This window comes from Colias eurytheme, chromosome 21 (genome assembly GCF_061535395.1).
Source record: "Colias eurytheme isolate Ceu_HAF_F1 chromosome 21, ilColEury1 Martin Lab GWU primary, whole genome shotgun sequence".
NCBI lineage: Eukaryota > Metazoa > Arthropoda > Insecta > Lepidoptera > Pieridae > Colias > Colias eurytheme.
The window spans coordinates 2,688,322-2,809,753 of record NC_143000.1 but is presented as its reverse complement, the minus strand read 5'-3'; the positions used below and the strand labels follow the sequence as shown (position 1 = coordinate 2,809,753).

Sequence of the window (121,432 nt, the reverse complement as noted above, 5' to 3'; positions counted from 1 at the left end):
TTTGCTACTTAAATAGGGTCTGTTAATTCTACTCAACGAGTTTATAATAATAAACGTGAAAGTTTGTGAGCTTGGATAGATGTTTGTTATTCTTTCACGAAAAACTACTGAACCGATTGCAATGAAATTTGGTATACCCAAAACCTTTTTTTAACCCGGAAATCCCAAAGGAACGAAACTGCGGTTTTTCTTGGAATACGAGGGCGAAGCAATGGGTTGGAAATCTTGTAAATTATAAAAGGGACATGAATGAAATAAATACAATTTCAACTAGTTAGTTGTTAATTTGGAAACCAAAAAATGGCACACGATTTACGAATAGGTAGGTACTATTTAGCTATTAGATTTTTAGAAATTTGCAATTTTGTATCACTGGATTACACGTGTAGACCACGCGACTACTGTAGGGGTAAATGCTGATTTGAATTGAGTAGAAATAAAGAGGAACTATATTATAGACTAACTCAATGAACCCTTGAATAAAATTACATAGACACGTTTATAAATTATAGAATATCTATTTACCATAAGGATTCGGAACATTAGGTTAATAACAAGAAAAACTCATTTACTCTGGTGAAATATCGGGACGCAGCTTAATAACTAATAAAATGTTGAATATAATTTTCGAATAAACTCATCTTCCAATTTCATTTATGACTGCCCAATGCAGTCGGGTGCAGGAGCATTCAATAATTGCGAAAGTTTCCATCGGCCCATCGATTTTGTGCGACCCGTGGAAATTCACAAGCGCTGACACTGTTCAATGAACCGGCTTAATTGCACGAGTACCTAGGGCATGGACATACTGTGCACTTTTGTTTGGTATAAACTGTTTTTAGATGTGGGTAGGTATGTTCTTTGACACAGAGTAAATTTGAAATGGTATTTCTATTTATTTTTTTAAAAAGAAACAAGAAGGAATGTCTAATTAAACATAGACACAGCAATTATGGTACCTGACAAGCTTAATAATAGAATCTACGTATTTTTAACCGAAATAGGGTTTACCCGATGAGCGCAATAAAGATCCTACAGGTAAATTAGCTTGGAGAAATTTTTGCATATGTAGTGGTGTGTATATTACTCAGATCTTAGAGCGCGTTTCCACTATATCGTTCTGGCCTATACAAAAATGTTTCGATATCCTAACATTACTATTTAATTTTATACTTATTCCTAGCAACACTTTTGTTTTCAATAAAAACAAGTTTTTATTTGAAAGAAAATGGTTTTGACTTTATAAAAAAAAATATATCATTCAATTTTACGTCCTTGAGCAAACGACAAGGCGACTACCGTGAAACAATAAAATATCGTGTCCATAATAATTTGTTTCATAATTAATATTTGACCATAATAATTACGAAACAAAACAAATAAATAAATCGTCACTTGATAGTGGAAAGTGGAAACACGCACAAAACCAGAATAAACCAGTTTACGCTGTCCGCAGGTGCCACGTGCAGTCGTTTGGTACCGTTAGAACATAAAGCACATTTCATTCAAAAATTATAATTATTATGTACGTAGTTTAATTGATAAATTTTGTATTTCTTGATTGTTGTTATTATTTGTTATTATTGTTATAATATTTGTTGAAGTGAATTACATGTCCCGCAGCCGGAGGCCCCAAATGAAAACTCAGATGTACTTAAAAACTACATTTAATAGCTAAAATGAGACTTTTACACCCATGTCTGCACGATTCAGACCGGAGTTAAAGAATGAATTTATACAGTTTAATAATTATAAAGACGTAAGCTTGGATGCTAACTAAGGGAAATCGCATCCACATTCTATTCCCGTGCGAACTGCGTATTCAGCAGTTTTGTATGAAGGCAGGGCCATAACTAGTTTTTAATTTGTGTGTAAGTGTTGTAACTTTATATTGTTAATTCAATATGGCTCCAGTGTTAAAACATGGTCGAGGCAAGCCTTTGACTTCTCAAACTAAAGAATTAAACTTTAAATGTCGTTTCTTTTTCAGGTTAGTAAATTTTTCATTTTAGTAACATTGTTAATGTAAAAGTTATATGTATGTTAAATGTGCAAATATTAAAATAAAGTCTCATCTTTTTCAGAGGAGAAACACATATAGTTTAATTTAAAATCCCTTATATATACAGGGTTACTTGTAAAACACCGGCAACCTCGCAGGACAAGATAGCTAACATCATAAGTAACAACATTTGTTCTACGACTTTTGATAATTTGTTAGATTTTATTTTCATACAAAAATAAATATTCATTTAATTTTCCGTCTGAATATTATAAACTCTACGCCTCCCAAAAATTACGTAAACAAAAAGCGAACGAGAGGGGGAAGGGGGCGTCGCGTCGTCCATCCGATAATTAATAGAACATAGACTTACAAATGTAAGGAGAGTACAATAAAAGTTTAAAAAATCATTTAAAAATAATTTATTGCGTTATGCCAAAAGTCGTAGAACAAATGTTGTTACTTATGATGTTAGCTATCTTGTCCTGCGAGGTTGCTGGTGTTTTACAAGTAACCCTGTATAAAATAAAAACTAAAAATAAAATGTTGTTTTATTTTATTTGCTGACCATACACTACTACAAACGCAAAAATTTCTCCAAGCTAATTTACCTGTACACACTTATTAAACTCTCATGTACCTAGGTAATACATAAATAAGTAGGAAGAAGATCTGAAAGTCCTTTTAATAATGTGCACAGCCTTATTTCTCAAGCCATCTGAATGAACGAAAGAGCAGCGAGATAGTAAAGTTACTCAAGTTTAAACACACTTTTTATTTTTTATAAAATTGACAGCAAATTAACTCTACGCCGACCTTACAATAATGATTGCAATTCAAACATTCGATATGCACCTATTTGACTGAGGTGATACAGAATAATTGTAAAAGGTTGATTGGTTTTGTCGAAAATGTAATGTCTAATCTGGCGGAACTTCCGGTTGAGTAGTTTTATTACGATAACAATCTAAACGATCATCAATTATTATTAGTTTAAACTTATTCTATTTTTTTATTTCTTTTTTTTTTCTAAAATTGACCGAAGTTTATCAAGTATAGTTATTAATTACTCATTATTAATTATAAGCAAGAGACCCCACAAGCTCCTTTGTCCTTGTATAGTTATTCTTAATCTGACTTCTTGCCATTTATTCCACCCTGGTAAGTTTCCAAAGTAAGATTTTATAAATTACTTACTCTGCACTCGATTTCAAAGGTTATTTACCCCCAAATTGACCTGCGCTCCCATAAAACCTTTTAAAGCCTTATCGTATAAATGATGCGCAGCAATAAAAGAAATTTAAATTACATTTTCGTGTGATAACGTTGAAAACAGCCATGAAAATATGATAAGCCCATAATGTTTAAGTGTAAAGAGAAATGAACGAAATCTTATTAAAAACTGAGTATTATTTTAACTCTGTTTCTTTATTGTTCCTTTTCATTAAAGTACTTTTGAAAAATTCGTCTAAATTAGTCCTGTAGAATTGAATCTGTGCGTAGATATTATAAAAAACAGCATCCAAATAAGTATTTTCCTACATACTATTGCAGAAAAAAATCAGGATAACTCTTACTGTTAACCTTTATAGACTCTACATAGTAAGTAATTAGAAATTATATGATTCTTTAACCATACCGTAATTTCAACTATTTTATGAGTTGATACTAAAGTATCAAATCCCCTAAACATTAATTATCTCATATCTATGATATGAAAAGTATGTAAAAGGATTAAAATTAACCCAATTTGCTTCCGGGTGAACATCCTCACGGAATACCGCGCGAAATTCAAAATTTTGCCAAAACATTTGAACAATGGACCTAAGCAAATAACTCCAAAACAATATTTGGGATGCCCTAATCTGGGTTCAAGTGGGCCCTTTGGCCTATTTAACCGGTTAAGTGCCGATGAACCAAAGGATCAAGGGATTTTTGGGGTATGTTTGACCCATTTCATAGAAGGTACCGGTTAAAAGGGTGAACGGCCGTGTGCATGGGGGCTAGGAATTAGGCATTTTCTTGCAGGGATTACTGTTATCTTTAGAATGAAAGAATGAAAGAAAACGTTAATTCAATGGCACATAGCCTCACGAAAACAATATAAACAATACTTAAGTATATTATGGTAATAAAAATACACATTTAAGTCACTCGGTCGTTTTTTTCGTCGTCTTAGATGTATGAATCTTAATTAGAGTGCGATTATACTGGTTGTAGCCTAGTAGTTACTCCGAGAAAAATCTGGCAATACACATAAGGTACTTATTTGCCTGTAAACAAATTGATCAGTGAATGTTCAATGCATAAAACGGTTCCCTAATTCTTCCCTTGTTTCAATACCTCCGAGTTTTATTTTTAGGTAGTATAAAGTCTTCCTATATCTTATGACAACGTTTCATCTATCATCTATTAGAATATATCCAATATCCCTTCAGTTAAAAGCGAAACAAATGATGACCTACCTTTTGCGCAACAAAAAAAGATTCAATAATAGGATATGATACTTACATATTCTGTTGTTGAATCCTAGTTCCTACCTACCTAAAGAAGATACAATTAACACAACAACTTTGTTTCAGGTTGAAGAATTTGAGAAGAAAGTATTTTGTAAGATTTTATACCATGTTGCATATTGTTTTAAGTGTGATTTTGTTAAAAGGAAAATATACTCGACATTAAAAAATTTGTTGTTTTATTTTTAGACGTTCCGTTTCCCCATAACCCATTATTGTACAAGGGATACCAGGGAATGTGTTTAGTGTGGAAGAACGAAAGCGATATGATTCTGAAAAATTGTTTGGTTTTTTAACAACTATTTACATTATAATTTTTAATAAGTAATATTAATTAAAAATAAGTGATTGATAGAATTCTGAACAAACAATCAACTTTATATGGTTGAAACTAAATCAAGTAAATATTATCTTACTATAATATAATTTCGTGTTTCAGAAGCTACCTAGTTATCAGGCTATTTTACGTTATAAATACATAAAATTTCTTGTCTCTACTCTCTAGTTAAATTAACTATGATGATGACCCCATTTGATCCAGAAAGCTCGATTAGTTTACGATGTAATAAATGTTAGTGTGTCAATTAGTGGCCCTATTTGGATCAAATTTAGGAAAATATTAATAAATACAGGTCAACGATGTTCATAGTAACTTTATAAATTTACTCTATTAATTGTGTTGTGGTTTTCTCTATACATTTCTTGGTGATTAATTTTAAGATAAACCTAAATAATCGAGCCGATTAACAAAAAATCGACTTCCCTTAGTAGTTAATTAATATTTTACTTTTTTTTAATCGTGTATTGTGCTTATGATCTTTTAAATTTTACTTAAGAAAAATCACAAAGAAATTAGCCCTGGCGCCCTAGAGCCATTGTTTCACTGAGTCTGAGTCAATGTTTGTAAATTAACATTTTTCGTTTATTTTTATATATGATTGAAACAGATTGAAACCTTCACAGAATCAATCAAATTTGAGAATCAAATAATTTATTGACATTGAAAATTGAATTATAAACGGAAATAGATACGGAAATATAGAGCTAATTGAGCGGAAGTACGACGACCATTTTCAATTTACTTTTTAACGTGAAATGGAAATCTATCAATTTATTATCACGTAGCTGTAGGTACAAAAAGTAGCAATTTTGGGATGAAACTCTTTGTAAGACAGTTAATTAAAACACGTTCTACTTACTATAAAAGGCATAAATATGTTATAAATAAAAAACAATCTGATATGTAAAATAAGCTCACCTTTTTTCCATTCATTCATGCTTCAGTGGAGGTTTGTAGGTAGAAAAGAGACGCAAAGATTCCAATACTACGGGAATTCACACCTGGCGAGTACCCTCGTATACCCTGTATCAATAGGCATAGCGTATCGGCGTATCGAACTGATCGATAGAATTCCTCCTGCGTTATGGAAACCTAGTACTTTCCAATACATTCTCCATCATTGGCGATTGCCGATATTTTCCCAATAGGGTAGAGGCAATCGATTCCTTCGGAAAGAATATATCGTGATATTTCACAAACAAATTGTATGTAAGTAACTAATTTTAATTAATATCATAACAATAAAATTTAAGAATTTCCAGAAAAACCTATAACTAATTAGAGTATTTAGATATCATATTATTCAGATATTTATTATTTGATACGTCATCGACTCAAGCCATTATTTTCAAGTTAAGCTACATCAGAATAGGTTTTTTTTAAGACAAGGGGTCGTAATACTTCACAAATCTTATATCTTATACAATCCTAGTAGCAGTGAAGAAATTTGTCTCCGAATTTCTCACGCTCCAATCCCATTTTTTTACAGTACCTATACGCCTTACGAAATTTTGAACCTTTTCCAGTACGAGGTAAGGTAGAAAATAATAGAGTCATAATTTTGTCGAATTTTATGCATCCCGTCTGTTTCTCAGGGGATAGAATAATGCCAAGTAATTTTCAGCTCTATTTTCTCCTTGTTATAATTCATTTATACAATTTTGGTACTAAAAAGAGATGGAACCATTATCCCATATCTGTTTCAGTCTAGTACGTTGACCTGGGAACATAATGCACGAATGGATATTGAGTATCAGGGTGAACATAGGAATGCGGATGCTCAGAACTTCTGCTATCTTGGTACTTGTGGGGGCTTAAAGTCATTGGAATATCTCAAACAAAAAAAAACAATTTACCAACTGTAGTTAACTTACTTTAAAGTGCTAACTTTAAAAGCAACAACAACGTTAATTACCAAAAAAAATAACAAAATGATGCGAGAATTAAAAAAAATACAGATAATATTATGTATTATCAGTTATCACCATACCCAATTATGTACGATCAATCTATCAAGTCTATTAGAAATAGTGCAATGTAAGTAATAACCATTAATGTGCATTTAGATCAAACGACGATTCATACTCATTCTAACTCCACTGTGTCAAATTCTTTTAGTGTAAACAGGTGTAGAGCATTCTTTCGTTATTCTGCGTTCGAAAAGATTCTAAGCAATGTTAAAAATTAAAATACTGAACAACACTGAATAGACCGTACGAATTTTCGTTTACACTAAAAGATCACAAAAGAATGCTCTTGCTCTAGCTCCTAGCTCTAGGCTCTATGTTCGTTTTGTCAAAATGCACCGTAGTATTTAGGTATTTATATCGATACTATTATTTTATTATTAAAAGTTTTATGTAATATAATATTATGATATAATATGTATAAGTACATATAGGTTCGTAAAAGAACCAAAAATATTTGATATTTAATTTTATAGCATCGCTATATAAAAGATGTAAAGCATTTGAATGCGATAAAAGATTAGTCATATATTGCACTGTTTCCCAATACATATAATATTCAGAACACAGCGCAGAACTTGCGAGAAATTCATCAACTTCAATGTTCAAAGTCAATACCTAAAAGCTTACGCAAATGAAAACCATTTGTCATTCCTAGTTATGTAAGCAGTAAAGTGTTTCAATTTAATTTCCCATTACAGTACCTGTGCCAGAACTATCGTAGGGCTTCTATATTATTTGCGAGAAATTTCTGAATGAACTCTATCTAAAGTTTGGGTACACTGAAAGCGTGTAATACAGTTTATATATTATGCATGATATTATATAAACCGAGAATGTGCTCTGGTTGTACGATGTTCGAGTGCTCTACTTGTAGGTATCATGTTTTGAAAGATAAAAATTAGCTTTCCAAATTTTGCATATATTAGTGTATTTTTAAGTTTTACTGTTTGTTAATAATATTGGTAAATACAGTTGCTAACTTAGATTGAAAACTATATTATCATAAATTATGGTAGGCTTATAGCAACGGTATAGCTTTCAGTAGATGCTTAACCTAATCAGTCAATCGACCTTAACGAATGACATTTTGTTACCAATTTACCATTTCCAGAATTTTCATAAAAGTCTACCAAGGAATAAAATATTACTTAGAAAATTAATTAAAATTTTGAGCAATTTTTAAGTAAGCTCCTTTATTAGCAACGAGTAATTTTTTCTTGGACCTGTCATATTATAATTAATTAATTATGATTGATTAACCACTTGTTATATGTTCATTTAATCATGTCAATCCTTTTTGTATCCCGAGTGGATAAAACATTTTTCTTCGATATTGGAACGGTATCGGCAATCGTCAATAATAGACAACCGATCGGAAAGTACTAGGAGATCATGGTCCCGGAAGAGCGCTTCCGATCAATATTCAATATTCCTTTACACACAGGTGAACACCGCACACACACATCGATGCGTTTCCATAAATTGGGAATCGAGAGGGGCGATTCCCGTAAACGGCGCCCATAAAGCGATAGACGCACAATCGAGATTCAATTTTCATGTACTTTTTCTCTTTCTCTCTAAAAATTATCTATGCTTTGTAGTTAACAGTCGGATTAGAATTTATAAATTAAAGTTTTAAAAAAAAACATTGAGCAAAAGGATTGTATGTATGGTTTGATAAAAATATATGAATATGACTTTTTCATAATCCGATTCTGTATATTTTTTATAAAAATAATATAGTCTAAAGTAATAAAAAATCTTATAGAAATATGACTAACGACTGATAATAAATACGTCGTTTCAAGACAGAACACAAAAAAGCTCCCTCTCGCTAGTCTGAAAATGAAAACCTGAATAAAATTCATAACGCATTCAAATTGTGAAAATTTCTATGAACAACTTACCTACGTACTACGCCTACGTGGCTACAAAGGTACTACTAATACGTGACAAATAAATCTTGTATTATTCTTAATTAAGTTTTCTTGCTTATTTTAGCACATTAGTTTCAACATTTTTTGTTTGCAAATTTATGTACAGTAGCTTTATTTTAAGATCTTAAATTTGTTTGCCTTTGACGTTGTATGAATTTAAAAAAGTATGTGGCGTAAGAATATAAAACTCAAACTTACATTAGTAGTTGCATAGGTACTTGTATAAATGCGTAAGTTTATAAGAGTTGATGAATGTATAGTAAAGCTGCAAATACGAATGACGATTAGTCGTTTCGCGATGATTGAAATTGAGGTGGACTATAATAATATGTACTAATATTATAAATTCGAAAGTTTGGGTATCGTGGATGTATTGTACATATTATATTATGTCTTTTCACGCAAAGACTACTGAACCGATTAAAATGAAATTTCGCACAATATATAGAGGGTAACTTGGATTAACACATATTAGGATAGGTTTTATTCCGGAAATCGCACGGGAACGGGAAATATGCGGGTTTTTCTTTGAAAACGCGGGCGAAGCCGCCCGTGGAAAGCTAGTCTATTATAAGTCTACGTACAAAGTAGTCTAGTAAGTCTGTATGTGCATACTTCATCCGTATAATACGTAAATGAAATGGCAAATCGAAGCTACATTGTTATCAAAGCCACACTAATAATTATTATTTGAAAAAAAAATAACCAGCACGCTCTGACAAGGATCCTGAAAAGTGATTGAACTTCACAAAAATATTATTAGCATTGAAACAAATAAAAGTATTTTTGAACATTTAATGTAAATTTATTGAATATTCATATATTTCAATGTGGCTCGCCAAGCATAAAATCTATGTATTTATTTCTTCTTCTTTCAAGATTACTAGAATACAATATTCCAATTCTGTTTTCGCTTTTCACGGAATTTCATTGGTACTTATAAATAAGCGTAATTAATTGGTTTATTAAGTTTAAAGGTAAGCATGTTTAAATACATCTCAATTACAAGCAAATCTGAGGTCAACAAACTGAATATTCGTTACGACTTACGAGTCTATCGCCCCTATACTAATTAATCAGGAATTCAGGAACCAAATCTTAACCCAAATTAATTTGAGAGCACTTTATCTAGTTATGTGCCCTTATGAGTAATATTGGATTATAATTCAGATGGGAATCTATTAAAATATTAGAACAACTTAGAGGTTTTGTAGGGCCTATGAACGTATGAAAGTTTTGTAAGTAGAGTCAAACAAAAATAAATAATCGCCGAAAATATAATATTTTTATATATGAATCAAAGTCTTATCTTATATTATATATTCTTCTTCTTATATATAAAAATGAATCGCAAAATGTGTTGGTAAGCGCATAACTCGAGAACGGCTGAACCGATTTCGATAATTCTTTTTTTATTATATTCCTTGAAGTACGAGGATGGTTCTTATGTAGAGAAAACGTAAATATTATGTACCACGGGCGAAGCCGGGGCGGACCGCTAGTTGTGTATAATTTTATACAGACTGGAAAAAATTGGCACGTCTAAATTATTAATTTATTAAAACCGAGCTAGAGTGGAATAAATCCATTTCAGATTTCAGCTACAATAATTAATATCAAGAAGCCTATAAATTTCTGTGTTCTAATTAAAATTTTTACACATTTAAATAATAGAGTAGCAGATCGATGCATGTACCTAATATAATTGTATTTGATAGAGCCATTAAAAATACGTAACGCACATAATTGGCGAGATCTAGGAGAGGCCTACATGATACGTCCAACAGTGGAAGGGTAAAGGCTGATATTATCATGTCATGATGATGTGAGGAAAAAAAAATTTTTTTTATAAAAATTGCTTGAAATCAGCGCAAATTTCATTGCTCATGCAAATTCATTTCTCTTTTCTTCAGCCTCTGGGTCATAGTCATAGAGACATCAAGTTTCCATATTTATAATATTTATTTTTGAGGGTTCATTTTATAAAATTAATGCCATTAGCCATTAAAGATTTTATAAAATTTTCAAAGAACCATTTTTAACCACATTTTTATATTCAATCTCTTTGTATGTTTGCGTGGGTTTCAAATTCCAGTTTTTAAGTAAAAATTTCCCCGCGCCATGGCCTCCATCACTAGGGTTGCAAAGGTGTACGGAAGTGTCGGAATTTTAATGTGGTCCCTTCGCACTAACTGGTAGATACGCGTTGCCATAACAACGTGGTTGTTTTTTATTTACTAGAGCATCGTAATAAATATTTATTTCTTGTTTTAATAGTAAATGCATAAGTAAGTTATAGTAACTGAAAAAATAAGGATAAAGTTCTTTAAACAAATTTATGTATTCCAATAGAGTTAAATAATATACTTTCTCCATCCAGTTTATAGGACAGAATCCTCTGAAAGAAAGTGAATGTGGGCGTGGTTTACCGGGGTTGAAATTTTGCGCAGAAGTTCATTGCGCATATTACGAGCAGGACAAGAAATTTCAGTGTAGCTATTCGCTCTACTTTTGTATCTTTACCAGTTTCATGTTATCCTAATACCGTTTGTTTTGGTTTTTGGCCGTATATGGAAGGGGCGACAAAATTTTCTACGAAAGAAGTTTCAATAGTAACCATACCGTAATGTGTGTACTGTGTATATTAAAATGTATTTTGTACTTTTTCCTTTGGTATGATCAATAAATTCATTCATCCATTGTAAAATCGCACATAAGTTATTAATTTTCTATTCATTTGAAATATTAAAATTAATACCTATATTAATAACTAGATTTCCGCCCGCGGCTTCGCCCGCGTTTTCAAAGGAAAACCCGCATAGTTCCCGTTCCCGTGGGATTTCTGGGATAAAACCTATCCTATGTGTTAATCCAAGTTACCCTCTATATGTGTGCTAAATTTCATTGTAATCGGTTCAGTAGTTTTTACGTGAAAGAGTAACAAACATCCATACATCCATACATCCATACATCCATACATCCATACATCCTTACAAACTTTCGCCTTTATAATAGTATTGAGATTAAATTTTAATATTTCAAATGAAGTGGAATCCAATTTTATCTATCTTCAACAAATACTCAAAAGTCATATTACGAAAACTTCAGAATTTTTGAATTCATAATTTTTCTTAGTATCTTCTTCCATGAAAGATTGGACAGGAAAATACTTGGAAAATATTGGACATGTTATGTAGACCTAATTTAAAAGTTTCGAATGTTTTGTTGAAAGTTTTTAGGATGGACCTAGGTGTTTTCATTTTATTTTATTTAAATTGCGTCACCGCTGCATTATTTATGAATTATTAAAACCACAAAACATTGATGCAAACCACAGAATACATAATAGTAGCTAAACGCTAATGCAAACAACAATGTGCTAAGTGCTGTTGTGTTATTTAAGTTTTTACTTACCAGAGCTACATAAATAACTTTATAAATCAAAACATTACATACTAGGTTACCATAACTATAAAAGAGAAATTAGAAGAAATTATACTTACATATTTTAAAGTTAAACGAAATACATAATAGATATTTTTATAGTTTACATTTAAATACGTGACTGACGATAATTTCTTGACACATACGAATACGGAACGTGTTGCGTGTACATTTTTTTTTAATTAACTTGAATAATAAAGAAAACGTGGTCTAGGTATTATAAAATGATATTCATTGATATAGTTTCGCGCGTTTATCTATCAAAGCCTCTTCATACTTCATATGATCCTGGTAACAGATGTTTTGGTTTACCGGTTGTTACGTCATGACCGTGACGATAATACAAAGAAAGAATGGCAGGTATGTATTGTTCGTCCTATGCATTCCGGGTTGAGAAAATTTACCTGCATTTTTTTATAATTTATTTGTTTTCCATTACCTTACTTCCAATTAAAATTCATTAAACAGGACTAACAAAACTTCAGTTTGCAACAAATTCAACAAAGTAAACAAAGTGAAAAGTTGGTCTAGAAATGTCACTTTGCAATTAAGAAGAAATGTAAAAAGAATGTCTTAAGACATAAAAGCAAGTGACATAAAGTACTCGTGCGGTTAGCTTCACCTGAAATTTCGTTTACTTTTATTGCCTCCACGTGTAAGCTGAAACATAAAGAATACTATAGTTATTCTTTGTCGAGTTGTAATGAAATTTAACAACAGACATAAAATGTAGCCCAAGACACGTGCACATGCCACTTTCATCCTAATAAGGGTTACTGAAATCGTAAATTTAAGGATGGTAGAGTTCCTAGCTCTATATTTTGAAGTGAAACTTCTTTTTCACGTTGAGAGTAAAATTTCAAGGTCACGTCATGGCAACAGCGTCACGTCATGGAGTAAGGCGACGATTTTCGTATCTTTGAATCTTGCCAAAGAAGTTTCACTTCTGACACGTGTGCTCGGAAAACACGCTCTTTTTTTAGTTATAAATCTTCAGTAATGTAACTTTTGCATTTTTAAGATATACTATCAATAATAATTACAGAATATTAATTATTGATAGTATAAAGTATAAGTACGTAAGTTAGTACGTAAGTTAAGGATTTGGCACATTTTCTACCAAATCTAGTCTGAAAAAGGTATTATGTACCATATTATTGAAAAAAAAAATGTTTTAGCAGCTCATTAATTTATTAATTATATTTTTATTTCAATTATAAAATGTTTTATTATTTAATTAATACTGATCAGGGTCGTACTTTTAATACAACCTAAATTAATTGTCAAACCGTTGTTTTATAGCCAAATTTAACAATGAGTGAGTGGACAGTGGACGTAACGGTTCGTAAATCAAAACAAGCGTTACCAGGGCCGCATACCAAAGTTGGAGCTTTAAAGCTCAATACTACAAAACTTTACTGAAACCACTTAAATATACAAAATAAATTTATTAATACGATATATGGGTTTTAAGTTTGTTTTTTATTTAATGCAATTCTCTAGTATGTATCGATTTCATTACAGAACAAAAAAGCATCAAATTTCAAACTTATCATGAGTATGCAATGATTAAAAGTGCAATAAATGGATGTTCCAAGTGGTTTTATTTAAATGAAAATTTTAAGCATTTTTGGTGAAATTTAAGATATCATGAACCCTCGGAGGTCAACAGCTTTCAAAGAACTAGGGTCAAATCAGGACATCGAAGTAGACAAGCCCCGAACTATTGGTTCTGATTGCCAATTGTAAAATTTATTGCCTTGTAATGACAAGGCACTTTAAAATTTAAATTACCTTCAACAATAGCCCTTAGCTTGCGGGCTGCGACTATTTCATTTGGAGACTTTTAATTATGTGCTGAGTACCTGATAAATTATTCGTTATAAAATTTTAGGTCAAGCCTATATTATACTGACCAATCCTGGTCCCCTGGTCATTAATTAAAATTTTATTATGCACTATGCAGGTAGACACGTTTGAAACAACAAAATAATGTTTTTTTTATCTGTTACCTACGTAACTAATTAATTAAACTCTGTGCAAATTGCTTGTTTTGAATGCAAGTCGCATTCATAACTTGGTCAATAGCCATCAATTTTCTAGAAGTTGTAAGATATTAGACACTTCAGGGAAGAGTGTAAGAATATATAGCAAATTAAAATTCGAAGTACTCATTTTCATACGTACACTGGGCTTGTACGACATGAACTAATGTACTACTAATACAATTACACGATTCTAAGAAAGCTCTACACGTTGTTTGTTCCCATTGATAGATACGTCACGATTTATTGGTAGTATCCCGTGTTAAAGAGAAAACGAATTAATATTTTCTTATAATATTTTAGTTTCGCCGTAAAAAAAATAATGTATAATAATTGAGATAGAGAATAAAAATGCAATACATCCATCCATTATATATGTATTTTTTCAGTAACGAATAATAAGTCACAGTGGGTTCGAGTTTTCGCAATGCACTAGGATGCTCTAGAAATACGATCATACAAAAAATAAAATAAATTTAATATCTACAGAATGATTTCGAAAATAGTCATTGAATTTTAAATAACATTTGGAAAAAACTATGAAATTCATTATTTAAAATCGTAACATACATCATACATCCTAATATAAAATTCTCTCTACTACTACTCTATTTCAGTTGATTTTGACATACATTAATCACGTCTTCAATCAAATTCTTTAGATCCAAGTGTATCAGTCTAAAAAATACACCAATAATCCACTAAAAGCAAAACCAATCACTGTCCAATGGAAACGTATCCACATTAAGTGATATTAACGAACACATCCATTGATCAAGTTTATACGGAACCGCCCACACTGTGTCAAGGACATGCCATAAACAACTGTGTTGTTGGTTCATTGTTTTCTAGTGTGGGCTGGAAAACTCTCTATTTAATTTAAAGTATGTATGGCGTTTCTTTAGCAATGTTGTATGAAGTTAATGTTAATGAAGTGTTAATTGTCAATAATGTGAAGTACCTTTTTTGATGCTTCTATTATGCAATGTAATGAAAAAAGTTTTTTTTTAATGGGTAAGATAACACAAAATTTATATTAATTCATGATAAGTTAACTTCTTCATATAAGTATATAGTTTGGCAGTCACGTGTTGTCCAACTGTTTTTCGTTTAAAAATGAGAAAATCGAAAGGTGCAATGAAAAAATCTTTTCAATCAATCGCTTGAAAACCTTATTATTCGTAGTACGATAAAATACTTCAAAAAAGCATACTGATGCAAATAAGCTTAATAAAATTAGCATTTTATTGCTCACAATTTCCACTGCAACAGAAACAAACTTCAATAATACCCACATACGAGTGAATATATTCACAATGCCTTCATCAGAACTTGTTTTACATGTGTAAGCCCTATTTGTGAATGAATGGCAAATTAGTGTTGTGCTCGACAAGTTCAACTTGTTAGGATCGTGCTATATTTTGAAGCTACATATCTATTATATAAAATTTGCAAATACATAATTTAATTTACGACTTGCTTGCTCAAGGTAAGTAGAAACAATCGTCTTTTCTACTATTGTATTGTATTTCATGAATTTTCAGGTTGAGTGTGTGCATAGTAACTTGTTTTTTAGGCTAATATAGAAAGAAATCATGTGAATGTTATAAATATCTTAATCTTATAGCTTAATATTTGACTGTGGCTTAAAACAAGAAGCACGTGTCGGGAGTCACAAATTTTAGTTATTAAAATAATATAATCCAGGAAATAGGCCTATTTCACATTTGATTCAATTTAAATGAACATCAAAATTATATTAAATTTACTTGTCCTAAAAAGATTTAAAATTTAATCAGTTCATTGACTTTTCTTTATTAGTTTGTTTTAGTACCTATCTTAAGTTAATAAAAAAAACAAATTTAATCTTAACAAAAAAAAATTGCTATGTCACAAAAATTATTATTTATTTGTGTAAATGACTCATAATCCAATAGAAATTTGATCATCTCCTTTTAACAACTTTCTCTTTATTAAAACCACAGCCTCGTCTATAGGCGTAATGAAGCATACATCTGATAAATCTCCATTGTAATGCAAAAAAAAACAATATCATATTATTATATAGATAATATTATGCATATAGCTATGAACTCAATGGAAAAGCAAAAACTTAAATTTGTATCAGTAGATAAGGACGATTAATATAAAGATTCTTACAAACATAAAAAAAAAACATTTCAGTCCTTATTTTCTTCTTTTTCGTAAAATCCATGATTAATAAAGTTTTTAAAATTATTGAACTAGCTAAGCTCACAGGTTTTTTTCGTGTCTAAAAGGCAACCCCACAAAACTCTAACTTGGTATACCTAATTTAATTATGTGATATAAATACCTATTATGTGATTTTCTGTGTAGTTCATAATTATGTACATATCCGACTTCTGGATCTAAACTTTATAAATGTATTATTCATTATTTATCTTACTAAGTAACTACGACTAATAAAACTTCGCGCTCCGGAATATATAAACCGCATATGAAAATAGAATTTATGGATCCAATACATTTCCACTTATCATAACAAGATCGATTGTTTTGCTATCCAATCATGAATTATTTACAGACTAATAGTTCAACTTCTTTCAACAAATTCAAGTACTTTTATCTTAATATATTTATATAAATCTCGTGTCACAATGTTTGTCCTCAATGGACTCCTAAACCACTTAACCGATTATAATAAAATTCGCACACCATGTGCAGTTCAATCCAACTTGAGAGATAGGATAGTTAAAACATGTAGGTACCACGGGCGAAGCCAGGGCGGACCGCTAGTATATTATAATTCGGTTGCTTGGAAGATATTGCTTTTTAGCAATTAGGTTGCTTTAAAAAAAGGCGAATTTACAAACATTCACCTTTCATTTCTATAGATTTATTTTTATTATCTCATGCTGTTTACAATCTGAAATCCTATAATATGTAAAAAGGAACCTACTAGAACTTAAGAGGAAGGTTTATTTTGGTTTCCGTTTTTGGGACTCGACCAAAGTAAGTTTCGAAAATAAAAAAATTAAATTTACATATGCGAAACAACAACAACTTTTCATTTCTCTAGAAACGGGTTCGAATCTCGTCCATTGCTCATCGCGGGGTCATTGGGCCATTGGTTGGGACAATACATATTTAAATATTGAGGATATTGGTTCCGTATATTCGTTTTTTTGTCTGATTTTTTTTACAGTCTAATCCCTACTTATTAATTAATACGTCTAAGGAAATCTCAGAAAAATGTGTAAATTAGAGACAACCATAGTGGAAAGCAAAATTTTTAAAACCTTCTTAATAATAATTAATCATCGACTTTTGATAGAATAGTAATTTTACCTTTCTAAAATATTTTTTAATCGTTTTACAAAAGCTTTGCTTCTACGGTGCATTGCATAGAGCAGCGCTACAGATCTGTTAGGTTTTAGCTCGGGGTTTTAGCCATACAGTTTAATAATAGTATATCAGAATTATGAAAGATGTGAATAGTGTTCCATAATATGAAAAATATTTGAAAAATATGATCCCAAATCTATTCTCACATATTTGCAAAAGGAAAAGAATAGATATCAAAGAAATGGGTGAACTTTCACAAACGAAAACAGTATTTTTACCTGTTTGATGAAAAGAAGACATGTTTGATATTTGAATACAAACAAAATAAAATGTATATCAATTTTCGCTTATCTCTCTTTGTACGGAACTCTAATAGTGCGTAGGACTACCATTATCGAATTGTACCTACATCTTTATAATGATCACAACATATTCAATACAATAAAGCTCATAATTGCGTGTAATAAATCTTATCTTTCATCTTAAATATAGTCAAACATTTCCTAGTAGTGTTTAGAAAATTGGAACATAAAAGCTTTCTAAACAAGTTAACTAATTAGTCATTGTTTTTATTTATTATGACTCTAACGGGTTCCTTTTATTTTGTTATGGAAGACGTATTCACAAGCTGCTGTTGGTGTATTTTTTAATATAAAATATATTTCGGCCTTCTAGAATATTTTTTCAGACTCTACAAAATTCCTATCAACAGATATGTGTCACTACAGGCTCCCATACAATTTAGGAGTTAGGCATTCGACTCTAATCTAGTGATGAACTAGGTATATCTAAGTAGATATACATATATAGTGATATTTTTGTTTCTGGTTACCTTTTACCGTGGTTGCCTGCTAGAGATCACTATTAAGTGATAAGGCCGCCAAATTAGTTGTACTCTGTTCTTTCTGTAAGTAGTTCTAAGGTTTCCTATTTGTACAACTATTAAAGTGTACAATCAATTAATAAATAAATATTGCCCTTATATTGTAGACGTGTACACGTTCATAGAAAACAAACTCCAATGAGGATTATGATGATTCCGTGTTGTTGCAAATATTATGTTGCGTGACTAGTTACCATTACGAAGCATTCCAATGTCGATTATTATTAATGAACATGGAAGTTCAACAAACCCTTTACATTCCATGCTATCCTGGTACATTGTTTTGACTTTTCACCTTGTTTTATAAACATGTGCATTGCAATATAAATAAATATACAACAACCGGAACGCAGAAAATGTGCGCAGAACTGAAACGGAAACACGTATTTAACTTATGTTTGTTGAAGCACTTCCTAAACTAGTATTAGAAATTGAATATACCCTATGTATTTTTACTTTATAAATGTATGATATTATTATGTAGACAATTGAAAATATTGTTGTAAGTATGTACTTATACCGGTATAGGTAGTATTATTTTATCTGTGAATTAAAAAAAACCGTTAGGTACCTAAGTGGTATGAAATGCTGTATTTTTATAAGAGATGAATAAGTAAATATTGTTAATTGTAAATAAAGTAGTTATAAAAAAGTGAAAACTAAACACGTCTGATATACAAAGCTGCGTTTCAGACTTTCAGCCAACCTCACTCAGTATGAATGTATTGGTCTAGACATAGAATACTTCGATTCTGTGCTGCCCTAGTACCTGTTGTTTTGGTTTGCAGGCTGTGTATCGAACAAAAAAACATCACAAACAAAACATACACCATCTACTATAAAAGGAGAAAGCATATTGCGGTATTAACTTAATATTTATGACTCCAACAGCATCTTTTTCCTTATCAAATGACTATCAAAATATTTGGGGATGATGTCTCGAAGGCCACCCTTGATCCTAGCATTGGCGGCTCGAGGCCACTCTAATAAGGCTCGAGATGTTATTACCAATATTGTATGTATTCCCTTTTGATGCGACCTTGGTCTGCGAAAATGCTTTCTGAACCACGTATCCCTTGCAAAAAGGGATATATTATTATAATGACATTATTTGTGAAATTAAAATGTATACTCGTTTTTTTGCGATCTTTATGTATCGCATTGACATTTACAGAGATTCCGGGGGCTGAGGGATTAATTCGATAGAGCCGGCTGCACGCACGAAAAAACATGACTTATGCGGCGTTACCTCGCTCTGAGGCGTTCCATGTAAGGCTTGAAGTGCAAGCGAGAGCGCGGAACGAGTGACAAAGAAGCACAATCGGACGTTGTCACGTTCAACTATCGTCAGTAAACCGACTTTACAGACAACCAATTTTTTTACCTATAAGCTTTTGCTCAATATTTCTATCGTTCATTGTAATTTTCTCAATAATATTTACAAATAATAAATACCTATGTAGACGCTACGGAAAATTGTTTTATGTGCATCCTATTTCCCTTTGGTAAATGGTAAAATAAAGCAATATAAAACTAAGAAAATGGCTTTTAAAATATGTATTTTTAGTTTTTAACTCAGTTGACAATTGACACTACCTTCTGTCTGTGTCTTATCTATTTTCTGGCTGCAGTTACATCGTAGGCGATGATATATGACGTTGATTTAAAGAAGCTTTCAAAAAAGCTTTCCTTATTTTAAGCTTTCGCTACCAATTATACCTATTTTAAGTGTTCAGATGTGAATATTGTCTAAAGGAATTTTAATATTATTTGTTATTAAAACGTTTAAACATAATTTATAATTAACCCTAGGTACTAAGGTAAAAAATAGATTTTTTTTTGGGGAACCAAGTTTTTAAATTGGTCGAGTTAATAAATTGGTCGAGTTAATTTCATAAACTTATTAGCAAAACGCATTAAATCGTAACAACAATCATAACACTAAATCTTTATAATATTAGGTTAAAAACTTCTGGGTATTTAAAAAATTCAAAGAACCGAAGGACCAACATCTACTAGAACCTCCAAAACAGTCTGACAATAGTCGGATCTCATTACGGTAGGACCGTAAAAAATTCAATACTATTACCCGTACAGTCACCTTCTTCAGACTGTTTCCAAGATATTTGATACTGCATATTATTATCACTGGTGTAATAAAACTAAATGCTCTCTTTTCGAAGTTCATTGCTTCAGCTTTATAGCTCTTATACATTTATGATACTCTGATAAAATAGAATTATAGTGATAATTTCTTCACACTTTTTGAAACCACAAGAACATGAAGAAGCAGCAAAAATACTAAAATTTCAACTCGATTATAGCTTAGCTTCGCTAAATAATTTAATTTGCATATTTAACCCCTTATTGCATGAATTATTAAGGAGATGAAATAAAAAATATTTTTTTGCAAAAAAGTGTTTATTAGACCTTACATTATGAGATCAATTTGAGGAAAAAATTATTTACTTGTATTATAGAAAATATGAAACAACAATATGGAATCAACCAAAGCTAATAATATTATTACATTGATCACATAACATAACTTTTAGGTAGAACTCACACTGTTGACCCCTTGAACCTTGAACCCTTTAAATAAAAACGAAAAATACAACAAATTAGGTACGCATAGCTGAAACAGTATTTGACTCAAGTCTCCATAATACAATACTTATTTTATTCTGTCTAGGTATTTCGTGTACATCTATTTGAAGCTTTTTATTATCTCATCATAAAAATGACACTAAGCATAGACTATAAATTTCCACCCAAGTAGACATCAGACAAGGGTTAATTTTATCTTCATTTTCTCGCATTTACACTCATGGGATATAATAACAAATTCAGAAAGGTCATTGCCATTTTATACTTTCTTAGGAAACCTAACAAAGTGGTTATTCATTTCTTTGGTACATAAAAGAAAGAAATGCTTGGGAAATCTTATAATTTTAATGTTGCGTATAATCAAGTTTCACATTCAAAATGTGTAATAGGATTTCAAAGGATAATATTTCTACGCAGTAAATCAGAATAATTTTTATATGAAAGGACGTATTTGCAATTCTTTTAAAAATAAACATCGTAGATATTGTAATTATATGTCGATAGGCATAATATGTACATACATATTATTTCCAGCTTTTTTTGTAGGTTGCTACCTTTTTGCACATCGGACTCATTGTGAAAATAAAACGTAATAATCACGAGGATTTTTATGAAAATAATAATAGATTAAAAAAACTAAAAAACACGCTTTTAGTTCGGTTTTCTATAAAACGCGTGTTTTTTATTCTTTTTTAACTATTTTTTATTTTATCAAATTAGTGTATTGTCATCGGTCCTAAATAAATCTACAAAGTTTGAACGAAATTTGGCCGTTTAAAGTGGGTCAAAATCGCGCCCAAAGAAGTCGGTTACAAACTTACAAACATACAGGTGAAGCTAATATAAAGCGTGTAAATGAGTTTTTCGCAAAAAGCTGATATCGACCGTGACAGGACTCGAACCTGCAATCTTCGGATCCGAAGTCCGACGCCTTATCCATTAGGCCACACGGTCTTGTTTGGGATGTTCTAAAAATAGATGCAATTTTAACACCTAGTGCCTAAGAATTTTCTACCTTACATAGTATGGGAAATATCAAATACCTGTAAAAAATATAGGTTATATTAAAACACAATGTGTACTTATTTATTTATATAATAACTTCCGATAGAAACTTTATAATTAACACGAGCAAATAAAAATAATTTTCACTCAACTAATAGCGATGTTTAATGAATAATTATTCTGTGATCGAGAAAGTAAAAATTATAAAATTTAAAACGTAAGTACCATTGTAACAAAAAGTAAATAAGTGTATTAATTATGATCTTTTGAGTATTATTATTCATTATTCAAAGTAACAATCAAATGAATCAATGTCCTAGTTTTGAAGCCCAGTAACTAACTAGCTTTCTGCTGTAGTTGCTTAAATTAATATTATTTTAGGACGAAGGTTAGGACCAAAATCCAAAGTCTTGTATTTTTTGTGGTGTTTTGAATATTGAGATAGCAAAATTACCATAATTCGTTGTCAAGAAAAAGAAATACAATAATAATAAAAAACGAAAAATAAAAAAAGGGCCTGAGAAAGTACATTTGGCACAAAACCAAAACAATGGGGACTAGGAGAGCATGACCAGCGAGAAGGTGGGACACCCCGAATACGTTGGAAAGAGGGTGCAATGTCGAGCCCCTGTTTCCATTAATACTAAAATATGAACTTTAGGCTCTTAGCATGAAGATTCAGATTGAACTACTGACAAAAACTTTCGTAGCCTGCAAACAATATTGCTTTTTCATTCCCGCATATTCTACACCAGGGTGCATTTTCGTACATTGACATCAGCTGCTACAAATGTAGGCCATTAATTTTATTTCTTAATAGAAAATATAAAATCCTTAAATAATAATTAATTAATAAACATTTTAAAGGTTAGTTTCAAGAGAAATGATTATTAACTGTTTATATTTTAATCTCATTACACCTCTACGTAGTACCGTAAAATTATGGTCTAGTCAAAAAGTTTATGTGAATACATCCCTAATTGAAGAAAGTATACACCGACTTGCACAACGGACTACAAACTATTGACTACAATATCTTGAGCCTATTGTTTCCATATATATTATATTGATATATAAAATAAACTAGATAGGAATGTATTTAAAAAAATATGTAAGAAAATAGAAAAGAATTTCACTCTTATTGGCAATTTTGTTGCAAAAAATATAGATTAGGTACATTAATTTTATAAATTAAATTGAATTTATGAAACAGTAGTAATCAATTATTAAGCACGTGGTATTTCCATTGTATTAACGCGATTTTCAAAACAAAATAGAAAAAAGAATTTCCCGACCGTGACAGGACTCGAACCTGCAATCTTCGGATCCGAAGTCCGACGCCTTATCCATTAGGCCACACGGTCGATGTCTGAGGTGCTAAAATGTCGTTATAAAGATAAATACATTAAAATGAGAATACCCGAAATTTTGGGAAAGAGCTGTTGACTTTGGGAAGTGATTTTAAAAGTAAAAGCGAAAGTTTGCCACCAAAAAAAGGTGTGAATCAAATTAAAACAGACCAGTATTTATCGAAATACGGTTTAAATAAAGATACTTTAAAACCTGTAATTTAGTAGTTAGTAAGTATTATTGTGTAAAACTTTCATATTCTTGTTTTCACGAAAAACTAATGTTTATAAACAAAAAAATATTTCTTCTTTAATTGCCTTTATCTCGATTAAATACAAACCATAGTTATTCCTACTATCTAATTATACTAGAGATTGTTAATACATGTACAAATATAACTGTACAAAAATTATATTTTATAGATAAGAACAATAAATACCAAATTACATGTATTTTAAGACCTACAAATACTCAAACCTCAAAAGAAGTAAGCAGAGCAATTTCGATTGCACCATATTTTTCAATAACCAAAATTATTTTTAAATTGACCTTAGAAGGTGGATTTTGAATATGCGAATATGTATTTGTATTGCATAACGTTTGTTGCTAATTCCTTTTTATTATTTTTTGATATATCTTCGTTTTTACTAAATATTTATAAAACAAAGTCGCTTTCTCTGTCCCTATAATATGTCCCTTTGTATGCTTAAATCTTTAAAACTACGCAACGAATTTTGATGCGGATTTTTTTAATAGATAGAGTAATTTAAGAGGAAGGTTTTAGTATATCATTTATTAGGTTTTTGAAATAGCGGGCGAAGCCGCGGGCGGTAAGCTAGTATGCAATATTTCAAAGTTATGTAATTTAAGTATCATTCTTAATAGATTAATGCCCATAAATATAATGATTTAAATTTATAAACAACCAAGAAGTTTCAAAAATTCATAACAACTAGATACATATAAAATATAACTATCTAACTTATTTTATTGATTTGATTTTTATTGAAAAAAGTGTATTGATAAAAAAAATAACACAAATTAATAAACACAATAAAACTTAACTATATTGTAGTAAGTAATTTTAATGTTATTTCATCAACGGTTAGAAATTGATTATTATCAATTTCTAACAAGACAAGAAATATCATAATTCTTTTGATCTTTAATTAATTTCTTTATTTTTGCTACCGCTTGCATTCTGTAATCTCAAAACTACGAAATAGTTATGATGATCTCAGAAATTTCATAAAATACCTATATATTATGTAATTTTTCCTCAAAACAATTGAAAGTTATATTTTCACGTAGACATTCAATTTGATGCTAAAATATAGGCTTGCAAAACAAATGTATAAAATAAATAATAAAACAAATTACACTATCGCTATAGTACCTGATTATCTTCTTTCTTTTATTTATGTAGACTGCATCTACGCATTTCTGTATTCCCTCGAACTGCATCCTTGATACCAGGACCTTTTTATTACACATTTAACCTTCTTATTAAGGTATGATCTTAGATCATTAAGTAATGGATGGAGCACGCTGGCAAATGTTCTAACTAAAAGGCTTATTACACTACCCGATATGAAGGGCCCTGCATCTAGGGTGGGCGTGTTCCCTAGTTAGTGTGGCGCTTATTACACTTCTCTGCGAATTGGGCCCTAACTCAGTTTATACGCGAATGTCTAGAGAGATAAACGTATTGTTGCATTTTACATTATGCCGCCGTCAGTATCGAAACTTCAAAAAGTTGCTGTAGCAGTGGCAACCGTTGACGCAATAACAAATATTAAAAAAGAAGAGAAAGATCTGGGTGAAAGAGTATTTGCGGTTACGTGAAAAGCTTTCAAATATGCAAATACTAAGCGTGCTTGAACCGGGAGTTTTAATGAATTAATTAGAGTAGGTGCAGAACAATTTGAACACTTGTTGAGTTTTAAAACAATTAAATAAACAATTGATTTAAACAATTTATTTATTTGTTAACATGGCGGTGTGATCACAAACATTTGGAACTTCCCTTTTAAGTTATATAAACCTGTAGTAGGGAAGTTTGGTGACACCTTACATACAAAAGCAGCCACTCCACGCAACAGTCGCGCGGCAACTGAGCTCCCTAACCGCCCTAAACGTTATTACATCACCCAATCTGCAGGGCGCTTAGGGAGCTAGGCAGATCGGGCAGACCCGATCGCCCTAAATCGGGACACTAACTCCCTAAGTCTTATTACACCACTCTTAGTTAGGGTTAGGGTCCCTAAAAATTGGGTGGTCTAATAAGCCTTTTTACTTTCTGCCGATTTTGGTGCGGGGAGGGTAACTCACACTTTGAAAAACAATCACACATTCACAAAAATAATTTGTGTCTTTACAAACTCAAACTAATACAAAATTGGCAGACTAGCATGTTTTTGCACACATACATCGATTACACAGAAAAATCTCTGTACATATACGTAATAATACAATCGCTCTAAAGGGATGTAACCATATCGATATTACAAAAATAATAATTTTGTTGAAATTAAAAATAACATTAATATTATATTCATAAAAAATACTACATAGGTCATTTTTAACGTTTTCATCATTATTATATGCATACGAAAAAACAATAAAACGCCATTTTATTTGTATTTGAATATGTATTTATTCAACACATCACATATTATATTCAATAAAATAAATATCGGTACAGAAATTTTTATTGAAGTGAATACTTCTTTAGCGGCGTTGGGTATAAAATCTTAAACTCGCGTCAGGTGACGACAGACTTTTTTTTAGCCCTTATATTCCCAGCGTAAGACGGATACCATTCCAAAATATCAAACATGCTGAACGTTAATAATCAAGTTTTCACTTCTGCCGGCACTCCCGGAGTGCAACCTGTCTTTTTTTTGAAGTGAAAACTTCTTTAGCGGCGTTGGGTATAAAATCTTAAACTCGCGTCAGGACACGTGACCTGATCGAAAAAGCGTAAGACGGATGGATATCAAACATGCTCAACGTTAATAATCAAGTTTTCACTTCTCCCGGCACTCCCGGAGTGCAACCCGTCTTTTTTTATTTCTGTACCAAGGTGTCGCTACAGATATAATAAAAATTGTAATTCGATTTTTTGTAAATCTGAAATATACGCAATATTAATACATACATATAAACAAATTACATAATAGAAAGGTTACAAGATTAACATTACAAAAAAACGGCTAAGTGCGAGTCGGACTCGCGCACGAAGGGTTCCGTACGATTAAAATGTTCTGCCAGTTAAAAGTAGCCGAGCGTAAATTTTAATAAATATATACAAGATTTACAAAATAAACATTATACTCCTTTTTATGCAGTTGTGTAAAATTGTAATATAATAAAGATTAATTCTCATCTCATTTCAAATTATACTTAGAAAAATATTTTTTTATCGACGTTCAAGTTAAAAGCAGTCCGTCACTAAGAAAGTCGTAAAAATTTACGACCTTTTCAGCGACGATTTTTTAAATTCAACTCTATCACTAAGTTCATAAAGATTAAATTTGAATTTCTCTTCAAGATAGTCTCGCTACATCAGTTTATAGTCTCGTGGGGAGTGCGGTTCAATATCGCGTTCTAAATTCAACTTTATCGCTTAGTTCATAAAGATTAAATTTGTATATTTTTTCTTCAAGATAGTCTCGCTACATCACTTTATAGTCTCGTGGGGAATGCGGTTCAATATCGCGTTTTAAATTCAACTTTATCTCTTAGTTCATAAAGATTAAATTTGTATATTTTCTTTCCATGATAGTCTCGTGAAGCCGCATCAATGATCGAGTAAACACATGACTCGATTATTTGTCTTGATCATATCGCTAAACGATACATCGACGATTATTAGAAATTGCATTTAATTAGAAATGTACGTTAAAAAAATAAAAAAATATACACAAATGAAAGGTTATTCCATCTTTTTTAATATTCGACATGTTTGAATTGCTTCTGCAAGACATGACAGTGCAAAACGGCATTTTTAGCGGAGCACTCGCAGACGTCCTTTCGATGTTTTACGAATACGCAGAGTGTTCGTAATCGATTACGCAAGTAGTTTTTATGAAAGCATAAGATTTTTCGATTCGAATAATCTTATACCTCGGCAAAAGGGGAAACGCCTGCGTGTGTTATCCATTACTTAATGATCTAAGGGTATGATATACCTATGTGTAGATAATCTCAAACCATGATGTAATTAATCTTGCGATAAGTTATAACTATTGTAGTGACCTCATTTGTGAAGAAAAAGGATCTTACATAGATACCATTCTGAGGTTGGTATTTTTGAAACTATTAAAGAATTTTGTAATAAAATATAAAGAAAAAACCAAAGAGGTTTTCATAAGAAATAAATTACCTAATGCTTACAGCTTATGAGGGCTGGTTCTTACCTTATGTTATCCAATATTCACCTTCTTAAGCTAATTTAGTTTACTTAATAATATATTATATATTTATTATGACCGAGTCAACAAACCATCACCGATTAATATTTTAAAATAATACTGCGTGTTGTATACAATTACCACAGTTAGGGGGCGTCCATAAATTACGTAAGGTATTTTTTTTTTCAATTTTTTGAACGCCCCCTTATAAGTACCTTTCTCTACCAAGCCACACGAGGAGATAAAGGATTAATCATGTGACCACACGTGATCCTTACTGTGGTATGTTTATAAAACTAATGCTAATAATAATAAAATTCAATGAGTAATTACATATTTAAGTGCCTCTAAATAAGGTGCAAATTATTAAATGTCATATTTATCTAGTGATTTTATCATCAATTATTGATCAACACAAATCCTATGCAAAAAGTGAAGTTGTGTATAAAGTCTGTTAGAAAGAGCATAGCATTTTGAATTTACTAAAGAAGAAGGTACCTGAATAATTGTCTAAAATTAAGGAAAAAATTGATCTTATTCGACCGTGACAGGACTCGAACCTGCAATCTTCGGATCCGAAGTCCGACGCCTTATCCATTAGGCCACACGGTCGTTGTGCTTTAAGACGAAATAGGGCATCGTTTTCCACAGACCGAGCCTCCCGCTGTGACGTCATGCCACGTCACGAGGTTATTCGCCTAGCGACCTTGCTAGGCGCAGTACCGCACATTGCATGATGTGTGAACATCCGTCAACACGATAAATGCCTATTGTACACATCCAGCGAACTCATGTCGTCCTAGTAGAGGAAATATCGTTCCTTTGTCCCTAACAATTGCCGTAAAACCGCAAAGTGGGGTGGCGCTGGTTGTTTCATTGTACAATTGGTAGTGTCAAATTGATTCGATAACGACATAACGATGATATTTTTTTTTATCATCATAATATATTAAACTCGATAAAACGCATTGACTTTGTAACGTTTTTGAAAAATTTACATTTTAAACTTCATAAATGTTTAAATCTAATGTAAACAAAACGGCTGATATATTTTCTTATTTTTGCTCTACTTTCTTAGAAAAGTTGAAAAAGTTAAGTCAGTTTAAAACAGATGAAAAATAAATTGTTTGAAAATTGACTTATCATCAAAAAAAATGTAGAGAAATTTTACAGAATTTTTTTTACTTAACTAAACTTTTTTAAGATTATTTTTGTTTTCTGTCACGAAAATATTTTCAGATTTCGAGATGAAATTAACGCAGACACAATTGATACAATCTATTTTGCAAAAAGCTGGATGAATAAAAACGGGGAACAATGATCGAACACGTCCCCCAACTAGTTTCATACTTATACCAGGAATACATAAAATACTGGAGAGTACGTAAAGTAGACAAAATCTGCAAACGTAGCCTTTATATGGAGTTGTTAAAGTTGAAATTTGTTTGACTATTGCCTACCACAATAAAGATAATATAGTTAACATAGCGCAGCGTCACGGTTGCTATGGTAACCGTTCCCAAGACTACGCACGAATACAAAAATTTCTACGCACCATATTGCATTGGAACAAGGTCTATGTTCGAGCGCAAATTGTACGACGGAGACAAAAGGTTCGGAATGCCATGAGCCATCTCTATTGTTAACCTCTCACTGCACTCTGTGTTCCTAGTAAAATTGTTACGTCATCATTGCAAAGTTGTTCACAACGCAGTGGAACTTTTTTGGGCAAAGCTTTCGTTTCTTTTTTGTTTTGGGCATTTTTGGTTAGGTATTTTATATTTCCTTTCAGAGTTGTTAAGGTAAAGCCAATTTCGCTACATTTGGATAAGATACTTATAATTTGTTCAGTTTATCTGTTAGTTAAAATTACAAGAAATGAATGAAAATAAGTAAAAAAGTGTTAATATGCTAATTGCTATCAGCTATTAGATGGCTAACACCGTCAGTACCAAACTTTAGTAGTGATCGGGAGTTTCAAAAAAAGAAAGGTGACTTTATTAGCAAGTCTTGAAACTATCTTTCAAACTTTAACAACATTCTTTTGCCAAATAATTAAATTTTGCTTTTAGTTAAGATCATGTTTAAGATTTATAACATTGTTGTAATCAAATTACTTATCTATTTCTAACGATTATAATAACAAGATTAACAAGACTGTTTGTACAGGGGTTTTTGGATCTCCATTACTTGGCCAAATATGTCATCAACCCTGGGTATCACAAATTTGGGGCGTCACAGATTAGGTGTACGGACCCCACGCTCCTAATTCTCTCTATCAGCAGGATAGGGTTATTTGAAACCGCAACTTCAAACATTTGTATTGGACCTGCAGTCAATCCATATAGGTATTTTTGAACTTTACACAGAAACTATAATTTCAACTACCTACTAAAAATTGTATTTTGATTACATACAAAAGTATATAGCAGTAAATAATAATTTAATCCTTTTATGTACTTACTATACTCGTGGAGGATCATAATGCGATAAAATTAAAGTTAACGGTTAATATTAAAATGATAATTATTATTTTAACGATTAGGTATTAATTACTTTCTCACGAAAAATGGAATAAGTAGATAGAATTTTATACAATATACATGGCAGTAACTCAGTAATTCTGTTAGCACGAATAATCCATACTAATACTAATATACTAATACATATTATAAATGCGAAAGTAACTCTGTCTGTCTGTCTGTCTGTTACTCAATCACGCCTTAACTACTGAACCAATTTGCATGAAATTTGGTATAGAGATATTTTGATACCCGAGAAAGGACATAGGATAGGTTTTATCCCGGAAATCCTACGGGAACGGGTTTTTCTTTGAAAACGCGGGCGAAGCCGCGGGCGGAAAGCTAGTATAATATAAGATAGTATATTTAAATTTTAAATGTAGTTTGCATTTTTTTGTAAATTATCACTTATAATACCACAAGAGCTTCAAAATTATCGGGTATTTTCCGATAGGTTCGTTGCAACTTGCAAACAAATGAAGGAGTCAAGTTTTTAGTCAAGTTTAAAAAATCACGAGCACGAAGCGCGAGTGATTTTTCCTGAAAAACTTGACGACTTTGTTTGTTTGCAGGGAACCTTGAGGGAAATGCCAGATAATTTTGAAGCTCGTGTGGTATTCGGGAGATTATTTTTCCGTCCCAAATGTCGGCCAATAATTTCACAATTGAATTCAACCTGTCAGTTTGACGTCAACGACCAGAGAAAATTTTCAAAAAATTATCAGTATAATACCATGTAGGTTGTACCACGTGACGTCGAATGGTGCAATTCTATTGGTCGATATTTGGGTCGGAAAAATAATCACATTAAAAAAGTTAGGTAAGTTATTTCCGATGAAAGGGTGGTGCAATGATTTTGAAGAATGACCAAATTGAAATTTCTAATACATATTTATAATCCTGAAATCTATAAATAAACAAAACAAACAAATCTAATAAAATACTATTTATTTTAATACACAAATCACGAGAATCATTAAACTCGTATAAAAGCAATTGTTATTATTTCTGTTATGAATACTTAGAATTTCAATTATTAATCCGAATTGTGAATATTAATTATTCAAACGACCCAATATCACAAAGGTTAGGGAACGGACCAATTTCGGGGATTAAGTTTCATAAGCTGAGCTCAAAATTCGTAGTTAATTTAAACTGTAACCTAAATATTATTCGATGCTTGTAAATTCATTGTTTGAGATATTTAAGATAATTCAAGCAATTATTTTAATTGCAGATAAGATAAATATTAAATAACATAAATAACATTTGTGTTGTATTTAAGTTCCCAAATAATATTGTTAATGGAAGAGCAGATTTTATGGTAAAAAATATTTTTATTTCAATTTGGTAAACATCTTTTGGCAAGTAAAGGCAAGAAATAATGTTTATTTACTCGGTTGTAAGTATGTATAAGATAAACATATAACTACGCATATGTAATCTTCTTATATATAAAAATGAATCGCAAAATGTGTTGGTAAGCGCATAACTCGGGAACGGCTGAACCGATTTCGATAATTCTTTTTTTATTATATTCCTTGAAGTACGAGGATGGTTATTATGTAGAGAAAACGTAAATGTGTACCACGGGCGAAGCCGGGGCGGACCGCTAGTAATTAATATAATCAGTAACCCGAATAGAAATTCAACCAAACATGTAACTTTTTCATTGACGTCATTTCTTTAAGTTTGTTTATAAACACTTAAACCTGATAATATTATGTCCCTCCATAATTCAATAAAAACTAAAGACGTGTGACCATTTCACGTGCGAAAACCCATTAATTTTATTCACGTTTTAGTATAATTTAATGCAAACAAGTATGTAATTGAAGGAAAAAAACAAAACTCTGACATGTGTGATTTTCCCCGGGTATCATGATTAATAAAATGGTGTAAATAACTTCTACCTACTTATTTTTGAATATTCATATAAAAATACCTAATTTTAAGATTTTTTTTCTCTGTGTTGCTCTCGCATCGTTATACATACCTACATAATCAAAATCTCTTTTACTTAACTATTCATATAATAACTTGATGAATTGAACATTGTGCGTAAAACACATTTTCAGTATTTGATGGCCTTGCTTCATTTTACGAGATTAAGGGTCCATTTGCCAAATTATTTATTCAACAAAAGCCTCAAGCATCTTATGTTTCCCTAAGAGCTCAGAAATAGTACCAGGAAGTAAGGCCAGCGCGAAGGTTAACCGTTAGTTTGAGAAGAATGGATTGAGATCGTCCTTGGGCCTCGGAGGTCACGTCTCTGTGTCAACATCGCTGACGGCTAGTCGAAATTCGTTTCATTTTTACGATGAATTGCGGGTATTTGTAAGGGATATAGTCACAGACATGTCTGTGGATATAGTATTGTTAATTTGATTATCTTGTTTGTTTATAGGAAGAATGAACTTTATGAGCCTTTGTAAAGTAACAAACTATTAGTTAATTTACAATAAGTGTGTGTTATTTTTGTAACATAGATTATATTGTGTAGGTATTTAACATTTTCAATAAAAATGTTTACTAAGAGCAATAAGGCAGCCGTTTTCCTATCCTCGCAGAAATCATCAAATGCGCGAGAATAAAATAATTATCAAAAAAAGGTTTTTTCAATTTTCGCTACCATTTTCTCAATTGTTCATTCAGTTAAAACTTTCTGCAATATTATTTAAACACAAATTGAAATCGGTAAATGTCTTATGCCCTTAAGGCCAAATGAATTGGTAAACTTTTTTCCAACTCGGTCAAAGACTATCGTTAAAACTGTAACATAAGAACTCGTATAAAACAAACAGTGTAAGCCATATCCATTATCTATTGTCCAAGGGGGTGTGACAGGGCGACGGGGTTTACTAGCAAACTGTCAGATAGTGCACTGTGCAAGCCATTTCATTATAATACCTTGACATTATTGCACCTGGGTCGCATTGTTATTTTTAACCTACTTTTAATGGATTTGTTTTAAAGTCTCTTAAATCATAGATACTATTAATCGAACAGCTTTTATGTTTTTGGAGAAGGGACGCGACGCGACAATAATGTTAAACCGTTGTTGTATGATACAAGCATAGCATTCTTTTCATAGAGTTTCTGTGATCTGTGATTCTTTTCAAGAAAATCAAAAAATGTTTTTCCAGTATTAAGAAATACATATATGTTGTACGGGAACTTATGTTTTATAAACAAATTGTTTAAAAACTTTCGTACTGTTTACATTAATAACAATAAAGAAAACACTTTTTATAGAGCGTCTCTTTCCTATCAGGTTCACAACAAGCGTGCGCCACCTGTAATCAAAACATTGGGTACTAGGGCAGCATAAACGGTTAGCAAATATTATGTTCTTTAAAACCTCAATGTGTTCCCGGCTGTGTAGCGGACACGGTACTTGCACAGTACTGTATAGTTATCATTAGACATCGGATTATATGCATTTGCATATTTGCATATGCAAATGCATAAAACTCTCTAATTACGGCGTTAGTGCATATTATAGCCTTTTTCCCCAATCGTGCATATTTCGTTAAGTAGCGGGAGTTTTGATTGGTCGACTAACCTTTATTAGCCAATCAGAACGCTCAGCGAGTAAACCAACCCTATTTTGGCATGGTAAAATGGCAAAAAATTACAAAATGGGCTCCATTTTAAGTAATTTTTGAGCCATTCAAAATAGGGCTAGATTACTCTTTTGGGGCTAAAAACTTAAAACACGGGTTGAATTCCAAAAAAGGGCTAGATTTAGCCCGGAAAGATCTAAGGTGGCAACACAGGGCTCGCGGGTGACAAAAGTCACAAATTTGCGATCGAAAATTTGGTTAAAATGCTAAATTGTATATTGGCACAAAAACTATACTTAATTTCAAGAAAATTTCACTGGTTTTGTGCAATCTTTGATTTAAATTTAAAATTAATAAAGGATTTTTTATTTTGTATTGTGCATATTTTAGGCATATCAGTCGTTTTTAGTGCATATTTCGGCCTTTTTTAGTGCATATTTGCATGCATATTTTGGCATTTTGTTAGTGCATATAATCCGATGTCTAGTTATCATACTCCAATGATATTGAATTACATAAATTTAACCTTATGGAAGAATACTTCCTAATCAATTCTATATAATATAGATGCAGGGGCGTGCACAGAGTTTTTGGACAGGGTAGGCAGAAATATTGCAATGATAATAAGTCATAAAAACTAATATTTCATATTGCAGTACTTGATTATTATATTACAGTATTTGATTGGAGATACATAGTATTTCCGCAAAATAATGGAAAACATATCACGAACATAGGTCATATTATCTATAAAATAATTGTCAAAGTAGGTATGATATCCTAACTAGTATTCTATATTATGTAATTAATGATTAACTTTACCTTTGTGTATTACAAATTCCGGTATAGATCCATTTATAGATCGGCCTTTTTCCTATCACTCTCTGTTTGATAAAAGTTTATTCATAAAACAAAAATAAGAATTTTTCGTTAAATTAGGTATGCCTTATTATCTTACAAAATACACTGATGATATACATAATCTATTTAGTTACTCTCAAAACACTTCACTTGCAAATTGTCGTAGTAAACATTATTAATTTTCTGAAAAAACAAATTTAACCTCAAAGTAAACGTTTGTTATTTCCAAAACAAAACAAACGAATAATGATACTATTTGCAGAATATGGTCTTTACCGCTACAAAATTGTATACATTATCACACTTCTTAAATTGGTCGCATATTCAACTTCAGTTTCGACTTTCGATGTAGTTCTGAATTCGGTTCGTACCTAAAGGCCGCTGCATACGTGACGGGAAAATACCTCGGACGGGACGTGAGCGGGACGGGCACGTGATTGCCTCGTTCACAACGGGAACGTGGTGCAAACGCATACGCACCGTGACGTGATTCTGATCTAACGTGCTAGTGTTGTGAACAACGAAAGATGGATTTATAATAGTTTAATTAATAATATATTTAAGATTATTTATAATATTTAAATTTATAATAGCTGCTATAATTTTGTAATGGGATCTAGTTTTGTGTAATATAAAATTATTTATTGTAATTTACAATATATTTGCATGCTCAATTACGAGCCAGAATGTTTAAGAGTCTATGTAATATGTACCTGCCTAACATCTTTGTAATCTACATTCTGCAAATAAAATTATTTTGGCATTTTAAACATAAAATACGTAATTCAGAACACGATGAAGTGTCACAGGAATCATCATAGGTAAAAAGGACTATAGTTAGGAATACCACAATATTATATTCATTAAAATAACACTAACCGTTTTCACTGAATGATAATTCCACAGCAACTTTACGCCATAAATAATTTTTATATTTTGTGTCTAAATATTGTGGGTTCGCTATACTATACAACGCTGGATATGAGCGAACACATTCGATTAGTTTTTCGTCGTCCATTTTCGATACTTGGAAGGCGTCACTACTAATCTTTCCGGCACGAACGGAGCGACTGTGCATACGTAGCGAAATCACGGACGGGACGGGGCACGTGCGGGACGGGACGTGCTAAACATCGTCGGCGACGATATTTTTCCCGTCCACGTTCCCGTCCCGTCGATGTTCCCGTGACATATGCGTATTTGGATACATTTTGTATGCAACGATGTTTCCAAAACTTCCCGTCACGTCCCGTCCGGGTAAAATCCCGTCACGTATGCAGCGGCCTTTATTCGTATATCTTCGTAAAAAGACACTGCCTACCTTGTGTGTTTGTGTGCGTGGTTTTAATACATCAGTGTGCCGTGTTTATAGGCACGCACACATATAACATATGCGTAGACACGCAGAGCACACATATAAAAACTTAGACACGGATAGTTTGTGTCTTTGCCGTCCCGTGACGTACTGGGTCCTGTGGCGGCGCTAGTGCAGCGCATGAATAGTGACTTGAGCCGAGCCGGTGTTATAGAAATTAGATAATAATGCTACCAAAATACCGATAGATGGATCTAAAATATATTGCACGCCTCATAAGCGAAGCGTTGAGGTGGGTACTACTGTCGCTTCGCGCAAAACATCTGATTTTTCAAACTTAAAATGTCTTTATGTATCATACATTGCACTTGTAAGATAATACATACACACACATATTAAGAAAAAACACTATTTTTAACGTTCATGATATTTTTGATGTCATTTTTGTTATTTAAACTAGTTAAAAAACAGTTTAAAAAAGTTCTGTCTTGGACGTCCGTGTGTCTGTATGTGCGGATCCTTTTTCTTGTTAACACGATAGCGACCGAAATACTTTACTAATCGAGTCTTTTTTTTTCTCTTACGCTTGAGTATGCTCAGGAATAGAACCCTTTCATTTTTCAGGGTCTGATTCGATGTGGTTTAATTGTTATTAAATAAACAAAAATAATAATTAATAAATATTTATTAAAAAAAATTATGAGGCGTGCACTTTTGGATTTTCCAAATTTATTTGAAATATATTTTTATTTCATAACTACATTGCGCAATTAATAAAATTTAATGACGCTGTGAATTTCATTTATGCATTTTAAATATTGATCAGAGTTTGGTAAATGGTAGGGTAGGCAGTGTCTTTATGTCTTTATGGAATGCACGCCACTGTATAGATGTACGCATTGGGTTGTCTCAAGTGCATGAGTACGTATTCCGATGATACATTAATCAATGTTTTCGTAAAAAAGTGCATATTATATTGTGATGTGATTGTGTATTTGTCAAGTATCAATCACGATACGTGCAGTGAGACCCGTAGCTCGAATTTCGACCACCGTGCGATCCTAGTATTTCTTACAAGTCAATTTGAGATTGAAACATAATATCCGTAGATTACACAGGTCCATATTATTGAACCTTTATTTATATAGTATTTACCTGAATGGTCGCTATTAAAAATGTTGTGGGAACCATAAAAACGAACCCTTTTACATCATGCCCTTCAGCATGTATATTACGTTCCCTTCCAGGGTTTACAGCTTCATCAGAGCCCCAATTAATCATTGATGGATCTGAATACCTTGACACGATTGCCTATGTTCAGGTCGGGGGCTATTTGTGTAACCTACTTTCAAATAGATTGAAATATGTATGCATAATCGAATCGCTTTGACTGGGACGCATAAAATGTTGGTTTTCACACTTTTTATTATGTTGTCGACAATGAATATAAAGCATCATACTAAGTATTATTTTTCACGGATATATTTATTTATTATTTATTTTACTCTTTAATACAACTAAACAGTCTTAAATACAAAAATACAAAAAGCAAGAAGCAATATACAAAAAGCAAGAAGCAATTTAGTGTATTTGGCGGCTTAGCGTGAGTTGCCTGGAAGAGATCACTACCTGTAGTGATCTCTTCCAGGTAGTGATCTCTTCCAGGCAACCGAACAGGACAGAAGATAATCAACTCAATTAAGTTTAAATGTAATAGTTTTTTAGCGGGTTTTTTACGCAATTTTTTCGTTCGGTTAACTATCAAGATATTTAGAAAACTTTACAGCAAGCGTTGTGTAGACTGTAGTTTCTAAGCTAGTTCCTACTAGCCATAATAATTATTTTTCAGATTTATAAAGTGAAGTACAATAATTATGTCTTGTGTTGATACAGTGTGCAAGTATTAACTATTAAATTAATAATATACTCTTAATAGCTCTAATATTTACTCGTAGTGCAGTGGGAAACCACGTGTATGTATTCGCGGTAATGATAGCGCATTTGAATCTTAATTTTTATCAAGATATTATTCTATTCTTATATTTTAACGCAATTAAATATAAGCATATTGTTATAATTATCTTAACAAACTAAAACGAAACGTCACGTAAGGAAAATTTTAAAACACATACAAGATTTGAGACATTGGTACATTACGCTAAACCACTGCATATGTAATAATATAACAAATATCAAAATATTACATACCTACTTATCAATGCTTATAAATTATAATACACATAATTTGTAGCAAATGTTTCATTAGAAGAAAGTATATTGAGAACTTTAGTGCGTAAATTGTACACTATTAACAGTATTTAAATAAGACAAAAAAGTATCTTGCAATTATTATACACTTAACTTACATAAAACATTCTAACACCAAGTTACCAAAAATATACCACTTTCATGACCGATAAGACAACTCAAAGCGCAAATTACACAAATAGAAACATTTTTGTCTCAAATACATTGTCATTAATGAGAATGACAAGGCCACACCATTCACCGTTCATCGCTCTTTGACCTTACTCAATTTATTATTAGTATAATTAGTCAAATAAAAGTAATTTATCGTTTTTATTTACGATTGAATGATAGATTTTAAATGTTTTTGCTGATTGAATTATTGTTTATTACATTACGTTCTATTACTATAAATACTTAATTAATTATAATCCATACTAATATTATAAATGCGAAAGTAACTCTGTCTGTCTATCTGTTACTCAATCACGCCTAAACTACTGAACCAATTTGCATGAAATTTGGTATGGAGATATTTTGATACCCGAGAAAGGACATAGGCTACCTTTTATTGCGAAATATGTACCACGGGCGAAGCCGGGGCAGACCTCTAGTTAAGTATAAATAAAAAGTATGTTATGCTTCAGAAATATTAATGTTTTGATTGAGGACTTCCTGAAAAACAATCCTATCATATTTTTCTAATATAATCTCTCCTTATTCTAATAAAGAACATGTTGATTCGTACACAGCCTACTTCTTTACTTATGTCATACTAGATTTCCGCCCGCGGCTTCGCCCGCGTTTGCAAAGGAAAACCCGCATAGTTCCCGTTCCCGTGGGATTTCCGGGATAAAAACTATCCTATGTGTTAATCCAAGTTACCCTCTATATGTGTGCTAAATTTCATTGTAATCAGTTCAGTAGTTTTTACGTGAAAGAGTAACAAACATCCATAGATCCATACATCCATACATCCATACATCCATACAAACTTTCGCCTTTATAATAGTATTAAGATTAAGATATTATAAAGCTGGAGAGTTTGTTTGTTTGTTCGAAGGCGCTAATCTCAGGGACTACTGGTCCAATTTGAAGAACTCTTTCAGTGTTATATTATAGCCTATTTATCGAGAAGGGGTGGCTATACATCATCACGCTAAGACCAACAAGAGCGAATCAATGCGGGTAAAACCACGGAGCTCAGCATGTAATAAAGTAGCTTTCAGCTGATGAAATAATTTTGCAAGTCCTTTCAGTATTTTCGGAGCCTATTTACTAAGTAGTTCGCCTTTACATCACATAAATTTAAATATTTATACTATGTTGATAAAAGTAATTGATGAAGTTTTTTTATTTATAGTGTAATAACTAATAATCATTTTTAAAACTTTATGTTTAAACGACAGGTGAAATTAGGAGACACCCAGGAACCCAGACACCTTGTATAAACTAACCACCACATAACTAACACTTTAACATAGATACATTTATCTCGATGCACTTTAAGCTAATATTCATTTTCCATTAATTCTAAGAAAATTAATTATAATATTACGTATTACTAACTTAGATATTAATTTCCAGGCGTTTGTTTATATTACATGAATATTGCTTATTAAAAAATCCCGTTATATAACATTCCATCCCAATTAATGAAATGCCAAAATATTTAGAATTGCGCATACTTTTGTAGCAATGTGGCAATTAAATCTTTCTTTGTTTATTTCTTTACAAAAACTTGGCGAAGAAACACAATAAGTGTGGAAATAATTTACATTGTGTTTGAAAATAACCTTTTTTTATATGTGTTTGAAATTTAAATTTTTTTTATATGTGTTTGAAATTTGATAATTTTTTTTTATGTGTTTGAAAATACCTTTTCCCTTCTTGCACAATCCTATCAACGTTAAACCTTTATTATTAAATTAAAAATTTTTAAATCTAAATTAGAATTACATATCTCATAATTAGCAATATAATAATTTCAAAATTTAAAATATACTGAGAAAAAAGACATCCTAATTACCATTTAATATTACATATAATATGTACCTATTACTATTTAACATCAAGTTTGGAGCAATTGTTGTTTGTTGGTAAGTCACAATCTACGGAATTGCTATAGCATATAGCTATTCAATCGATGAGTACTTAGTTTAGATTATATATATGTAGTAACCTCCTTGCAATCACCTATTTGCCACTAGATGTTCATTAACTCTTATTATGTTAAACTATCTAGTTATTTGAATATACGTCCACGTTTGAATGACCGCCACACCTCATCCTATTAAAAATGAATCATTAAAATAGTTTATGGCATCATTATGTTTATAAAACACTCAATATTATTAATAGCCAATTCCCAGATGTTACAAGCTAATAACCGTTAATTTAAGATGTAGTATTGAATACTAATTTGAAACACGTTTATTTATCACGTTGTTTCGCATGTAACTGCTAGGAAACTTTGTTTAAGGATGTAATTTTTGAACTCGTATAAATTTTAAATAAATAAATTGTAATTTGCCGATTTTTATGGGAAATATTATGGGGAGGTACACATTTGTTATACAGGTCGATTTCATAACGGGTAATTACGTGATGAGCTTTTTGTGCCCTGTCTGAATGATGCAACAGGTCTCAAAAATTGTAACACGAGTATTTTTTTATGTTTAGTATTAAAAATACATAAAATAAAAAAAAGTAAGCAGATTTTTAATGTAATATCTACATTAACACACATAAACATTTATATGTTTGCACATAACTATGTATGTATTTAGAAATCTGTGGTTTACCTCTGAAATAAATAAATATCCTGGGTCCTGGTACACTAGGAAAAGGACTTCACTTTATTTATGCAAATGCAATGCCAACTTATCATTGCCTTAATAAACCCCACTAGTTATTGTAACATACAAACAATATAGAAATTTTCCATTTATCAATTACTTGTACCGCGAAATAAATAAAATTAGTCATTACCAGGTCCGTACTTCGTAACCTAACCTTAGGATGAGACCTAAGGTTAGGGTGGTGATTAGAGGCCCTAATATATGTGTTAATTATACCTAATAGTAAGTAGCTTCAATTCGCAGTTTCTTTCGTGTGCCTAGTAGACGTTGTGTTGTAAATTTGTAATCCAGTCTATAATTATTTTTATTGATGAGATAACCGAAAGTCGAAACACTTTTTTACGGATACAACTATTAAACATTTCTAAGGCATTTTGGTTTCGGGACTATTAGAGTTTAGACTAACATAAAGTTTAGAAATTAAAGATTTTTAACGGATTTTAACCGCGGTTCATTAATTATATATTATTTTCCCGACGTTTCGCATACTTAGCATCGAGCGTGTTCACGGGGAGACAGTGATCGTGGTCAGTCTTAAAATCCGTTAAATTCTTTAATTTATAAATGTATAATACTCGCGTAAAACAAACACTAATCCTAAAGTAAGTCCTATAAATTCATAGAATAGAATTGTTGATATATGGGGGGACGGCGCGTACGCAGTCCCCACTACCAAAAATTACGCGTCCGAGTTATCCACATTAGGGATAATCACAGAGGTCAACCCCGCCGCAGTGCAATGGAGGGGCCTCACTCTGGGGGAACCGCCTTCCTGATCACGGTGTCCCCTACGCCAGGTAAGTATGATTTCGCCAAGTACCTAAGACTACTTACGCGTTTCAAATAACATTTCAATAGCGCGAGTTAAAGTACTACTGGCGCCATCTATGATTTTAACACGGCTATATTAGCTTCATAATATTATGTATGTTTGTATAACTCTTTTGTAACTCTTACCGGACAGATTTAATTCTAAATGTGTACCCTATTATGGACCGGTGAAAATGGAATAATTTCGAGTTTATCTTATTAAGTTATTACTTATTAGTATGAATAATAAAAATAAACACTGTTTTAAATAAATTAAACGATGACACTTTAGTATGATTAATAAATCATTTTATTAATTAATATTCCGGGCCTTTTTTGTCCTAATCCGGACCTGATTGTTTCCAATTACGTGTATCAATCATTAATGCACTAGTAAATAAAATTATAAGGTTGATGTAACGTGATTTTTCTATTCATTATGGAAAATAAGCAAACTAAACGATACCTAATGGTATACGTAGTAATTGGTATAGTATTTATGTAATTTGCTAACTAACAATGTAATAAAATATGATGTACAAATGAGGTTTAAAAAAATTGCATACTTATATCTAACTCTTTGTAAAAAATAAAATTCAAGTTGGTATTCAAATTTTTAGATTCAAGTTGATTTATTATTACGCTGCAAAACTCAGAAAGTTCGAATGAGCTCGATATTTGTTTTCTATGTCGACGGCGCTGGCGCGCGGTAAATCTCTAAAGAGATTATGTTTAATTTAATTTATAATGAATTGTATTATTGCAGTAGTAAATATAAATATAAATAAATATATATTTAACAAAATATAGGTGACTAGCTTCAGCCCGCGGCTTCGCCCGCGTGGTGTTTTTTCGCAATTAAAACTAGCCTATGTTCTTTCTCAGGGTCTAAGGATTGTCTGTGCAAAATTTCATCAAAATTACACAGTAACAGACAGATAGACAGAGTTACTTTCGCATTTATAATGTTAGTAGGGATTTATAGTTTTTTTCTTTTTTTTGTATTTTTCATAATTTCCTAACCATATTCTATCCATCGAAGCTCTAGTTATATTAGTATGAAGTCCTAATTGCCAATTTAATACATGTATATCGTACATAGTATGTGAATATATTGTTGCAATAACTAACAATCGTGCCAGATTAATAACCCCCTGTACAGTTGAAAATCACTACATCCGGTTTCTTGTAATTATCTCTATATTACTGTAATAAATAAGTTTTTTTTCTCCACGTTGAAAATCTTAGCAACACCGATGCATATGACACCACATGTAAGGAGAATGATTATAGGCAATACATTTTAATTATTTTTTAAAGATTTAATTTGAAACAATTGATTTATAATAATCGATATTCTTACTAATAAATCGATCATAAAAATAAAATTTTAATTCTTTTAACACAAAAAAAAAACACTTGTAGGTATATAATTAGACACGAGAAAATATGACATACTAATTTATTTTCTCGCCTAACTCATTTATTTTATTTTTCTTGGTATCTAATTATATTCTCCATATAAATAAATAGTAATAACTGTTCGTTTGTAGCTGCATTATATGATAGCACTAATTTTGCTAATATTAGTCTAAATTCTAAAATATTCTAAGTAAAAATTAAACAAATTGCCAATTCCCATTAATCCAATAAAATGTAATATAATATTATATAACGAAACATAACCCCTTAGGCGCCGTCACTGCTTACCACGCGTCTAGATCACAAGAAGCAGGTGCTGGGCCAGTGACTAACCTCATATCTGTGTTACACGAGTCTATTATTGCTTATCGGGGAATTTGTATTTCGTTTGTAAGCAAATATATGTCTAAACGTGTAACTGTTGCTAAGTGAGATCTTTGTTAAGATCCCTGTTGATTAGTCAAATGTATTTTTAAAATCGTAAAATTTTTTTGTTCATTATGTATAAGTTGCCCAACTGTTTTTGTATAAAAATCTAAACGAATCGTAAACAGTATTACTACACTGTATGCAATTTTAACAATTATGGTATTTTTACATCATGTTAAAATATTTTTTTTATAACAATAAGATATTAATAACTACATAATTTTCCAAAATCCAAGATTGTCGTAGTAAATTTCAGATCAAGTGAACCGCTTTTGCATGATGGAGAGACAAATATCACACTTCACAAAACTTCTTGCTTGTAACGTGCGTTTTTTTTAAAGTTTCAGTTATACAAAAAATCTTCTAAGTACCTAAGCCTAAGCGAAGAAAGCTCTCACTTATACTCTAATAAATAATCAAAAGACCTTGAACAAGTGAATAACTCTTCGCAACTTTTAAAAAGCTCTACCTTTTTAATACTAAAATACAGTTTACATAAAATAAGCCCCTGTGAGAAGAGTATGTGACAATACTGCTAATGTACAAACTTCTTTATAATTATAAAGCAACACAGACACCCAATTAATATGAAATTATATTTATAGATATCTTATTTAGCATTTATCTATTTTAAGACATTTAATTGCACTAACGCAATTGGTCTTAAAACCTAAAAACGCATTATATTATGTAATTGAAAAGATCCACGTGTGACCAAAGATGAAAATTTATCTGACTTGTGCTTTTAAAAATCACTTATTTGTATATAAATTGAGCAATTAGGTTTATTTATAAACAATAAACATTTTGGATACTTCTGTATATTATTAGTTAATTATTTTACTTTGGTGCATGCTCTTATAAGAGCAAACACAGATTGCTAACAAAGCAAGGTAGGTAGTAAGTTAAAGATGTGCTATAGAAATTAGTTGACATATTATTATTATCAAAAAAGATACACAGAGAGTAGATTTAAACATTGGACAATATAAAAATGCATAAATATAATTTGTGAGTTTTAATTTTATAATAAGTAGGTTCACCTGAAGAAATGGTTTCACGAGACTATATCTATTTACGACTTCAAACTTCGCACCACATCGCTTTTTTTATAATTTGCTTTTAGACAAAAACATATCAAATAAAAATTTCAATTATTGAATACCAACATTGCTCACAAGTGCGGTTTACTTAGAGGTAAGATTTTAAGTAAAACCAAGAAATAACATTAAGTATAACAAACTTTAGTAAAATTTTGCATGTATATATTTGTAATATAATCTGAATATACTTAACTACTAGAAACAATATTAAATTACAGTGTGTGCGCTACCGCGTGACCCCTTGAGCGTGGTAGAACATGTGCCTTCATTATTTATTGATGAAAAGTATTCATATTATAACGTGATATTGCAGTATTCCAGTATTTGCTAATCGATTTAATTTGCCAATACTTTATATTTATAATGTTTAAAAATATACATTATTTTTGTAAGTTCAAAGAGTGCCTAGGGAATCTGCCATTTATGTTTGGTAATATCTACTGAATCTACAACTCTTCTGAAACTCTTTAAAATATAATAACTTTGGATAGGACGTAGATTTCATAAATCTACATAAGTCTGATGAAATCTTTTAAATAGGTGCGTCAATTATAAAGTCTATGCTTATGTCATACTAGCTTTCCACCCGCGGCTTCGCCCGCACAGTCAAAGAAAAACCCGCATAGTTCCCGTTCGCGTGGGATTTCCGGGATAAAACCTATCCTATGTCCCGGGGTAAAAAGTAGCCTATGTCCTTTCTGTCCGGTATCAAAATATCTCTATACCAAATTTCATGCAAATTAGTTCAGTAGTTAAGGCGTGATTGAGTAACAGACAGACAGACAGAGTTACTTTCGCATTTATAATATTAGTATGGATTGTGTCATTGTGAATTTTTTTATCATAAAAACTGCACTAGTCATAGTAATAAAGATACAAATATCACACAAATAAATACTGATTGTACTTAACAAAATATCTAAACATACTAAATAATCTTTATTTTCCTTTCCAAAGTACACCATCTACAAACACGTACAGAAGACATGGTTAGTATAAAATGGAAAACAAGCCAAATTAGTAATTAATAAGTATTTAATGTTAAATCGCTGCCTTAATTACGTACATGGAAATTTACACATACAATTACGTACGTTATATGGTTTCACCGTTCACGCATTGGGCCATTTACACAATGGGCAGCGTTGGCCCAGCAAATAATCGCCGATATTTGCCGCCATTACAGCGATTATAAATAAACATCTACAATGACGGCCGATCATAGACATTTAGGCACAATCTATCGTGATTGCCTCTACTCGCCCAACGCTGCCCATTGTGTAGAAGACCCATAAAGATTATTATTAATTTGTACCTATACTTGGTGTCAAATGTCACTGATCTGCAATACACCTGTTAGTTACACGAGGCAAGGGGAATGACTGAAGGAATGTGACTAATGTACGTGAGAATGCCGTTCTTCAGGTAATATAAGACACAAGACTCATCTTTTTCAGTAGAACTGAAGATATAAGAAATTATAAGTCGTAGAATTGCTACGTGAGATATTATAAGCATGAGCATCTCTGTTTTATTTTTGTTTAGAGCTACGGAATACTAAAAAAGTTCTGAAATAGTATTTATCCATGGAATGTGAGGATATGTGCCGTTACATAAAAGTTTACTTTCTTTATAAAATATATCGTGTACACTGTACAGTACATAATACCATTATTAACCATAGCTGGTTCTTGCGATCATAATATAAATTTGCCAGTTAGTTCAATTCACTGCGTAATCTGTCTGGAAATAAGAGGACATAATACGGCCCCAGTTCTTTTTTCATTACTTTATGATTTACATATTACTTGTAGTCGAATCGGTCATATTGTGTCATTTTGAATAGGATGTTATGGGCAATTAAACTGATTGTAGAATTGATGGGCTATGGTTTATAGTTATTGATGAGATTTTAAATACCGAGAAAACTATATAGTCCGGGATACATCGCCCATTTTTGCAAGTGATTACTATCAAGCTAATTTTTCGTGAGTAGCTTTATTTTGATGAGATGCCCAATAATTTCATGTACGAAACCCTCGATTGTGGTAGCTTACAGAATTAACAAGGATAAAAATTTTTGAGTTGACGGTTCTCAAATATTTATTACGCAATTTGTAGGACAATATGTCTGTTGAATTATATAAGTATTAAATAAGTGAAAATAAAAAAATCAGCTGGTTAGTAATCATTTATGATGACTTCGTTATCGATACACATTGGAAAGGGGGACTCTTTGATCAAACCATAGATTTTGTAGGACAAATATTTTTTCGAATAATTTAGATAATTATCTTGAGATTGAACAAAAAAAAACATTCAGTTAGTAATTAATATTTGAGAACCATCAAATCAAAATATTTTATCCTTGTTTCCTCTGGTAGCTACCACAATCGAGAGTTTTATACATGAAATTATTGGGCATCTCATCAAAATAAAGCTACTCACGAAAAATTAGCTTGATAGTAATCACTTGCAAAAATGGGCGATGTATCCCGGACTAATAATATAGATAAGCAACAAAGAATAATGAAGTAAATTTATTTTTGTAAAGGGAATACATCTGCTTACATATTTTTCTCAGCGATTTTTTACCAAGCTCACAAAATATAAGACATAATATAATTTAAATATTTTGGTTCACAAGGATAACATAATATGGATATTAAAAATGTGAGATAGTGGGCTATGAATAGCTTTTTAATTAAAATATATTAATATGACTTTTTATGAAACAAAAATGCAATAATATTATGCTAATTAGTAATTACTTATTCATAAAATATAAGTTGTTGCCTAATATATTATGAAATACAGAACAATAAGAATTAGCATATTTCCTTCTAGAAGCATCTTAAAGGAAAAAACATGAAATTCGACTACATCATAATGCTGATGATACGTTATAATAATTTATACAGGGTGTTACACTATTGGTATACTATATAAGCGCGATGGGACTTGTAGTTTTGCATACACTGCAACAATATCACGAATACGTGGCACAACTAAAATTTTACCGATACCAACATTTATTCATTCATTAAATTTTAATGTTCATAAAATTTTCTTAATTAAGCTAAATTTATATTTTCTTCTGTGCCCCTTGTTTCACTAGAGGTAGAAGGAAGGTACTGAGTTACCAAGGATGGTGATTCATAAGAACTTCTCGAGTGTGAGGATGTTGTAGGATATGCTCTTTGAATATTCTTGTTACAAAAATTGTCACATATATCAGTATCGTCTGTTAGTTTTTTTAATAACCCTCTGCGTAAAACATTATTTATTATAGATTCCGCATAAATGGCCTGTAACGGATCCATTTTGGCTAATTTTTTGGCCATATTTATTCCAGCAACATCAAACTCCGAAAGTTCAGAGCAGACTTTATAGAACTCTGCCTGGTAGCTGGTTGTAGCCTTCCTTTTATTTCTTTGAGGTGTCGCCGCTTCAGTTGGAGTAGCTTCAGCCTAAAAAAATATAAAATTTAATTGTTTCACTTTTTAGATGCCGTCTACGAAGGAAGAATGGATTAAGATAGCAAAGGAATTTGAAACGAAATAGCAATTTATCAATTGCGGGGGAGCCATGGATGGCAAACACATACACATTGTGCCGTTACCGTATTCCGGAGCCGTTCACTATAATTACAAAAACTTTTATAGCATCGTATTGCTGGCCTTAGTTTTTCCTATTTATGAGTTCATTTATGTCGATGTGGGTAAAAATGGAAGAATGTCCGATGGTGGAGTATTAGAGTATACAGATTGTTATCGTAAATTGAAATCAGGTGAACTAAATTTTCCAGAAAATAATGAAACTATTAACAACTTAAACTTCGTCGTTTTGGGCGATGAAGCGTTTGGATTAGAATCAAATTTTCTTAAAAACTACTTGTTAAAAACCATATTACACCTCTGCCCACTCCTGCGGGCTACAACGGGCGTGGTGATAAAAAAGTAAGATGTTTGACTTGTAATGTTACTAGAGTGTACTATACATACTTTACTATAAATAAAAATGATAAAGTTCACTTACGAATTTATTTTGTTGCTCATTTCCGCCATCAGTATTTTCTTCTTCCTGAGGCGAAAGAACATCGTGATGAAGATTTTCGTCACTTATAATCTCATTCTTTAGATCTTCATCAATATTTGATATGCTATTGGTAGGTACTTCTTGGTCCTTAGTAAAAAGCATATAGTCAAAGTACCAGAGGGAAGATTTGTACAAGTCCTCTGTTCCTCTTCCACTACGCTGGCTGTCTATAACTTTTTTCAATTCCTTTCGGAACGAGCCCCTTAAACTTTGCATTTTTTTTACAACAAAATCACGATTGGCGTCAATAAAACCTTTTTCTTTACAAAAGTCGATAAGTTTTTTATATGCTTGGTCTTTTAAATTCTTGTTTTTGTACTCCACCGATTTAACTTTCCAGAGACATGGGAAAGATCTATATAAAGTAATAAGCTCCAATACTAATTCCTTGCTCCACGTGCGTATGTCCGCCATCTTATTCGTGCGCGAAAGAATTTATGTGTAAAGGCAACCACAGTACAATCGTGAGTGCGATTGCGCGCATGACTGATGACTGATGAGCGCGGCATGTGGTCTATCCACCCTTTATACGCGCGCTCTTTCACGCACGATTGCTGATTCATGCGCGTACACTCTATAGTGTGCGTATAAAGGCCGCTATTGCCACGGTACTAGCCACTCTACTCTACTAAATTTTAGTACTCTACTCTAACAATGGTGTCTACAGTAAGTACGATAGTTAGTACTCTATCGCTCTACTCTACCGTTTACTCTACCTGTGTACAGCGGCCATAAGAAACAGGGGCAAGGGGTTAAAATTCGATTCGATTTCGTTATTAATTGTGTGTGTGTATATAGTATGATGTATTTGCTATAGAATTTTACTTCCTTAAATAGTGTTTTACATTCTTAATTAATTAAAATTTATTATGTAACTAATGTTTAATTCGTTTATAGGTAGATATCTTAACATACCTACTAATATTATCATTTATAAATGCTAAAGTTTGATGATGGAGGTATGTATGTTTGCTACTCTTTCACGGGAAAACTACTGAACCGATTTTGATAATATTTGGCAGTGACGTAGTTTATGTATCAGAATAACACATGAGGTATAGAAAAATTAGATTTTTCACGCGGGTTCGTTGGCACAGCTAGTAATTATATAAACTTAAAGCATTAAAATAACTTTCTTGGAAAAAAATTGTTATTTCTTGCTTAAAGTTCAATAACCCCTTATTTAATTACGTTGAATTTACATTGTGCAAAGAAACTCCGTAAATTGTGTTGACTTTGTAGAATTTCAGATTTACCTATCTTGAATACTGAACATCTCTATTATTTGATGGAAGGAACTTTTATATTAGCATCAGGAAATTATTAAAAATATAAAGATCGTTTTAACGTCATCACAATTAACAAAATATACAATTAACAAAGATAGCAAATCCTCTTTCTCTCTTCAGTGTCTACTTTAAACAATGCAAAAAATGCAAAAGCATTACTTACTTGCAACTTAAAAATATTAAATAATGCAAAATGTAATAAAGCGGTTGCTTTATATTTTTAATTAATTTGCTTGAATATATTCTATGTTGCTACATATATTACTAATGATACCTACTATTATATGGAATGATATAATAGTCCATTGATCGATTAAAGTATTAAAAGTTTATCGATTACACAAATAAATTAAATACATTGGTTTAAGTATATGAATATGAAAACATATCTTTCATTTTCACACAGAAACTGGTAAATTCGCAAAACAAATTGTTTTTTTTTATCACTATTATACTTATTTGTTCATATATCTTTCTGAGGTTTACAGCTATTATAGTCTTATTATAGTGCATGTAATTTAGCATATTTACATTGCTGTTTTGGAAGATGACAAAGCAGTAATTTTCAATAAGGATATTAGTAACAGCGACTAGCAAAAACTTAATAACATGCATAAAGTTAAACATGTACTTCTCGTAGGTACATAAGTCAATCGTATTTTGCATTAAGGTACATGTCTGACTTAGGAATTAATACCAAATGATACTCAATCAACGTTTAGTAAAATATAAGTCTTATTTATTGACTAGCTTTCCGCGTGCGGCTTCGCTCGTGTGGGCTACAAAATTTTGGACGAAGATTTTTGAATCTGGGGCAGTATACTGTATAAGTATTGATACGACTTTTGCATATATCTCGGCAACTGTTTATTAAAGTTAATACTATTAATTATATTAGTTTAATTGTCCTCAATCAATTTCTTATATGTATTTAATTAGATAGACGTAGTGGTAGAGTTAAATCTTATAATATATAATATATAAATTAATATCATAACTAGGTATTCCTATACAGGGTGTCCCACTATTGGTATACTAGGCTCAAAGGAGGTTATAGTTTTGCATACGCTGAGTACGTAAAAAATTCTTATAAAATACCAGACGCATTTTTTTTTCAAATAGATGAATTCTTAAAACTCTATGTGTACACTGTACACCCATAACAAGCAACCCGCCCAACTTTGCCACCAGCACGTGAGCTATCGTTTAAAATTATGTTTTCATAGACAAAATGCTCACATTAGAGAAGCGGTATATGCCGGCTGCGCGAAGCTAGAGAAGAAAACATGGATTTTCAGGAAAATATTATCAAAAAAATAATATCCAAACTACAAGTCCCTTCGCGCTTAGTATACCAATAGTGGGACACCCTGTATAATTGTTAAATATGTTTATACTGTTTAAATTTTTATTTCTATTTAAATAGATTTTATTTTATGTCTCAATATTTATTATTAAAATTTTGTATAATTATTATTTGAATCTGACACCTGACATTACGCGCTTACTTTTGGTTCTTATTACCATAAAACGTGTTATTTGACTCTTAACATAATGACGAATAATGTTTAGAATCTTATTGCAATTTATTTATACTGAAAGGCTATTGAAATAATTTTCTAAATTCTGCATTTATCTCCAAGGTTAAGTACAGGGGGACACGACATTAATCATCAAAATAAACTGTCATAGATTATAATTTAACAGACGTGATAAATATTATTAATATAGTATTTTGTGTAATCCTTCCTAATCCTATTAATATTATAAATGTGAAAGTTTGTATGTATGGATGTATGGATGTTTGTTACTCTTTCACGCAAAAACTACTGAACCGATTACATTGAATTTTAGCACACATATAGAGGGTAACTTGGATTAACATATAGGATAGGTTTTATCCCGGAAATCCCACGGGAACGGGAACTATGTGGGCTTATCTTTAAAAATGTGGGCGAAGCCGCTGGCGGAAAGCTAGTATTTCATAACATTCAAAATAAATCGACAAGTTTTCCTTAATCTTCATTGATTTTTAAATGACCAAAAAGAAGCTGGTAATTTTGTAGGATATTAGTTACTATATAATTCGTGAAAATGGTAGATGATTAGGCTATGCCTACGGCCTAAATAGTTTTGTGAGAAGTGAATAAGTAAGTAGTTGCTTTTATTTCTCGATTTTTTTTTTATAGAGGCATTATCCACGACCCCGCCATTGATTGCAGATCTACTTAGCATAGTAGAGTTTAGGGGTAGTCGTTATCAATGAGAGTATGAATGTATGATATCAGCCAGGGTCCTATTCAGGGAACATAGACTTCCTCGAAACATAATATAGTTTACAATAGCACTTAATTTGAAATTTTCTATTCGAACAAATGGTTTCTTTGATTAGCTCAATCAAATAATCCATAATCAAAGAAATGCTCTTCAGTTTGACAATCTTAGTTCAGATGATTATTTCTCCATAAATTGCATTTTGAATTTGGAAAACAACTTTGGTCGATACATTTATTTAGACTGCTTGAAATTTATCCTCAACGTTTGATCGTAGATAACAATTTAACGAGAATACTATACACGAAAACAGACAGTAAAAAATATACGAATTGACAGATAGAATGTGAAAGTTCAAAGTTTATTATTATCTATAAATAGGCGGGAATCAGCTGTCACTTGTCAATTTGTCAATAGCACAGATAAAACAGACGCGCGTTTAGCATAGTCTGTGCTCGCCACACCCACCTGTGACTCACAATGTCAGTGACCTTAGTATTTACGATTTTTCCAAATGACCCACTCGCTCTGATTCTTAATTGTTAGTGAAACCTAATGAGGGTTTGGGGTAATAATAGGCCTTTGTTATGGGGGCTAGTATATTTCCTTATTATGAATATGATAATGTATTGTAAGTAGGGGCTTTCAATTAATATTATGAATAGGTTTTCCGGGGTGAAGGATATTATTGACCAGTTAGCCTTTATGTTCATCTATGTTTTAGTTTTTACATGTACCTAAATAGATATTGAATAAATTTTTAGTAGCCCTTTTTTGTCATTGATTGAAGAAACAATAATGTATTATTTTAACACTATCTGCAGAGTCTTGCATATTAGTTTTTTCCTAATTAATTCCGAAAAAATGCCTGGATATTGATACTTGGATACAATTTATTACATAGACACAATGCTGCGATTATTAAGAAACTTAGGTTAAAGAGAAAGAATACTGTATACAACCTTAAAATATTTTAAAACAAGCCTGTCTAATAGGTATTATATTTCATATATTTCGAACACACTTCTTTACACGTTATTCCTTGTAATAAAAAGTTTGTGGGCTTTATTACATCACAGTTTTAAGTTTTTTATTGAAGCATTATTTATCATAAGAAACCTAAATTGTTTCACCACCAGTCATCGTACCCAAACATGATCTTTATATGCTTTTTCTTCCTTTCGTTATAATTGAGTTAGCTAATATACAGATTTTTTTTTCATTTCTAATTATTATTTAAGAGAATACTTAGTTTCTTTTTGCTTTCAACATGATTAATTTCATATTTCACATCACTACTACATATAACATGTATTTCACTTAAAAAATGATGATATATACCTATATGTATATATATGAGATGTTAAATATATGTATATCTTTATTGTATATAATATCAATATACCTACTTGATTCCCATAAAATAAATTTATCTATTTAGTACCTAATGAAAACTTCATTTTCCCGTGCTACCACCGGTAATATAATACTATTATTTATACTATGTAGAGCCCATCGGGAATTAAATAATACACAGCTTTCATAATAAAATGATTTATTATTATTAAATACTAAAGTGTTGCAATTCGAGTGCCATATAAAGCGCGTCACACACGGTGAAGATACTATAATATTTTATCTTAAGATACTTTAATATTTTCTATTACAGTATCTTAAGGTATCCGGTATCAGCGTTCTGACCATCATTTTTCTTTTTGTCATTGCGTACTAAGACCCCTGTAGAACCACCATCCTGTTACAATTTACAAATGACCCGAAATTTTGTGTCAGTGTTTCGGGTATCTTAAGATAAAATATTATAGTATCTTCACCGTGTGTGACGCGCTTTAGAGCGATAGATAGATACAAAATATCCAATAATTAATATAATCTCACGTTAAAAAAGTATTGACCAAAGTACGATTAGTAATTAATGCAATAAGCTAAAAACTATTGTATGTAAAAATTTATACGGAAATAAAGTGTTATAATGTTAATTGTATGTTAGTCCGGTGCATTAGTTGACCTCATTGCATAGTTCTTAGACGATTCATTAGCTATTATTATCACTATTAAGTATATAACATTATAATGGTATAAATAATTTAACTTTTTTAAAGTTATTAATCGTATACTTTCCACACATAAATTATTACTCCCATGAGCAAGAGCAGTGGCTCAGTAGACTGCAGTCTACGATAAAGTCTGTGCTTCGAGACTAGAAAAAAAAAAGACGGGTTGCACTCCGGGAGTGCTGGCAGAAGTGAAAACTTGATTATTAACGTTGAGCATGTTTGATATCCATCCGTCTTACGCTTTTTCGATCAGGTCACTTGCATTAAAGACTTTTGAAATGAGATTGAAATTAAAGACTTTGGCAGACTTTTATTTCTAATCGTGAGGGATTTGGAGTACTTACATCAGCAATCTGCTACATCGTAGCCCGTAGAGAGTAGCATAGTAGTGTCCTATCCTATGTATTAGAAAATAGGGGTCGAAAGAAAAATCAAATTTGATGTTTTATATGGTTATATACCTATTAAAGAAATAAGATATTTTTCAAAGTTCATGGGCATAGCCGATTATGATCAGTGATCACTAACCATCAGGCGAACCACCTGTTCCGCTGCCCGCTCCATCATAAAAACAGACATCATGCGACTATGTCATATGTACGACAGAAGAGGGTCAGAAAGCTATTTAAGCGTATATTATAATCTTAAACGCATGAATATAAATTATTTTACACCGATTTTCAGTAACAAAACCACCTTATTTTTCCTTGTCACTAAACCGACCAAAACATATGATTCTCCAACAAACAAGGAAACACATCATAAACAAAAACAGGACATCACATAGTTCTACAATTATTCTGCCTAGTAATGCTCCATTCAAAGATTTTTCTACGCGACTGTCCACATGTTCGCCAACCACAAAACCATAATGACGTCATAGCTACATTCAAGGCATAAATAGTACTAATCTTTATCCCTAACATGGTACAATCAATGACGTTCAAGTAAACGAAAAACGTTAAGGAAAACTAAATTTTGTCAAATGGTTTTGTTACATTACAGATTACATCACCCTGCTTATGCAAAAACCTGTTTTGAATACAATAATATCTAATTAGTATTACAAGAAAGGGTACTCCCGCAAAAAACTTAACGTATTTCGGTAAAATCCCCTCAAAGTAGTGCAATTTATTTATCCTCTAAATTCTTATATAATATACAGCCTTCTGTCTTTACTATAGAATTGCGTTGCGTTTTACAAATGATGTTGTTCTTTCTCCCATTTTCCTGAAACCTTCTATTTAATAATTTTTGCGTATTAAATTTTAAAATGGTGGTAATAAAAAAAAACGTTTATCTGCGGCTCAGCTATGAGCACGATCGAGGAAAATCGATAGAAGGAAACTAACAAATCGAAAAACAGTACTTAAAGCAATATTTAATACTAAATCGCGAATCCATACTAATATTATTAATGCGAAAGTAACTCTGTCTGTCTGTCTGTTACTCAATCACGCCTTAACTACTGAACCAATTTGCATGAAATTTGGTATAGAGATATTTTGATACCCGAGAAAGGACATAGGATAGGTTTTATCCCGGAAATCCTAAGGGAACGGGTTTTTCTTTGAAAACGTGGGCGAAGCCGTGGGCGGAAAGCTAGTGACTTATAAATCAGTATGTGTACCAGAAAATGTTACCATATTAATTATATTTTCGATGTTCAAATTGTGTTTAGGTATTAAAGATCTGGTAACAAACGTAACGTACGTACTTAAAGTATTATTATCTTAATTACAAGTAAAACAGTTTTGTTTAAGTATCTTACTATATATTTAATATTCTGTTACATTTTAGGTAATAATAATTTACGACCCAGATGCATTATTTATTAAGCAGGAATGCTTTATAAGGATTGTGATAAAGTACGTGTCACAAAGCAAGTTTTTAACATTTTTCTACAAATATATCAAGTAAGTATATTACAATATACAGATCCTAAGATAGCTTAGAAAGATCTATCTATCCTATATTTATTTTTATATAAAAACAAACACTACTAATTTTTAAATGTTCATGGGGTGTTTTTATGTCAGATCAGCTGACGAGTCTATTTCCTCCCAACCATTAAAAGTGAACTTTTCTTCAAGATATGAATCATTTACGGCTCGTGTAAAAAAACAAATAAAACTCAACGTTTAAGAACGTGGAACCGCAAGCATGTACCAAGAGATCATAAAACCTAGCAACTATTCCCGAACATAAAAATATTATCACGTAATTAAAGACCGTGCTGATGATATTGCCAGGAGGCACGGTTATGTTCCCATTAAAATTATATTTCGGGATTTTATTATCATAGCAAAAAGTCACGTCAGATTTTGAGTTGTATCATTAAAGAAACCCTTGAACCTCCTACGTACGTAACTGCAAAGCCGATAATAATTGGAATAATCTTAACAGGTTATATTGAAGGAATTGCCGCAATTTATATTTTAAGAATGATATATAATAGAATGAATTAATTATTGATATCACTTTATTTGAATAAAAATACAAAAGAAGCAAACACAAAGGCACAAACACACGCACAAAAAGCATCCTTATCCCTAAATCAGCGATCTTTTCCAGACTTTACATCGAGGTCCTACAAAATTATGTTAATAAATGGTGTTTGGCAAAAATATTTCAATTCATTCAAAAATTGTTCCATTCCAATAATAATAACAAGTTGAAGAATAGCAATAGCTCATAAAGATGTGAAATCAAGGCTGTTGCTACTATTTCTAAGTCTACTGACATATTTTGCTCAATTAGAGAAGGCTCGAATTGATTACTTCAATTCGATAAGACCGCCTGTTATGCTCAACTGTGTCTTTTGTTTTATTTATTTTTTTCTTTACCTCTGTTAAACATTTTGGTGCACAATAAAGTATTTTTGTTTTGTTTGTTTGTTTGACTTCACTAATGAACTAAGGTATTTAATCATCGTTTTAATCATTATTAATTTCTATCATATCTCAATACTGAGCAAAGACAAAACCCTCCACAAGCGTTCCTTGCTCTCAATTTGTTGGAATAGGTATAAATTATTATGCATCATTTCGCAGTATCACAATATGTTTTCGCTTATAAATATGTACTAGGAATATTCCGATCTCAAGCCACGTCTCAGTTGATAAACCTCATTAATGCTAACTTCGATAAACAACTTGACATTCTGTTGGTAATTTGATTTTAAACATTTTACGATATAAAGCTATTAATTTATGATTTTATTGTTCACTAAGGTTGCTTTTTATTGTTCCCGTTCTATTTCATTAGTTATAATTCAATCATAAACTAAATTATTGAGTAACAACTCAATTAGAATGGACAATATGTCGATACTCTATGTATTTGAAGGATTAAATGATGTAGTCTACGTATCCCTAAAATAAAGTAATAGGTCACCATATTATAAATTATATTCTCAACCATCATGACTAACTACTAACCAGAAACTAGAAAATATTAAACACAATATTCTTCCTTATCTGGAGACCGTACCACCCTCCGATGAGTCCGACCCAAATTATAATTCACACCTACATCTGTTTTGCTATTATAGTTATTCACATAGCAATAATACAACATACATGTTATTATAAAGACCCGTTTTTTGCGTATGAACTTATTATTACGTTCCTTGACCGATCATATACAATAAAATACATAATAAGTGTAAACATACATGCATACGTTTACATATTGTCAATGAAATGACGCGGGACCGCGCCTCCGGTTATCGCAGCAATGTAGGTCTGAGATAAGTGCTACCATGTGCTTAGTGTTAAAAATACATTTATCAAAACGTATATAAACAATATAATTGAGAATAATAATTGTGATTGTGTGCTGTTATCGGACATTTAAAGACGCGTCATACTTACTTGTGCGGAAAGTTCCTCGCATTGATTTAAACGCAGATTTTTATGTTTACGTTATGTTTCGATTACCATTTTATACTATTTAGTATCTTATTTATTTATTATTGCAATAGTTATTTATGTTAAGAAATCTACGTCTTTATGTATATCTTTTTCTTAATTTTTTAAGCAAGAAACTATATTGTTCTAATATAAAATTCCCGTGTCACAATGTTAGTTAACATACTCCTCCTAAACGGATCGATTCTCATGAAATTTTCTGTGCATATCGGGTAGGTCTGAGAATCGGTCAACATCTATTTTTCATACTCCCTCTTCTCGTTTACCGAGACAGCTAGTCATAATATTATAAAGCCAAAGTTTTTATAAAAAGTAAATTTTGTCAAACCAAACAAAAGTTCATTTTGTTTTGGGATGTAGTTAAATAATCTTATGAAGCAAACACGATTACGATAAGGAAACTTCAAAAACATCAGACAGCACACAGTTGCTCAAGAAAGGGATCAGTTAGGTCAATGTCGTAAAGGTGAAGCCCCGGGCACTGTAGTTCAAATGGTTTAACTATTTGTGTTTATTTTTTTTTCCTTATATTATAGCATGCAGTTTGTACCATATAGTAACCGTTAAGTAGTGTTATTGTAATAAATAATGTGACAAATGTGTTATAATAAGAATCAATCAATTTAAATTTTAATGAAAGCCACTGTCTAATGTCTTCTAAGGCCTACTTCAGAAGGTAGAGCAATGTCGATAAAAAAAACTCGCTTGCTTATATACATTTTATTTTTATTTAATGTCATGTTCCAGCTTCTTCATTAATCTTGATGAAGATATATACGATATCATTTTGAAATGTTGTCCAACGTCAAATAGAGCTTCCGATGTCGTACTCTGAAACATAAAAATAACAAAACAATTTCATTTAGCTTCTATTAATTTTTCTGTGTTGTATTTAAATTCAAACGAACTTGATTGGTGTCCGGGCGTGGTGGAAAACCCTGAGGGAGGCCTTTCTCCAGCAGTGGACGTCCCACGGCTGACACGAGAAACGAACTTGATTTTTTTAACGCGAATATCATAGAAACAGAAATATTACAATGTAATACAATAATCTTAATTGAGGTTATAATAAGCCTCTATCCATTAAAGTAAGGTGTTTATTTATATCATTTTCCCATAATTATAACAGTTATTATGCGGGAAAAAATCTCAATTTTCCAGATTAAAACACAATAGTTTATAATGAAGAGGGCAATAATCCTTAGTTTCAAACAGAACCTCGGACATTATTCTACGCACACAAGGCGTGGAAAAAATATTTAAAGATCTAACGAATATTATAATGATTGTTAATTTACCTCACAAGTTGCTCTACCTTGATTTAAAGTTATCATAGATGTTTAACATGGAATTTACGCTTATTCTGAAAACTGTACATAGGATTATAATTTATAATGTAGACTCTACGTTATAATTGAAAATTGTGTGTGAGACAACAAAATACTTGAGATGGAATCGGGAATTGCTAAAATAAGAATCTTTGTATTAGGTACCTACTGGCGGTCCGCCCCGGCTTCGCCCTTACGTGGTTTCGTGGCACATGTCTACGTTTTCTCTCCATAAGAACCATCCTCATACTTTAAGCAATATAATAAAAAAACGAAATCGGTTCAGCCGTTATCGAGTTTTGCGTATACCAACACATTTGGTGATTCATTTTTATTATATAAGATAATATAGACAAAGTAAAAGATCGTTGGATGTATGTGACCCCTATTTATGAAAAACCATGTCAATTCGTGCATGCGTGCACGATTTAGTTTAGACTCACACGTAGAGTTGACAAAACTATCGTATTACATCCTAACTAAACTTAACCGATTTAGATGAAATTTGGTACAGAGATAACTTGAGACCTAAGAAAGGACGTAAGATAGATTTATCCTGTAAATGTCACAGGAACGGGGGATTTTGCAGGGCTTTCTTTGTATGGCGAAGCCACGGGCGGAAAGCTAGACAATTTATAAGTTAACAAATGTTTTTGTACTAGTTTCTAAAACGAATATAGCTATTACTCTTTGTTTACTGCATTTTGACTGCAAATGATGGAATAAATTACGCTTTTTTAACGTTTGTCTTATTTGCAACTAAAAAATGCATAACCGTTAAATTTTAATTTTAGTTTGAATCACGTAATGTAAATTTTAATTATTTATTAATAAGATAAGCTATTTATATGTGAATAACGCCCACGCTTTTTCAATAAAAACATAATAATATTATGAAAGGTCTGTGTGAGTTCATTGAACTAAGATAATATTACGAATACGTTCATATCAAAACATTTTCCCGAAACAAGATAATCCGTGAAGCCTTAAGACAAATACAGATTATTTGCTTAAACTATTTACTAACTATATATTTATTAACCGTACTAGCTTTCCGCCTGCAGCTTCGCCCGTGTAGTCAAAGAAAAACCCACATAGTTCCCGTTCCCGAGAGATTTACGGGATAAAACCTTTCCTATATCCTTCCTCAGGTCTCAAGCTATCTTTGTACCAAATTTGAAGTAAATTCATGCAGTACTTTTTGAGATTAGTCCGGGCATACATACAGACAAACAGACAAAAATTCTAGTAACTATATTTTTGGCTTCACGCACGCATCACACGCCAAGTGTTCTTTTAAAAAAATATTAAATGTACCTACAGTTTTCAATTTCCTACGATTTTATTATATGTATATTGTATAGATAGATAAACTTACGCAATGATAATTAATTTTAAACGTCCTACTATTCATGGCGCCCTGATAACCTATAGCTCCTGTTTAATTTATCTGACACATTTATGTGTGATGTAGGAATTTTTCCATTTATAGATAGATATTTACAGATAGACTGTATTATCTGTTTGTCTGTAGCTTGCATTCACATGTTATTTATAGCCTATACGACTAGAAGTAAGGCTTAGAAATAGCTATATAGTACATATATACCTATGCTAGATAACTAGCGATAATTTTCAATTACATATAACAATTATAATGACTATAATATTTTTGTTTCGATCGAAGGGTCTATCAAGAACCCATTGATTAGTAATAAGGAAATAACTTAGGACGATAAATTTTGCTCGTAATTTAGTACAAGTTTTGACAACAAGTTAGGTAAATAATGTTAATTCCATTTTTTATAGTTTTCTTATCAATAAAAAAATAAATACAAACAATTGCTCTACCTCGCATAACAAGTGTGTATCTTATTATTTACACGAAATAATACAAATAAATAAAAAATATAATATAAATAAAAAACAATAGCAAAATAATATTTGCATTGTAATAACTGACCTCCTCATTACATATCGTATTAACTGTATCTTTAATGCGATTAAACGATTTAAACTATTAAAGTTATCACAACGCATTATTTACAGTTAAGGCTGCAGTCTAGCAAAATTGCGTTTTCAACAAGTTATTTGACAATTTTTTCCCGGCTAATGAAATGATAAACTGATTTTTTTTTTCTTGTTTATCAATTAGTGTTATATACGCAATGCGCGTGAATTTTTTCACATTTATAAAGTTACTTTATGTTACCTTAATCAGGCCTTCAAGATAAGTCTCTTTCCCCCAAAGACATTTCGAGCTAAGTTTGTGCACTCACTACGTTGCAACCGATTACAATTTACACAATCTGATCAGCGCATTATTATCCTTATATAGTCGTTATTCAAAACTGCTGAATACAATTGCCGAAAAACTTATGATTTTCTTAATTAGAACGTTATAAATTCATTAAATTTCCCATTTTTTGCCTTACAAAATCTATTGATAAATACTGCTAAAAGTTATTTTTTCCATTAATTTATTCGAGTTGGTTGAAGACCAATGAGCATTAATCCTTTAAAAATTTTTTTTTTGAATTTTGATAATTCTTTAAATATTAAAAAAATATTTAAAATAATTAGGAAAAATCCTAGCGAATTTCTTTAGTCGCGCTCCTTGGGCCGGAGCGTTCTGACGTGTGCTCTACGCTCGATTTTCCTTCATACCGAAGTGAAAGTTGCTCTACTTCATTAAATTTAATATTTTTGTTAATTGATTATTTTTATCTTAGTTTTGTGCAAATATTCGTATTTTTAAACATTTGATTTCGATATGGAAAATAAACGAAAAAAATACGCGTGTAACTACTAGAAAAAAAATTATCTTCGAACATAAAGTTAATGAAACCAAATAGATTGCAAAGGTGATTGGCAACAATTTCTTTATTTTACGGGGTGTCAGTAAAGTGATGTATATTTCTTTAAAACTAAAGTAAGCTCATAAATTTTCTTATAATATAATTTTTTTGAAGTTCCAAAAATGTTTATTTTTCGTTTGAGAAATACGAAATATAATATAAACTTGTATTGAGAACTTGAACTTCCCAAGTTCATCCGGGGAAATCCCCATATGGGGAAAATGATTTGTTTACTCCAAAATTGATCCGAGGTGTTTTAATTTTTTCTTCTAGTCATTTTCAACGTAGTGGCATGTTGTTTGATTATTAATTTTGTAACTTAAATACAGGATGTTGGTTTTATATTCTGATCTTACAGACGCGCTGACAAATTTAGTCCGCCATTTCTAGTTTAGTCTACCAACTCTAAGTACCAATATTAAAACGAATGGATTATCATCACATCATCAAAACTCAGATGTAATGGAAGATCACAATAACATAGAAAATTCAGTGGGTGTTGAGAACTAAACAAACAGAAGTAACAGAGACGCGAAGAATAAAAAAAGAGGACGAAAACGATAATTCGTTGATGCTTTCCCTTTTCGACGTATTGTTAGGGTACATCACCAATCTGCAAAAAACAAAACTGATGATTCCCAATTGCTGATTAAAAATGAAAAACAAATAATCGACAACAGTGGTGAAAATTTGCTGATCACAATGAAACATCCTTCAGTGGTAGCAGATTTACTCATTTAAAATGTATCGGTGAACAGCGTAAAGGAGAGGAGGACAGGAAAACATTATGAATGTGAATGGTGGATTGTATACAGGGTGTAATCGATAAGTATGTGCAGGCGATTATGACGTTATTATTGCAGGTATCAAAAAACTTAAAACTGATATCGAAATTACTTTACCTAATGAGCAAAATGACAATAATATTTTTTTAAAAGTATAACGAGAAATATCTAAAAAATTTATTTTAGGTATACACTCCCATATCAAAAAGGGAAAATGGGACTAGTAGAAGTTAAATGTCTAATTCCGGCAAAAGACATGAATGCGGAAGATGCGGTTAAAAAAAAAATTAATATTTGAAATACAATGCAAAAAATAACACTTTGGTCATAGATAAGAATCATGACTATTTTTTCCAAATTCAGGGACAACTAAACGTTGCAGAAGCAGAAGTCTGCTTATTTGCTGTTTGGACTGGAGTGAATCATTCGTTAAAAATAGAATATATAAAAAAGTATGTAACGTTTAGGCAAAATAAAATGATGGACCATTATCAAGATTTTACATAAATTTCCTACTGTCAGAATTGATTGATTCGAGACTTCAGCATTCGATGCCCATCAAGGACCCATCCTATATCATTCAAGCGATTGAAAAAAAAGAGATAAATCCAGTGCAACCGATAAAGCATCAGAATGCTAGCAAAAGATTTATTAGGTTTATCAATATAAATCTATATATTATACATCTATACTTATAATAAATCTGTAGAGAGGCCAATTCTGTACATGAAATATATTAAAAAAAAAACTATGAAGGGGTGATAAGGGATCGCTACTGATGCCAAAAATGCAATCAGTAAAATTTTTGTCTGTCTGTCTGTCTGTCTGTCTGTCTGTATATTCGTTATAGAAACAAAAACTACCCGACGGATTTTAACCAAATTTGGCACAATTATTCTTCATACTCCTGGGCAGGTTATAGTAAAAGAATCATGTAAATCGGTGTAGAAACACCAAAGTTATACATGAAATACGCTATAAGTCATCGCGCGTGAATACAGAATCATGCAGCCATAAGGATTATTTTTGTGTATCAGTTGCCGCGTTCGACGCGCTTCGCGGCGGGAGCTATAAAAAGGCGGCGGGTCTGCACCCGTTTCGCGTTGTCATGGCATCACGTGTGAACGGCTGAACCGATTTCGATAATTCTTTTCTATTATATTCCTTGAAGTACGAGGATGGTTTTTATGTAGAGAAAACGTAAATATGTACCACGGGCGAAGCCGGGGCGGACCGCTAGTAATATAATAAATCTGTAGAAGACGCGAAGACTGACATCCGCGCGGACGGAGTCGCGGGCGGAAGCTAGTCAGAAATAAATATCTTTTGTTTTTATTTGCGTATTTTTCTATTTTATAATTTTTTAACACAAACATTACATTTTTTTTATTATATACAAAATTTGTTTATCCGTTTTATTAGTTAAACTGAACAACTTTCACTAAGAAACTTAGGTCGAAAAAATTAGAGTTATGCATTTTGTATGGAAAGCTTATTTTTTTTTATATTTCGTCCAAATTTCTTTGTAAAAGTTGATCAGTTATATAAACATGAAGTTGAAGATATCAATAGAAAGTATTCGCAAATTTTGTGTACTTACTGATAAAAAAAAATCACCCGGTGTAATTTTCACGAAAATTGTTTCAAATTGTCATTTTTGGTACTTATTACGAATATTAAATTATACGAATGATTTAATTTTTAAAAATTAAGTGGAGCAACTTTCCCTTAGTACATTTGTATTATTTACATATAGGATGACAGGATGCATTTGTTTGCACTACTAGACCAAGCCCTTAATAGTAAAATATAATAAACAATAATTAGAATCAAGAAGTATATTGATTAAATAAATATTGGATTGAAGTTATTATTAGCTTCATTCTTTACATATTCAAGCACCGATTTTATTTCCTTGTCTTTTTAATTTATTTTTGGTACAGTCGCCTGGAAATCGTCATTGATAGAAATTAACCTCTTGCACTTTTTTAATTAATTCTAATACAAAATGTAGTGGTAAAATTAAATTTGGGACACCTTTTTAAACCAGACTAAGACTAAGACAGAAAAATCTCATGTATATTTTTATAGTAGAAAAAATAACTATAAAGGTCAAGTTTTCAAGTTCTGCTCAAGGCGATATTGCTGTATCTTTTCCCGCCAATGCAAAGTGATAAAAGAAAAACATTGAAGGCAACTCGCCACCATGATTGCAAAAAATATTCTTGTTATTCAATGTTAATATTTATATTATTTTTCAAGGATTTTCATACATTGTAATGCAAAAATATGACAGAAATATTTTGTTGATTTATATTTTGATTTCTATTACTGACTGTTACCATGCAATAATTATGTTTCAAATTAAATTAAGATGAAACTCTATATCAAAGGGTCTTTCCTTTCATTTTGTAACACGGCTTACAGTATCGTTCTACTTTCTTGGTATTATTATAATAAAACACAGCCAACTGATAAGTTCCTACCAACACTATGTTAGTCATTGTATTGACATAATATTTAAACCAGCCTTTATTAAAAAACAGGTTATAAACGTGTGTAAATTACTAATTAGATTTTTGTTAGGTAATTACAATCACAATTTACTAAACTAAGGCGGATACAGTCAACCTTTTTGAACGTGTTATTTAGATAATAATTAACCGGTCCTTTAAAAATCACGTTATTTGTGAAAAACCTTATTTTACAAATTAAAAACAATAACTAATGACTCGTTTTATAAGATGGAACCCAAACGATATTTGATAGATAATTAAGAAACAAATAAAATTGCCAGTAGGTATTTTACGCGGAAACAAAACTTGATCATGATAAATCAAAATGTTTAAAATAAATAATTATATATTTGTTATCACTACCGCATACTAGAATAAGTCTTTGATAACTCTTCTTCTTATAAAAGAGTAATTAAATGAAATCTAGTTGACTATCTGATATTATAACAAAATAAATAAACAATGAGGATGGGAAATATAGGTACCTTAGATAGTATGTACTATGTAATGTACTTGTAGTTGTACACATACCTACAAATGAATAAATGTTTGTGCCTGTTTGCAATGACAAAGTATTTTTTTTTTTTTAATATGAATGTTTTCACTCCATTCATACTAAATTTGTTCAACTGTTTTATTCGTTTCCATTGAACGACGAAAACGATGCACCTATTTTAAACGAACAATCGTGCAAGTTTCACCAAAATCAGTCAGTAATTAAAATTTTTTATAATTGCTTTGTAATATATAAATTCCCAGGAGCTAGAGCCATTGTAATATTACTTATGTATTTGTTTGTTTTCTTACACCACAAAATAATATTAAATGTATGTAAACACGGAACCTGGATAGCAAATGCTCAAATTTTCTTATTCACACCAGTTAGATAATGTCGTAAGCGCCACAAAAAGTCCCATTATTTTAATGTGATTAGTTATTATATTCGCGTGTACCATTAATAATATTTTCGCACGCATCCAATCCAAGCGTATTACCGTGAGTGTGACCATCAACAATGAGCATTGTTCTTCGTTTTGAGTCCGATGTTTACATAATACCACGAAAGTGTTCTAATTGTATAATTGAGCGTCTCGTAATCATATACATTTGTATATGGTGTGTAAAAACCGCCCTCTTATGTTTCTTGAGCAAATTAAAAACCAGATTATACAGATCTGCCTTTGTTTGATGCGCATACGCAGCAAAGACCATGCTGTAAATAATTAAAATATTCGTAAAAATCGTCACCTTCACATAAATATGTCTAAGTAATCTATCGTTTTCTATAATTTATGTTATAGATACAAAGTGTGTTGGTATTTCTTTCACATCGCAACGGAGTGATTTTATGAAATGATTTTTTTGTGTAGAGATATTTATAAGGCTAAAGAGTTACAAAGGCTTTTTACTGCGATGAAGCATGATGTTATTCCAATAGGAGTTTCCTTCAACGAGGTACTCAAATGAAAGCGCAGTCGGAATACTAGTATTCTATGATATTTAAAGTCTATAATACACTTTATTACCTTACAATTATTATTTAAACTACATAATAATTGTACTGGGAATTGAATCCAAAACCTCGTTCAGTTCCACTCCGTCAATCTGGGTAATGCTGACATTACCCTGACATTTAAATGATGTTATTATAATTCGTCCCGTTTTGCTTAAATCTTTTATGTATTAAAAACATCGTCAAAACAGGATATATATCAGTCCCATGAATTATTCAATATTTTCAAAAGCGAGCAGTCTGGCAGTTTTTGTTTTATTTTACTTTTTATAGAGTTGGGAAAATACAATATTATACCTACTTTGTTCTTTAAATCTATGTAGATTATATTATGTAATAAAAATATAAAATAAAATAAATTTAAGTTCTCGAACTAAACGTACATTTTTAATGCAACTAGAATGGGTAATTAGGAATAATACTTCTAAGATAAAATAAGTAGGTATAAGATTTTGCTCTACCAATAGTTCTCAAAGAAATACATCCTTATTACTATATAGGTTTATGAAAAGTTTTAATCCATAATATCTTTTGTCGAAAATATCATACAAAGAACTACATTTAGATTTTGTAAACAATAAAGTACCTAATCGATATTTACTAGGTACTATTTAAAGTTTGTAAACGATAAAGTAATCGATATTTACTACAATGTTTCGATCGACTGAAAATAATCGATTTTATGTTCCTTGTTATCAATTTCGTAACAGCTTACATAACATTTGATAATCTTCACAAAATTGTATAAATTGTGAATGGACACGTTCGTTTTGTAATTACAGCTTCCTTGTGTAAATAATTGATAAAATATCTTTTGTTTGTTTTTATTGTCAAATCATATTGTAATGTTTTATGTGATTGCGTCTTAATATTGTAAAGGTGTGTATATATTTTATTACATTGTTACCTATTTCAGGAAGTGTGACATCTTTTTTACAATTAATGTCTTACTAAACATAATGTCTAGTGGTTTTCTCTAGCTTCACCCAGTTTCACCCAGAGCAAGAAAAAATAACAAATAACAATAGCCCTTCTTAGTCAGTATTTATTAGTAGTCGAGTATTTTTAAGATCTATCCAACCAACCAAATACCTATACAAATAAAATCATAATTCTTCTTCTTCATATAATTAGTTTTTATTTTTAAGTAATTAACCAATAACCATATTGTGATTGCTTATTACTGTTTAGATATGTAAATATTTATTACAATGTTACTTCTCGATATAACTGCAACATCCTTCCACAATTTGTTACAAAATGTTCGCTAGTCCTTCTTACTATTGTGAAATGAAAATAAGCGATCGTTACTAGGACCACTGATAATATAATACTATAGCCCAGACTAGGTAAGCCTTATTATGCGCTCCAGACTATAGGTAAACTATCTAAGTAACAGAAATATAGAGTTAACCTTACTTTTTAAAAACTACCTACACAACAGACAGACAACTTAAATATTATGTGACTATTCCTCCTTCAATAAAGTTCGTGAAAACGTGAGAAAACGTGCAATTTTTCTTTTGATCGTACTAGGTCAGGGATCATCTAGGACAATCTATGAATTAAATACATAACATATCTGTAGTCTTTAAAAAATTGCCAGAATCAAGTTGTTGTATGTATCTAATCAAATATCAACTCATTTATGGATTGAGTATATGTGTAGGTATTGTGTGTTCAATAGTATCTGCGTGAAGTGTAGTTAACTTTCAATAACACTCGTTGTAAAAAGGAGACAAAGAAACAATGAATTTAACCTATAAGTCCTCTAAGCAACTGGCTTTAATGTATTATTCAATACACAACACAATTCTGAAAATTTTCCGTCAATTATGTAATCGATTATGACATAAAATATCTGATATGGATATCAAGCTCACGATTATCATGACCAGACTCAAGAAACGTCAAATATCTTAGTTATGTTGAATACCTACTATGTGCTATGTATCATTAGTATTTAATAACTAGCTTTCCACCCGCAGCTTCGCCCGCGGAGTCAAAGAAAAACCCGCATAGTTCCCGTTCCCGTGGGATTTCCGGGATAAAACCTATCCTATTTCCCGGGGTAAAAAGTAGCCTATGTCCTTTCTCGGGTATCAAAATATCGCTATACCAAATTTCATGCAAATTGGTTCAATAGTTATGGCGTGATTGAGTAACAGACAGACAGACGAAAATACTTTCGCATTTATCATATTAGTATGGATTATAGTAAGGACTATAAGGCCTATAATATGTGCTAAAGGGATGTCATTTATGTTTTTCAGTAGGTTGAGAAAAGTAATTTTCGAAATAAATGCGTTTAAAATTGACCCAAAGTTGTATGCTTTAAGATAGAAAAACTTTTAGCAATGACATTATATTTTTCTAAAAAAAACGTAGTCTCGTTTTATAGAAGCTTTTCTTTACAGTATTGACCCAGAAAATAGGTAATTTTAATAAACTAAATGCAATTAATTGTTCTCAATTTTGCATAAATGATACCTTTGCTTCAATAATAATTTCTACACTTGTTATTTATTGTATGTAAACAAAATCTACATTTAGAGCCTCATATTTTTATATTCATATAATTTAATTACTAAAGATTTGTATACTCTACTAATATTATAGAATTATTCTTTATACTTATGAATGAAAAGCTTTGGTTCAATAAAAAATACTAGCTTTGCAACCAAGACTTCACTTGAAAGTCGTTCTCTATATTTTTATTTCATTTCATAATTTTTACCTCTTCTTAGAGATTGTCTTTTGAAAAAGATATTACCACCATTCATAATGAGCAGAAATTGGTTTAGGAGTTTCAGACACATTTTATATTTATAACCTTTAGTTTGATTTTAAATTTAAATAACTAGGTACTAATATTTAAATGTATAGCAAAATATTGCACGCCTCATAAGCGAAGCGTTGAGGTGGGTACTACTGTCACTTCGCGAAAAACATCTGATTTTTCAAACTTAAAATGTCTTTATGTATCATACATTGCACTTGTAAGATGATACATACACACACATATTAAGAAAAAACACTATTTTTAACGTTCATGATATTTTTGATGTCATTTTTGTTATTTAAACTAGTTAAAAAACAGTTTAAAAAAGTTCTGTCTTGGACGTCCGTGTGTCTGTATGTGCGGATCCTTTTTCTTGTTAACACGATAGCGACCGAAATACTTTACTAATCGAGTCTTTTTTTTTCTCTTACGCTTGAGTATGCTCAGGAATAGAACCCTTTCATTTTTCAGGGTCTGATTCGATGTGGTTTAATTGTTATTAAATAAACAAAAATAATAATTAATAAATATTTATTTAAAAAAAATTATGAGGCGTGCACTTTTGGATTTTCCAAATTATCTTAATTTGCTATCATGATTATAGTTCATATTATTATATCATTATGGTTGTGTCTGTGTATTATTGGTTAGGATTAGTACTCTAATATAATATAATAGGTGGGTAATATGTATTTTGTGTCATTACTGTAAATTCTATAATGAGTATTGAATAAAATAACTAAATTTCTACCATTAAAACATTGTGTTGCTCTGGCATTATTGAAACTCAGATTATGTAGTAGAGCGATAAGAGCTGCGTAAGATGCAAACATAAAACTATCAGGTGGCAAGTATTTAACAGGATTATATAATATTGATATATACAAACTTGAGCGCAATCCAGTAACATTAGGAAAACTGTGTGCAAGAAACGTGAAATAGCAATTTTCGCAACACAGTGTTTTACTGACAACCTTCACTATTTCTGGTTTATGAATATACATATGTAATTTTGCGGTTATACGCAGTGTACTGGGTTGGTGAAATCAAACAGGGCATCATTTCAAATCGAATTTAATATTCTCTATTACATTTATCAGTATCAGGTAGAAATGCTCCGCTCAGCGGAAAGGTACATGGACACATTAATAAATTAACTTATACTAAATCAGTCTAACGGTCGCGCCGAGCGCGGGGCGTCTTAACCTAGTATCACAGATGAGTAGAGCGGTGGGGCGCAAAGAGAAGCGGACCCGCGGGGCGCGCGGGTCGGGGGGCGGCGGTCACTCGTCCGACGCCGACGACAGCTGCGTGCTGCCGCCGGAGCTGAAGGAGCTGCGGCACGCGCCCGCCTCCGAGCCGTTTCCCGAAACCGACGTGCGGTTCTCTCCATTGTCTCTCCCGTCGCTGCTCGGGGTCAGCGTCCGCAGCAGCTCGAGAGCGGCCCGCGCACGCTGGCCGTCCGCCGCCGCCGCCGAGGCAGCCCCAGACGCTCTATCCCACGCGCTCTTCTCGGGAAGCAAAAGCCGCCGCGCTTCACGCTGCACACGGCGCGATCGCAACGCAAATAGGAATGGCGATAACGCTGAAGCGAGCAACAGTAACGCTAACGCAGGAGTCCGTACACAAGCTGCGAGGCCCGGCGCGGCGGCCGATACGACCGCGGCCGCCGCGTGCGGCACATGCAACATCACTAATGCACCCGTTAATAGTCCAACTCGGGCTGCACGAGATTCTTCTCTATATCTAAACAAAGAAGCGTTCGATATTCGACACCGGATAGACGTTATTCTCGATCCATTGTTAGAAGGAGCGGGCGTCCGCGGTTGCACAGACAATAGAGGTGCGGCAAGAGATGGCGCCGAGCTAACCGCTGGCAAGCCTTTCCTTAAATCTTCATTCGATTTTCCCTCTCTTCGCGCGTTTCTGAGACTCGCGACAGAAGGGCAGCGGACAGGCCGCTCCGGCGGTAATAGGAACGGACCGAACTTGCGATCGGTCTCTCCATTTTCTGGCACATCAATTTTCAAAGTTAATCCTTCACCTTCTTCGATCAAGTCTGGCAAGTTGATTTGAGGTTCATGCAACTGCAGAGCGCTGGCTCCGTGCGCGCGCGCTCGGAGACCGGACGATCTCGCCGCGCGGTATATTCTCGCATACATGATGCAAACCACGGCTACCGGAACGACGACTCCAGCTATTAAGTACACGACGTAATACGCTAGCTCGACTGCCTGAACGGCCGGTTTGAGGGGGTAGTAGTGTCTGAAGACGGCGATGGCTGCACGAGTGGAGGCCGCTCCGGCTGCGATGAGCCACGTGGCCGCACAGAGGGCGGCAGGGCGGCGCTGGAGGAGCCTCGTGTGACAACGGAGCGGGTCGGTGACTGCGTGGTGCTGGTCCACGGCGATGAGCATAACGGCTAGCAGTGCCGCCAAGCTACACGCCGAGGCGGCGGCGTCTCCTGCCTCCACCCAACCCGCTGCCTCCCTCGCCGAGTGCTCGCCGAACAGCGCGGGCGCGAGCAGGGAGGTAGTCACGAGATTCGTCGCCAGAAGATTGATGACAAATCTGTAACAATAAGAAACCTCATTGAGCACATGATTCATATACAACAGTTTGAAAACAATGGAATAAAGAACACGCATGTTTTCATTTGTTTGACGCAAACCAAAACTATTCGTGTTTAAAAACATGTCCCTACATCATATGGCAATTGGCAATATACCGAAATAGAGTGTGAGCACGTAGAAGTTAGAACAGACCAGAATGCACTTGTCCTTCGACAATTGCGGGCCTGAGGTTTTTACCGAGATTAATATCTAGTTACGTAAGCGTTTTCATTGTCCTGTTGATACGTTTCGAAACAACAAATGTATCTACTTGACGCTAGAACCGAGAACTATTTCGTAAAGCGTCTATGTGATTATATCTGTTACACGTTGTTATGATTGAATTAGTCATTAAAGTGTATTAATTTCGATAGCTATTAGAGCCTTAGGTAATGACCGTACTCATTTTGTAAGCTTCAGATATAAAACATACAGTCGTTGTTAATTATACAACGTCCATATTTATGTTTTAGCATATTTGGTTTTTAAGAATTAACATTTAGCGTAAATTCAAGGGCGTGTGTAAAATATTTGACAATATTACGACACGTTTGTAAATAAGATAAACCTGTTCACATAAATAATTAAAATTTTATCGTGATTTATGCGATATACGTATAATAACGTCTATTATAACATTTATTTGATAAACCTGAGCGTTTATTTTTGTTGACTTTCTATAACACGCTCCAAGGAAAGGTTGTTTCTCGAATTAAATAACCTTAGGAGATGTAGATAGACACATAACATGTGAATAAAGTTATTTAGACAAGCAATTTATTGTTTTATTTTATTTTAGATAACATTTCAACAAATTTAAAATATCTTTAACGTTTAAGATGTTCTTGAAATAAGAAATTATGAATCATAAAGTTTTATTACCTGCTTTTTATTTTAATTAATGGTATATATTAAATTTAAAGGGTTCTTGTTATTAATAACTAAGCATACGAAACTTCGAAGACGATTTTTTATACAGATTCATAATCTTTAATGTTAATCAATGCAATTAGTAATATTATTCTCAGTCAAGGTGACTATTAAGTGAATTAACAAAGTTAAAAAATAAATAATAATAATCCTAGTTCACACGTAATATTATATTCAGATGCATACATACATAAAATTAAATAAGTACAAACAAATATAATTGAAACACATTATATTATTTTACCGCGATTGTTACTTCAGGTGTTCCCATTAGAAATTGAATTACCATAGACACAAGCCACATGGCAACATAATAATGTTAATAAACATCCAGAAAGTTCCTTATTACATATGCAGGAGTGCCCTTGCTGCAATGACATTGGGCCAGCTGGACCTTCTACCATGGTTAATTTGAAAAACAAATGTATGCATTATGAATATATCAGGGATGTAGGCGGAATCATTTTTTAGAATTAATGTATCTGGCATCACTAACTGGGCATGAATATTGTTTATGCCCATTGAGCAGTCGATGGTTTTAGAATGACCTTTTATAAAATTATTGTGTGAATTAATCACGTTAAAAGCTTGTCGAGTTTAGACAAATGTATCGTCGATAAGAATCGTTTTAAAAATAAAACTAACTACCTATGTGGAATTAATGTGTTACAATGTTTTTCGAAATTAGTTGTCGGACGTTACAGAAAAACAAAACATAACTCATAAATAAGAGTTGATGAATTTCCTACGTTTATACAACATAAATAGATTTATAAAAATTCAGTGTTTAAGTATCTAATTAACTAGGAGAATAGCCAAAAGTTAATCAAACAAGGCCATCACACCAGTCATACATCAGATGATAATATTTTCCTGAGCTGATATAATCATTAAAATAGAAATCACTTATCTCTATCTGAACTTGCCATATATTTTATATAACACACTAGCTGTACCCTGCGGTTTAACCCGCATTGCTTCGCTCCTCTAGGTCTTGACGTGATAATATATAGCCTAGTCTTCCTCGATAAAATAGGCTATCTAACACCGAAAGAATTTTTCAAATCGGACCAGTAGTTTCTAAGATTAGCGCGTTCAAACAAACAAACAAACTCAGCATAATATTAAGTATAGATTGTAATACAATATTTAGGAATGATTGCTGTATTTGAGCAGTCTCATATTTACGAGTAACTAAGTACTTCTAAAAGTCAAAATTATTCTGTTTTGCGTAATTGTTGAAATAATATATTACATACTAGACATAGAAATAAAGGAAATGGTACGATTCATATTGCAAGACGGTAAATTATGCCGAGGTCAGCAAATACGTGATTTTATATACAGTATTATATTATGTTTCGTTTTACGTGATTATAACAAAATTAATAATGGACAAGTTAATGCTAGAGTTGGATATTTAATATTTTCATGTCAAGGTATAGAAACTAGACACAATGTGTTAGGAATTCATGATTTATTAATAATAGAATGTAATAATTAATAGTTATTATGTACCTACAATTATATCATAGAATATATACTCTAACGCGACGTTTTATTGGAATCTATGATATTGTTTCTAACAACTAGTACACATTTTATTCACATTTAATCAGTATTAAAACAATTGATACGCTTTTCTAAAGAGACTGCATTTTAAACCGATGGTTAATTGTTACATAACAACGATTTAAAAGCTCATCTAAAAGCTTTTATGGGAAATGTTTATAGCAGTCATTAAAACTTTAATTCCTGGAGAAAACATTTTTCTTCTGTCTTTACGTAAATATGTTTTGTTGTCGAAGAGAAACATACCTACAGCTACGTTACCTATATAATATAAATTCTTGGAAAAACTTCTGAAGGAAAATATATATTATTTTCATGTTTACAGAAATAAAATTATTGAGCACACCTTGAAACTAAAATTTGCGTCAGTTAAGAGGAACTAGAGGAAATTTATAAAGTGTGTCAAATAATCATCATTTGATCGAGTCGTTCCGCTTCTTAGCAATAAATTTCTTTTACGATCGCCATAATCATCAAAATATTCAACCAATGCCACATTCATTGCAATTTTAATATAAAACCTGTGATAAAACTGTGACGTCTGTTTTTTCAAGTTTTTTAGTTTGTTTTCTATACGATTATAGACTATTGAATGAAATCTCTTTGAATGATACCTACTTACATAAATGACAGATAAGAGGGTCAATCAACTTTTTAACCGACACTACCATGTCCCAGCTGCTTTAGGTCTCAAATTACAGAAAATTAAAATATTTCTTAAAAATATAATTTACATTTAGGTTGATACATTCTTAAATGATTATAATGCACAGTCAATTTTGATAATAAGCATTAAATTTACAGAAAAAATATGGTAACTCTGTATACTATTTCTCGCCTCCCATATAAAACGGAGCTGTCCCCAGAGAGAAGTAACGTTAGTTATTGCTGCATGCTGAAAAGAAATTCTATGGAATAGCTCATACTTATTCGTGAATATTCTGCATGATTATATAAAGTTTATTATATGTTGGTAAAAAGTGGAACAATCTTATTCTATTACATTTTTAAAAAGTGTAAAATTTCTGTCCCTAATTTATTACATTTCAATGTGTATGCTGAGTTACCTGCCAAAACTACTAGAAAAGATACGCTAGATGTCGCTAGCTGTCGCGAATAGAATCCCGTGTCGCCTAAAGTCTTTGTCGGCGCGGTGGCATCTCTTTGACGTGAGCCGAACGCCGCCAGTTGCCGACCATCTATCTACGGAGTGCGCGTGTGTTTATTCGGTGTCAACGGAGTGACCGGATTATTTCGATAAAGAGGTAAATATTTTAATAATAATCAAATTAACTTCGAAGGTTGTTGGGTTTTAATTTTAAATGGTCAGGATAAATTTACCATATGATGCGACAATTTTATTTAATCGGGTGTTACTTAAAAAATGTCTACTGAGTTACTTGTATGCTGCGTTACTGAAATGGTAACTCTAGAGACAAATTTGGTAACTCCTGAGACAGTAAATGAAATTGTGATGTGTTTTATGTTTATGGTGAGGTATTAAATCACGTAATTACTTTCAGATTACATCATAGAACTTAAAAAGAATCCAGAAAAATACGAAGAGGCTAAAAGAAAGCACAGAGAACTGTATCATAAAACTAAAAGACTGGTTAAGGACTTGACTACAAAAGAAAAGCGTAATGCTAATATTATTTGGAAATTGCGACAGCGGCAATACCGCAAAAACAAAAAAACTTTAGAAAATCTTATGGCCACCACACCTTCCAGTTCACCAGTTTCCAGTTTACCAAAGACGCAAAAAGATTCAGGTTGGATGAGATGGATATCTGCTACATCAGTTACGATGATGTCAATAAAATATTGCCAGCTCCTGCTTTTATCAAGAGAGGTCACAGGACATACTATGAGTTTAAGACGATGAGATAGATGTTTTTGAAAAATGATAGGTTCCTACTTGATTTCAAAGAATATTTCAAAAAATTGACAAAGATAGGTAGATTATACTGTTTTGTTATAATACTTAAGTCTTATTCACAAGGTATAAAGGTTTATTTTTAATGGTTAAACACATAAACACAGTAAGTATTATCCTGAGTTACCAAATTTGTCTCTAGAGTTACGTTTTGTCCCCATAATTTATAAACAGTTGTAATGATAATTAATGTATTGTTGATTTTCTAAGAATTGTTATTTTATTTTAATCATAATAGTAGAATATTTCCTTTGATCTCAGAAAATTTAAGCAGGTTACGGTATCTTGAAAAGATATAATAGAGAAAATAAGCATGTTTATGTAACGTTGGTAACGCAGCATACATGTTGTTTATAATTTGAGGTAAAACAGGTAAAATGATTACCATGGCATAGGTGCCAAATGATGTGATTTTGCATGAGAAAATAAATACATTAAAAAAATATATTAAAATGATTTTCTTTTTATTTATAAATTGATCAATTTTTTAGTAACGCAAGTGACAAAAAAAATGACTTGGGTAGATATTTTAGTCTATTTTAAGAAAAATATCCGATAAACTTCGCTGCTTTTTTAGGAAAACACATATTCATTTAATGTGTTACCGAAAATACCTGAAATAATTCAAATATTCCATTATAAAAAAACACAGAAAAAAAAATGTTAACCTATTTTCAGTGTCGGTAAAAAAGTTGATTGACCCAAGAATAATAGAAACGAATTTATCGATATTTCTTCCTAACCATATTATATTAAATTTAGAGACGTCTTTTAAATTTGGCATTGAGATCGCATACTTATACGATTAATAGCATATATTTACTGTACATACATTTTAAAAAGTAGAAAACGGGGACAAATCTCGAAGAAATATATCAACGAGCCTAGCAAATAAAATGTACTTACATGCAACTACAAATCAAAGTAATAAATAACACAGATGTAAGATCAAATTTGTAAACAACTTTTTTAAAAATAATCAAGAGATTTTTTATCGCATTCGCTAAAAACAGATTATATTAAATCGAGTTTATTTAAGTGTTACAAGGCCGGGGAAACCCTGGCGCGAATACATCTAAAAACGTAATATCTTTGTATTGGGTTAACATTTTGAAAATGGTCTCAAAAGTTCATTATGCCTATTGCGTTGTTCCGATTTAAGGCAATATTTAAATATATTTAAATTTTAATAATATTGATGTTTTAAGTTTTTGCATGTGAGTTCTTTGTTATTTATTTATATTGTTGAATACCGATTGACAAATCATACTATTTTTCTACTTATAAGAATTTATTTTTAGAAGAGAATACGACCTACAATTGAATAGTAAGATATCGCATTATTTTCTTTATTAATTAATGACAAACTATGTTTTCATATCATAATTTCTTTCAACCTGACTTCGCTTGTTTTGTATTAATATATCATAATTATGTCGTTTGTTATTTCCTGACCTCCTATGCAAAAACTTACCTACGTCAATCGGTCTCTGACGTGATAAACAGACAAACCCACTTTCATATACTACATATATTAAACTATATTAAAATTAGATTTATAACTTTAAAATTCTAATGTTATCAACTAATTTAAATATTTAATGACCAGGATGTGGAAAATCCGTTTTTATCTAGAAGTTACTCTTAATTAATTCTTTTGTTATAGATATTATCACTTAAAACACGCAACGAATAAATACCGTAATATTTAAATCCAAGTACTGTACTTGTAGTGTATATTATAATATTTACTAAGACTAGTCATATTATGTATAAGTAAATATAAGAAGTAGGTAAATATAATATATAAAAGTTTTAGCAATTTCTAAGGTCCATACATTACACCTTTTCCCTTGTTTTATGGAACAACTCAGAACATTCATTTTTATGTAAACATTTGATCGAATATCGCACTACATACCTAGTACCTACATATATTGATAAGAAATATAAATATGTATGTATGTAGCAAAACTAATTATAATCAACAATAAGCAAATCGAATTGAATATTTCCTATTTTCATACGCTATAAGATTTCAACTTTAGTTTTGTTTAAACATTACATTTACATAAATTACATAAATATTGATTTATAAAAATCTTCCATAAAAATAAACACTTATAAACAAACCACACAGATAACAAATATCATTACACGAATTGCATTTTAAAAGCATTAAAATGGACAAAACCATAATGTTTAGTAACACGAAAAATATTTACGATGCATCGTAAAAATTCTTTGTCGATAACGAATAAGCTGTAATTTTGTATGTACATTAGTATGTATATTAGTAATATTATACAGCTGAAGAGTTTGTGTGTTTGAACGCGCTAATCTCGGAAACTACTGGTCCGATTTGAAAAATTATTAGGTGTTTCCCATTGCCCATTCATCGAGGAAAGCTATATATATAATCTCGCTAAGACCAACAGGAGCGGAGCACTGCGGGTAAAACCGCGGAGCACAGCTAGTTTAGAATTTATTTTATTTATTTAACATAACATAATATTAATTCTTAGATGATATAATTTAAATTGATGCAATCATAAACTCATTCAAGTTTTTCTGTGCACCATAAGCCCACAAACCGCTACATAATATGTTTTAATACTTATTGTTAGTTCTTAATCCTAATGAGGGTACTTAGAAAATTTTTATTGACGAGCGACATCGGTAATCTTGCTGGCCGTGTAAACATACAGTATGCTCCTTTTGTTGCCATAGATAACTTCCTTTGCCATCAAGGCGAAAACATAACCTCTAAAAAATTAGTGGCCATGACCAAAGTGTCCAAATTTGCGCGGAGATGGATGTCCGTTAATATCCTCTGGTTAAGGCACTAATGACTCATTTAATAATACTTAGTGAATTTGGGCCGTGGAAATGAGAGGCCATTGTTTCGTTACAATCTAAACTCTTGACAGCTAAAAAGTGTTGCCCGTGTTAATTAAGAAAGAGAAAGAAAGAAAGAAAATACATTTAATCACAAATACTTAATTACAATTTTTCACTTATAACTAAATACACTTTTGAGAACAATACACATTAATAAATTTTAAACCTTAAAATACAATAAATATATTCAAATATTAGTCGGTATTCGTGATTAGGTGGACTACTCAGCATTTGCCTCTCCGTGTTAGAGGAGAGGCGCCGGTTTTCAGTAGTCCCCTCGACTTGCTACGCTTGGAGCACCAGAACGGTCTTTTGTGATGTAAAATAAAAAGCTAATAAAATAATTATTTCAAATTTAAAAAAATAGGAGAATATAAATATATTGAAGTGTTTAAATAAAATTGTCAATACATAATATAAACTTACTTGTACATACTTGATATTTAAATATAAAGGGTTAAGGAATAGATGTAATGAAGTAATTTATACGTATAGATAAGTATAAGAGTGAATATATACATAATAAAATAAAATAGATACGGCTATACATTCAACGCTACTAGGGCTGGTTAAGAAATTCAGCAAGTATAACTTTTTTGTACTGATGTTTAAAACTGTGCAGTGTTTTGCAATTTCTTATTGGCGGAGGTAAGTTATTCCAGCACCTAGTAGCGCTGTACGTAAAGCTTCCCCTGAAAGCCGCTGTATAGTTTCTGGGGGTTGAAAGCTTATACATGGACGCCCGTGTATCATACATGCGATTGCCATCATCCATCCATGTGAGTTTACTGTAGAGGTAGGCGGGTGCCTTGGTCATGACCACGTTGAATAGTAGGGAGGCTAGGTGCAGTCGCCTACGACTCTCCATATTTAAAACTTTGTTGGACTTTAGGATGGGTGATATATGGGTCCGAGCTGGTATGTCCCAACAAAAACGAGCGCAGGCGTTTTGTATTCGCTGTATGGAGTTTTTAGTGCGTACCAGCAATCTAGGACCATACATCACATCGGCATAGTTGAATTTTGATAGTATGAGTGATTCACAAAGCTTTAAACGTAGGTCTGTGTTCAAATATGACCTAATATTATACAACACTTTCAGGCGGTAAAAGCAGTTTGCAGATTGAATTAATATGTTTTTCGAATCTAAGTTGTTCGTCGAATATGACCCCTAAGTTACGAGCCTCACGTACACGCTCGATGACAGTGCCTTGAATGTTAAGTACAGGATTTTGCTGCTCGACACTTTTTACCTGTTTTGGTGTACCTAGTATCATGAATTTCGTTTTGTCAGCGTTTAGCTGCAAGGTATTATTTGCTGACCACGTAGAAATTCGATCTAGGTCGCCATTTAGTTTTACTAAGCTATTCTGTGTATCATCGGGCTTGAAAGATAGATAAAGTTGTATATCATCAGCGTAGGAATGAAATTTACAACATTGAATATTATCAATAATGTCTGCAGTGTATAAGATAAATAATAGCGGCCCCAGAATTGAGCCTTGGGGAATACCTCGTTCAATAGATCTGCACTGTGAAAACAACCCCGCGCCGTTTTCCCCAGTTATCATAACAGTTTGAGTTCGATTGCTAAGATAACTGCCGAACCATGAAACTGCATTTTGTGTAAAACCATAATAGGATAGTTTAGCCAGCAATAGAGGTATGTTCAGCGTATCGAATGCGCGCGAATAATCGAGGTATACAAGGATTGTGCTCATACCTCTATCCTGTGCTCTAATAATGTTATCCACTACATCCGTTAGCGCTGTAGCAGTTCCACGTTGCCGTCGAAAGCCCGATTGTAAATCCGGTAAGATTCGATTCATCTCAAGGTATTCAACGACTTGTTTGTATACAATTTTTTCCAGTATTTTTGACATGCACGGGAGAATGCTGATTGGCCTTAGATCTTTATATGAATCAGGATGATCTTTTTTTGGTATCGGCTGTACTAGAGCATTCCGCCATAACGCAGGAAAGGTGTTCGAGGATATTGATATGTTAATTATATGTGTTATTATTTTTAAAGTTGTTGGTGTGGTTAATTTTAGCATATCAAGCGAGATATCATCGCTGCCTACAGCTTGGGATGTTAGTTCTCGAATAGCCTTCCATACGTCTTGGTCAGTAACTGGCTTCAAACCAAGGACAGTATCATTATTGTATCGATGTGATTTGTAATACGATATGTATGACGCTGGTGAGTATCTAGGACCTGGAGTGTTCAGAAAATGCATATTAATACTATCAGGATCACGCAAATGGGGCGGTAAGAGCGGTTCTCTTTGCGGCTTTATCCGTATATGTTTTTTTAAATGCTTCCAAAGGACCTTAGGGTTGCTTGTGTTAGCATTAATATAAATATCAAAATAGGCTTTTTTTTCTCGGTTGAGAGCACCTTTAACATAATTTCTGAGCTCGTTGTAATAGCGTATATGGGACATTTTTTTGGTTAATCTCGCCCGATTTTGTGCCTCGTCCCTATTCTTCATGATTAGTTTAATATTGTGCGTTATCCACGGATATTGTTCTGACTTAACTTTGAATGTTTTTTGTATTAACTGTTTGTTGAGTTATAAAGTATGATATATTATCTGTGTTTTTACACAGAATAAAAATATAATGCAGCTTTTCACGTGCTGTACGGATGGCATGAAAATATTTGCGTTCATAATTAATGCGGTTTAATCCATAGCAGAAATTCCTTATCGATAATAGCGATGTCGCCTGATAACTTCTTTTTGTTTTCCTTGTCTTAGACAATGGTTGATTTTCCAGTTTATTTTCTCTATTTATTTGATTATTAGAACATGCATGTTACTTTCGCTCAGTATTACGATAACAAACTATTTGCCAAACGTTTGGTCCATGTTGGAGGCAAATAGTAAAAGTTATCAAACCAGTTCTAATCCTATACATCGAGAAAGGACGTATATAACTCTCTATACCTATTTGCCAGTTCACTGTAAGGATCTATTTACTATTACTTACACGAGTGTTTAGTAAATATTTGGTTGAGGTATAAAAAAGGGTAAAGGCGATTTCTAGCGCCTAAATAATATGTTTATTGATTTTTTATGCCCATAGTGCGTAGTTTCGTTTAGGACCGAACCAGCCGGCGTTGTATGGACTGAGAATATTTATTTATTTATTTCATATAAAAATGTTTACAGTAGAATGTAAGTCATGCACATGATAGCAGTTAGCACATGCAAGGGATGTTCCAAAATGATGATTTAAAAGCGAAAAATGCAGCATATTTATTATTTATTATAGCGAAAACGATAAACTTGAATTTATTAATAATTAATAAATTCAAGTTAAACTTGAATTATTAATCTTTATATATAAAAATGAATCGCAAAATGTGTTGGTAAGCGCATAACTCGAGAACGGCCGAACCGATTTCGATAATTCTTTTTTTATTATATTCCTTGAAGTACGAGGATGGTTTTTATGTAGAGAAAACGTAAATATGTACCACGGGCGAAGCCGGGGCGGACCGCTAGTCTTATATATAAAAATGAATCGCAAAATGTGTTGGTAAGCGCATAACTCGAGAACGGCTGAAACGATTTCGATAATTCTTTTTTTATTATATTCCTTGAAGTACGAGGATGGTTCTTATGTAGAGAAAACGTAAACATGTACCACGGGCGAAGCCGGGGCGGACCGCTAGTAATTAATAAATTCAAGTTTATCGTATGATCTTAGGATATTTATATTATAAATATCCTAAGATCATACTCCGCTGCTTATAATACAATATTTAACATTTGTTTGCACAGGTGAAAGGTGACGAGCAAAATTTACGATTTTTTGTAAACATCGTTTGATCATAGTTTAAATATAAACTACGTTAACAGTGTTATGAGCATATTTAGAATTGATGAAGTATCGTTTATTTTTTAAAATTACAAAATATAAGAAACAATGTAGAGATAAAGAAACGTGTCGTAAAAACTGCGAAAATAGAATATTATTTACTCAAAAATAACATTTCTAACTTTTGTATACCTTCAATATCCATTAACTATTTAGATATACAAGTACCTACTGAAACATAACATTAACATGTTCTTCATTTCAATTTATGAATACCTACAGATTGACAAACATACAAAACTATGAGGACGCCATCCGTCAAATAAAAAACAATGGCGGCAATAAATTTTGACAGGAACTGACGTAAATAAAAGGTTAAGGCAATATTGGGAAAGGCTTGTAGGAAGTGCAATGACAAAAGACTTGTGTGAGTGATTATTTCTTCGTTGTTTCCGGATGAATTTCCGCATTAATGTCTAGCTTTTTGTGTTAGTTTCTGTCATGTTTACATTTACATGTCAAAACAATGCGTTATCTGTATTACGATTCTCTTTTTAATCTATGGCAGCGTAATTTAGAAGAATAAAGAAAAAAAATAGATTCTTAAGTATTTCAAAAATATTATTATATAAGCATTCATATAGGTTATTTTAAAAGAAAATTAGACCAAAATGTTTAAAAAGAAAAGAAAAGTTTTTCCAATAATAAGGTTCTTACTTCACAATTTCATTGTAGATATTTTTCTCATAATACCTACTGTTTAAGTACCTCCATTAAATACTACTTATATATTATAACGTAATTATATTCATGCAATTTTAAAGGAAATTAACATCCTTCTTACTATTTGTAACCAAGCTGTTTGTTTTTAACGCAAAATATTGAGTCACCTCGAATTCGTAGGTATATAAAACATAACATAGGTACCTAATATTTTGCTAGTCTATGTAAAAATAAATATTTAATCCTATTATAAAATTTAAAGCTATAATAGTATGTGAATCCATACTAATATGTATTATAAATGCGAAAGTAACTCTGTCTGTCTGTCTGTTAATACTCAATCACGCCTAAACTACTGAACCAATTTTCATGAAATTTGGTATGGAGATATTTTGATACCCGAGAAAGGACATAGGCTACTTTTTATCTCGGGAAAATGACGCAATCCCGATAATCCCTCGGGAACGGGAACTATGCGGGTTTTTCTTTGACTGCGCGGGCGAAGCCGTGGGCGGAAACCCTTTAGTTTCTGTTATCTGTGGCGGAAACCTAGTACTTTTATATAATGGTATTCGTTTGACTTCTTGTTTATCTGTTTATATTTCAATAATAATATATTATTATCCAATGGTTTCTATCAATGAGATTTAAGTATGCGAAAACTTTGTATTGACTAACAATATTTATTTACAAGAAACATGAGCCGCCTTAATTAAACTGTTACTTGTTAAAATAACGAATCAAATATCAAGTAACGGTTATCAATAAAAAATTGTTTGATGTTAAATATATTCTACAAATATGTATGTACATATATGATATTTATATTATTATAAGTATGTATGTGACTATTCTCTAGGTCTACGATACAGTTTCCATTGTTAGCCATGATTTCCTAACCCAATTTGCCGCCTAAAAATATGAAAAAGTTCCTCTATTTTTAGAAAAGTTTTGACGCAAGTCAACGAACTTAAACATCGCTAGATCGTAAAAACAAAATCGTATTTCAAAAGCTTCAAGGATCTAAACTATGTAATGAGTCCTTTCACCTTTGCCCCAATGTAAGTTCCCTTACAAAATCTTAAAATTAATCTAGCTCCAATTATAATTATACGTTCGTGCAATGCCGTTATTAATAACTGTTGTGACTTGTGAACTTATCCAAAACGACATTTAAGTTCTTTTGTCCGTTTCATATAAGGAATCTATTTAGAATACAAAACCATCGCATACGAAGCGACGGCCTTCCTCGATGATGAATGTTGAATAATGTATTGAATGCAACCCGGCTGGTTTCAATATGTACACCTATTTACAATCCAGCCCTTGTTTAAAACGAATATTAATTTGTATTGTGTTACACATCTGGGAGGCCCCCGAACCAAAATCCCAACATCACACACCTGTACAATTAAATAATAATAAACAGTACAGAATATATATCCGTGAGCTATCATATGACAAGTTTATGGACTCATAAAATTTAACGAATGTGATTCACACACAGCTATCGTATTTTTGACAATCACGTTTTGCCGTGTGACCATTACGAAATTTAGAATCAGTATCGTATCGTACATGTTATTATTATTAAAACCTTAGTGGTAAAACAAGATAGTATTTATACGAGTACATTGCATTGTTACCAATGCTATTGTCTTTCTGGTAGACAGTGGATACTAGAATCGGATGGAACAAAAGAGGTATAAACTAAAGTTTATGTACACGTGACGGACTCGACTGGGAATCCATGTGTTGTTCCACACATATAAAGCACATAACCGCACACATGGACTACCACACTCCTAAGAAACACGTATTCAAGGTTTTACCGTGTTAGAATACTCCATCCATATTAAGCGTTATGAGAAATGTCTCAGTTCCTAAAATGAACAGCTCTAGAAGCTTCTCGGGCAATAATTAATATCAATACAAATACATTGTCCAAATTAAACAAATGACATTGGGCAAAAGCTACTTAGCCAAAAGTTTAGTCTTACGTCAATGGCAGGCAATTAGTAACAAGCGATGGCGGCCCGCCAATAATGATCCTCAATCGATTTGCAACTGTTTTTATGAATAATAATTCAATGTCTAGTGGGCAAAACGAACAAAACGTTTTAATACACACATTATTCTGCCTTTGTTCCATTCATGTATCATAAAAGAATATTTAAGTATAAATTATAGAGATGGGAATCGCTGAAAACCATAAGACAGATAATAAATTTCAGAAAAACCGCGCAATATTTTTCCGCAAAAAAACGCGAGCAACGTTTCGTCGAAATGATCAATGGCTACAATTTATTTAGCCAATTAACAGCACGATAATGAATGAACATTTCACGGTCAAGGTTTGAAAACTGTGAAATGAAGATTTATAGCGTTCAACACCATTACTCTCAATTATTTACGTCAAGATTAACATTAACAATGAAATAGCGCGAATTTCGAATTTAGAATCGATAAACGTTTAGTGACGTCATCACAATTAATTGTATGCTGAAAAAAAGATGTAGATAAAAAATAAAAATAATTTAGCTTGCAGCGGCCTTAGGGCTACCTTCACACAGTAAATCCAATGTGAGACAGATTATATTTGAATAGTTAACTTCCAATTTGCAGTTAATTGCTGTTTTAAAGCATGGGCGGCCATGAAGTGTTATTACTGCTAGGAAGTAGTGGAGCAATTATTGCAAAAGTAATATGATATTGCATGTTCGGCTTATGGCAACAAATGCAATCTTTATGAAAAGCAATGTCCGATTATTATCTATGGTCAAAATTCAATATGATAAGAATCACATAAAATAATATTTATCTGTTTACGTCAAACGCAGACTTAAATATTTAGTGTGCATTAAAATTCGATTGTTTTTACAGATGTCAGACGTTAAGGCTTAAACTACAGAAGAACAATATATAAGTCATAATAATGGTGCATTAATTTATGCTATAGTAGAGCCATTTTAATAGGCAACATTTGACAGTTCAACAAATTTCAACAACGTAACCTAGTAACGACGACATATAATAACATGATATTTCGTTTTGTTAGAACTGCACATTTGCTTAAATTTTTTCAATTAACTACGATTACATATTTATAATAATAATGACCGATACAAGTAATTTTAGGATTTGATTTTACTGATAAACCAAAACCATTCTAAACATAGTAAACAATTTCTGATTTAAAAAACTGACGTCGCTACAATTTTGTGTCAATTAACCTTTTTTCTTTTTAAATACCAGAGACGTTACTTTAAAAATCGAAATCTGACAACTAGAATCGAATGCATTGATTACTTGGGAATAAAAATCATCATAAATTATTGACATGTGTTTCAAGTTCAATTGACAAATGTTTCAAGCCCGTATCGATTAATTAACTTTAATCGATGTTTTTAAGCAGGTTACCACCCTATGAAGATAAAATTGATAGACGTCAAATGTTGCCTATTAAATTGGCTCGATTATAAATACATATTCTACCGCGTAAATTACATTCAACACAATTATGTTGCTATGGTGATTGTAATTCTATCCATAATGCACATAGTATATAATTATACAGTTCACTGCATATTAAAATTTACAAGTTAAGAGTGTAAATAATTAGTTTGGTCTCAATTTTAAATGAGAACACATTTGTTACACTACACTAATCAAAATTTTGAAACACATTTTAAAATTATTTCAAAGAAATAGTTGAAAAATTGGCAACATCGTGAAAACTTGTACAAAACATTTGTCAATCAACAAATTAACTTTTTATATGAATGTCATATTAATCATAATTTATGAACCAAATAAAAAAGCTACGTTGCTGTTTAGACATCTATAAATACCACTTAAGAATACATCAAATCGGGAATATTTTAAAGCATTATCTATTAATTTTTGTCATATGGACATGAGTCCATATTTAAATTGAAACAATTATATGCAGTCCATGAGGACTGCATATAATTGTTTCAATTTAAATATCTGTGTATTATATATTATTGTAATCCATATTATTATAATCCACATTAGATATTACAATTATAATTTTTTGTTACGATCGTTCATCCAAAACTGTCTAGCAGTTTTTATAAATTTTATCAATTAAACGTTTTTATCTTATCAAAGTTTATCTTATTGTTATATAATGTAACAACTACAGATCATTACTTCATTCTATTTTTATATTATTTCAATGTTTTGTTGTGCGGTCTTTAAATGGATATTGAATAAATTAAATATGGTCGAACAGGACATTATTGATTGGACCAGTTTCCTATTTAGATAATGACTCACTCTCAAAATAATATTGTTGCTAACCAAATCCTTATTATGTCGAGAATAATAACATATTTTTTGCATTGACTAAGGCTGCCAGCATTGTAACTAATTAGGAATAATTTGAAAAACAAAAATATTAAGTGTCAGAAAGAAAAGTGCATGGAATTGAAGTGAACAGGTACATTCTAGGGCAGCGCGCTCCATCTTAGGCCACATCGCTTACCATCAGGCGAGATTGTGGCCAAGCGCTCCCCTATTGTAAAATAAAAAAAATTCGTTATACCTAATGTATAACATGTACCTAGTCTGCAAAATACTTATGCTAAATAAGTCTAAAATATGAAAGCTGACAACCCTAGCCATGGAAAATATAATGAGAATATCCATTGATAAGTTATCTATAAAATTATTGTCTAAAGGTTGTAGAACTTCTGTCTACCATTCATGAGTAGGTTAGTTTTAAAATGACGGCGTATTATCATTGAAAATGAAAAGTTACATCATGTTCTAACATTGTACTCATACAAGTTACTTATTTTAATTTCCTTTTTAAAGACTTATCTGAACAATGTTAATACATTTTTTTCAGTTTTCTTCACCATGCCAATGTTTGACCTTGGATTGAAGATTATTGATATTTGGCAGTTCGTTGTTCCTTTTTGTTCCTCAATGCTAAAGAACTCACCAATCGAGCGCATGATTCGACATACTACGACGGTTTTCAATGGAGCATCGTCTAACCAGTTTCCGGTGACATTCATGTGCAAATTAGCCAAAAATACCCGCCAAAATTGTCGGGAACAGATAACCTTCGCGAACTCGATGAGACAATTTCTGTCACAGATTACATATGAGAACATGCTTATTGCATATGTAAGGCATATTACTTTCTGCGATTTATTCTACAAAATAAATAAAATAATACTGAATGAAATAGAGCGTTAAATAAAAATAGAATTAGAATTTTAGCGCATTAAAATTTATTATCTCCCACGGTTCCATCATGAGCTCCACGCGTGAATAATGAATATCTATGACACGCATAAGACATGGCTTAACTTTAAAATTATACAGCGATCGCCTAAATCTCGTTTTGTTTGCGAATAATTAATGCCCTGTAACTTTAGAAGTTGGTTTTATGTCTTATTTTCATACGTTATTCTGCTTTCCGAACAAATATAGTAATATAAGGTGGTAAATAGTACAACTATGTTATGACGATTCAAAAGTGCTTCTAGAAGTCTAATTGAATAAATAAATGTTTGATTTTGAGTTGTATTTAAAAACGATTGGTTGTTATTTAACGATTGTATTTGTGGCGCTTCGAAAGTTGTATAGCGTTCGATTCATAAAGAAAGTTATATCAGTCATTTGTCAAACTGTGAGCTGAATACAACCGGATCCGTTCGAGTTAAATATTTTAGTTTTCCTCCGCTATTTTACTATGATATTTACAGAACTTAAATTTCTGATAATATATCACGCTCTGATAGAGCAATTAAAAATGTTTTATTCCTCTTTTTTCATCACAGTCATGTAAAAAACCAACTGAATATTAAACTTTTTAATACTTAGAAAAACCTCAAAATATATTTTGAGTCGTAGATAGACAGCATAAATTACAATAACTTTAACCCGGATCGAAAAACCTATCCATTGAAAAAGAACAATAGTACAGTAAATTTTGTAACAAACAAGGAACATAATGTTACGTGATTTTATATTCTTATTCAATCTCCATTGTTTACGAAATCGCTACAATTATTACAAGGTACTATTAATTGTTTAGAAGACCTTGTTACCTTTGACAACTACGGAATTACATTTCTATTAAGGTACCTCTCATACATAGTTGGTATTGCAACTTTTTTTAATATTGTAATACCAGAAACTTTGTTTCAAAATACGGTAATGACTTAAATGTTTAATTATTTTGAAATACAAATATTCAGTCCTTACTCTACAATGTAAATATTATTATTATTTTAACGTTATCTAGTACATCTTTTTACTTACTTTTGAGCTGTTTGGTGGTATAATAAATGTCTTCAATATTTATGAATACACACTTCATGTTAGAAAATAAATTTAACGATCATGTATGGTTGTAACATCCGCACTACGTACAATTGACGTGTGTAATCAGCTGCTTTCATAATTTTACATTGTATTCTTTATCTTGCCACTGTTCTTTACTTTCAATGCCATTATTTTATCCAACACTATAAAGGAAACAAGGAATATCTTAATGTCACTGAACACCAACAATTAGAGCCCCCGCAGACCACAGACTTTTTATCGGCCGATAGTTTAGTCGGGTTGGCCTGCTAGTACGCACACCGAGCCAACTAAACAGTTCAGTCGGTTATGAGTGCGCAAACTATCCAACAGTCTGCCGACTATTTGCTAGTTTCTAACCAACTGTTGAAAAGAGTGGTCACACCGCACAATGAAAATTAATAAAACATTGTATAGAATTGTTATTATTGCTCTCATACACCGGAGGAGGAAAATTAAAAAGAGAGCCCGAGAGTATTGGGTGCATCCTATCTTTAGTGATAGATTAAAATGGAAAATTTTACACTATGCATTCCAAATTTCTCCATTACCCGAAAAAATTTTCGCCTTTTATCGAATGAGCATAACTAGCTTCAACCAACTTGTCAAATACAGAGTACCTTCTCTTTTAAGTCTTTCTTATAAAGTGGAGGGCGTTTTTCGACTTCCTCGATCAAAGTTACGATCGAAAATTCCGAAATAAGCGACTGAGAATTGAGCGACGCCATTTTACAAAACATGCGCGGCCGACCATTCGCTGTCAAAGCTCGGAGCGAACTGAACTATTGGCCTAGTCGGCCGACTAAAAAATCGTCGTGTTTGCGCGTGTGGTAGGGAGCCAATACTGATTATACAGTCGGCCGATAGTTTGCCGACAGTATAGTTTGAATTGAATCGGGAAGCCCATCAAACTTGTTTATCGGCCGATACCTAATCGTCATAGTGTGCGCATTTGCTTATATCTGCGTACTGATTAAGAGCCCGACCAAACTATCTGCCGATAAAAAGTCTGTGGTCTGCGGGGGCTCTTAATGCAAGCGGACTGTAGTGTTCCAATTTTCACGGTTGATTTAACATTTGCGCCTAAACACGGTCTGTGAAAATGGTACACTGGCTTTTAAAAACGAATTCGAAATTTCTTTTTTAATCTGCGTCTCAGTTTGAATTTGGAACGAATGCTTTCCCGCGAGATTCTGTGTTGCCATTAAAAAAAAGCAAAATAAAATGCATTTTAAATGTAAATACATTAGGGTAATTGAATAATAATCATCTAGTTACTACAGAAATGCTCTTAGAAAGTCACATTGGTAAGTTGATACCATCATTAGCACGGGCACTTAATGTTCTCGGTATTGTTGGCATTTAACATGGATTCAATTATTTGTGGAAAATTCCACAGACAATCAGCTTTTGATTAGCGTACAAATCTAATTGCTCTTAGGTACAAATACACAAACATGATTAATAATAGATTGTTTAAAGTACAAGTGTGAGTTTCGGGTTTATTGTCCCAATCATTGATACGTATCCAGTAAGGTATGTACAAAGAAAAAAAAAACGAGTAGGTGCGTCAAGTCCAAGCGATGACGTTATAATCGTGCTAAATTATTGTTTACAGCGAAGTGTCCCTTTAACAAACGATGATCTTTAAAATCACGCTACGTCATTAGTCAGTACTGACGCTCGTGGTTCCTTTTCGCCATTTATTTTAATGTATTTAAATTAACATACAATACATTAGAAGCTCAGATTAATTAAATTTATTGAATTACCATTGCTTGCACGCGTGCTTTGCACCAAAACACGTCAAAATAGCGTTATGTAACTTTGAAAATATAACAATACAACATAGTAGATATTTGGAGGCGAAAATAACTAAAAGTTAAAACCGACAGCGAAAGTAATTATAGTAAATCTAGTTTCAAGTGTTCTAGCCCCGAGTTAATTCAGTTCTTGACACACTTCAAATCAATGGGCAAGTTGAGTCGATCGTCTGTACAATGTCTCTGTCAAGGAGTTTAAAAATTATCTTTATTTATACTCTGTGTTATGATTGCTGTTTAATCTGTTGACCCAATTTCGACGCGACCTTTAGTTGCAACCAAAACATTGAATGTTTTCGATTTACTACATTGCGTATTACTATCGGTATCAATATTTGTGTTAAATTTTTAGGGATATATAAGTTTATTTATTCTGTATTTTACAAGGCGATTCTGTGTTCGCGGATGTTTAGATACCAAAACCAATAAATGAATAATTTCATTCCATTTATTGAATGAGGTCGCTTTATATTATGTAGTTAAGATAATTCCTATAGCTGGTCGTTTTAATTTATAATGGATTAGAATTAGGACTCGTAGAGTTAATGTAGGATAACTATATTCTCGGAATATTCTAGGCTTAATGAATAATCAGAGAATCGTACGTGTCTCGTAAATCTCAACTTATCTACCTAGGATAAGCTTTACCAAGAAACTATGACGGTATGATACTCCGGTATATTCCATGGCAGAAACAGGTCAATCGTGACCATTTTTGTAAATTTTATTTACAAACACCAATTATTAGTTAATGTTACTTTTATTATTATGTATTTGAAATGTTGTCCTTCTAATTTAGGTATTAATTGGCTATAAACATATTTTATATAGTATCTTCTAATTGAATAGGCTCGTAGCCTTTGTGCAAAGCATTTGTCGCCTTTGAATTCTAATTTTCATGAACATAGTGTATTATCTATAGTCGACTGTCTTTATTCATAAATAATGATGCAACCCATAATCAATAATGAAGTCCATATATTACCGACTTCCGTGCAAATACTTGCAACTGTTAATAAAGTTAAGGACTGTTGTTTTCCACGCCACAGATTAGATATTCCAAATGACATGTTACAAGAGAATTAATCGTAAGAAAATACCGCGAACTATGACGTCACGTTTAGATAATTATCACGATACAATCAGTATTAAAAACAAGTGTGTTTTAATTTGTGTGGTTAGGTATTTTTAATAGAAACTCTATTGATTGTTTTTGGAATGGATTACAGTAGCACAGTCGAGCTATTTCATTACAGTTTCAACTTTCATTGCATTAATCTTATGCATTCCGTTAATTTCATCATATTTGAATTGGTTAATGGCCGGGTACTAGAGTAACCTATTTCAAAATCGATATTAATTAATTCGATAGAACCTAATCGATTTGTTGCTTCATTAGAAATGTATTCGAGTGACTTGGACATGTTAGTGTTAGTTACTGAACTAAATGTTGCGCGTAATTAAAAACCTTAGCCTTGGCCTTTTGTAAATTATTTTATTGTAATTATAATTAATGAAGGCAAGATCTGATTACAATGTTTGATGAGATAGAAAATGTCAATAGGAAGCGAGAATCCCTTGTGAGTGAGGAGAGACGCACATCATTTTGTTGATTAAGTTTAAGTTTGATTTAAATATTGCATTGAAGTTGTTATCTGTATAGGTCAACTTTTATACGTATTTTGTAACGCAAACGTGTGAAATATCTGGGGTAAAAAATACATTTATTACGGGAAATAAAACAGCAAGTTTAAAATAAAATAATAAGTAGCATTTATACAAACATTTAAAGGGTAAACGGTCGCCTTATTTAACGTATAGAGAATTTCTTAGAAGAAGCGCGTCATTGTTTCAAATTGTCGATCAATTTCATGTAGAATGTACGACTTCCACCAAAAATTAACGCTAAGATGAATCTGGGAGGAAATACATCCATTTAGTGATACTAAGCAGACTTCTAAGGTGCTTTCGTGAATTTATGTCCAATTTGTTTAAAAAATACGGAATATACGCACTAGTGACGTCAAGCTGGAGGTGTATCAATGAATTGATAAGTCGTGACTTTACAATAAGTGACGAACGAAATTCCGCACTTTGTCGAAAATTGGATTATGATTGACTGTTTATTATGGTATAAATAGATTTCTTAAGAACTAACTGTGCTTCAAGGTTCATAATAATAATTCCCCACGTAAGCCTTCCAAAGGACCGGGTACCTTCCTTATGATGGTACTCGAGTATTATGGATGAGATACACATAATAATAATAATACGGGCATTTCTCCGCAACTCGACGTCAAGCGCCTATTTTGCGTGAGAGAGGGAGGTGGGGGAAACCAGCTAAAATTGAAACCACCCGAGCTCCTCCATGAAGCCAAGCAGCTTGTGAGGGCTGCCAAAGGCTTCGGGGAGGGACCCGGGAGACCCCAGGTGTCTTGCCCTGTACTCCGCAACCCCCTTACATTCCATGATGACGTGGGCTGCCGTTTCCTCGGTCTCCATGCATGCTCTGCATAGCGGACTGTCTGTGATCCCTAGATTGAAGAGATGTTTGTTAAAGGGGCCGTGCCCTGTGAGGGTCCCTGTTATTACGCGTAGTTGCACTCTACGTAGGTTGAGAAGCCGACGTGCAAGTCTCAAGGTTCATATTATTTATTGCGCTTTATTATTTGGCGCTACGTAGCACTCTCTCCATTTAAATATCAATAAAATAAACGTTTAAGATAATATGTCGAAAGTAAAATTACATTTAAATTATTGCGCTGTAACCGCAAAATTATTCAACAAGGCATTAACACACTTAGCAAAGAGAAGTAGACAGATAATATTCAACCTTACTTCAGTTTCAAAGACGCGTTCATTACGAACACTTCACGATCTAGTTTGACGGATATTTATCGGTATGAAATACATTATTAAAGTAAAATGGTGTAGGAATTTAGCTCTACGGGATAACGACGAAGTGTTGCTAATTGGCCACAATTTACTTAAGTTGTCTCTTTGACATCTAATCGTGTGCATTTTTCAAACATCGAACGCTGTTTGGTAACCTATATGGACATATTTTTACTTATAATAATTATTGTATCGGTTTTATATTTATTGGCTAAACAGCGGATGCTAGCTGAGCTGAATCCGAACCCACAACAATTGAGCTACAATTACTCCTATCTTGGGGTCAGAACATGACTCAATACCATGTGGAGCTTTATCAAAGTTCAAAGACCGGATAGAAAGCGTGTAAATACAAACATTTATTTATATAACGATAATTATTATGTCACTGGAGCTGTATTGAGGACGTTTGTTTCTTTATCAAACGTGTCAAGCATATTTTCTGGTTGTGGTCGCTACGTAATTTTCCACTGCCTTTCGGTATCAGGGTTGCCAGTTTTGTTGCTATACGCATCCCGGAATTTCTGGAGATTTTTTAGAGTACTGCAGATTTAGGTTTATTTGCTGACGATATTTTTTTTCATATACAGATAGTTTTGAAGAGTTGTTTTCGGAGAATTGAAATAATCAAATGTCGTTTATTTATGAATATAAAGAATTTGCCATTCTTTCAGTAAAATTCTACGATAAAATAGCAATGAAATACTTATGATTTGAATACTATGTCTCATAACGACGGCCCGTATTCGCCAACCCTAAATGTATATCTTAATGTTAAAAGCATTTATAGTTCTGCATCATTTCTCATTTGCTCAATAGATTTGCAATAGGCATTACGATGTAGATAACGAGGTATTGACTTAATTGTAAACAGTTTAGCAACACTCGAAACAATTGCTTGATAGTCGTCTCAATTTTAATGACCGACTTTGTTTGCTCGTAATGTGCGGATTATAAGATTTTTATACCTTTTTGGCTATTTTCGAGATCATAATCTTCACCGGCAAATACGTCAAAACTGAAATACGTATGTGTGTGAGCGTCGGTCAATGTTTTCGCACTCATTCTCATCAAGCAATTAGGTTAATTTATGGGTAAATATTTTTAGTCTTTGATATTCGCGTACTCATAGGGAACGCGCGACGAAAACTTTATTCGCGCTAACCACGGTTTATCTCTTTGAAAGATTGATTTAATTATAGATTGAACGAATGGAATATTCTGATATTGGTATGTATTATACGATGGAATAAAATTATTGTTCCGGAGCTACATACGTGATAGAATTTTATATTCTCGAATATCAAAATCGCATTAATATCATTGAAATTGTATAGATTTCTCAAGTGAAGAAACGTTATTATTAATAAGTATTTTGCGTGTTTTAGCGGAATAGTTTCAAGTGCAATAACTTCGCTTTGTTATTATTAGGTAGGTATCTCACACAATGCACGTTATAAATACGAGTATAATGATTTATCTGATTTCTTTATTCCAAGAGGTATTAGACGTTGATGACTTGCGGTTTTGAAATAAATAACTGGTCACATCGCAGTTACTGTTACTAATTTTTTATTTTCAAGTTTCAACGATGATACGCGACCTTCTCAGCTCTGATGAAATACATTGCAGATACCTTTGTACATACTCTTTTATGTTCCTCGCTTACTCAAATTACTAACACTGGCTTTGTTATCGATAGCGAGCCTCAGGTAGACGACGACCGGTACTAATGATCTAATAATAATATGGGCTTTGGCAAAGCCCCAACTACTATGGTTCGGCTTGACAAAAAATCCAAAATTCAAAATAGATTTACATTAATCAAGTTTTGTCAACGTTCATATTCTGTGGGGACATTGTTTTGTTTTATTTTGTAATATTTACTGCCACATCTACCTGATGAAAGTTACTTTTAAAGTTGTTTTTAAGTTATAGTTATGTAGAGCTTAATGTCATTGAACGTTGCAAGTTGCGACTCTACATTTGTAGAGTTTAACTTATAGCTAACAAGTGAGACCTACTTAAGTAATACAGTCCGTTCTAATCTACGTGGGTAAAGCGTGGAGGATCTTAAAATTTCGCATTGAATTTTAGAAACCAGTCAGCCTTGATTCTCGATTGTATGTACGTCCTGTGAACCTACTTTTAAAAGTTTTTCAGAAATCGTGGACAAAAGTTGTGACTGGAAACTTACCGATTTGAAATCGTCCTCAATCCAGGTCGTCGACAGAAGACCAACAGGGCCAACGAGTTGCCCGCGGTCGAGACCAGAAACAGAGCAAGGAGCAGCACCTCCTCGACGAGCCGGTCTTTCGTTTCCATCCCCTCAGTCAACGCTCGTCCAAAAGACAAGTCAGTTGATCGTTCCATGCAAAAGTCATCACTACCACTAGCACTGCACGCAACACTCTCAGTTCGTTCAAGTCACTGCAGTAATCGCGTTAAGTTTTGGAGAACACGCTGTACGTTGGCAGCGTCTTTCTCGCGTGGCTGTCGGCTGACAACTGATCGCGGGCCACGGTACGGCTCTGAGTGGTCGGCAATCGGCACTCGGCACTCGCTCGCTCGCGTCCCGCGCCTCGCACCGCTTGTAGAATTTTAACATGCATTCCATGATGCACATGGTCTCTCTCGGCCGTTAAATTTGAAATTGAGCGAACAAAAACTCTACAACTGTCTAATAATTATTGTTATGTAGAGTTCGGAATGTAGAGTTTGGACTCTACCGTATTCAATTTGCTATTGTATTGCATTACATTGCGAGGTGTTAAATATTTAAATAGATAAGGCATCTTTGCTCAAGTATCTTTAAAAAATATAATAAGAATAATTGAATAAGATTTTTATTTAATAAATAAAAACTTCCGTCGTTTTGTGAACCTCATAATATATTTAATAACTCCTAGACAACTTGCAAATAATTATTATTTAGAGTTCAGTATGTAGAGCTTGGACTCTACCGTTTCAACTTATTATCCTTATGGATAACAGTGCAAGATATTGTGTAGTTAGGTATAGGAAATGGGATAGGTCTTTAAGCATGTCCAATCTTTTTTGAAGTATCTATTAAAAGTGGTTTATTAAATAAGTACCTAACCTATAATAGAACTTTGTTTAATAATGAAATATTTTATTAATGCTATTTTTATTTATTTATTTTTATTTTTGCAAGGAATAATCAGGTATAATTAATTTTAAGCTGACGGATTTGTGAGAATATCATAAACATTTTTTCCGACTCTATGATAATATGTAGGTACTTAAATGAAAAACTAGCGTGTTCTTTGTTTCCACAACGAATGTAGCACTGTCAAGTGATTGTACAATTAAACAATTTTATCTCAAATTCCTGTTAAATGGTGTTTTATTGTTTTGCAGATCTAATCGTATTGACATTTATAATCGTTATTACGATAATCTTGTTGTGTTGGTATGTTGTTTGTAAATAGCACCTAAGTACATATTATTTCTATATAGACATATTTAAGAAATAAGATATCTTTTCCTTTAACTAGATATTTAGTATTTATATAAAGTTATATTTTAAATCTTTCGCAAATTCCATTTAGTTCTAAAGTGATTTGATAACAATAAATAAAAAATGTGGAACGTTGTGATTATCCGTAGTAAATAAATATGCTATCTTTAAACATACAAACGTTCGTTTAAAAATATCGTAGGTACATATAATTAAAGTTTTAGGAAGAAAAACAATAAAAGAAATAACTTTCCAACGATAATCTAGCGAATTCTATTGAATCGATACGCGTTTCCATAATTCCCTAGCAACGCCCTTCGACTTTCTATGCGATACATATTCGTAATTATATTAGTATTATTCGCTCCGAATGGTTAATGCTAATATTTTTTTAATTATTTTGACTTAAAACTACGAAGCATTTCAAACTTGTTATACTTACTTACATAATACTGAAAAATGTTGTAGATATTATTTTTAAATGTAAAACCGCATAGTATAATATAAAAGTAACAAATATAAAGTACCTACAGTAACTAATTTTAAACTGAAACTTATTTAAGTGAGTTGAGAGTAAAATTTCAAGGTCGCTTCATGGCAATATCGACACGTCATGGAGTAAGACGACGACTTTGGTGTACCTATCTTTGAATCTTGCCAAGAAATTGACTCTTACGAGCTGTATCCTTGTAGCACTCTAGCGTATTAACTCTCTTTATTGGATTAATTTAGATATTTTATCAGAATAGAGAATCTATTACCGCAACCCTGTAGAAAATCATTGGCGACAGAATGGAGTTACATCGTGGGAAATTAAATAATTACAATGACCGTGTTTAATTGCTTTTAACAAATAAAAATGTTAAGATTTCTCTTTCCTTTTCCTTGATCACAAGGATACAAATTCATTGAGAAAGTAAAATGAATTATTTATTAATGGATTTTCTTTAGTGTTAAGACAGTTTAAGCCGGCTACTCACGTACCTGCCGCAGGGGCAATATTGGAACAATCTCGGTTGCACAGCGGTTAGAACAATTTCAGCTTTGCCCCTGCTTGCCTATACACATCACAATTAGGGAGCCAATTAAGAGTGCAATTCCAATATTGCCCCTGCTGCAGGTATATGAGTCGCCGGCTTGACTCAGGCTGCATTTGATAAATAACAAATGTGTAATCCGTGGATAATGTCTATAGGTTGTTTGTTCAAAATAACAAAATTTGCCTTCAGTCAGGCTTGAAGTTGCGTTACCCCAGGATTCAGATTTGATAGAGCTCTTAAGATATATGGGGAATTGCCCTTGCCCTTGGTGAGATAAGATTAAATAATAAATGTGTATTTACTATTTGCGTTAATATATAGGTAAATAATACATAAAAAACTGGGAAACATCAAACCATATTAAACTAAAGTGAAACATTAAACAGTCACTATACTTCTACGATTAAATAAATATGAATGAATTTATAATAAATAAATATGTTCAAGTTCTTCTGAGTCATAAATTCACCCTCGACCAATACTTCAAATACCTATAATTTGGATCATCAAGGTACAGGTCAAGATAAGTAGCATCTCATATTGCCAATATCTATTTACATTTATCGGCCAAGTGCGAGTCGGTATTGCTCGAGCGATTTTAACTTATTATATTGATCCGTTCTGGAGGGTATAAATTGCTCACAGCAGTCACAGCTCACCCAAAATCAATTAAGTAACAATTTTTTTTCAATTTACATTTTTTAACAAAAAAATTTAAGAAATCAACTGTTAGTTTCACTAGTGCTGATTACGATTCTTATCTCTTTGTCACACTAAGAAAATAAAACACTTTCGCTTTAATTACGCCAAGCTAGAGTAAATACTAAATTATATAAAGATATAAAACATTATACAAAGGTATAAGTAAAGACTTAGACCAATAAAAGATCACTTAATAGCAATTTTAAAGGTAATTTCAGGGAGAAAGAAATAAAGATTGGGCATACCCTAGAGCCCATTTAGGGACTTGGCAATGACCCAGGATTTCGGTCATTACACTATGCGAGTGATTATTTTGCAAGCCAAATTTGAATGGGCAAAAATACAGATGGTATATGACTAACAACCTCTGGCATGGCGTATGCAGAACAAATACAAAGCCAACTTGTTGAATAAGTTTTTATTTTCGTTGAAAGGTGAATGCTTGAAACCAGAGACTGATGATGTGTAGACGAAACGTCACAAGTCAGTGATGTTTCGGCAAAGTTTAATGGCTCTGACGTTTGAACTCAATAATCTACACTTAAGGGAGATTGAGATATCATCCTTTCACAGCTCAACCCTTTGGAAGGGTTATTTAGGCTATTTTATATCATGATATGTCATATGACTAGGGGCGATAAAATATAGTAAGAAGCAATCTTCTTATCCTTTGAAGTGGATGAGTCAAACTATAGGATTAGTGTACAAGTAGGTACCTAGATTGTTTTTGAGAAAAAAGTATGCATCATATTTTACAATCTTATACTACTATACCTACCTAGCAAAATTACATATAATGCTTCCGATAAGATCAAACGTCCAGATGGCCGTTTCCTTAAACAGTCACGAATCAAAATATAGTACAAAATGGATAATAGCTGAAGCTGAAGAGTTCGTTTATTTGAACGCGCTAATCTCAGGACCTACTGGTTCGATTTGAAAAATTATTTCGGTGTTAGATAGCCCACTTATCGAGGAAGGCTATAAGGCTATAATATAATATCATCACGCTAAAACCAAAAGGAGCGGAGCAAATACGCGGGGCACAGTTACTTTAAAATAGCTATCAACTTTTTGATGCCTGAAATACCGTTAAAAGTTCAAATAAATAAGGCTATAATTTATTTTTGATAGTGCATTATGCACAAACAATGGACATTCTATCATTTTCAAGACAGTACATCGTTTGTGTGTCATCAAATAGTCTTTGATTTACGAACTGAATAGAAAGCTTACGTATTCCCTACGATTTGCTATTATTACGACTTCTATAAATAACTGATGACTTTACGGCCATAGTTGTCGACTTACATACCCTCTCGATAGACTATTTAAGTCGCCTTGTGGATATAAATCTTCTACAACCCGGTTACAATATCTGTGGACCTGGCTTCGATGACGTCACGTCGCGAACGCAACGAAACTGCTAACCGTAATGACGCGCCGCGGGCGAGCGCGGGGAGGTAAAGGGGAACGGGAAGGGGCTCCGCATTCCAGCGAGGTCCACAGATATTGTAACCGAGTTGTATTGTGACCACCTCCTTGTTATGAAAACCTATAATCAATTTCAATCTAGAAGAACACAAAAGATTGCTCGTCTTAATCGATCCGAAGTAGATTAAATAAACAAAAATACAGATCTGGTAAGAGTTTTCTCTATGTTATGTTCCACAGTAATGGCATAAAATACTTAGACTTATAGAAAAAAAATAAACGGTAACAACAATATGGTAGGTTTCACAGAAAGTTTTTAATAGATTGTTTACTTTTATTTGATTCGACGCTTCGTTCAAAGCATCAACAAGATTTATGCACAGGCACTATCCTCTTTGCATAAATAATCGTTAATATTAAGGCGCGCATCTATTATATTAACTACAATATATTTCAAAGACAAAGGAACTATTTTTGTATAGAAAATTTGTAAATATACCGGTGAAAATCTACAAAAAATTATCATACCATCGGACGAGAATATTTCTTGCAAGAGGCTTTTTAAATATGACCTTTATTTGTCTTCTAAAAAATGTGATAGGTTTACTTTTAAGGTAAATAAACGACCTTTCCAGCAACCCAAATATACACCTATTTTTAATTTTTTTTCCATACGTGTTTGCTGAAGAAAAGCCAAAGCTCAGTGGGAGTAACTGCGACAGCTATTGACCCGATTTTAGGCCACGTACTACTATGATTAATTGCTGTAAATTTACACAGAGTAACAAATTATAATGGAAAAAAACTACCCACTTTAAAGACTACTTACGTCTTGTTTAAAATTTCCTTACGTTTTTATTTTTTTTATACTCGTCATTACTACAGATAATATAATGCAATTACTATAAACTTTTTAACGCAATTGATACGATAAAATTTAATAGTTACATAAATAAATAAAAATTATGCATACAGTTTAAAAGTTTCCTTATTTCTAATATTTTTGAATGAAAAACTGCAATCGTAAACAACCATAAACGAAACTTGATTTAATTTCTACAAGTTTTCCCGCCTCTATCGTGATGTCCCATCTTATCCCATAGGTCAACGTACCCACATCTAGAGATCTGTATCGACGGTGTATTCAACAAGTGGTTTTTCCCAATCCCCTGAACTGATGTGATTTTAAATAACAACTTGTTATAAATGCAAGACAGTGTATTAACGATAAATAGCGACTTAAAATTGATGAAAGTCCTCGAAATAATTATATTAAAAATTACGCTTTAATAAAATAAACACATGAAATTATTATTTTTGTCACCGAGATAATAAGTGTACAATTTTATTCAAATTCAAAATCGAGTCTGAAGGAGTTGGCTACAATACAATACAAGCTTACAAGCATAGAGGTGAAACTAATAAAAGCGTGGTAAAAAGAGCATTGGCTTGATAATTGCATATCCTTGTAAAAGATTCAAGAGCTCAACTCCCAAATACAAACGAATATACAAGAGAACAAAAACAAATTGAATTAACCTGCAGTTTACAATCCGTTCTTGTTAGTAAGAACGGCCGTGTGACGGTTGCCAAGAAGTAACGTCTCATTCATATTATATTATGTAATTTCACGCAAACATGTTCAATGCAATATTTTTCATTCATGTTGTTGTGCGATAAATTTAATTCACACTACTGATTGTGAATTTTGTGTTTGAGTTGATAATATGATGTTATTTCTGCAATGTTTTATGAAAACATTATTCAAATAATTTGCAGAATGCTATAGATAGTTTTGAAGTTAATTTTCCTGGCATTTTGGATCTTAAGAGTAGTGTAACTTTTGTCTAACTGAATTTTAAACTGTAATTACACTATTTATTTCTTTTGTCAAATAATTTTAACATGATTCTTACGTTTCCATTTATTATGATCCTAATTTTTAAAATCCACAGGCGTAGGTATGTCACTCATAGTTTGGTTGAGACGTAACTCTATCTATACTAAAAATATACTTCCTTACCTACAAGAAATTAAAACTATATTATAAAGGGAAACAACTAATAACCGACCTCAACGTAATCATAGATTTATATTAAATACCGGTTATAGTAATCTCATGGACGTGTCCACTACTGACGTTGTAGATTAGATAAGTAAGAATTCTCAACTAATCTTGCCTTATTCGCGCTTCTGGTTCATTATAACCTAATAAATAAATAAATAAACCCACATACGGAAATCTTAAATACCAGGGTACGTTCGTCATAAAGATGATACACACTGACCTCGCTCTGCTTCGGGGGAGCTTCAGATGAAAAGTGGCTTGTATTTTTAACTGGATTAGGAGGATTGCCTTCAAACACTTTTCTTCGTTATAAATTATGGATGGACATAAAGGTTATGTGTTTGATTTTAATAAAGGAATTAATGCGTTGTTTCAGAAAAATTAAGTAATAAGAGCCAGATATATAACTATAAGCTTTCCGCCCGCGGCTTCGCCCACGCTTTCAAAGAAAAACCCGGATAGTTCCCGTTCAAAACCTATCCTAGGTTAATCCAAGATACCTTCTATGAATGTACCAAATTTCATTGTAATTGGTTCAGTAATATTTGTGTGAAAGAGTAACAAACATCCATCTTTTATAATATTTTATTTCAAAATTAATGAAAAAATCCTACGAAAATATATTTGGTCGCAACAAAAACTGATAAACTCATGAATACTCGAAACCCTTTGAACTTCGCAAATTAAATCATGGTCTAAAAATAGCCACGTAACGCCTATATAATGAGAATTCAGAAAAACATGCGAAAACGATGTCTTTGAAGGGATAATTGAAACTTATTATCTATTATTGATTTCCTATATAAAAGACATAAGCTTCTATAATAAGAAAACTTTTCTTTTCTTAACATAAACGAAAATAGCTCGGTAATCTTTCTAAAAATATTATATTAATGGAAAAGTTTATGTTATGAAGTGAATAATAAATTCACATATAGACAATTTGTTTGCTGTTCCTTCAAACAAAAAGCTGCTGAAGTCTGGAATGCAGATAGATCATACTTAAAATATCATGTAAAATAATCCAGAGTCTAATAAATATTTAATGAGTATTTTTTTTTTAGGAGGATATATATAGAGGATAGCTTTTCGCCCGTGTAGTTCCCGTTCCCGTCTCCTATCTCATGTCTCAAACTATCGCACCAAATTTCATCTAAATCGGTTCAGATGTTTAGGCGTGAAAATGACATTGATAGACAGACAGACCGACAGACAAGTTAATTTTCTCAAACCTATAGAAAAGACTTAGAACTACAATTGTGGCTTATCTTGTCCAGGACCAACTTTTCACCACATAGTATAAAACAAAGTCGCTTTCTCTGTCCCTATGTATGCTTAAATCTTTAAAACTACGCAACGGAACTTGATGAGGTTTTTTTTAATAGATAGTGATTCACGAGGAAGGTTTAGTATATAATTTATTAGGTTTAAGACAACGCGGGCGCAGCCGCGGGTGAAATGCTAGCAAAGTAATATTATAGTGAGATGTTGCAATCCTGTATATCATATAACCAAACCACAATCTTAAAACAATAAAACAAATAAAGTAAGGTCACGAAACGAGTTTTGACTTTCTAGAATGTGCAATATCAATTTCCAAATGCAGACAATATCTGAATATATTATTAAAATGCATAAGAACGTTAAACATTCAATACTGAAAGCGCAGTTCGAGGATTTTCACCAACGCTTTTAAAGTGCAGAACGCTAGAAGTAATAAAAAAGAGGTAACCAATATAATGTAATGTAACGTTTATATTGAAATTAAAATGTCTCACCATGTGTCTAAACCAATATCCTTAAAACATTTGTCTAGATATATTTTGTAGTAACACAAAACAAAGGTGGGTCATTAATGTTCTTAGGGCGCTTGTGCACTACAAGGAATTTTACGGTCCGGCATTCCGATTTTTTACGGTCCGGTGTGGCATGAAAAAACCGATGAATTGCTTGTGCACCTGTCCGTCTTTACTCGGATCAGTGCGGTACAGTTCAAGGAAGTTTGGCGGTATAATGCTATCATAAATGATTGTTTTTGCATTTTACAAGAAACGAGTAAAAAATATAGAAGGTGAAATATTATATTACTTCGTTATAATAAAAAGTAAAGTTCCGTAAGAGATTTAAAATGCGTGTTTCACTTATTTATTTTAATCGGTGACGAGGAGCTAAAGCTATTCCCACTTGAACTTTAACTTACCAACACTTACTTAGATAATAATTATAGGTCAATGCTTGGTCAATGTATATAAAATAACAATACCGACTTCTCAAATCTCATTGCCAACTAAAAGAAAGTAAAACGAGAGCTTGCTTTTGATTGGCATATGCAGTGAAAACAGTAAAATCCAAGCAAGTGGGCATTCGAAAACAATTATACCTACAGCGACTCGTAGACACAACAAACCATCCGGAATAGGGAAAAGTAAAATGTCGGACAGTTAAATTACGTATAGTGCACAAGCTAGTATATAGATTAATGGCGTGCCATACCGGACCGTAAAAAATCGGAATGCCGGACCGTAAAATTCCTTGTAGTGGACAAACGCCCTTATTAGTTTAATTTTACATGAGTATTATATTAGACACTAGAGGTCCGCCCCGGTTTCGCCCGTGGTACATATTATTATTTCGCAAAAGGTAGCCTATGTCCTTTCTCGGGTATCAAAATATCTCCATACCAAATTTCATGCAAATTGGTTCAGTAGTGTAGGCGTAATTGAGTAACAGACAGACAGACAGAGTTACATTCGCATTTATAATATTAGTATGGATTAAAAGTTAAAGACTGGGCACTGGGCAGTCTGCCCGTTGGTAAAGGTTAATTTTCTTTACGAGTAGAAACGACGATTCGGATTATAATGAATTAATCATGTATTCATTCCTTGAGTGTATTAAATTTCCTAATTTATATATTGCTAGTTTTCGCCTGCTTTGTAGTAAATTTAACAAAACATATACTAATTAATAACCTTTCACAAGAACCACTCTTATTAATAAAAAAACCGCATCAAAATCCGTTCCGTAGTTTAAACTAGGGATGTAACGATACATGATTTTGCCGATACGATACCGATACCGATATTTGTAGTAATGTATCGGCGATACCGATACCGATACCGATATCGATGGCTTGGTAGAAAAATAAATAGTGAATTATGCATAAAAAGTTACCAACATTTAACAGAGACAACTGTTAATCGTATTCTTTTAAATATATATATAATGCCAAATCAAAAAACAACAAAACCATTTATTTTAGTACTAGCGGTCCGCCCCGGCTTCGCCCGTGGTACATATTTACGTTTTCTCTACATAAGAACCATCCTCGTACTTCAAGGAATATAATAGAAAAGAATTATCGAAATCGGTTCAGCCGTTCACACGTGATGCCGTGACAACGCGAAACGGGTGCAGACCCGCCGCCTTTTTATAGCTCCCGCCGCGAAGCGCGTCGAACGCGGCAACTGATACACAAAAATAATCCTTATGGCATGATTCTGTATTCACGCGCGATGACTTATAGCGTATTTCATGTATAACTTTGGTGTTTCTACACCGATTTACATGATTCTTTTACTATAACCTGCCCAGGAGTATGAAGAATAATTGTGCCAAATTTGGTTAAAATCCGTCGTGTAGTTTTTGATTCTATAACGAATATACAGACAGACAAAAATTTTACTGATTGCATTTTTGGCATCAATAGCGATCCCTTATCACCCCTTCATAGTTTTTTTTTTTAAATATATTTCATGTACAGAATTGGCCTCTCTAAAGATTTATTATAAGTATAGATTATTATTTTACGAAGTCAGTTAAACTTTAAGTAATACACATACAATCAGTACCTAATAAAAGTTTACTATTGGTAGAGTTTTTTCAGAAAACAAAGTGCGCACGCGCGGGCTGCCTCCCGCATCGTTCATTGGGCGCGGGTTTTTGAATTATTTGATATCAAAAAAATTGGTTGTTTGTAAAGTAGGTTTACGATCGAGATGTTTACGTGATAACATAATGCAGTGGCAGCGCTCGAGATGAAACGGGAGATTGGTCCGTCTCTCTCTCGTTATACCTGCGATCGCGCTCGTGAGGTTTTGGTGTGACACAAGTTTATGAACATGTCACCCGACTAAAACGATTTTAAAAACGTTATCACGTTAAAAATTAAAAATATTCAAAATTATTTATATCTTTCCTTTACATAAACAAATTTGTGATTGGAGCACTCCTAGTAAGCAAATAAAATGCTTGTGTCAGTAGGTTCCGCTCTTCCTTAACACTATTATGCAAAAACATAAAAGAAAAGAAAGAATTTAATAAAAAAATATCGGTATCGGCTGATTTATTATCGGCGATACCGATATATCGGCTTGCCGATATATCGGCCGATATATCGGTATCGGTATCGGTATCGTTACATCCCTAGTTTAAACATACAGACACCGACTTCGTTTTATACTATGTAGAGATGAAACAATCATGCTTCAATGGCTGCATTTCCTAATATATATTTTATACTAAATTAATGGCTTTTTATGTCTGTGTATTATTATAAAACGTATAGTGAGTAATGAGTTAATTTAGTTCACACAGTAGCAAATAATCTGTAGAACACTCGATTAAAATACCGCTCGTTTCTTTTCCTACTTTATAAAATAACTAGCAGTCCGCCCCGGCTTCGCCCGTGATACATATTTACGTTTTCTCTACATAAGAACCATCCTCGTACTTCAAGGAATATAATAAAAAAAGAATTAACGAAATCGGTTCAGCTGTTCTCGAGTTATGCGCTTACCAACACATTTTGCGATTCATTTTTATATATAAGAAGAATATTCATATCTCAGCAGTGTAATTGGAGTAATAATGGTATATTAACATAGATAGTAAGAATAAATAAAATGTAATCGCTTGACATTGTGAATTTTGTAAATAATAAATAATTTAGATTTAATTGAATATGCTTATTTATACTATTTTATTCGGCATAAATTATATAACCCAAGGAATTTCACTGTTTTTTATCTTCTTTTGTGTCTTTGAAAATAATACTTACTTTAATTATAATCATATAACCTTAAATACTACGAATCCTAGTACTAAATCACTACATAGTCACAGAATATATAATAGAACGTCGCTTTCTCTGTCCCTATGTATGCTTAAATCTTTAAAACTACGCAACGCGTAAGATGCGTTTTTTTTTTAGTAGATAGAGCGGTTCTCGAGGAAGGTTTCAATATATAATGTACATATTAGGTTTTAGATCAAGCGGGCAAAGCCGCGGGCAGAGAGCTAGTACATAATATAATAACAAAATCAATTAATGATACAAGATGGCTACATTCCAATAACACGTGTAAAATTTACACGTGTTATCGGAAAGAGTATTATTTAATAACACTCTCGTGATTTCTTGCGCAACATCATTACGCGGAATTACCATAAGATTGGCATAATTACTTTTTTATATTAATATTAAGACTACGAAGAAAACTATAAACTCTAACGAGCGACTTTACACACGTATTTCAATAGAACTTTCGGCTGGATGGAAATTTTGGTTGTGGTCGTCGTCGTCGTTGGTAGTGTGACCGAACCATTACCAAAATGTCATGAGCTTATGTCAATAATTAGCGATAGCAGTTTCTATTCCTTGGCGATTCGGACACTTGTCTAAAGGCCAAGAAGATAATAATTCATCGGCGTGAAATAAGTAGCATGCGAATTGCGAATGCTTCTGTAATTCGTGGTGTGTATGTGAACTGGATGCCTGTATCCCTTCCGTCGTCGTCAATCCTTTCCACGCATTTGCAGAGGCCTTAAGCCCTTACCACTGCAAATGTCTAACATAAAAAATATGAAGGAAATAAGAACAAACATTCTGTTACAGAAATTATATATAAGCTTACATAAAGAAAGACCGTCTCCTTGATACAGTGGTTGACGCGTGAGCGTAGCACCGAGGGGTCCTGGGTTCGACAGAAGGCTGATCACCTACTTGTCCTAAAAAATATCGATGAAACAGATGTATCTGCCCCTTACCCCACTTGGGGACATGGGACTTCACTTTTTTATTTATTTTGCAATAGGCACCCAAATATCAAATGACTACTTGTCCCTAAAGAAAATCGATCAGTGAAACAGATGTATAATGCATCTGCCCCTTACCCCACTTGGGGACATGGGACTTCACTTTCACATAAAGAAAAGCAAGCACACTAAAATCAAATTTAACTCAGTGTAAGTCTATCCCAATGTTAACTTATGCTGTGTACATAACGGCATCTCTCATATTCCGTTTTATCATTATCATAATATATTGTCATAATATTATTACATAATTTATGTAAAGCTCATACAATAACCGTAATAATTACGGTTATATCATTACAATTACATACATCGATTCCATAAATACATAACATATTGAAATCGACATATTATATAAATAATTGAATTCCATAAATGTTATAAAAATTAACTTAATACGCGTTTATTTCCAATGTTCTCTTCTTAATTTTTTTTAAGAAAAACATATTTAAAATATAGTAGTATCGACAAGATGTATCGTCTTGTCTTTCATCTCTGATTTATAAAAATGTCAACTATAACATTCACAATCTCAAGTTCATTGAATTGAGGACTTCTAAATTCCTGAATATGTACAAAAATTCAAAATTTACAAAACTTTTAAAAGGACACAACTAAAAACTACATAACCACAATAGAAATAAAAATAAGGCTTAGAATTGTGATTTGAAAATAGCATAAATAAAAAACTAGAACTATCCAGTAAATATAACTTAACACAATAGATCAATTGAACTCTTAGAATAGCCTTAGACCTTAGACTCTAGAGGCATCGATGAACATAGTCAATAGTCATATATGTAAGCGTAACGTATCATAATATGATATAGATCATAAGTAAAACCTACCTTGAACCTTGGTCATATAATCACAACAATCACTCGATAAACGTACTTAGTAGGCATTATTTATTCTGAGGCAATACCATGAAACACGATCAAGTTTCCAATTACCTTTTTAAATAACGGAAATTTAAATATAAAACAAAAGCACAGATAATATTATAATACATAAGGAAGTTCACCCGAATATTAAAAATGGGGAAAGAAGGATGGATATGCATTTCATATCATTTAAGTGAATTATTTTTTATACTTAGATACAACGAATTAACTCAATGTACAGTCATACAGATTGTGATTATCTGCCAAAGTACATAGTACATCTGTCTGTCTGGACGCGATAACCTCGAAAACTATGAAACAAAGATTAAAGAGAGGCTTTTAAACAATGGAAATGGAAATTAATCATCGATATGTTTTAAATTTTCCTAACAACTGCACTAAATTAAAAATTAAAAAAACCTCTTTTGATTCAGTTTATACTGCCTGCCAGGACTATTAGATAAATTCATTCTAACAGTTTAAATCTTCTCGACAAAAGATAATCCATTTGAGTCACTTTTTTACTGAGATAGATTTGGTTTTGTCGAGTAACTCATCTATTAGAGTCCGACTCATAACTCAATAGATTTGCAGTTTTGTTAATTCGCTGCCAGGACTATGTCTCTATGAAAGAAATTAAAAGAGAAATAACCAATTAAAATTAAACATAGACGTTGTATCAATTGGCTGAAATATCAGCAAGCTTATAAACAGTATTCAATATTAATGCAGGTAGTAGGTACTAAACAAATAAATTGTTTATCAAAATCGAGTGCGTAGATATCAGGGTATTTGGCTTCGACACGCGGTGTTGATTTTGATCGAATTAGATACTCATAGCTATCAGGGAAACCACCGTTCTTTGTTAATGCTATCTATAATCTAGTATCATTGACATTCCAGTCCAAACTGATAAGGAATAACCGTTAGATTGATATACGGTTTTTCAATGGGTTTTCACTATTGTAGGTACTAGGCATTTTCGTTACTATGAATTATCTAGATGAGATTATGACGCTTATTCACGCGTATTTGGTGTTCACTGAGAAGTTAAAAAGTTTTTCAAACGATTACAGCGTGCCTCGTGATCAAGCACGCTGTAAAGTGTTCGAAACAACCGAATGTAATATGATATTATTATGAATAATTCGCCTTGAAAATTTGTTAAAAATGTTTTATTTGTAAATGTATACGACTCATGTAAATCATATATTTTAAACTGATCAATAATTTTCTTTATTGCCAACTGAGACACGCGTTGACCACCATATGTTAGAGACGTTTACATGTTATGTAAACAATAAACATAATTATTACACTGAAATTCTTTACAACACAATTTTTAATCAAATTATCCGGTCTGATCCCGTTTTTAAATGCAGATTTTATCATACATTTAGTGCAAATTTACGATTATTATCTTATAGGGTAATTACCGGAATTTGCAACTGATGAATGATTGTAGCGATATAATTAAAGGGATTAATTATATTTTAAGATACGAAAAATATGTTGACAGTAATTAGAATAAAAGGATTATAAAAGAAACTTATATGTATAATAGCCTGATACTAAGTTCATGATATGAGATACTATTTTAGAAATCTATCGCTTCATCTAGCAAAGCATTATTGTAATAAGTTAAAGTTAATATTATAAAAATGCCAACTATTTGCTCAACATATTATAGCGCCTAAAATTCCCGCTAAGTCCCATGACTTCACTCGCATGATAACTCTATAAAATGTTCTCTATGTGATAATATCTAGGTATCACTTCCAAATATCAGTTTTAAAGTAAAAGAGTAATCAACATCCATCCTCATAAACTATCTCAGATATATGCAAAGATAATTTATTAAGCTATTGCATAGCTTCTATCGCGGGCCTTGAGCGCGGGGACCGAATCCAGAAATTCCGTAACGAAAAACCTCACGCTCCCCACTCCGACCTGCGCGGAGGTGTGGCTTGAAGGCACGCTGGCACGCTATGCAGTATGCAATAGCTTTACCGCGGCAGTCCCCGACCCCGAGTGCCACACGTCTTTTTTTATTAAATAATAACAATATAAGGGTTTACTTATTTTTGTGGTCAAATTTAGCCGTAGAATATACAAACGGGGATCCCCTATTGACAAACAAATATTTTCAATAAAAATCAACGCAATACAGTCACGAACATGGTGACTCACATGCAATTCAAATAAATTTCATAAGCGAGATAATATTGAACAAGCCGTAAGTCATTACCGTTATTTATAGTAAGTCTGGTTTACAGTATTGCTTATGTAATTTTACAATAGGCGCCAATAAATAATTAATTATTGATTTATTAAAGGTTAAGGGTTCTGTGCAACGTTTGTGTCGAACTGTTTTTATATAGTTATTTTTGTTAGTATATATTCATTATCTGTTTTTGCATTTGCATGGGACGCTATAGCTAGAGACTAGAGAGGTAAGAAAATGTTAGTAGTTTATGTGCCTATCCATACTAATATTATAAATGCGAAAGTAACTCTGTCTGTCTGTCTGTTACTCAATCACGCCTTAACTACTGAACCAATTTGCATGAAATTTGGTATAGAGATATTTTGATACCCGAGAAAGGACATAGGATAGGTTTTATCCCGGAAATCCTACGGGAACGGGTTTTTCTTTAAAAACGCGGGCGAAGCCGCGGGCGGAAAGCTAGTTACTCATAACTCTAACAATAAACTCTGAATATAATACATATTAAAACAGATATATTATTGCATTTTTTTTCTGCTAAGTAATGTACCTAGTCTATATTATTCCTCGTCCAACACAACAAGTAATTCCTGAGATTACCGCGTTCAAACAAACAAACAAACTTATTTACCATTTCCAAGTAGATCGAAATACAGACGCATCAGTAAGTCACTGACATGAATGCCTGTCGGGTCAATTTATCTGCAAACCGGCTAATCCTTTACTAATGCAGTACAAGAGTGACTGATATCATGAGTCAGTATTGTATACTAGCTTTCCAACCAGGCTTTACACGGTTCTGTTTAATTTATTGTGATCATCAAAATATCACAATACAACAAACATAAGTTTTTATATTCGTCAAGTTTTCAGAGTGCAAGCTTATTTTGGCTAAAACTAATTGTAAACTAATTGTGTAAATCACAGAACGTAAATTGTGCAGTAATATAGGGAGATTTATCTGAAAACCTACAAGTTATGAACCTCAAATTTATATTCTGGGTACTGATTGAAATTGAAAAAAAAATACACATAAGGATATTTTCAGTAGCTTTTAAGTGTTAGGTTTATCGCAAACAAACAGGCAGATAAATCGGTTAGGGCCTTTACTATATATCCAGACTAGATTTCCGCCCGCGGCTTCGCCCGCGTTTTCAAAGGAAAACCCGCATAGTTCCCGTTCCCGTCGGATTTCCGGGATAAAACCTATCCTATGTGTTAATCCAAGTTACCCTCTATATGTGTGCTAAATTTCATTGTAATCGGTTCAGTAGTTTTTACGTGAAAGAGTAACAAACATCCATACATCCATACATCCAAACAAACTTTCGCCTTTATAATAGTATTAAGATTAAGATAAGATTCATAACCACGATCTTAAAAAACGAATGACACAATTTACTCCAAACGAATTTCCTATTAAACACAAACATCCTCCCGCGTGTTCATTTAAGTAATAAATAAGCCAATAATTATGGAATAGTTTATAAATAGCATATAATAAATAAGCCAATTATGTAATAGTTTATAAATAGCATATGTATAGTCACGGGCGAGATTTATATAATGTGTTAATAACTATTATTACAGGCTTTACAATCTGCATAGCCGCGGTTTGTAAAAGACGGATGATTCACGAATTCCTAAAAGATTACTCTTAGGCTGAATACACACTATAAAGATTTGGATTCCAACAGAGTTTTTATTCATGGGGTTACTCTTTGCCATGCCATAAACCTCGTTGCCACCAGTCCACCACGTGTAGGTACAACGGCCACCTGCCGCTCATAACACAATTTTATTTTACCACCATGGTATTATAGTATCTATTAATTGTGGTAATAATCTCTAAGCTAGATGTCTAAAAAAAGAATCTTACTCAAATCACTTCACATAATATGATACTTTTAATACCTATTATTACAAGAGCTAATATAGCGGCAAAAATCTGTAAAGTACTCAATTAAAAAAATAACAATGTGAATGTTAATATACTTGAATATTAAACTAATCTATACTAATATTATAAAGCTGAAGAGTTTGTTTGTTTGTTTGTTTGAACGCACTAATCTCGGGAAATACTGGTCCGATTTGAAAAATTCTTTCGGTGTTAGATAGCCCATTTATCGAGGAAGGTTATAGGCTTTATTTCATCACGCTACGGGCAACAGGACAGGAGCCACGGGGGTGAAACCGCGCGGAGCAGCTAGTAGAAAATAAAATAATAAGACACTTTGGTAGATATAAAAGTGCATATATCAACTATTGCAAATTAATTTCACAAGTATGCGGTATGCGATAATTTATTTGCCAGAACTTACATTACAAAATTATTCCACACCACTAAAAGTGGAATATAGTAGTTTTAAAACGGTGAAGATAAACGTGTATACCATTAATCATGACTTATTTATAGTACACAAACGATCTCTTTCTTAAAAATCCATTATATTATTATTCAACAGTACATTAATCATATTACTATGCATTCCATGTTGCCACAATCATACCAAGGTCAGAACACTAATTTTCAACAATTTATGCCATGACATGTACATCTTGTGGTCTATAAAGATTTCATCTCCTATTGCCATAAACATATCTATTATTTTTAAATATCTCAATCATTTGCTCTATTTTATTTGTCTATTTCTAATAATTATTTATTGAAGACCTGTTTTAACCAAACAATTATTTAAAAATGAATGATATCTAGGCGTCTTCAGATAAACTTATACAAATGCTTTAAAATCATCATTTGACATAGAAATGATTTCATTCTCTGCGAAAGCATTACCTTATGCTGCTCTTGCAGATAATTACATATAATTATTTACCTTATAACTATTGGAGAACTTAAGAAAAGCTAAACCGCTACACATAATCCATACAATTTCTTACACCGGGGTCTTACCTTCCAGTAATCAGGTATACTGGTCGAATATCTTAAATATATTAGTAAGAATTATACCGTCTTCCTTACGGCCGCAACATCCAAGATAAAGATTAAGATATTGTATATATAGATTAATAAATAAAACATTGTACCGCTCTATAATTTGTCGTACTACTTCCTTATTAGGATTCCCTATATTTTGGACGGCAAACCTATAAAATATCCATTAGTTCAGCAACCACGGATCTCTTCCACGATGCAGGGGGACGACCTTTTCTTCTACGACCATTCGGGGTTGACCAGTCTAAAGCTGTTTTATATAATTTCTTATGTCTATGTGCATAGATATAAGAAATTATATTTAAGAAACCCAATAATATAACCCACGTCTGAATGGAGCCTACAATGCAGTGATTGTAAAGATAATTTTTACTTCTTACACACAATAAATATTGACAGTGATCTCTTTCAGAAGTATGAATGTACTGCGCAGTGCTGTTTATCCTTTAATTCATAAGTAGTACAAATATTTGCTACTTTGAAACATCTGTATGTTTACTTATTCAGACATATTATGATTATTATAATCAGATCTTCAAACACTGTTGTTATTAATCTATTTTGCCGAATGCCAAATATGTATTAAATTAGTTAAATTTAGCTTTTTATATTATTAATGCTTAATTTAACGTCTTCAGTTTAACTATATTATTTTTTAAATAAATTTAATTTGGCTATTGTGGTCAGGTCGAACTCATTCTGTTTTTGTTTCAAATGTTTTTCTATACCGTACTAATATTATAAAGAGGAAAGGTTTGTATGTATGTATGTATGGTTTTCACGCATAAACTACTGGACCGATTTTGATGAAATTTGGCAAAGATAATCTTTAGAACCTGAGAAAGAACATAGGCTACCTTTTATTGCGAAATTTGTACCACGGGCGAAGCCGGGGCGGACTGCTAGTAATTAATAATAAGAATAAATTTTTACATAGTCCACTTCATGAATGTCACGATTCTTACTTCTTAGTATTTCAAACAGATATTAAAATCGATTGGTAACGAGTCCGATAAACATGAGTTCAATAATTACCTACTTACTATATTTGTAACTTGCTGATAAATTAGTCAATTTTTGTGTCACCACCAACCTGACACGCATCCAGTATAATATTATTGACTAACTATAAAACTCACGCTCTTTTCAATCATCGTACCCTGATACATTGTTATGAATTTCAGGCTTGTTTATAAACAATCTTTCCAAAGGCCACGCCCACATCGTACATCTCTCTTAGTCAAATCATCTCTCTTAGCACACAAGCAAAGCTCTTTGAACACACACAGTAACAAAACCACCCCTGTGAGGAATTCGCAACTCTCCTATATTCATGTTATCCTGGTACCGAATGTTTTGGTTTAGCAGATCATCCCCGTTCAGAAAAAAATACCCTTGCAAAAAAAAATAAGGTATTATATTTTGTAATAAGTAACACAAGAGAATCTTACTTTTAGGCAGTCGAATTGAAGGTTTAATTTTTAATAAAATGTGTTATAAATAACCGAATTTACTTCATTAAATTTATAGTTAAAAAATAACGGTAATAAATGGATAAGACCGAGTTGGTAAGTATGAAAAATATTCATTGAGTGCTCTACATTTGACAGAGGCATGGGCCATTTATTCCTTCAATCGTGGAAGAAATACAGTAAAAATTACTCAAGTTATGCCAAGTACAATTATTATGTAGCTTATTCAAGTCCAAATGATTATTCAATTTCAAAGCAGCATTCAAGCTTGGAATTTAGTTAATTTTTTGACTGCATTGCATTTAAAAATTTTCCAATTGCTTTTTTTATACCGTACTACATATAAATATTTGATGATTTGACCCGCTAATCGTAATGAATGATTACGATTAGCGGGTAGGTACTTAAATCAATGAAATTAACACATGATGCACGAATAATTATCAAATACAATGTAAATTCCACGTGTAACCTTAGCTGTAGTTGTTAAAAACCGAATTAAATATAAATAAGCCACAAACAAAGAAGATCGTGACGTGCATTGAATGTTTTATAATAACTTATTAACTCTTTATGGAAGGGCGTTGCTATGTGTAAGGTATGTAACATAATACATAGGTTTACTTTATTTATATTTAACTAGATTTCCGCCCGCGGCTTCGCCCGCGTTTGCAAAGGAAAACCCGCATAGTTCCCGTTCCCGTGGGATTTCCGGGATAAAAACTATCCTATGTGTTAATCCAAGTTACCCTCTATATGTGTGCTAAATTTCATTGTAATCGGTTCAGTAGTTTTTACGTGAAAGAGTAACAAACATCCATACATCCATACATCCATGCATCCATACATCCATACATCCTTACAAACTTTCGCCCTTATAATAGTATTAAGATTAAGATAAGATTAAGATTTAGCTTTGTTATATAGTTTTATTATGCATGTGTCGCAATAAAATGCAGTACAAATGCATAACATAATATACTGATGTAGTACTGAATTTGTTCAAACTCTTCTATGTGAGAAATTTCAGAATAGATTTGGAAAACTAATAAGTACCTGAAACAGCTATGTATGTAGTACAAAAGTGCGTTTTGAAATTAATATAACTTACCATGAACTACGTTTTTGCGTATCCGTGTAGAACAATTTCAATCAATTTAATCAGCACAAATTAATATTGATTTACTTTCGGAATAAAATATACTTAACTGTTTGCTTGAAGCGCCATCTGTATGTAAACTGTAACTCTATAGCTGAAAAACATAACTTACATGTTACATAAGATATTATATTGTGTACCTACTACGTTTTAAACACCTTCATGCGTATCATCTACATTTCATAAACTGACACAGGGTTTACCTGCACGGTTTAACACCAATTTTTCACTTAGATCATTAAGTAATGGATGGAGCACGCTGGCAAATGTTCTAACTAAACTTTCTGCCGGTTTTGGTGCGGGGAGGGTAACTCACACTTTGAAACACTATCACACATTCACAAAAATAATTTGTGTCTTTACAAACTCAAACTATTACAAAATGGACAGACTAGCATGTTTTTGCACACATACATCGATTACACAGAAAAATCTCTATACATATACGTAATAATACAATCGCTCTAAAGGGATGTAACCATATCGATATTACAAAAATAATAATTTTGTTGAAATTAGAAATAACATTAATATTATATTCATAAAAAATACTACACAGGTCATTTGTAACGTTTTCATCATTATTATATGCATACGAAAAAACAATAAAACGCCATTTTATTTGTATTTCAATATGTATTTATTCAACACATCACATATTATATTCAATAAAATAAATATCGGTCCAGAAATTTTTATTATTTCTGTACCGAGGTGTCCATTCTGATTTTCTCCCACAGCATTCAATCCACCTTAGCCTTAAAGCAGGATTTTTTGTAAATCTGATATATACGCAATATTCGTACATACATATAAATAAAGTAGCTGCTCCGCGCGGTTTCACCCCCGTGGCTCCACTCCTGTTGGTCGTAGCGTGATGATATATACCTTCCTCGATAAATGGGCTATCTAACACCGAAAGAATTTTTCAAATCGGACCAGTAGTTCCCGAGAATAGCGCGTTCAAACAAACAAACAAACTCTTCAGCTTTATAATATTAGTATAGATTACATAATAGAATAATTACAAGATTAACATTACAAAAAAAACGGCTAAATGCGAGTCGGACTCGCGCACGAAGGGTTCCGTACCATTAAAATCTTCTGCCAGTTAAAAGTAACCGAGCGTAAATTTTAATAAATATATACAAGACTTACAAAATAAACATTATACTCCTTTTTATGCAGTTGTGTAAAATTTTAATATAATAAAGATTTATTCTCATCTCATTTCAAATTATACTTAGAAAAATATTTTTTTATCGACGTTCAAGTTAAAAGCAGTCCGTCACTAAGAAAGTCGTAAAAATTAACGACCTTTTAAGCGACGAGTTTTTAAATACAACTCTATCACTAAGTTCATAAAGATTAAATTTGAATTTCTCTTCAAGATAGTCTCGCTACATCACTTTATAGTCTCGTGGGGAGTGCGGTTCAATATTGCGTTCTAAATTCAACTTTATCGCTTTGTTCATAAAGATTAAATTTGTATATTTTCTCTTCAAGATAGTCTCGCTACATCACTTTATAGTCTCGTGGGGAGTGCGGTTCAATATCGCGTTCTAAATTCAACTTTATCGCTTAGTTCATAAAGATTAAATTTGTATATTTTCTTTCCATGATAGTCTCGTGAGGCCGCATCAATGATCGAGTACACACATGACTCGATTATTTGTCTTGATCATATCGCTAAACGATACATCGACGATTATTAGAAATTGCATTTAATTAGAAATGTACGTTAAAAAAATAAAAAAATATACACAAATGAAAGGTTATTCCATCTTTTTTAATATTCGACATGTTTGAATTGCTTCTGCAAGACTTGACAGTGCAAAACGGCATTTTTAGCGGAGCACTCGCAGACGTCCTTTCGATGTTTTACGAATACGCAGAGTGTTCGTAATCGATTACGCAAGTA

At 32.2% G+C, this 121,432-nt stretch overlaps 2 protein-coding genes and 4 non-coding genes across 6 annotated transcripts; all 6 read right to left on the bottom strand.

The window, feature by feature from the left end:
• Window positions 1-21,952: 21,952 nt before the first annotated feature.
• On the bottom strand, window positions 21,953-22,025 carry TRNAR-UCG (transfer RNA arginine (anticodon UCG)). Its single transcript has one exon. It is a non-coding gene; the product is annotated as a tRNA-Arg (tRNA).
• Window positions 22,026-23,367: 1,342 nt separating this feature from the next.
• TRNAR-UCG (transfer RNA arginine (anticodon UCG)) lies at window positions 23,368-23,440 on the bottom strand. The gene has a single exon. It is a non-coding gene; the product is annotated as a tRNA-Arg (tRNA).
• Window positions 23,441-28,380: 4,940 nt separating this feature from the next.
• On the bottom strand, window positions 28,381-28,453 carry TRNAR-UCG (transfer RNA arginine (anticodon UCG)). The gene has a single exon. It is a non-coding gene; the product is annotated as a tRNA-Arg (tRNA).
• Window positions 28,454-41,856: 13,403 nt separating this feature from the next.
• LOC149898973 (U1 spliceosomal RNA) lies at window positions 41,857-42,018 on the bottom strand. Its single transcript, XR_016458006.1, has one exon. It is a non-coding gene; the product is annotated as a U1 spliceosomal RNA (small nuclear RNA).
• A 6,000-nt stretch (window positions 42,019-48,018) lies between these two features.
• LOC149898972 (uncharacterized) lies at window positions 48,019-49,526 on the bottom strand. Its single transcript, XM_090114094.1, has 2 exons — window positions 49,016-49,526; window positions 48,019-48,447 (listed from the first exon to the last, which is right to left on the bottom strand). The coding sequence occupies exons 1-2, from the start codon at window positions 49,487-49,489 to the stop codon at window positions 48,052-48,054; spliced, it is 870 nt and encodes a 289-aa protein (XP_089970220.1). The 5' UTR covers window positions 49,490-49,526; the 3' UTR covers window positions 48,019-48,051.
• A 21,965-nt stretch (window positions 49,527-71,491) lies between these two features.
• Window positions 71,492-98,511, bottom strand: LOC149898971 (uncharacterized). Its single transcript, XM_090114682.1, has 2 exons — window positions 98,190-98,511; window positions 71,492-72,998 (listed from the first exon to the last, which is right to left on the bottom strand). Exons 1-2 carry the CDS (start codon window positions 98,363-98,365, stop codon window positions 71,711-71,713), a joined length of 1,464 nt encoding a protein of 487 aa, XP_089970808.1. The 5' UTR covers window positions 98,366-98,511; the 3' UTR covers window positions 71,492-71,710.
• Window positions 98,512-121,432: the final 22,921 nt, after the last annotated feature.

Excerpts from the sequence above, each read along its gene's own strand:
- LOC149898971 (XM_090114682.1), bottom strand. The coding sequence starts at position 98,365 with ATGGAACGATCAACTGACTTGTCTTTTGGACGAGCGTTGACTGAGGGG. Across the intron at positions 72,999-98,189 it reads TTGAGGACGATTTCAAATCG|ATTTGTCATCAATCTTCTGG; the intron begins GTAAGTTTCCAG and ends TTATTGTTACAG.
- LOC149898972 (XM_090114094.1), bottom strand. The coding sequence starts at position 49,489 with ATGGCGGACATACGCACGTGGAGCAAGGAATTAGTATTGGAGCTTATT. Across the intron at positions 48,448-49,015 it reads ATGAGCAACAAAATAAATTC|GCTGAAGCTACTCCAACTGA; the intron begins GTAAGTGAACTT and ends ATATTTTTTTAG.